Source organism: Atractosteus spatula, unplaced genomic scaffold, assembly GCF_055471065.1.
Source record: "Atractosteus spatula isolate fAtrSpa1 unplaced genomic scaffold, fAtrSpa1.hap1 Scaffold_1, whole genome shotgun sequence".
In the NCBI taxonomy this organism is placed as follows: domain Eukaryota; kingdom Metazoa; phylum Chordata; class Actinopteri; order Semionotiformes; family Lepisosteidae; genus Atractosteus; species Atractosteus spatula.
Window position 1 is genome coordinate 138,479 of NW_028296652.1, and position 102,911 is coordinate 241,389.

Consider the following 102,911-nt stretch of genomic DNA (forward strand, 5'->3'; position numbering starts at 1 on the left):
CTATAGAGTCACACACAGCAGTATCACTGTAACACCACTCACACTCCCTCATCCTATAGAATCTATAGAGTCACAGACAGCAGTATCACTGTAACACCACTCACACTCCCTCATCCTATAGACTCTATAGAGTCACAGACAGCAGTATCACTGTAACACTCACACTCCCTCATCCTATAGACTCTATAGTCACAGACAGCAGTATCACTGTAACACTCACACTCCCTCATGTTATAGAGCCTATAGAGTCACAGACAGCAGTATCACTGTAACACTCACACTCCCTCGTGCTATAGAGCCTATAGAGTCACAGACAGCAGTATCACTGTAACACTCACACTCCCTCATGTTATAGAGCCTATAGAGTCACAGACAGTAGTATCACTGTAACACCACTCACACACCCTCATGCTATAGACTCTATAGAGTCACAGACAGCAGTATTATTGTAACAACACTCACACTTTCTTAAAAGAATTACACTAATTGCACAGGACTGAAAATAAGCAATACTCGCCATCTCAACATCACTCTTCTGGGGGGTGTGGCTGTACATTCAGTTAGTTGCACATGAATCACACGCATTGGAATGAAGCAGAACCCAGCGCTGCAACAGCATGAACTCTGTCCGTCGCTCTCAGTACAGCCGTGTTCGCACTGCTAGATCTGTAGCTTCCCGCATTCCTGCAGCAGTCTGTCCCTCTTTTCCTCGACACCTGAAGAGGCTCCGTGAACTTCCCTTCCTCCACACGAATGGCTTTTCGCTGTGACGCTTGGAGTCCTAGAACTGCATTTGGCATCCCTGTCTGTTTCCCCTCGCCTCTGTCCTTCACTGCCCTCTCCCGGAGGGGGGGGGTGTTCAGCTGTGTGCTCGCCTTCCTCCCGGACAGGTGCTGCAGAGGCGCGGCTCTGCAGTTTGGCAGGAAGTGGGTTTCCAGCGCAGCGTCTCTCCTCTCTCAGGAGCGTCTCCTGAAGGGCTCCGTTCCCTCTCTCCACAGCTCCGCTTCCTCCAGCCGACACAGGAGAGCGACCACGTTTCCCTCCTCTCTGACTGAGAGCAGATCTGCAGAAACTGCCGACAGCCCTGGCTGCCCCTTGCGCTGCACACATACATGTATATTTCATTATTCTGTCTCCATTTTTGTATTTCTGGTGTTTAAATAAAAACGTATTTTATAAAAACAAGAAAAAAAGTCAGGGGTGACGTCACGCTTTTCCGCCAACCCAGTCAGTCTGACTGGTGTCGCTAAGAATCGACACCTGCAGCATCTGTTATTAAAAATAAGGACCAATTTCACCGCAGAGGGTCGCCTTCTCCCTTTAACGGGTCTCCGGTGCACAGTAAGGTGCTGTAACACGTCAAGACACGGTGACTGCAGAGCTGTGAGCGACACATGACCTGTCCATAGAGCCCAGGAAGGGGCTCTGAGTCCTGAAACACCTGCGGCTCGTTTTTTTTTTAAGTACGATTACAAAAAATCAAATACACTGGTTAACATACACTGGGACGTGCACATTAGAGACACGGCAGTAACAAAACAAAAACTACATCGAATGAATTAACAGAGCAACGAAAGACTGAGAACACGATGAAGACTACGTACGTGACGTTAAGAGTGAGATAAAATAAGAAAGGTTTGTATAATCCAGGTTTCAGATTAATGAGCGCTTTAAGACTCACCTCCATAGAATCGTGTATCTCTGTCGCCGCCCAGTGGACATTTCTCAGAAGTGTCACCTCCCGCTGGAATTCAGAAAAGTCCTTGGACTGAAGCTGTGTGATTGGACAAGAGCCGTATGTCTCCCGCCTCCTGCTGAAATCTCGGCGCTGATTGGACAAAAGATGCTGTCAGTCCGAATAGAGTGGAAGGCAAATTATGTCCGGGTTTTCCTCTGCCGACAGTCCAGATCCAGTTGAAGGCTGATCCAGCCCAGGTTTTCCTCTGCCGACAGTCCAGATCCAGAGGAAGGCTGATCCAGTCCCGGCTTTCCTCTGCTGACACTACTTTGCTCCAAAAGCTTAAGTAGAAATTATGAAAAAAAAAGGAGTGTTCAAGATGGCGTTCAGGTGGGAGGTAAAGTTTAGGAGTTTTTTTGAGTTTTTCATGACCTGAATGTTAATTTTTGCTTTTTTTGACTACAGAAAAATAAGTACTTAACACTAGTTGTTTAAACTTCAGTTATAATTGAAAGAAAAAAAAACGATTTTTTTTAGTTTTAAGAATTTCGATATGAGTAACACTGGGAAAAGAAAAGAGAGTGCTGGGTCTTCGAAGGAGAAGTCTAAGATACCTCAGTCGTATATGTATAGCACTACAAGAAAATCGATGGCAACTAAAGGGAAAAGTGAAGCAGCTGGAGGGGACGTGGAAAGAGAGCTGGAGATGCGCTCGTACGCGAGTGAGACTCAGCTGCTGGAGGAAGAGCCGGAGTCCCTACCCAGCACACCTGTGAAAACCCCGCGGCCAAGAGAGGAAGGGGCGAGCTGACGCTGGAGGAGCTCCAGACCAACATCTTCAACACGATGGCACAGAACACGGGTGAGCTGAAGAAAATGATTCCATTTAATACAGTCGGAATCGAAGGTCTTAAAAAGTCCATGGACTGTGTGTTTAAAGAGGCTGAGGACTTAAAGAGTGAAGTAAAAGTTCTTAAACAAGTAAATACCGAACAAGAAAAGCATATTAAAGAACTTGAACTGAAAGTGAACGATGTAGATACCGTCGACGATGGAATTTAAAATGACTTGGAGTTAAGGAGGAATGTGATGAGGACATTGTTGTAACAGTGAAGGGTATCTGTAAAAGGACCCTGCCGGACCAGGAGGACGTGAAATCGGCCATTGAGTTTGTTCACAGGCTCGGGAGAGCGAATATGTCTGGGCAAGCGCGCCCCAGATCGATTATAATACAGTTCACCAAGAGGACAGCGAGGGACTCGCTATGGCAAGCGGAGAGAGGGAATGAGTATTTGAATGAGAACAAACTGAGGTTTGCAGAGGACCTGTCTGCCGCGGACAGGAGCACCAGGAACCAGCTGTGGCCCCAGGTTGAAGCTGCCAGAAGAGAGGGGAGGAGAGCCGACTTTGTGGGAGCGAGGGCCTCTGTGGACGGGAAGGAGATTTGTTCACAGTGACTGCTCAGTTAATGATTATGTTTGGTTTTATTTGTTATAGCAGTTGTTATAGCATTGTGGGGTGCTATCTGAGTGGAGTGTGTGTGTCCTCCCCTAACAGTCCGGATCCCTTGGAAGTCTGATTCGGTCCAGGTTTTACTCTGCTGACAGTCTGGATCCCCTGGAAGTCTGATCCGGTCCGGGTTTTACTCTAACAATCTGGATCCCATGGAAGTCTGATCCAGTCCGGGTTTTACTCTGCTGACACTCTACTCTTCTCCTTTTGCACCTGTGTGGCTTTTGTGTTGAGCAGGTTCAAAATGTAACAAAATCAAATCCCTGTACCCAATACCTACTGGCGAATAAAAACTATTTCTGATTCTGAAATAAAAACAAAGGATAGAAACGTCTTAGCCAGTCAAAACAATCTCTAGCTCAATATTAGTCAAACCAAAGAGGTTATCCTTGATTTCAGATGTGACTGATGGCCAGACAGAGGAGAGATACGTTTAAGTATCTTTAGAATTTAAAATCTCTTCTACATTGAAATGGTAGGCCACACATCTAGGGCAGTATTCTCTTTGATATTAAATGTTTCAAGAACAGAAAAGCACAGATTTTAAGAGAAACACCCATCCCTCCAGCCTACTGTAATGAACGGTCAGACTGTAGAAGCTGTCAGTGACTACAGGTCCTTGGGACTGGTCAGAGAAACCTGAGACGAGACAAACATTGTGAGACCATTTATAAGCTTGGTGACCTCAACGTCAACAGAACAATACCAACCCTTTTCTACAAATCTTTCATTGAAAGGGTTTTCAAACACTGTCCCACTTGTTGGTTTGGCAACATCAATACTGTCAACTGAAACACGTTTCCCCCAGGGAATGATGAAGCTGGAATTGAATATGCAGCCATTAGTCCTGCCTGGCATAAAACAACCTGTATCTCCAGTGGTCTGCATACAAGTGAACACACAAACCCCATACTATTAAAACTCCCTTTACAGGCTGGTGAATGATGTGAAATGAGGTAGAGGAGGTGTAATTGAGATGGAGCAAACTCTCAACAGCTGCTTGCCAGGACAGGATTCTTACAAAGGTCACCTCCTTCCAGGAGGATCAGAGTAACAAACACTGAACACGAATGATTACGGTTTGAATTCACCCCTCCCTGCAGACAATCTTTGAAAAAGCCATAATCTAACAGGCAAAAAAAATCATATCAGATCTTTCCCACATCCTCAATTCTGAATATCAACTTCTTCCTTCTGGCAAACGTTTTAGAGTTCCCAAATGTAAGTCAAACAGATACAAACATTCCTGTGTTCCACTATCCATTAAAGCTGCCAATGCAAATGGCAAGGATAAACACAATTTTTTTACTTTTACAATCCATTTGTGTGCAATATATTTTGTAATGTAATGTTTTAATGTGTAATACATGTGCAATGTTTTTTTTTGGGGGGGTGCATTATATTAAAATGTACAGAAGTGCTGTGTGCCCACAATAAATCTTATCTTAACTGTTAAATTTCTCATCTAATTTAGATCACCCTAAAGCTTTAGTAGATTATAACATGAGATTATTAAAACACACAAACTCCACAAAGACCCAGGAACTGAACCCAGGGCCCCAGCACTGCTAACCACTGCATGCTGTGGCTCCCAGACAATCGTGTAAATTTCCCAATATCTCACCCAAACAGTAGCATCGTGGTACATTGCTGCCCCATAGCACTGGGGCTCTGGGTTCGATCCCTGGGGTGCTGTCTGTGTGGAGTCTGCATGTTTGTTTGTTCTGGAGGGGGCACCTCTCCCCCCACAGGACAAACAGACACACTCACACCACAGTCCGATTTCCCACAACACAATCAACCCACCAGTCTCACCAACACTGGACAGTTGCAGGAAACCCATGAGAACAGGGGCAGAGCGTGCAAACTCCACACAGACAGCACCCCAGGAAACGGATTCATGAGAACAGAGGCAGAGCATGCAAACTCCACACAGACAGCACCCCAGGAAACCAGACCCATGAGAACAGGGGCAGAGAATGCAAACTCCACACAGACAGCACCCCAGGAACTAAATCCAGGGCCCCAGCACTGCCACTCACTGCGCCGCCGTCTCTCACCTTTTCACCTCCACTTGCAGATCATGACGCGACCAGAGACTCCTCACTCCTGCAGTAACACACCCCAGCAGGTGGATGCGCCGACGGACTCGCTCATGGTGCAGTGAGCCCAGCGGTGTGAGTCTGGTGTCCAGTGCTGATATTTCCCCACCAGCTGCGTGTTTCCCTGACAGTCTGTCCCACAGCCTGCGACGCGACTGGCTCTGCTTCTCACCGTTTCTTCCTTTTGTTCTGCGCAATGCCTACAAAATACTCCAGCCAGCGGTCTTTAGACTAAAGTTTCCGATTAGACTAAAAAACGACTGTTTACCTGCTGGAGGTCAGTTCCGCTCCGGCAACAACTTCTACAGCTCTGTTGCCACGGCAACCCTGTTTTATTGATAAAGTAAAATAAACACAGGAGAAAAGTTTGCAAACAAGACAGGGGGGCTAAGTAACCCACAGACACGATGACAGTGGGTTTTCTTTATGTGCCGGATGAATAAACCGGGCAGGACGAGCGCTGCAGACACTTGTGGAATTAAAATTGAAAATGGGGAAAACATACACGCAATACGCACAAGAGTACGCATAGCACAAACCGGTACACAATACTACTGCTGCTGCTCTTTACACAAACAGGTTTAACAGGTCAATAAAGATCAGGTCGGCACCGCTGTCATGATGTCTCATTTACAAAGAGTCTGAAGATTTGCTCGTCTCTTCGGAGAGCAAGAAACAGAAGTCCATGACACGATATATGCTGAAACTGTATTAATATAATTCTGATATACTGTATATGTATTATTTATATATTGCAGGACATCAGTGTGGACTGCTCCTCTCACACCGAGTTACAGAAGTAACATTGAAATGCACACATCCGCACACATTAAAAACTGTAAAACTCCAATCTTGTTCCGACTTGATGTGCTCATATATACAGTTATCTCTGGGTACACATTGCCGTAGGGTTTTTATATGCCGTGTCTCCTTGTATTATTTGATGTTCAATCAAATCTGCCAAACGTGAGCAGCACAACCCAGAACACTAGAGACTACATTTCCCATAAGCCCAGTGGGCAACTTCCTGTGTATGTCATCGACTCGCGTCTTTATTTATAACAAAAATGGATACAATAAAAACAAGAATACATATAACATAACAAGGTAAATGCAGATAAGATCCAAACGCCTTTACGTTGTATTGTATTTTTTGTTATTGTTTATGCATAAATATATATTTTTGTAAAGTACCGAGGTGATAGAAGTAATGAGACTGCATCTGTACAAAAATGAAACTAATACTGTTCTTTCCTTATGCAGCAACTAGATCAACACAGAATGTAACATTTGCCTTGCTGTGTCATTTGGGCCAGATTTTCGACTTTTGAAATCCACTGTAAAAGGAATCGCAATGTTCCGCTGACTCTTTAGAAGCATAAATCTGTACTGCTTCCCACACCAATGTGGGCAGAACTCCACTCGTGTCCGCCGGGAGCTCCTCGGAGTGAGGCTGGAGAGGCAGGGTCCTCCGCAGATCGTGGTCGGCTGTCACTGCACCTGCAAGGTTTGAAGCGTAAATGGTTTTTACTCTTTTTTAAACTTTCGCAGCCCGTCTATCTGTTGCATACATAGACCTCACGTTTCTGAGAGTACTCATCGACCGTAACAGGGATGTTATATCTGTTCATAAAGTCAGTGTAATAATATGTCACCGTCAATGCCAATGAACGGTTTTACCTAGATATAATTTTTAACGCAGTTCTCAAAGAAAGTTTTATTTCTAAACTTTATATCTCTAGTATTCTAGATGCTATGTATATTCCACATACTTTGCTTATTTTTGTAAACACCTGAGTATCAGGTTTATCGTCAAAATAGTGTTAGATGTTCTAAAATCTAAAACATTTAGGCCTCGTTCTGTCCGTGTTTGACAAATACTATTTATTGTATTTGGGGTTTATTCCTCCAAACTTAAATGTCAATTTTCCCTAATAAGTGAAGGTGGCACAACCAAAACAAGTGAGCCATGAACTAACCTTGAAAAACCATCAGATTGAGATGGGAGATCTTTCTTTAAAAGGTCATTAACACTTTAACCACAAATTGTTTTTTTTTTAAATGACTATACATTGAGGGAAAAGTTCAAATTGTATCTTGTTTTCAGATTTTTTTTAATCTTAATACCCTGGTATACCATTATTTTTTACTTTACTTCTTGTTCAAATAAAAAAAATGCCACTTCAAAGACAATTAATCGGTTATCAGATAGAACCTTATTTGGTGCCACGGGGGACATTGACAGCACATTGGGTGTGGACAGGCTCCCACTCTCCCTTGTCACACCCCTTTATCTTACACACACTCTCCTCCGAGAGGAGTGATCACACTGACCTCCTCATCGGGGTAACAGGATACATGACTCCACAATCCGTTACTTCTGGGCCCTTTACCTTCGGAGGCTCAAGTTCACCAAGTTCATCCTGTTGTCCTCACTGCTAGGAACCTCTTGCTCCCAGACCCCAACACAGAGTCTCCTGCTCCTTTAAATCACTGTTTCACACTCAACCAGTGCCTCAGACTCCCAGGTCCGCCTCCAGCCCTGACGTCCTCTTCCTAACGCCATCAGGTTGTTACACAAATACGCACTACCTACATCACCGAGTCTCTTCGGCACTACACACCGTGCCAAGACCCAACACACTGTCCCTCTCTGAAACACACACAACCCCTCTGGCGTCTCACTCTCATGCCCTTAGGTTGTGAACTCACAGCTGCCAGCGCACCTCACATAGTGCAGTGGTGGTTGGGCACGATCTCCCAGAGGGTGCAGCTAGATAGACCCCACTTGCTTCCCTGACACCAATGTATTGCCAGGCTGAGGGTCCCTCTTTCACACAACCCACTCTGGTCCACACACACACACACACTAACCCACACCTACAAACTGGGCATTTACTGTATCTCTTGCAGTAAATGCCCAGTTTCTCTCTACATTGGAGAAACAGGAAGGAGACTTAGAGACCGCTTCAGAGAACACGTCAGGGCTGTGAAGAATAAAGAGCTCTCCAAGCCCATTGTTTCTCATTTCACCTCTGACGGCCACGACCACTCTCATCTCTCCATGTGTGTTCTCAAAGACGGTTTTCCGAACTCATACATCAGAAAGACTACCGAAACCAAACTTATCCTGCAGCTAGGATCACACCTTCCCCCTTCTCTTAATGACAGACTACTATTCTACTAAATTTTCTCACCTCTCTTCACCTATTCTGACTTCACACCTCTTGACTGACCTCTCTTTCTGTCCCCTGCTCCCGCCTCTCACTCCTCCTCCCTCCCAGCCTTTGTTCTCCCACTACTTTACCTTTGCCTACTGCCTTGTCTCTCTCACATCTGATAAGGCTCCACTGCCGAAACGTTGTGTTTTCTCTCTTCTTTTTTTCAGCATGGAATAAACCTATTACTTTTTCCTAATCAAGTCTTTGCTGACTCATACCGTACAAGGCGGCACGCCCTTCTAACACCGCCCCGACTAGTAGCGTCTCACAGGCGCTACTGTCCTGCTTCAGCCGGGCTCTCTCACAGCAGAGCCTCCGCACTTGTTCCCTCACCACTGCAGTGGCAACAAGACCAAAGCCCCGTTGGATCTCTCCCCGCTCCAGGAGCTTTTCAGGCTGGTTTTAAACCACGTCTACACCTGCTGTTTAATCACTTCTTCACGTCAGGTGTGGTCTCCACGGCAACACGTCTCCCTTAATCCGGGCCCCCCCCCACCCCCCATCGAACACTCCCTGCATTGCACTACACTTATCAACCAACAGAGTTTACATCTGGGGGTCGCATGAAGTAATCGGCTTATATGATAAGAGGTTTCTGTAAACCAGTCCTCCGTAAATCTTTTGAGATTTTTTAAAGAATATAAGTACAACTGAAACGAATTTGTAAATTCTTTGAAGCACAAATATGATTATGTAAAATTTTGCAAAACACGAGAATGACATTTAACAGGAAACTTCTTTGTTTTAATTCAGAACTTCTAGAATCATACAGTATCCTTATAAGTTAAGTGGATACAAACTGTCAATACAATACGTTCTTACGACCTTGGCTAACGTGATGCAATTCGATTAGAAAGAAAATAGTACTCAACTCTGCAGTCTATAACACGTCTCGTGGAGAATAAAGGATACAGATTTGTTTCTCATTTTGTTTCGGATGTAAACTACGTAGAAAGATCCCAGACATACAGTATGTGCAAGTGGTTGTCATTTTGTGTCATTTCTAGAAATCGTTGGAAAGAGACAGAAATGCTACGCGTGTGATCAATGTCTGAAGTCTCAATTTGCTGTAGTGTTTAATGTCTCACTGGGTACGACTCTTTCAACTTTCAGTCTGCACATTTTATTTCTGGGTGCTAAATCACATTGCCCCTGCCCTGGTTTCACACCCTTTTATTTTAAAAACTGCAGCCGATTCTAAAAGCACGAGTCGCAGTTCAAGTTTTTTCAGTTCATTTGCAGTGAACGTCCAGCAGAGGGGGTGTTTCACAAGTCCTACTCATCCTATTGAATTAAAAAAAATTGACAAAAATTCAACTACCCAGTCCCAACTCGGGGGCTGAATACTTGTGTAATTCGTGGGCCTCCTGGAGGAGAATTGACTCTTCTGGGGATCTGACCTTCATGTGTTAAACCAGCATCACACCTTCCTCCAGCTCTCTATCGAATAAGAGAAGAATCTGTCTGGCCATTTACAGATTCCTGCCTCCCACACTCCCCCCCAGAATACATCCCGCAGATTTGTCTCTCTCAGGCTCCAGACCTCTGCCTGTCAGAGCGCCGCCTGAAGGGAAACGAGGGAAGCAAAACACAGAGAGAGTCAGGACAGGTGCCGTGTAGACGGCTCCCAGCCTCACACTAACCCTCACTATGACCTGCTGATCACAGTGGACTGGGGTTCACTGATCGGGGAAAGAGCAGTAGGCAGAGCAATCGACATTGAAGATGCAAGTTATGGGCAGCTTCTATTACATCATCCCACACTCAGACAGCTGCTGGCGCACCTCGCACCCATGCCCAGCTTATGCCACACTCACCAATCCCAAAGCCCTAAAATCCTCATGAGGATTGCCCAGGCGTGTCCAGCTCAATAATGCTCACTTGCTTCCAGACCCCTGCCTGCTCAGAAGCCATCTCGGCTCTGGGAAACCCCACAGCCTGGGCTAGAGCCAAAATGACAGGTTCTTCAGAAGCCATCTACGGACACTACGACATTGCTTTAATAACTTTTATTGAACATTAGAAGCGTATTCATTCTAAACCTTTCAGCATACCTCAATCTATTTCAGAAATAGGTTAAGGGAGGAAGATAATGACAAGAGTATGGTTTATATATACTTTATATTGTTTTATACATACAGTATACAGATTTGTCATTTTAAATCTTAAATCATTTCAGCACCACAGTTATTGCAGATTCAAGAAATGAGGTTACTAATGTGGAAGACCGAGTCAAAAGGTCAAGACAGTGACTATGCACAGTAAAAGTTTTCTGTTCGCACCTAAGACACTGTCGACCACTGTCTTAGGTGCAAACTAAAGCCTGTGATTCCTCACACCCATTCAACCAGAGAGAAATGAAATAGATTACAGGATGCCAAATGGCATCTTCCTGTCCTGTTTGTTTGACTTCTGACACTGCCCCTTTCACGGTATGATCCTTTGATATGTTAAAGTTTTGCCTACTTTTAATGTATAAAAATGAAAGTATAACTTCAGTACAGTGAGCATGTCTTGAGTGCTAGGGGAAACCCTTCCTCTGTGATATGTTCCCTTCAGCTGATTGTATTAAAGATCTCTGTTTGATAATCTCCCAACCTGAGTGAAGACTGAATTTTCTTCGACACTAATGAAAAACAAATGAGCTTGATGGGTCATATGGTCTTGTCTTGCTTGCATTTTTTCTCATGATCTTAAAAGACAGCAATGCCCAACAGGTAGAATTGTGCTAATGTTTTCATCAATAAGAAAGATGCATCTTCTTGTTTGTAAAATCTTATATTCTTACAGGTACCTCTAATGAGTTAATGCTCTATAAAACTGCAAGCATCCACCAAGTGACTATTTTATTTTGTATTGTTAGGAAGGTGCGGTTACCTGATAAAATAATGTTAAAAAACAAATTCCACTTATTGTGCCAAGCTTTTGAAGAAGAACAGTACGAATCTATGCATTATAGGACTCGGCCATTGTGTTAGTCATAGTTCCTGTTAAGGAAGTGTAATTTAAAGGCCAAGTAAGTGGTTGTACTTCTTAACAATTTTTGAAGTTTAACCTTTTTGATGTTTAGTATGTACTTGTTGAGGTTTGTAAAATGTAAAAGATGAAAGAAAAATGTAAAGATTTGAACTGTAATTAAAAGCACTACTATGTTCAGATGTAGTAACAGTACATCTAAAACTTAGGATTTTTCATTATTTTTCTCTTCAAACTGCAAACTGTAGATTTACAGACTTTTGCAGGACTGTTGTTACTCATTTACATACTGTATGTTCCAATTGTTAGGAAAAAATACTTTTTTCTACTTATTATCCATCCAGCAATACTGAATGCTTAAAGGGAAGAAGCTATTGGATTTTTAAAAAAAAAAAATAGCATTAGTACTAGAATGCCATCTGTTTATCTGACGTGGTCAAAGTTTTGATTTAATCTGGATTTAATTTAAAAAAATGAATTTCTATTTAAATTGTGTCTTCTGTTAAAGTTACTTAAATGTATGATTTTACACCAGGCATCTACTAACATTCAGTTTGGTTACTAATGAGCATTGTTAATAAATGACAATGACAATACTGTTAAGTTACACACTGTCTTCAAATTACTTTTATAACTTTCAAAATTATAACCTTGTGGTCACATATCCCTTTGGTTTCCCTTGATGGCTAGTTTAGTTAATGTTAGCAGCAGCAGTACTGTGCAATCAGGCACCTGCACAGGCACCCCGGCGGGGTCTTCACCTATGTGTAACTTCATTGTCAGTATTGTCCACAAACCCGACACCCCTGCACGCTCCATCATCTCAGCCTGTAACTGTCCAACTACTCACATCTCGGCCTTTCTCAACTGCCTTATGAAACAGCTGGTTGAAGGGCTTCATATATCAAGGACACCAACCACACCCTCCAACTTTTCAAAGTTTCATTTTTACCACGGATATCACATCTCTTTACACCGTAATTCCCCACAATGCTGATCTTACAGCCCTCAAGCACACGCTGGACAAACGCACAGTGCTTGATCCACCCACCCACACCCTGGTACGCCTTGCAGAATTGGTTCTCACACTTAATGCATTCTCATTCAAAACCTTTTTTACCAGCAAGTTAGTGGAGTAACCATGGGGACCAGAATGGGACCCAGCTATGCCAATATTTTTGGTGGCTGGGTAGAAGGACGCTTCTTTGCTTCCTACATTGGCTTTGTCCCTGACTTCTACAAACGATACATTGATGACTGTGTTGGTGCTGCCACATGCTCTAATGACCAGCTAGAGCATCACTCCACCAACTTCCACCCGCCCCTCAAATATACAGTTATGCTCCTCTACTCTTTTGTTTCTAGACTTAAACTTACCCATTAACCATCCCCGACTCTGTACTTCGGTCTAATAAAAACCCACAGTTTCACACAGCTATCTCCTATACAGCTCATTTCACCCCCAAAACTCTCCCTTTTTCACAGTTCCTTCAGCTACGACGACTCTGCAGGGATGACATCAGTTTCCAAAACTCCCGGCCTAACAACAGCATTCCTTTGGTGCTTCCCTACCACCCTAATCCCCAGGACCATTAACGACAACTTTCCTGTCCTACAGGATGATCCCTCCATTGGGGCCCTCTTTTCGGACCACCCCATCATCTCATATCGCCAACCACCTAATCTGCGTAACCTTCTTGTTCACAGCTCCCTCGACCGCCCTCAGCAACCACCCACACCAGGCACCTTCCCTTGCAACAGAGCTCGCTGTATCACCTGCAAGTACACATCTAACACCACACTCATTCAAGGCCCCTCAGGACAATTCTGGATCACCCAGATGGCATCTTGTACCTCCAGCAACCTTATTTGCTGTATCTCTTGCAGCAAATGCACAGTTAAGTAGGGTTTTCTTAACTCCAATAGCAGAAAGACATCAGAAACTAAAATTATCCTGAAACCTCATTCACACCTTCCCCCTTCTCTCAACGACTAGTTTTCTTCTAAAGCCTTTGTCACATTACAGGACTCAACATGACTTCTAATTGATCAACTGCAGTTGCTGAATCTCGCTGCCTTTTCTGTCCTAGAGGGCATCAAATTATACGACTAGGAATCGCAGAGGGTGACTAATTACACGATTCCCTCACGACTTTTCATCATGGTTCCAAATCTCGCATTGCGCTGTGAAAGTACTGTGAGGTCGCCTCATTTTTACAGCCAATCAACGTGGAGCACACCAGAATAAGAGGAGGAGCACTGCATGAAAGTAAACGAACAAAAAAAAATGACAAACACAAAACATCGAACAGTCATCTGTGCTGGCTCCAGAGTTCGACGAGCCTCTCCTCCATTTGCACAGTCCAAAACACTCGCTTTCCTTCTGTCCTTGCAGCCATGTTGTATGCATTGTACTTCCGGCTGAGCGTTCATTGTCTGTGACTGTCGTAGACACAAGAGCCCCCCCTACGATTTGCAACTCACTACGAGAAAATCAAACCAGTTTGATTTTATCATAGCGAGTCGCAGAGAGTTGTAGGGGCTGTTAGGAATGCTATGACTGAGTCACTGGGGGTGTCACATTACACAACTGAGGGTAACGGGCGCGCACTGCGACTCTAAAACTGGCTGTGATTTTTTTATGATTATGTAAATGAAGGCTACAACTGAAAATCCTAGAAAAAGTTGTGTAGTGTGACGCCGGCTTAATTCTCTCTATTCATTTGTAGGTTTCATTTCATACCTCTCCTCACTGCTATCAACCTCGTACACTTGATTGGCCACTCTGCCTCTCCCCTGCTCCTGCCTCCTCCTCCTTCCTGGCTTTCGTTTTCCCATGCTATATTATCTTTGCTGAGTGCCCTGTCTTTCTTATACCCAAAGAAGGCTCCATAGCTGAAACGTTGTGTTTACTTTCTTCTCTTTTCAGCATGGAATAAACCTGTTACTTGTTCCTATGCATGCTGACACAGCTACCCACCTGAACTATTGTTAATAAATGATAACATGAAAACACTAAATAATGAATTAACAAGAAATGAGCATTTGGTAGTGAAGTAAGATGTGAAGACGGGGTTAATTTTAAGTCCTTTCTGCATGAAGATTAGACTTCTAAGGCTGGAGTTTATGGCAGGAAGGGGGTTAACCGATAAGGATTCCAGATGCGAGCTAGGAGAGCTAGGGAACCCCCTGGGGACTTAAACTGACCATTTGGCCAGGGTCTCTTAACTGGCCAAATACCATGACCCCCCTCTTTACCGTAAGACCGAGTGATGTCAGAAGCAGAAAGAAAATACTATATAAACTAAAAGTTTCTACCAACACATGGAACAATACTTCGGTTTTGTTGTTTCTTGGGGGAAACAAGACTTCGGCTTTATTGTTCCTTGCATGCAATAAACTCATCTGTTTAACTTCATCTCGGGATCCAGAACCTTATTCTTTCTGTTACAACAGTAGTAACGCATTGAAGTGAAAAATCTGCAGACAAACTAACCTGCTGAGACATTTAAACATGAGCATAACAGCCCACTGTTTGGTACTATACTCTCTGACTGGCTAGAGCATCCTGAAGCCATGCAAGCTTGTTGCTAATCTGGGACTTTATGTCTGAGCAGTTGGTCTGAATCCAGTCCTCACTCAATCAGTGTCACAGCTGGGGATTCAGGTGCTCATCAGCTCCTGACAGTCCTGCCTAGACAATTAAACGTGCCAGCAGACCAACAGCATCTGCTAACAACCACCCACAGTAACAACTGGACTCAAAAGGAAAGTGGATGCCATAATCCATATGGAATCGGATATCATTTCTGGCTTCATACTCAGTGAGACAATGCAGAACAGACTGAGTTTTCTGTTATAGGGGAATTCTGGTGAGACCTGAGCTGAAGAAATAAAAAATACTGGTCCATGTAGATCACAAACACCGATTAACTCCATTTGACATTCTTATTTGATTAAAATGAAACTTAATTTCATTCATATGCTGAGTTAAGTACTGAGCATGGCAGATCTTAAGTATGAATGAACAATCTTTTTCCAGAAACAGGATGGCAGAACACAGAATGTGTTTATATTTTTTAAAAAGTGCCAAAAATGCTTTGCAAGCTATGTTTTATTGACAACCTAAAATAACAGATGAGAATACACAAATTGCAATCCCGCTCCTACAATATCCCTATGGAAAATAACGACAAAAATATATATTTTTAAATTTGGTACAGAACACCAGGAATATAGCAATTGTGTTACAAGCTCAAAATCTATATTGTAAAGAATAAACACTGACGTTTGTTTTATTTCAGTTTCCTGTAACAATATAGCTATGTAGCCAAAGCAGAATACAATACAAAAGCAACAGGAAATGGATGTCTTTTCTACAGTGGTTTATCTCAAAGATATCCAGTGCATTGTTGAAATATGTAGCATAACATTTCACTAAATGAGATGCAAAGCGCGTGCCTTTGACACAAGAAAGTGTGCAAACTATAAACATTTCACTTGCATCGTGTAACACTGTATGCATTTCTTTCTTACCAGAGGAAGTTTAGAGAAACTGTCACAAGTACAATCATAACTTCCATTTGAAAATACATACATGAATGATGCTCTTATAAAATTTGCTACTACACAAAAGCATGAAGGAACTTAACATACTGTAGAATTTACACAACGGGTTACTCATGAGCACATTACAGAAAATATCGATGCTTTAAAAACTTTTAACGTAACTTCGGACATTCTTTTCCATAGTTCCAAAATTGATCTTGATGCGGAATTCCAGACCCCGGATGATCCTACTGGACTTAAGTCCAGAATCTGAGTTTCAGTGGCTCACCACTAGCCACTGTGCTAGAAGAGAGTCAACTAAACCCATTCAAAGTTGTGTGAAACACAGAATCTATTTGGTGAAACAGTGACACTGGTATCCTGCACTGTATGTCACAGGGGGGTCTCAGCCAAACCCACAGCTCACCCACAGCTCTCACCTGGCCCTGGTAGGGCAGTCATTTGCAGAAGCTTGCCCTGTCATCTTCACACAAAATGCATTCAGACACATTCTTCACCCCCACCTTCTAAAACCCGTTCACCCACCCCAAAGCCTGTCATATCAATCAAAGCCTGAACACCTGGAGTTTTTTTACCTGCTGGTTATCTGTGATGTACAGTATACAAGCGCCTCATGTGGAGCTCAGTATTACTTTATTGCTTTTTGTTATTTTTGGATGCTGGGCAAGAACACAGAAAACCAATTTAAACATGGTTATTATCAGCCCTCTCCGCAGGTGCACAACTATTTTAACAACACCTACCTTCTGCTCAAACAGACAGGAGCTGTCAACTATCCTGTAGGGAAATCTCCACTTCTCCACTTTCGCTTGCTGTCTGTCTTTCTCACACCCAGAGAAGGCTCCACAGCCGAAACGTTGTGTTTTCTTCTCTATTCAGCAGGGAATAAACCTGTTACTTGTTCCTTGGCTACCTACACATGAGGACACAGCTCCCCACCTGAACTGCTTAAGAGTTTAATGCTTAGTAGGAGTCTGGGGTTTCCCGGATGACCAGAATGTTAGGCAACTGAAACACTTTGATTGTAAATACTGTGACTAAAGTAACTCGCATGTTATATGTTGTGTGTAGTGTAGTTTAGTGTCTGGTGTCATTATGGTGGATTATTACTCCTCTCAACAAAGCTGTGCCAGAGAATAAAGACTTCGTGTGCCTCTAATTATACCAGCCGCTGGGATATATTCTGGAAATGCACTAACAAGTTGAAGAATTATTTCACTTATTGACTAAACCGCTTGGCCAAATCCTGATTTTCACCATTTTCATTACCCCTCATTTGTAAAAAAATATTAAGACGTTTAAAGTAATACAGCAAATAAAAGTACTTTTAAAGATTTTTTTTAATTGAATTATCTGTATTTTTGTGTCAATGCAGTCATCAGCTATCTGCAAACTCAGCTAGTGTAAAAACCAGTGAGGTCAGTCAGCTCACAAACTGAAGTGAGAAATGTTGCGGAGTTTGCAAAATCATTGTGTTTATAGTCTTTGAAGTGTGAACAAACATATTGTGAAATTTCACCATGACATTTACCTTTACTTATTCCAGTGCATGCAAGATTGTGGTTCTCTCTCATTTACATATCCAATTCTATTAGAAGAATGTATTACATTTATATTTAACCCTATCTGTAGATGGTTCTGTACTTGAGCTTCAATCAAAATTGAAAAACCTTGGGGTTATATTCGATTCTGGCTTAACATTCGACCCACATGTGCAGCATACTGTCAAAACATCTTTTTTTCACCTAAGAAATATCGCTAGACTCCGCCCTATGCTATCACTAACTGTGGCTGAAAAGCTGATCAACACATTTGTATTCTCTCGAATTGACTACTGTAATGCTCTACTCGCTGGGGTATCTAAATCTACTCTGAACAAACTGCAGTATGTCCAAAATTCAGCAGCCAGAATCCTGACCAGGTCTAGTGCAAGTGTTCACATTACTCCTATCCTGGAGTCCTTGCACTGGCTTCCGGTCAAATTCCGTGTTGACTTTAAAATCCTCATGCTCACCTACAGTATAAGGCTCTGCATGGCTTTGCACCTCAGTACCTGTCTGAACTATTATCACCCTACTCCCCACCTCGCAACCTTCGCTCTTCTAATTCTGCTCTCCTTCCTGTCCCCCAAGCCCGTCTACATTGTATGGGTAACAGGGCCTTCTCCTGTTATGCCCCCAAGTTCTGGAACTCTCTCCCCCAGGATATCAGAGAGTCACCTTCTCTAAACTCCTTCAAATCCAGACTCAAAACCCTCTTCTCCAGAAAAGCCTTTACTTAACTGGTTTCATTCTTCACCCCTTTGTTTTTCTTAGTACCACCATCCACGGTCTCCTCTTTATATTGTAATTGTGTTTTATCTTGTGTATTCTTCTTATTTATTGATGTTATCATCCTGTAAAGCGCTTTGAGAAGCCACCTTTAAAGGCGCTATATTAAAATAAAGATTATTTTTCAAAATTAGAAAATGCTCAAATATCATCTTCATATTTGACCTGTTCTTTGTGAAATATTTCTGACTTTGATATATATGTACCTTTAAAGGAATTTTGCTGGCATTTCAAATTATGATGTTAGTATAATTAAAAAATAATTCAATAATAGGTCCTTATACTTATATAGCGCTTTTCTGGACACTCCACTCAAAGTGCTTTACAGGTAATGGGGATCCCCTCCACCAACACCAATGTGCAGCCCCACCTGGATGATGTGACGGCAGCCATAGTGCGCCAGAACGCTCACCACACAGCAGCTCTCAGTGGGGAGGAGAGCAGAGTGATGGAGCCAGTTCAGAGATGGGGATTATTAGGAGGCCATGACTGGTAAAGGCCAGGGGGAAATTTGGCCAGGACACTGGGATAACACCCATACTCTTTTTGAGAAATGCCCTGGAATTTTTAATGATGTGGAGAGTCAGGACCTCAGTTTTCTCATCTAAAGGCCAGCATCTTTTTACAGTATAGTGTCTCAATCACTATGCTGGGGTTTTAGTGGGGTCAGCAGGGAGCACTCACTGGGTAGTGTCTATGTGGGTCCTAACTTTAGCTCTTCCGAGGAAGTGTCTATCTAGGTACTGGCTAGGTTTACGCCTGCTTAGCTTCAGTGGGTTGCCCGTAGTAGTCTGCAGGATGATGTAGCTGCATTTATACTATATGTGCAATATAGTATTGTATATACTATATCTGACCTTTTACTTCTTTTGTTTTTTTAGATATGATTTTCATTTTCTTCTACATTCTTGGAAATATTCTATAACTTATTTTTTTCAAAGACCTACTTAATTGACAAATGTGTAAACAAACAGCAGTAATGCTGAAGCTCTTGGTGAAATCTGATCCCTTCTTACAGCAGCATAACTTATTCTCTTACCAACCTTCATTTTGATTTGATGTTCATTTTTGGGAAGACATTCTGATGGGCAGCAATCCATTTGAATTCTGATTTATTTTCTTCACTTCACTGTTAACTGAAGTTGTGTTGTATTGTTTTCCTATGACTGTCATGCTTGCCCTTTTTGGCCAGTGGCAGGGTGGGTAAGCATTGATGTGACATCACCTGGAGACAGTTTACGACCACACCTGCTGCAGGAGATTCAGAAGATGAAGACTCGGACCTGATGTTTCTGAGCCCCTGGGAGACTCGGGCTATAGCTGTGCTTTTTGTTCCTTGACCGTCTTTGCTATCTACCTTGTTCCTGGATTATTCTTGGCTTGTTACTTCTCTGCGCACTCTGCTTGGACCCTGTTTGTTTCCCTAGGATTTTGACTTGGATTCTCTCCTCCTGCTTTGCTAAGATAAGATCACTTTACTGGCTATATACAGCGCAATTTCTTGCATCAGGAATTTGTCTTTTCATATACCTCAGCTTGCTCTCCACGAGACACACAGACGAGGAGAGAGAAGCTGGGGGTCAGAGCGCAGGGTCAGCCATTTATACGGCACCCCTGGAGCAGCTGGGATGAAGGGCCTTGCTCAGGGGCCCAATGGAGTAGGATTCCTCTGCTGGCTGCGGGATTTGAACCGGCAACCTTCCAGCCACAGGCGCAGATCCTGAGCCACAGAGCCACTGCCTCCGCCCCTGTGGTTTTGATCCTCGCTTTGATGGACCCCGACTCCTACCAAGTATTCCCCCCTGTGCTTTAGCTTCCCTGGACCTCGCTCTTGCTTCACTTCTCTTGCAGTCACCTTCTGCACTTTGGCCTGTTGGTCTCTCCCCGCTGGCTTTGACCCCTGCCTGCTCGACCACGATCTCAGACTATGCTTACTTCCTGGTTTTCCGTCTTGCACAGCATGCTGTCTGTCTGTGTGCACTGCTGCGCTTCCCTGAGGCCCGAGCTGGCTGCAGCAGCACTTCGTCCGCACAGCTCCCAGTCTCCACGCTGCCATGTGGGTTTCCCTGTCTCAGCTGCCTCTCACCCAGCACGGAGGTTCCCTCTACTCCTCAAGCTTCACTGCTAGTTCTCCCTCAGGAGTGCAACTTACTTTTCAGGATTGTTCACTTGAATACACGTCAAATGTATGCAATTGTATTGACTAGTGTAGTCAGTCAGCTGGGTGTGTCTCACTTTGAGGGGAGAAGTTTTGTGGTGCATTTGCAATTTGGCACTTTGATATGGAGGCTATGTTTGTGCTTTTTACGATGTGAACTGAGACAAAAATTAGCAAATGAACAAACAATCTTCATATCTGACTTTTGTGTTGTGAAATATTTTAACAAAATTAATTTAGATAAGTTTTGATCAAAGAATTTTGATGTTTTTAAATTTTGCTAACACTTGGAAATCAGTGTTAGGATATTATGACATTGCATTTAATGAAATGGTGGGCAACAGACAAAAGGAAACAGACAAAAACAGACAAAAAAGTGGATCTGAAATTAGGGGGAGTGTGGAGCAGGGAGAGAGGAAAACTGTGTGGATGCCTTCGGGCCAGGAAATTGTGAATTTGGGTAAATCTACGGTAAATTATTTTAGGACACTGGGAGCATAGAACCTTAAGATGAGAAATTGTGGACATCTTTGGTTTTGAGAACCCCCATCTGCATTAAAGTGGACCTGTAGAAGGGACTTGTATTTTAAACACAAAGTATTTTATTTTTCTTTCATTTTAAATCTTCAGAAATCTTCGTTTTGGGGGCTAGTGAGAAACCGTAATTGGATAACTTTCTCCTTTCTTGCATTCAGATCTCGATTTTGAAGATCTTGAAGATCCAGACTAAAAACCTTCTTCTTTAGAAGAGCCTTTACTTAACTGGTTCCATTCTCTACCCCTCTGCTCCTACTGTATTAAGGACCACCATCCACGGTCTCCTCTGTGTATTGTAATTGTATTTTATCTTGTGTATTCTTTATTTATTGCTGTCATTCTGTAATGACACCTTTTAAGGTGCTATATAAAATAACGTTTTTTAATATTATTATTAAAAGACACCTCAGTTAGAAATGTCTTTCCTGCTCCGGATGCATTTTTATGGATAGGAATATAGGCTCCCATTTATTTTGTGGCATCTGGGTTACAGAGAAAGAGATTTAACAGCAGGTTACATTGTATTAAGTTAGACAGCAGCTTATCTATTATGTGGCCTTGATAGGCATTAAGAGTTTACTGCTTAGTAGCGGTCTGGGGTTTTCTGGGTGACCAGAATGTTAGGCCTCTGAAACATCTTGTTTGTAAATACTGTACATAGACTTTGTCCTCTCAACAAAGCTGTGCCAGAGAAAAAAGAATTCACGTGCCTGAAATTATACCAGCTGCTCGGTTATATTCTGGAAAAAGCACTTACAGGTTGGGGGTTATGAAGAATTATTTCACTTATTGACTAAACCGCTTGGCCAAATCCTGATTTTCACCATTTTCGTTACCCCCCATTTGTAACAGTATTAAGATGTTTAAAGTAATACAGCAAGTAAAATTATTTTTAAATTTTATCTGTATTTTTGTGTCAATGCAGTCACAAGTTATCTGCAAATTCAGTTAGCTTAAAACTCAGAGAAGAGTGTTGACCAGTGTGGTCAGTCAGTCAGCTCACAAACTGAAGTGAGAAATGTTGTGGAGTGTTTGCGAAATCATTGTGTTTACAGTCTTTGAACTGTAAACAAACATAACATTGTGAAATTTCACCATGACATTTACCTTTACTTATTCCAATGCATGCAAGATTGTGGTTCTCTCTCATTTACATATCCAATTCTATTAGAAGGATGTATTAAATTTATATTTTAAAATCCAGCAACCATATCACCCTGCAACTTACAACTGGCAGCCCACTGAAACTCAGTAGGTGTAAGCCTGGTCAGTACCTGGAGGGGAGACCTCCTGGGAAAAACTAAGGTTGCTGCTGGAAGAGGTGTTAGTGGGGCCAGCAGGGAGCGCTCACCCTGCAGTCCATGTGGGTCCTAATGCCCCAGTATAGTGATGGGGACAAAATACTGTAAACAGGTGCCGTCCTTCGGATGAGACGTAAAACCGAGGTACTTACTCTCTGTTGTCATTAAAAATCACAGGGCGTTTCTCGAAAACAGTAGGGATGTAACCCCGGCATCCTGGCCAAATTTCCCATTGGCCCTTACCAATCATGGCCTCCTAATAATCCCCATCTATGAATTGGCTTCATTACTCTGCTCTCCTCCCCACTGTTAGTTGGTGTGTGGTGAGCGTTCTGGCGCACTATGGCTGCTGTTGCATCATCCAGGTGGGGCTGCACACTGGTGGTGGTGGAGGGGAGTCCCCATTACCTGTAAAGCACTTTGAGTGGAGTGTCCAGAAAAGCACTATATTAGTGTAAGCAATTATTATTATTAAAATAAAATAATGCTCAAACATAATCTTCATATTTGACTTGTTCTTTGCAAAATATTTTCACAAGATGAATTTAGCTAGGTTTTAATTTCACACATGGTGTCTTCCACAATTTAAGCTAATAAATATTTTATAAATAAGACTATGATATTGTTACAAATGGGGGTTACGAAACTGATGAAAATTAGTATTTGACCGTGCAGTTTAGTCAATCAGTGAAATAATTATTAATAACCCCGAGCTTGTATGTGATTTCTAACCATGTTCCCGAACGGCTGGTATAATTAGAGGCACATGAATTATTTATTCTCTGGCACAGCTTTGTTGAGAGGGGTAATAATCCAGGCACACTTGGTTAAAACAAATATTACAATAAAGTGCGCAAGACACAAAACATACAACACAAAGTTACATTATATACAGTATTTACAGACAAGGCGTTTCAGAGGCCTAACATTCTGGTCACCCAGAAAACCCCAGACTGCTACTAAGCACTAAACTCTTAATATGTCTACAGAGGCCACACTAGAGACGAGCTGCCTTCTAACTAAATACAATGCAACCTGCAGTTAAATCTCTCTCTCTGCACCCTGGATGCCACAAAATAAATGGGAGCCTATATCTCTATCCATAAAATGCACCCTAATCAGGAAAGATATTTCTAACTGAGGTATCTTTTACCCAGGAAACTCAAGTTAATTATAATAAATGCTTTCACTTATATAGTGCTTTTCTGGACACTCCACTCAAAGCGCTTTACAGATAATGGGGATCCCCTCCACCACCAGAGTGCAGCCCCACCTGGATGATGCAAAGGCAGCCATAGTGCGTCAGAATGCTCACCACACATCAGCTATCAGTGGGGAGGAGAGCAGAGTAATGATGCCAATTCATAGAGTTCATAGTTCCCGAAAAACACAGAAGAGCACGCTCTGATTAGGTTCAAATACGTAGCTCCAGTCAGGTTTGGTTTGGATGATCAAGAAGTAGGGGCTCTCGCCTGGCACAAGCTTCAAGTCCCAACTCCTCTGGACTCCTCTCTCTTCTCCCTGCTTTTCCTCGTTTCTTCCTTCTTCCTCACTCTTCTGTCATTTTATATAGTCTGTTTCTGTCCTGCTCCTTGGCAGTCATTAATCCACAACTTCCCTAGGTATACTAAGGTAACTTTACCATTGTTTATGCTCAAGGGACTCCAGATTAGAAGTGTTCACTCTTCCCAGTGTCACAAACTGTATCTAAAATCTAAGAGACACTTCAAAGTCACCTAAAGCTGTAATAATATATATACAGTATATATAACTTTAAAGGAATTTTGCTGGCACTTCAAATGATGATATTGGTATAATTAAAATAATTTAATAAGTCCTTATACTTCTATAGCCCTTTTCTGGACATTCCACTCAAAGCTGTTTACAGGTAATGGGGATCCCCTCCACCACCAGTGTGCAGCCCCACCTGGATGATGCACTAGTCCGCTCCCCACACCAGCTCTCAGTGGGGAGGAGAGCAGAGTGATGAAGCCAGTTCAGAGATGGGGTAACACCCCTACTCTTTTAAAAAATCTTGCTGGTATCTTTAATGACAACGGAGACTCATGACCTCGTTTTTTACATCTCATCAGAAGGATGGTGCTTTTTTTCAGTATAGTCTCCCTATCACCATACTGGGGCATTACGACCAACACAGACCACAGGGTGAGTGTTCCCTACTGGGCCCAGTAACACCTCTTCCAGAAGCAATCTTAGCTTTCTCATCCAGGTACTGACCAGGCTCAAACCTGCTGAGCTTCAGTGGGCTACCAATTGTGAGTTGCATTTGATATTTTAAAGTTAAGGTTTAATTTAACTTAAATCAATCAATTTTACCGGAGCCCCTGCAATTGACAAAATAATCTACAAATACAAAAATTAGGATACAGTACTTTCCTTCTTTAGGAATGTTCAAGACATTACTACATTGAAAATCTGCTATAATTATGATGAAATGATAGTGATTAATTTAATTCCATTATTTAATTCTACTCCTACTGCTTTCTGGTGAGGACTTTCAAAACCCCATGAGAAAAATTTCCTTGAAATTTGAGATAAATAGGCACTGTAGCCTTAATACAGAAATATCCATCCTCTACACCATTCATCAATTTTCCCACCATGAGCCTAATCTGGCAAACAGTGGGTACAAGATGAGATATATCCTAATATATATAACAGATATATTCTAAAAATAACATTTAAAGTTTAACTGAAGGATATGCAAAATTGTCCATCTAAAATGTATATACAACCATGGCAATGTGAGTCAAAACCTGCTTCCTAAGACTGTGTGGGGGGGGTTTCCATAAATGGGGAGGACCCAACTGGTGCTCTATTTAAGGGCCAGCTTGTCATGTGAATTAAGGCTTAAAAGAAAGCTGAAAGCTGCTGAAAAGCTTTTACCCTCTATACGTTGTAAAATAATAACTATGACAACGTTTACTTACAAAGTGTCAGTGACCACAGGTAACATAGATTATGCTGGAACCAATGACTATGTTTATATCACCCTGATAGGCACTGATGACAGGAGCGAGACCTTCACACTGGACAACTGGGGCAATGACCGTGTGCGTGGAGCTGTGAGTATCTTTAAATACTATTCATCTTCTTTCACATTTTCTCATTATTCAGCAAATGGTAGAATACGTCCATGGAACGAACACCAAGAATTTGGTTTTTGCAAGCCTCACATTACTTTGAAAGTTAAGCCAATATAATGTTTTATGAAAGTCTAAGTCAGTTTGTTCAGAAATTTGAATACTGATATGTCCTAAATCTGATAAAAGTCTCTATTCTCTTTCTGTTCCATCGTCTAAACATTCAATATTTAGCCAATATTCGAGGGATGGGTTTGTATTCCACCTATCTGTGATTTTTGTTAATGTTATGAGATATATTGTAAGATTTCATGCCTAAGTGTGATTTTCAAATGTTTCCTTTGAAATAGGATTTCTCAGGTTTTAAAAGTACAATTACAAACATTTTGAGAATTAAGCTGCATCACATCTGTACAAAACTAATATTTTATCAACTACAATAAAAAAGAACAAATAAAACAATAATCAAACAATGAAGAAACATTGTAAACAACAACTAAATTAGATGACAGAGTTCAAAAAAGTTTTTTAAAAGGTGGTTTTAAGGAATAAACAAAGGTTCTATTTGTGTCTTCTGGTCCTGAGGAACTTCACAGAGATTGAACTGAGTTGAATCTGTCAATCCCTTAGAGGTCAGAATGGTGTTTCTATTAAGCAAAGTCAACAAAATCTCTCAAACATTTTTTGGCATTCAAACAGGAAATACCCATTGCAAATGACGCAACAATAATATGAAGAGTATAAACTACAGACAGACATTAGATACTACATTCTCTATACTAGCTTAGAGAAAGACTAAACATGAAAACAAAACAACCACATTAGAACATACAGTGTTTGTATTTTTTTTACAGACTGATGTGTACAGCATAACTTGCAAAAAACTGGGGGACCTTGTCCTGGTCAGGGTAGAAAAGACACCTTTTCTGGGTGGAGATGACTGGTTCTGTTCGATGGTGAAAGTGGAGTTTGAGGAGAAAACCTACAACTTCCCTTGTTATAGATAGCTGAAGGGGAAAGAGTGCCTTGAGCTGAGAGAGGGCAAAGGTATTTATCACCTTTATAAATTAGATTTTATAGGTTTTAATGTTTTCTATTGTTTCCTGTACTACTTAGAGTACAGTAGTAGTACACTGCATTACTTCACAGTGAAATCAATAGGCAGATGTTTATTTGAATAGAAACAGGCCAATAGTTCATCACATTTTTATATATTCACTGAGATTGAAAAATATACAAGTAGCAGGAAATTGAATTAATTTTCTCCATGGTTACTTTTTAGGGTCCCTTAATAATCTATAACATGACAGCAGTGTTGCTGTGCTGTAGCCCTGATGTGATAAAACCAAGAAAAACCTCTGCTCTATATGATGTTGGTGGTGCCCTAGTCAGGTGTTTCTAAAACTAATACCACAGTATGATGAATACTTTTCTGTAGGAGATGCTGTCTTTCAGATGAGATGATGAAACAAGATTCTGACTAACTTGGTCGTTAAAATTTCTTTGGTACTGCTTTCAAGTGCAGAGGTGCTAATCTGGTGGCACGATTAAATACTGTCAAACTGCAAACACCCAAACCCTACATCCTAGATACCTTGAAGTACTAAAGTACCTTAACGGAACAAAGTTATTACAGGAAAGGGGATAATAGTGCTTTGACGAATTACAGCTACACATGAAAATTCCCTCTACTGTTTTCCAGCAAAGAAACCCCAGGAAGATAAACTTCCTCTCCTGCAGAAACACAGAAGGAGTGAACTGGAGAGCCGCAGAATCAATTTTCGGTAGGTGGAACAAATCACAGGGTCAGTCAAACAGAACAGTGTGGACCCAACTGCACAAGTACACACTCGCAACAAATACAAGTAACACTTATTGTATATTTGTTTCTTATTGTTACTTGGAGAGAAATGTATTTAAAAACAACAAATCACATCTGTTCTTTGCAGGTCAGTGTTTATATATGTAAGAAAACCAGATTAACAGGGTGCTTTCAGTTACTTTGAGTTACTATTGCAATTAATTATAGAATACCACCCACTCATGGTACTATACGTAATTTTTTACCAATGTCACATTGAAAACACAAGCCCCTTAAAGATCAATCTCCACTATTCTACACATCCAAGATGTGCCTTTTTTGACCTTTTTGACCATTTGAAACTGATTCCACTGAACTTTTACATTGTAGGTTAATTTTAAGAAAGTTTAACTTTTTTATGTGATTTTCCAAACTGATCAAATATCAAAGTGCAATTATATTTTGGATGTGTTCTCAATGTTTTAAAAAGTGGTTTGGATGTAGTGGTTAGCATTGCAGCCCTGCAGCACTGGGGCCCTTGGTTCAGTTCCTGTGTGGAGTTTGTACTGTATGTTCTCCCTATTTTCATGTGAGTTTCCTCGCGCAGGCGAAAGACATACTGTACTGGTAAGGATCTTGGGAAACTGGCCCAGGTGTGAGTGGGTGCATGTCTGTGTTAGTATCAGTGTGCACTGGCATCCTGTCCAGGTGTATTCTGCCTTGCACCTGGTGTTTGCCAGGTCCCTGCAACCCTGTACTCTATAAAGCAGAAGATGAATGGATGGTTTGGATTATTTCTAGTGCTTTCATAGTGACAGATTTACGTTTGTCACACTTACTGGTGAAAACACACAGTGCTCTCCTTATCTATTTATACCCACAGTGAAAAAGAAACGGTAGGAAAAAACATCATAAATACAAATAAATTAAGGAATTTGGAAAATGTGTGGAAAAATAGACAATAAAGACTTGGGGTGCACTCCAAAAGTATTGAAACAGCAAAATTAAAGTTATTCTAATTGTGATTAACAGTTGTTGCAAAAATGAAAGAAATGAGAGTCACATTTTTTTCTAATTCAAAAACAGTGTGGCTGTCATGAAATATTACACTAAAGCATGTTACTTTAAGGCTGCTATTGAAGCAACACTAGTAGTAAAGAAACAATTTAAGAATTATTTGTCTTTGGGAAAAATAAGCACTGACATGTATTTCCACTGTACAGTAAAACCTCACTGTACTTAAGTACTACTGTAAGCAAAAAAAAGGGGGGGTTTTGAGGGGGGGGAGGTGTCTTTCGCTGGAAATCTCGCCCCCTTCTACTTTGAAAATACCTGTGAAACCGGTTTAATTCGTCACAGCCAGCACTCCCGCAGAGAGTGATGAAAATCGCTCTGCGCCAGGCGAATGCTTTTGGGCTCAGGTGGATTTGCGCCCTACAGTTCAATCTGCTGTACCGCTGTGTACTGTACATACAGTACGAACGTGTTATTTTGAAATATAAAAAATGTCAATATACTGTAGTGTCCATAATATTTGCTATTTTAGTTTTTCAAAGGAGTGTTTGTTAAAAGAAAACTCATAGCGATTGCTGGATTTGAACACCCGACCTTACACTTCAGTACTGTAAATCGGTCGCTTAAGCCGTGACGCCACTGAGGCAAGTCATGTGACACTCACTGAAACAGCAATACAGATATTATTACAGTAATATGGTCGGAAGGTCAACCACATGTAAGACCTTGGTACTTAAAATGTTTAGGGATAAATGGAGTATCGGTGTGTATTTTTTCTTTAAAATACCAATAACAGCAACATACAGTTTACATAATATGTTTATGTTCCTAAATTAATATCGTTTAAGACCTTTATGACCTTCGTTGTGCTCCTCTGCGTTTTATGCTTAGCTACTCAAATTTCCCTTTAGTGGTAAAATTCCATATAAATATTCAATACTAAGCGGATTAAAATGTGCACAGTAAAGAGATTAAATGATTAAATGTTTTCACTAACAACCAATATACCACGTTATCTTCCGTGTCGCATTGACATTGGAATTTTTTACGTGTCAAAAGAAGCGATACACAACCTGTCTCCTCTATAACTCTTCAGTTTACAGAGAAATTCCGCCAGAGCCTCACAATATTGTCCAATAATACTCTTCCTGTGTCTAATTTTTAGTTAAGCAGGATTTGAGCTACAGACCATAACAGACCAAAAAACAGAATCCACCTGCGATTCGGGTGTTAACAAAACGTGTTTACAAAGAAAGTGAAATACAGTAATACTACCAACTACATAGATACATAGATTTAGATATTTGGATCCTTAAATTAATATCATTATTAATTTCTTTAGATACGTGATTATGTATTATATTCTCGATTATAAAACAGATGATTCCGGTCCTGGAATCTGACTGGCTGACACCCTTCTGAAGCGGTACCATAATCTCTGGTATACGGACACCCCAGAAATGTGACTTTTTACTGTGTGATAAATTTTAAAGGCTACTTCTTAGTGTAGATAAGAAAGCGTAGATAAAAAGCTTGGATTCTCATGTATCTGATACAAGTTTCTTTAAATACAGTCTTTGTTGTGCTCTCGAGGATCCTTGTGATATTTTGAGCTCTGGTTGAATGATAAGTGTCGCAGTTTAAATCATTTTCGTTGTTAGAAATTATGAAACGCTCTGTTAAAAGCAAGGGAGTTTTTATGTCTGTTATAATAAAAGAAAATGCCTGACAAAGTAGGGATTGGACAGTTTCCAAGTGCTTGTACAAATGTGCTAAGGAAATGAACAAAAAAAGTCATTTATTCCTTTATCATATTGGCTAGCTAATGTCCTGTCCTCGTTAGTTAATTCAACGAAATGCTGTGGTGTTTGTCAATGAAAAAAAAAAGACTTTTAGTTTAAAATGACGGTTAGAAAGAATGTGGACCTGCATGATACTTTAAGTTTACAGCTTGTCCAAAGTCATTCATTAATACTATTAGTAATATCTTCGGTAAAGGCTTTGATGCATAAAATATTTCTGCATAATTAAAATATTTATGATAAAGGTAGGTTGTGTACTTTTGCCCAACTGAGCAATCTTGCTTTCATAAAATATACCAACTTTTTAATGACTAATGATTAACATGCTGTAATACACAGTTTAAATTTAAAAGCTCAAATGCTGTACATGAGAGGTTAAGCTTTATTGGCTCCTCCTGGCGGTTTTACAAGGTGATTCTGGATACTTTCCCGTATGATGTCAAATGACGCGTCACACCGCGTGATACTGCATTTTTATGCGACACGCCCACCGCGCTTTACCCCACGCGTTTTGAATGGCTGCATCTGTACCTTGAAGTCTGCAAATACAGGACTTAATACCTCATGGGTATTAAAGGGACTGGACATAAACAGGGTTTGTTGGCTGCTACAGAGTGGGGGTGGTGTGTGTGAATGGAGAGACAACAGTAGCCTCATTCCCTTCCTACTCAACCAACCCACTCTTTTGCTCCTGTGGAGAACACAAAAACTGAGACTTTGATAGCTTGGTGGACCAAGGAGGGTTTTTTTTTGTTATTTAATATTTATTTCAGAGCTTAACACTCACATAATCGCAACCTCATATACGATCAACACACAATGGACATCCAATATTCTCACGCTGTAAACCGAATAACTAAAGCATAAACTATGATGCACTTGTTAATTGTTAGTTAACCACGATATGCAGAGACCAGCAGGCCAGCAGAAGTACATCCGTGAGACAAAGATGTGCAAGTGGGTGTCTGTATTTACTCCCCTACTGAGCAGCTAGCGAATATGAAATTTTTCCCCACGAAAAAATAAAAAGTGGATAAAGAGGTCACTAATGATTTCACACAAATAGGCAAAGATGGTAAATGCAGAACTTGAGAAAAATAAGGGTTTACTATACTTGAACTGACTATACTGATCAGATTTGAAATGGGTGCAGTAAATAATATGTTTATGAAGCTGTGATCCAATCACTGCAGCAAATGAAAGGATCTGACGTCAGTTTTTAGGTCCTGATACTGTATCCTGGCACATCTGGAGGTGATCATGTCCGTTTTCTCTCCTGGACCCCATAATGTCAGATGGATTTGAATAAGAATGAAAATTGACATGCAAGATGCTGGAAAAACAAGGGAAAATCGAGGCTGTCAATGCGAGCTCTTGTTCTGGCTCCCTTAACCACTTTTTTAATGTCACGCACACAGATGGACAACCTCAAAGGAAAATGGAGCTGAAAACCTTCCGAAGCATGTGGATTGTGAGAAGCCGGAGAACCTGCCTTCAGAGATGCAATTTTCAGTCACCAAAGACATTGAATACAAGTTTACAGCTGACAAAGCGTAACAGCTAGTTTACTTATTTAACACAGCACATTCTCCAAGTCACCTGCTTAACAGCCTGTACACGTACGTAAGAGGACAGCATATTCAGACAAGGTATGGCTTCTAAGATCTTATCTAACTTCCCCAGAAAGCAGCTGAGGATGACCTGCCTTCCCCCTTCACTTGACAATCTGAAGCAAGAAAATTGGTTAGGTAGCATTTAAAAGGCAGGAAGCACAGAGCCTCTGGTATGGGCTCTACACAAGTGAAAAGGGAGTGACCAATGAGTCTTGGAACATTATAGTGCCCATCTACGAGTTAAAATCAGTTTCATGCTGATGTCAGTAAGTAACTTAGAGGGGACTATACAGTAGTCTAGTTAGGTCTTCATGAGAGATCATATTTTGTGTTAAGGTGTGATAAAACATCCTGAGCCTTCTAATCTACCATGTGTGAATGGCTTATATGCCTATATTCTGTGTGCCACACTACTAGAAATAGAGACCTCTCACAAACTCTGAACCCAGTTAAGTTGAACTCAGCTACTGGTGAAATCTGAGTCACAGTTGACTAGTATCATGGGTCAGAACTGAACCATTGACATTTGGACGGCAGGGTACAAATAGATGTTGGACCATGTTTGAGTTACAGTACATTCCTTTGAAAACTGTGGACCAAATGAGGGAAGACAGCTGAATGGATGGCAATTTAAAAGGCAGCTGCTGTCTGGATAGGGGTGCAAATTTTCTAAACTGCCCCTGACACTTAGGCAGCTGGATGGGATTGGCCCAAGCCTACAAACAACATTGGAAGACAGGTGATCTGGGGGAATGAGAAGGAGGGGTTTCTGTTGAAATCGTGGGAACTTCGTTTATCTCCAGATTGAGATAAGATTTTTTTTTTATATGTTGCTCCAATCAGATAACGAAAGGTCGCAGGTTTTCCCGAGAACTGTAATTTGGACAAGATCTGCCATTTTGTATGAATCTACTGCTCTCTAACACTACTAGTGAGCAAAACTTTCAGTATGGCTTAAAATTGTTTCATAGTAAGATTGTTAATGATGTTTTGACTCAAAATATGACATTGTAAATATCAATTAGTTATTGCCGTTTCACACTGTTTTGGAATGGTTACAAGTGTGATGGTTTTATCTATTTTTCCAGTCTAAAGGACCTTGGCCTTTGGAGTATCGTCTGTTATAAGGATCCCTGGCAAAGTATGCAGATATACGAGAAATTTTTCAACCATTCCACAAAGACAGATGTGTCAGGTACTGTGCTTCTGAATCAGAAACATGATTATAAATTAAACAGAAATAATTGGATAATAAAGGCAGGGAGAAAGTCATTATGTGCACAAACATCTAATTCTCAAAATGGAAAACCAGCTGAAGACATTTCTCTTAGATTGCATCAGTAAAATGTCCAGCTGTATAAATGCAAGTCACTTTGGATAAAAGCATTAGGTAAATAAATGAACAATCATAAAATCCAGTCATGTCTCAAAATGTACTTTTTACAAAGTAGTTATAAAATCAGTATATACTGCTAGAGAATTTTTCTTCAGAGTATATTTATACTGCTGGCTCTTAAACCACAATGATACAGTACTCTATAGGGCAAAACTGATTTTGGCCACAGTCACAAAAAGCTCAGGAAGGAGCCCTGACTCACTAATATTTGCAATTAAATGAGACATTTAGTTTTATTATAGGAGGTACTCCTCTTGTCTGTAACCATGTATAATTACAGTGCTCAGATATTTATCAAAATGTGATTATCACATTTCTGAAATTATAAATGTGAATCTTTGATTTAATGACCATATCTGGAGACAAAGTTCAAACATCACAAAAACAGATACACTTATATAACTATCTTGTATAACAACTGGATCAAAGTGGGGGGAGATGTGGTGTGCAACCTAGAATTCACAGAGTACCCCGAAAGTCAAAATTCCCCTTTTATATTGAATTACTGGAGTAGCATTGTTATAGAAAGAAATTGTCTCATGTATGAAATATCCTAAATGAATATTTATTTCTTTATTAAATGGCTTTGTATCTGCCCTTGCATTCTGAAAACTGTATTTCATAATAATAATAATCAGCTTGAAGCTACTGAGGACAGTTACTAAACTGTTACTTAATGTGTGTATGAGCACATGCAGACCCGTTAATATAACTAATTAATATTGAAATAATTATTTTATACCTTAAAGTGTTATACTTTGTACTTATAATAGGTAAGGAATCATCTTGAACTGCTTTTAATTATGTGAATTTTTCTAAAGCCGTGCTCTGCCTCACCAGATAGGTCCTTATGTTTTCACTCAATAGGGTCTGCTATCCAGCAACTGTTTTACAGTTTTCTTAAAAATAAAAAAGGACAGTAAGCAGGAACAAATTAGTGCATTTGTGTTTCTCACAGTTTTTCAAGTACATCCGATGTTACAGCATTTGACATGAGCCAGAAAATGTCAGTAAAAGCACCGACAAAGTTCTTACACTAAAAGCATGTTGTTGTCAATACAGAGAAAGTGCAACAATATTGGAAGAAAGATTGGTTTTTTGGGTCTCAGTATCTAAATGGCACCAACCCCATACTGATCAAACAGTGCAAGGAGATCCCCCCAAAACTTCCAAGTTACTAATGAGATGGTCCATAAATTCCTGGAAAAATCCAGCGGCCTTCAGGAAGAAATGGAGGTGAGTACAAACCGCACTTAAAACATGTGTAACGTACAGGCATGAAGAAGTTCAAGGAGGTAGCGGTGTTAGCATTTGTCGGCTGCAAAGGAACAGGTAAAGTTTTATTCCGTGCTAAAAGGAAAAGAAAAGAGAATGTTTCAGCTGTGGAGCCTTCTTCAGGTGTGTCACATTCAGCTCCACACCCGAAACGTTGTTGTGAAGGAATAAAACTTTACCTGTTCCGATGTACAGGCATTACTTCAATAGTTTAGATTTAGTAAACAGTTGATTTAGGAGTACATGTTTCTGAATAATGATTACCAGTAGCCTTGTAACTTTGTACTTTCGGCAAAAACACACTAAATCTGAAAATAAACATGAACATTATATGCGTGTTGTTATGCTGATGTTCACAGGACATATCAGCATAAACATATGAGGAGGGAAGACCCAATCCCAGCCTTCATTCTAGAGATTGCTTTCAGGATCAGAATAATGTTGGTCTTTATTTCTCACAGCTCATTGTCAGCTTTCCAAAGAGGTCCTAGTCTGATTGTCAGCACTCTGTCTGTGTTAAAATACCTAATGAATGTCTAAAAATTCATATCAGGTGTGAGGCTCACATCTACAGGATGGGAAATTTCTCTCAAGCCTATTACATGCTGTATTTCTCAACAATTTTAATCCAGAATTATCCTTTCTGGATTGTAACCGATGCTTATAGCATTGCTTTTCCTGATGAATATCACAGCAGGCAGGAGCCTATCACAGAGGCATGGGTCACAGGGTGGGACTAAGTGCACACAACTGCTCTCCAGTGCATCACATACAGGAACAGTTCAGAATGGTCAATCAAATCAAGATATTGGATGGAAGGAAGACATTAGAGCATCTAGATAAAACCCACACAAAGTGTGTAAAACATGCAAAGTTCTTACAAACACTGAAGCCAGAATCAAACCCAGAGACCTTGGTTCAATTATAACTGCCATTTCACTGTGCCCTCCCAATCCTAGACCTGTTTACCTGAAATAATAGTATTCAGTCCAATGTGAAACACTGTCTTGTGAGGTAAATACATGTATTGAGCACATTTAAAAAAAAATTAACTGAAATAATCAGTTTGCCTTGCATTTCCAAATATGTCTTTAATAAAGTACTGTAACTCATTTCAGTTCCCAAAGGGCGCAGATTAGCTCCTTTTATTATTTTGTTTCTACAGAAGGGCAATATCTACCTCGTGGACTATAAGCAGCTCGATGGCATCGAGACCAACACCATCAATAGACAGAAGCAATTCCTTGCTGCTCCTCTCTGCCTGCTGTATTTGGATCGTGAAGAAAACCTGAGGCCCATTGCCATCCAGGTGCCAGACGTCATGCAATTTACCATCTAAAACACCTAAAAGTGTAGATTTCAAACAGTATTCTCAAGTATTTCACTAGTACTGTCAAAGTCTAATAGCGGCAAAATGAGCCAATTAATAAAGTGACGGCATACCTCCTACTTCTGCATTTAACTCCCCTGGCAGAAGGCACTGTCATGACCCTCCCAAACTTATAACGACTAAACCAGGGAGGATGCTGCAATGGTGAAGCTGGGGTAGGGGGAGAAGTGCTAGAAAAGATGAATGCAAAGTTCTGGACTTCCTTCCAAACATTTGTTAAATTACATCATTTCAGACGTTTGGTTCAATTATAATGAAGACTAAATGAGGGGACAAATATAAAGGGATAGAATACCCTAATTTGTGTTAACTCACCTGGCTGGACAAAGCAGGCCAAAGATCAGTGCTATCACTACACCCCCAGAAAGATCCCCTTTGAACATGGGGCTAACAACAAGTGAGGCTGGCAACAAAGTTTCACTGACCAGCACTTGTGGAATGAATGAGAAGTCTGAGCTCTTCTGGCCAGAGTGACCACCAGTGGGAACAGAGGAATGAGAGACTGGGGACATGAAACAACAAGTATAGTCTGGGGCTACAGATGTGGTGGGCAGGACACTCAACCTGAAATGGCGAGAAAACGAGAGGGAGAGCTAGAGAGGGTGGGATTGGGAGAAGAGAAAGTGAGGGATGAGCGTTGAAGCAGCCACAGCTGTTCCGAGTTCCTGCGTGAGCTGCCAACATGAGAGCTAAAAGAAAAGAGCAGAACCAGATCCTTTCTGGAGGTTGAAGATCCGCTTGTTTCAAAAGAGCTCAGAAAGTGACTCTGGCACTGGTTTGTAAAAAGGAAACATGATAAAGGTGAGATTTTTTGTAAAGGTGAATATAAGAGATTAGAAAAGTGCCACAAAAAAGATGTGTGCAGAGTTGTGGGCAATCAGGCAGTTATTAGAAGTACGTGATCATAAGTGCAACTTTAGAATACAACTTCATCCCAAACTTCTGTTAAAAAACACCTCTTAGTTCTATCCCTTCTATTTTAAGTTATTTTCTGCTGAGCAATCCTACTTAAGCCATTTGCAATAAATAGATGACATATTAAGACCTTTAATAAGAAAAGCTATGCCAGTTGTCAGTTTATCAGTAATGCCACTAACTAGTGATTTGGGAGAGGGTCATTCCTCTACATTTTTTCAGTTCTGTTTTCTAGGAATAATAATCATTTTATTATTTCTCACACATATACACAACACTTTTCTGGACACTCCACTCAAATACCTTTCCAGGAAATAAGGACTCCCCTCCACTACCACCACCAATGTGTAGCCCGCACCTGGATGACAATGGTAGCCAAAGTGCGCCAGTACGCTCACCACACACCAGCTGTCAGAGAGGGGGAGAGCAGAGTGATGAAGCCAGTTTATAGACGCGGATTTTAGGACACTGTGATTGGTAAAGGCCAGGGGGGAATTTGGCTGGGGCACCAGGGTACCTAGGACACCTGCTGTTTTTGAGAAATGCCCTGGAATTTTTAAATGACTCTCATGGAGAGTCATGACCTCATTTTTACATCTCACCTGAAGGATGGTGCCTTTTTTACTGTATAGTCTCTCTATCACTATACTAGGACATTAGGACACACACAGACCACAGGGTGAGCGCTCCCTACTGGTCCCAGTAACACCTCTTCCAGTAGCAATCTTAGCTTTCCCAGGAGGTCTCCCACCCATCTTCATCCAGGAAGACCCCACTGGTGCTCACTCTGGCCAGACGAGCTCAGACTTCTCATTCATTCCACACTGAGTGCTCGTTCGCCTCAGCAAAACATTGCTGCCAACCTCACTTGCTGTTCAAAATCTGCTTCAGTGTTTCAGGGATCGTTCCGATGAGGCTCACACCTGCTAAGCCTCAATGGGTTGAATCCTGACAAAGGGATTATCTTGTACAATACAGTATGTGTATATACACAATCTTTCAAACATTCATAGGATGTGCATCAAATAGTATGGATCTGGCTCTATGCTTGTTAATGTTATCTTTTTCATTACAGCTCAAGCAGAAGGCAGGACCAGAAAACCCAATATTCCTGCCCAGTGACTCTGTCAGCTGGCTCTTGGCGAAGACCTATGTGCCCAGTGCTGACTTTTTTTAACTATTTCGAGTTGGTTACTAACTTACTGCGAACCCACATGTTGGCAGAGGTATTCTGTGTTGCCACCCTTAGGCAGTTACCCTCAGTGCACCCTTTGTTCAAGGTACTGTTACTGTGTATTTTTGACAAAAGATGTCATAATCATTTTGTATTTATGTGTAAGTGACTTTCTTCTTAGTCTAAGCAGGTAGTCTAAGAAAGTGTTTTCTAAGGTTTTAACTGTTTTTGTTCACCTTTGAGTCAGCATATTTATGTTCAAATACAATATATACACCATAAGATTCATCAGTAGTCACGATCTTAAAACAGGGGAACCAATTTCTGCCTCCCAGCTCTAGCCAGGATGCAAACAGAATCTTTCTTCCTGACCAGAATCTTCTAGGCTGCATAATCATATAGAGACATGGCTCATTCCATTAAAGACCTGTCCTAACCTTTTCTCTCCTGTGGAATTCCAGCCCACCCAAGTACTAACAATTGCTTGGCCTAGTTGTGTCTAAATCTTCATTTCCAATTAACAGGTGGCCATCTTGTTTAAAATCTACACTGTTGGGTTTTTGAGCCAAAATGGAGACTCCCCCAGGGAGGTCCCCTCTACTGCAGAATTTCTCATTTATTTAAACCTATGGAATGGGTAAATGCACAATAATAATCGACTACCTGTTAATATTAAATTTGCTGATGAGACAGATTTGATTTGTAAGTGTTTCAAGTGAACCATACAATAATTACAATACAAGGGACAGCCTTTAAATATTTATTTTCAGCATTTTACTTTTTGTTTTTTTAATTTGCAACATGCCTCCTCTTAAACATGCCATATTCACTAAATGTCAATTTAAACATCCTCATTACCCTCTTAGAACAGTGTTAATATTTGAACTGGGGAACAGAATCAGCAAAAGGAAAGACTTAAGGGGCATAAAACAGAAAATCTACTCGATAGACCAAATATTGTTATTCTGCATCAAGTGTTGTACAAATCAAACAAGCTAGCTTACCATTCACTTCAATAAAGAAACATCCTGAATCTCATGACAATTGTCTTGAGCCAATAAAGAATGCACCATTGGCATATTTATTGTCTTTGTTTTCCTATGTAGATAATATATTTATTTTTTGTGTTAATATGAAGCTCCTGATTCCTCACATGAGATACACCCTTCACATCAATATTATGGCAAGAAATGTTTTGGTGTCAGGAGGTGGACTTTTTGACAAAGTAAGTCTCTATTGCTGCATAACCATTGCACCTGCACTCCTATGAATTTCTTCTAGTCATATTCCCTATTTAACATTTATATAATGCAAAATATTAAGCAAAAGACTCATTTAAAATGGTTGAACAATCAGACCAGTTCATTACTAAAATTGAAGTTTAGGTGGCTGAATGCTCTCAAGTCTAAAATGGAAATGTTATTCCAGCTTTATGTAGCCCCTTTGGTATAAGGGATGCACTCTCAGCTTTCCTGTGTGATTTACGTTTTTTCAATAATCCTTTCAAGAGGCACCTTTAATAATTCATAAAACTCTGTTTAGAGAAGCATATTAATTTTTAAAAACATGTAACAATACTACAGTAAACATTTTTATTTAAAACGCTTACCCCTAACCACAAAGTAAGTTGCAGTATTTGTGTTCTTCAATAGTGACTTTCACCTGCTTAACTAAATTAAATTGAAGTAATACAGTGCCTAATGCCAATTACAGATCTTTTAGATTACTATGAGAAATACATCTGTATTTGTTTTACAGCAATTTCTATTTTGCCTTTTAAAAATTTTCCAGGAGCCAAAACAACAGTTTTCCATAACTGCTAAATCCATGGCTGGAATTCAGTATAAATTGTTTGGATGAAAGTTAGACTAAAATCCCTTGTTTTCATTCTCAACTAGGCCTCCAGCACTGGAGGACTGGGGAAGTTTGAAGTGCTTCAGAGAGCCCTCACTTCCCTGACTTACAGTGCCCTCTGTCTGCCGGAGGACATTGCCGCTTGTGGGGTAGAACGAATACCCGACTACCACTACCGCGATGATGGCCTTAAACTGTGGGCTGCGATCAACAGGTGGGGCTGCCAGGCATTGTGTGATCAGAGATGTAGAAAGACAGCTGTAGTCATCATTAATTTGGACTCTTTCTCTAAGGGAGACATGTTCCAACCTGCTTTCGTTAAGAAGAGCTAATACATTTTTTTCAGTTCTTAAGCACCAAGAGATGATTAACCACATAATTGCTTACACTTATATAGCGCTTTTCTGGACACTCCACTCAAAGCGCTTTACAGGTAATGGGGACTCCCCTCCACCACCACCAATGTGCAGCATCCACCTGGGTGATGCGACGGCAGCCATAGTGCGCCAGAACGCTCACCACACATCAGCTCTCAGTGGGGAGGAGAGCAGAGTAATGAAGCCAGTTCATAGAGGGGGATTATTAGGAGGTCATGATTGATAAGGGCCAATGGGAAATTTGGCCAGGACACCGACACATGATGAGAAATGCAATTTAATGCACTTAAAGTACAGAGCTATTAGAGTGTATATACACAGAAAACCCACATGTATCTTGTTCTTGCAGAAGCTTAATCCAACAATGACTGCATTAGTTTGATCAAACAGGAAGTGATTCAGGTACTAGGAGCAGTCAAGATGAATGAATTCCTAGGGCCCGATAGCTTACCAGGTGTACTCAAGGAATTGAGAGAAGTTATTCAGAAGCAATGTATGTAATTAGTCCAACAATGACAGTGGTGGTACCCTTGAAAATCACTAATCTAGTGCTCATCAATATGAAGGGTGAACAAAGTTACCTAAGTAATCACAGACCAATACCTCTAATGACTTCTATTACATGTATAGTTATGAAAAGGTTTGTAAGACAAACTAGAGAATCAATACATGGAAATATCGGAGGGATAATACTCAATATGGATTTAGGGATGCCTACCCAACTGTTTTTTTGACCAAGCAAGAACAGTAAGAGTTAGCATAGAGGACACAGATGCAAGCATTTAAAACACAATGTGTCAGGGAACAGCAGCAAGTGCCACAGTATGGAGAACAATTATGTTTTGCTGCTTTAATTTAAATAACCTGATGCAGAGCTACACTATTCTGTTAAGACCATCAGGTGGCACAATGAATCCTTAATGTACCACAGCTGAGTGTGGCTGTCACACATCTTAATTTAATAATAAAAATTAAAAGTTTATTAATCCATCAATTTTCCTGCACTGATCATACTGTACAGTAGTGAGAATTTCATTGAAAACAATGATTACACAACTCCAAATACAATATTGTATGTCAATACTGTATAACACTTAATTATATACAGAATTAATGGAAATTGTGTATAAATTAGAATTTTTTTAGATTGACTAAAATGTATAATGCATTTCTATGTACTATATATATTATACATTTAAATTGTATTTTAAACAAATCCATAAAAATGAAAAAAAGTCAGTAGTGATTTAAATGACTCAAAGTTTGATGTGAAGGCACTTAAATTCACTACACAGCAAATAAACATAATATTATATATTAATGCCAATAATTAAAATGACTGATGTTATAATTGCTTGCAAGGGAAACCAAAGTATTTTGAGATAAAGCAATATGAAAAAACACTGAATAAATACACAAAATTAGTGACAAACACTATAAAAACAATTATAAATCAAAGATTTTTTACAAGTACTTATTTAGCTTACATTTGTATGTTGTTAGTTGATTGGTGTAGTGGATTTAATGTAGTACAACAGATTAAATGAAGCTGCCATTTAACTAACATCAGATATGGGTTTTGACACTGATTCAGATTGAGTGAATCTGTATATGGTATATTTAGATTCTCAGAAGACCTGTGATAAATTTCCTTATAAAAGATTAATTCTCAGATTGTAGTGCTTTTAATTTGAAAACTGGTTAATAAATACAAAATAGAATACTGTTAAGGGGTGAGTTTTCAAATTGGGGTGATTTATTTCGTGAAGTACCACAAGGATCTGCATTACTTCTCCTAATTTATATCAATTATCTGATATACATAGTAAACTTGACATATTTTTAAATTATGTCAAATGCCAAATTAGGAGAATTAGTGAACATTAAGTAATTTTCTACGATTCAGAAAGACTATTATGACTGGACAAACCCAACAGACATTTCATGTAAACAAGCACAGGATTTTGAATAAAACGTTCCAAGCTACAGTACATGAGGTTATGTACAGTAGGAGTTAGAAACTTTATGTTGATGCATCATTTACAGTACATCTACTGGAAAAGGGAGGAAAATTAGAAGGGCAAACAAATTATAGCATATAAACAAGGATACATAATGTAGAATTCATATCAATGGATGTTGTGGTAAAATTGTATAAAACACTAGTACAGCATTATTTACAATGTGTAAAACTTTGGCCAACATGTTAAATAATAATAACAAAAAAAAAAGATATTACTGCCCTAGATTCGGTGCAGAGAAGAAATACCAGATACATTCTGGGTTAAATATTGTACAAAACTATGTGGATAAGTATGATTTGTTCTGTATTCACATTTTAAGATCTTTACACAGCGGTTTGTAGGACTTTATAGACTTATGTAACAGTTCCCTGGGTTCCTTTAAGAACCGGCCTGACAGGATCTTTAGATCACCAAACAGACCGGATGGGCTGAGTGGATCCTCTCCTTTGTAACTATTCGTACAGTAGGTCTTCAAAACATGTGACAACAGTTTTAAACTCAGTGCTTTAAAAATAAAAAATAAAAAACTTAAACTCACATTGTTGCAAAAAAAAGTTCTGTGCTTCCTTGTCAGGTTTGTGGAGGGCATACTTAAACATTACTACCTGGAAGACAAAGATGTCCTGGAGGACACCGAGCTGCAGGCCTGGATAAAGGATATCTTCACCAATGGGTTCCTGGGAAGGGAACAGTCAGGTGGGTAACAATACAAAATTATGCTATCCCTGACTTTTTAACCTTGGGGAATTAAAAGACATAAGGGAACATTCAAATTTAAATAAACTTTGAACAGAATATTGTATGCATGGCTTTATATTTTACAGTATAATTTAGAAGACTTTGTGCCTATACGCTAATTAGGGGCTTGAGTTATTCCTGTACCCTGTTGCTCCTAATTTAACTCCAAACCTCACCGACTTCAATTTTTATCGTCCATGGCTCAGTTTACTACAATAACTTATCTTTAGGTAATAGGAACTGTGTCTAATTTTCAATGGGAAAAATTGGTTTAGTTTCTTGGTAAAAATTAACAGACTGATGCAATTAAAGTAAAACATTAAATGAAAATGTTTTACTGAGTGATAGAGCATGACAATCTGTTGTACTGGACACAGACGGATGTAACTTATAGCAAATTGCATACCCTGCAACTTGCCGTTGAAAAATTGCATGACAATAGAACCACATTAAAAATCATAAAAACACAAAACTAAAGGCTAAAATGTAACTTGAAAACTTGGAACACTGGGGAGATATAATTTCCAGTTTGACAGAAGCATCAGAGATGGGGGCCCTACAGATCATAATTTGTGCATACACTATTAACAGCTCCAAACCCCAGTTTTACTATTTTGTTTAATTGTTGTAATGAATTATACAGCTTTTTGATCAATATCTGAATGTACCAATTAAAACAAGATGCTGTCAAATGTTGAGGGCGTCCCCAGTCCTGCTCCAACATGGAATAAACCACAGTGATTCAATTCAGGCTTTATTGTCCCCTAGGGGAAGTTTGTGATCCCTACAGCTCAGCCACTGGAAAAAAAGCATATTGACCTCAGACTGCCGATTTGCACAAAAAAAAAATCAAAACAAGAATTAATTGAATTGTCTGACCTTGTATTTGCAGTTGATGGCACCTGGAAATGTAAAGATCACTATAAATTTCACATTTCAGTTTTTCTAATGTACATTACCAGTGAAATAGCAAATGACAGATATTATAATCATCTGGAGTCTGTAAATATATTGGCACAGAGCATCACAATTTTTAGAAGCAGGAATTATCAGCGATAATTCTAGTTATGCACACAATTCTACTGCTCTCCAAAGGCTTATTTCCAAATTTAGTTCATTTGACAAGCATTGTATAGTCACCACTGCAAGGAATATCAGTCCACAAATCATACAATAAAACTGAGGAATTAATACATGCACACTGAAGATGCACAATAAATGCTCAGAACAGACTATTTTTAAAAAAACTTGCTGCACACATCCACCCAGATAAAATAAAATGCATTTCATTCACAACCACCCAGATTTCTCCAGTCAGAATATTTGACCCACAACAATTGTGCACTTTCAATTCAAAATACTTTCTTCATCCCCAGGGGGGCAATTTCCCTCCCAGGCTTTGACACACAGAAATGTAAACCTGAATTAGATAATGGCACATAACCGTGGAGGAAGAAGCACCTGGCTTTTCTCATGAAATCACTTTCATAGATCTGTAAATGTTTACATAATCCTTGCAACCTGTTTTATTTTTTGTAAAGGCTGTTGCAGCTTAATTGTTGCTGCACACATTTTCAAATTTCAGTTAATTATAGATCAGTTCCTGATCCTTTTAGTTCAGTATGTCATATGCACAAGTGCAAGGAAATGCTTATTTACTTGTAAGCTCTGATACAAAGACATTAAGGAATCACCAAAACAAACAGAACAGGAGCAAGTTAAATCACATACTACTTAAAACACACCCAAGACCAGCAGTTTGAGAAAATAAAAAACTGAGTAAGTTGTAGGGGTAGAGTTCAGTAATCAGATAGGGAAGAAACTGTCTGAATCTGAAAATTCATGCCTTTTTCATATAATCCTTATCACATAGAAGAGGAGAGAAAAAGTGAGAAACCAGGATTGCAGCATTACTTGGAATGCTATCAAATGTGTCAGTAGCTACATATATCTGTTAATCTACATACTCATTACTGCAAGTCATGGTAATTAAATCACGAAGATGACTAAGGTACTGCAATTAGATGGTTTATCAATCCGTTATGTGACTGCATTATATTCAAACATTATATGAATCTCTGATGCCAACATACAGGCCAGAAAAATCAGTTGAGAAAAACAGTGTCTGCTGTGTTAGAGGCACCTGCCTTGGACAGGTGGACAAGGCAGAGCACATCTCCCTGTGTTATAAAGAGGTTGTAACCACAAAACACTTGATATTTCCACAGACATATCAGCACTGTTACTAGTAGTGTACTTGTGTTATATTAAAGCAAAGTCATTGTGGTAATACAGAATATAACATTTCTTTCAGGTATTCCAGAAAGCTTCCCCACTGTTCAGAAACTGAAAAAGTTTCTCACCATGGTTATATTCACCTGCTCAGTGCAACACAGTGCAGTCAACAGTGGACAGGTGAGATTGGCTTGACTAACCAGAAAGTAACTTTTTTTTAACATCCTTTTTTCTTCTGGTTAAATCCTACCTGGTTATCTTAACCCTGGATTATGCCAACTAAGGTCAGGCCTGTTACATACTGTACTCTGTTAAAAGGGGTCATCAAGGTAAAAAGTCACCATAGGACAGAATAACTATACTTCATGTATAGTGAAAAGAGAAATTTAAAACACCAAGCTAAACAAAAGCCTAGGCTCCATTTTGAGCCCCTCACGAGACTTCTTCAGTCCATACTGAACAATAACTGTGTAGCAAGTTGCTTAGCAGCCCCCTCAAAGCTTATGTTTTTTAACACTTACAAATGCCCTCTTCTTACTCTCAATCAGTTGTCTCCTTACTGCTGCTGCCACCGGTTTGCATGCCAGAGAACCTGCTCTCGATTTCCAGATGTGGGCTGACATGAAAAGCCTCTGCTTTCCATCTTGTATCATCTTGCATCAGCTGGTTAAGTGACTGGTGGATCCGGCTGCTGTAGATGTTAAAGCACAGGAGTTAAACACTCCTAACACTGTGCAATTCAGGATACAACTAAACACACTTTCCCTCCCTGAACTACAGGAACTTAGACACAGCTCTCTGCAACTGATTGCTCTTATAGTGGCTGCTGCTGCTCCTGAGGAATGTCCCAGTTAAGTACAGGACCAATCAAATGATCCCTTTTCTGCCTGTGGAATGGAATTCCACAGGAGTCCAATCAGTCAATCAATGTGTGTCCCATTTACTGGAGAGAAGGAAGAGGCTTTATCAAAGCCTCAGCTCTTGCTCCAATACAGGCACAGTCATGTACAGCAAAGAGACTGTCACTATATTAAGGCATTACCTAGGACATTCAGGTTCAGAGAGAAGAGCACCACATGCTGGTCCACCAGTACCACTCACCTGAGACAACAGGCTGGCTGTTCAGTTTGGCTCAGTGTGCTTTGAAGAATGTCTGTTTTTGTGCCACCTCCAGTTTGATTCATGTACATTCTTCAAAAGATTTGTGACATTAAAACAGAATAAAAATGCAGAGGTCATCTGTATTTATTGTAAGTTCCTTACATTCTACAGCATATATAGCTGATAGGTTCTGACTCGTGCATGGTTGATTCCTTTTACACACACCTGATCTATATGTACTTGTGTAAACCGGTTCATGTTCATGTTCTCACTTGTATTCATGGATGCTCATGAATTTTTGATGTCATACAGTTTTTGTTCTCAGATCCTACTGAGCTTGACTACTTGGGAATTGTCGAATGCTTCTTCCATTTCAGGGTGGCAGAGGAGCTGGAGCCTATCACAGCAAGCAACTGGCACAAGGCGGGGACAGTCCATCACAGGGCATACACACACAAGTGCAGAGGTGTACACACTCACACACACCAGACACATGTAAGGACACTTTGCAATAATCATGCTGTTGTTTTGTCTCAAAGTTTGACTATTGTTCCTGGATGCCTAACGCCCCCTTCACAATGGCCCGACCTCCACCCTCCATGAAGCAGGACCTCCCCTTTTCTGAGGTCATCCGCAGCGCAGCTGATAGCAGGAGCACCTTGACCACTCTGGCCGTCACTAGGATGCTAAGCCACACTTACCTTGAGAAAGTGAGTTTCACCCTCCTGCACAGTAACATGCTCTGTTTACACATTTCAAAGTTGACTGGAATATGCATTTTTGCTGTGTTTATAAAGCTTAAATCCATTAGATTATAGGATTTGTTTATTAATTCAATTTATATAGTATATATCATTATATATTTAATTTGTATTTTTCATCACCATGTAGCTCTGTGGTTTAGGGTATTTCAGAAATATGCTTATATTTGGGGCCCTGGGGAAACAGTTAATTGTGTGCACACTCTAGAAAAGCTAACTCTATTTCCAGCTCAGTCATTTTCGGGAAATTTATGCAGCTATAAGGCACATACATTAGAATTAATAAGGTATTTGACTTGAAACGGCAATCTTCTTTTTCTAGTCAGTTTTTCATTAAAACACTAGAGAAGGACATACAGTACCAAGAGGCATGAAATGGGATTTTACTGATGTGGAGCCGAAAGTATCTTCCCTTTGAGCAACACAGACAAAAGCATGGCAAGCATATGGGGACTTTTGGAGTATGAGTATGTCTGAACAACAGTAAATGTGATGTTTGAATGGTGTATCAAAAGCCATATACTGTATGTATGTAAAACATCTAGACATACAGTCAGACATACAGTTTCTCAAAACTATAGACACCAGATACTGGAAATTTCTTTTTCTCTCTGTCTATGACATACTATATGATTCATGACAGCATTCATAAGTGCATCCCGTACATTATCAGAATATCAACATCAATTGCATTTGGGCAGAAGGTTAAAAAAAACTTGTTCAAGCTGAAAAATTAGTTTTCAAATTTGCTAACCTCATCCTTCAAAAATTACTTTGTGATACAATTGGAGCCCCAATTGGTTTGTTTGCTGCCAAAGATGAGGTGGCAACATACTGTAGTTGTTATACTTATTAACACATTCATGATCTACCTGTCTCGGCGAAACGTAGGTATTGTGGCAATATCTACATTCCTCCTTTGAAGCAAATCTAGATATTTAAAAGTTATATTTTAAGAGTATTTACAGTGTATACGTTCTAGAACATTAAAAAAATAAAATCAAAGGGGAAATAATGTCTTGAATAAGCAAAGAATACATAGACATGGAATATCATGAATTGAATTTAAAATTAACATTTAATTGTCTCATTTAATTTGTTTTCAAACCTTACAAAATATTTTATGATTATTTGAGCTACAAATTAGCTAAATTAGCATGTTTTGCCCAAATGCAACTTTTTATTCAGATTTTTTTTTAAATATGCACTTAACATATTCGAACTATCTCCTTCTCTCGCCCTGCCCCCTGGTACAATGACCATCTGCGATCCATGAAGGCAGCCTCTCGCAAAATTGAGCGTAGGTGGCGTCTTTCTGGCCTAAATGTACATTATCAGGCTTGGAGAGATTACTTATCTGAATATAAGGTTACTATAGAGTCTGCTAGATCCACCTACTTCTCTCACATCATTGAAAATCACCAAAACAACCCCAGACATCTTTTCTCCACCATCAGACTGCTCAAGCCAAACTGCCCTACCACATTACCTGCCTCATCACAACTTTGCAACACATTCTTAGATTTCTTTAGTTCTAAGATCGACAATATCCGGCATCACATTCTCTCCACTACGCATATCATTCCCACACCTCCTCCCTCCTCATCCAACTTCTCTGGTTCCCTTCTCTCCAGCTTCTCTCTTCTTGACTCAGCATCCCTCAAGAAGCTAGTTACATGCATGAAACCCACCACATCTATTTTAGATCCCATTCCCACCACTTTATTTCAGTCCTGTTTCTCTTCTCTCTGTCCTCAATATTATACATCAATCCATGAGCACTAGTGTTGTACCAACGGTCCTCAAAACTGCTGCCATTACCCCCGTGCCAAAAAAGCCTAACATGGCTCTCGACAGCCTTAACAACTTTCGCCCCATCTCCAACTGACCCTTTCTTGCAAAAATTCTAGAACGTGCTGTCACACTTCAGTTACATAACCACCTCATGACAAACAACCTTTTCGAACCCCTCCAATCTGGCTTCCATCAACTTCACAGCACAGAAACTGCCCTGGTCAAAGTCACCAACGATCTTCTAATAGCTACTGATTCTGGTTCTCTTTCTATACTCATCCTTCTTGATCTCAGTTCTGCTTTTGACACTGTTGACCATAACATCTTACTTTCTCATCTTGAGACTGTGTTTGGAGTTTCTGACACTGCTCTCAAATGATTCAAATCTTACCTCACTGATCACTGTCACTTTGTCTCTCTTAATGGGTACAGGTCTGAAATTGGCATTGTTAAGTCTGGTGTTCCTCAGGGCTCAATACTGGGCCCCTTGCTCTTCAGCATTTACATGTTCCCACTTGGTCAGCTTTTAAGATCACATGGCCTCAGCTTTCATTTTTACGCTGACGATACTCAAATATACATCCATACCAAACCTGACACTGATGTGGCTGTCTCTATTCTATCTAATTGCATCTCTGACATAAAAATTTGGATGACTCAAAACTTCCTTCATCTTAACTGTGACAAGACTGAAATCATGCTTTTTGGCACCCCCCATCAACTTCGTAAAGCCAGCCCTGTAACCCTATGTTACGACCCCAAGTGTCTAGGGATAAAGGGGTGTAACATTTAGGATAATTCTTTTGGAAGCAGGTGGGTTTTGGTGAGGGACTAGGAAGCATGATAACAAGGGTAAGGAACTAGAGTGGTGCCAAAGAAAACAAAATGGAGCTGGCTAGGAAGGTGAGGGAAAGCTAACCTGACAACAAAAGAAAACCCGAAACACACGGTCTTCGGCGTCTTCAACACCCTAGCTAACCTCCACTGACTACCCAAAACCATACAAGACAAACGGCACTCACCCGTACTAAACTAGTGTTACTAATATAAAATCAATTAAGTGTGTAAGGTATACCCAACAACCTAAACTAACCTTGAACCCAAAAGTTCACACAAAAACACAAGTGAACCAGGAATACAAATAAGGGAAAACAAGAGTAATCAACAAGAACAGGGTACAAAAGAACACAAAATTTGAACATGTAACACGTTAGGGCAAGGTAATGGCAAAACAAGGACAAACACAAACAAACGAACAAAAACCAACAAAACAACAAAGCCAAAGCTATATGAAAATACACACACACACACACACACAAACCAAACCAAACCAAACCAAACCAAACCAAACCAACGAAGCCGAAGCCGAAGCCGAAGCCGAAGCCGAAGCCGAAGCCGAAGCCGAAGCAATAACCAAAAGCGAAGCGATTACCAAAACCAAACGGGACCGAAGTCAAACGAAAGGCCTCTTCCTTCAGAAAACCTCCATGTTATATGCTGAATAAGATGTGTTCTGATTGGCTGAGAGCTAATTGATGATGACATCATACTGAAACAGTGGTGTGATGGTGGGCTAATGGGGGAGGGAGAACAATCAAGGGTCAGCAGTGTGGAACATAAAAAAAAAGACACACAGACCACACCCTGGGACGTAACACCCTATCTGTAGATGGTTCTGTACTTGAGCTTCAATCAAAATTGAAAAACCTTGGGGTTATATTCGATTCTGGCTTAACATTCGACCCACATGTGCAGCATACTGTCAAAACATCTTTTTTTCACCTCAGAAATATCGCTAGACTCCGCCCTATGCTATCATTAACTGTGGCTGAAAAGCTGATCAACACATTTGTATTCTCTCGAATTCACTATTGTAATGCTCTACTCGCTGGGGTATCTAAATCTACTCTGAACAAACTGCAGTATGTCCAAAATTCAGCAGCCAGAATCCTGACCAGGTCTAGTGCAAGTGTTCACATTACTCCTATCCTGGAGTCCTTGCACTGGCTTCCGGTCAAATTCCGTGGAGACTTTAAAATCCTCATTCTCACCTATAAGGCTCTGCATGGCTTGGCACCTCAGTACCTGTCTGAACTATTATCGCCCTACTCCCCACCTCGCAACCTTCCCTCTTCTAATTCTGCTCTCCTTACTGTCCCCCAAGCCCCTCTATACTCTAGGGGTGACAGGGCCTTCTCCTGTTATGCCCGGAACTCTCTCCCCAAGGATATCAGAGTCACCTTCTCTAAACTCCTTCAAATCCAGACTCAAAACCCTCTTTTTCAGAAAAGCCTTTACTTAACTGGTTCCATTCTTCACCCCTCTGCTTTTCTTAGTACCACTATCCATGGTCTCCTCTATATATTGTAATTGTGTTTTATCTTGTGTATTCTTTTTATTTATTGTTGTTGTCATCCTGTAAAGTGCTTTGAGAAGGCACCTTTAAAGGCGCTATATAAAATGAAGTTTATTATTATTATTAACATTACATTTTGATCACCATTTAATGTATGCTGTATGTGTGTTTATGAACACATAAAATGTAACTTCTGCCAAGTCTAGACTAGTCTATTCTAACCTCCTGAAAATCAAGCACCCTAATCTTGGTAACATATTGTACTTTGATAACTTACACTTGCTCCCCTCCTCACTTTCACAGGTTAAACTGGGAGACAATCCAGAGAAGCTCTTCACACAGAAAAGATCTCAGGATCTGATTTTAAGATTCAGATCTGACCTGGAGAAGATTGAAGATGAAATAAAGTCCCGCAATAAAAGGACAGAAGTGAAATACACTTACATGCTTCCATCTGTCGTGAAGAACAGTGTGGCTATCTGAACGTCACCATCAGGAGGCACAATCTTGCACACATTGCCTTTTTACTGTTGAATCTTCAATTTTAAGAAATGATGAGGAACAATATATATGTTTTTCTTTCTTTACTGCATGCTTTATGCTGATTTATAGAACTGTTGAATTATGCAAATTGAACATAGAACTATGATCTTAAGCTTGTCTTAGATTTTTATCTATATTTTATCTTTTTATCTATATTGCTCAGTCTCTGGGCTGATTAGTAAATGAGATTTCACAGCTCCTGGCTGGCTCAACTACGAAGGTCCCCACTTGAATGCAGGTTGTGCTCTAGGATTTAAGTGTTGTTGGTTTGAGCCTGGGTCATGTCACTCGTGACTGTGACAGGACCTTCACAATCAATGTAAAATTAGCTGAGAACTAATGAGTGTCGGATGGATTTAGTCTGGTACGATTCTCACAGTGATCCCTATGGCCTCCCAGTTTTTTTTGCATTGAAGTCTGTGAATGTGTGTCTCTGGTATGGACTGTGCTACCTCTTACATGTTAATAGACAAATGATTCAAAGATGTGAGAGTTGGAGGAGTATGTCTACTCATTCTCCCCTGTGTAGTAGTGTGTGAGTAGTATGGGGAGATGAAGGAGAACACACATAGCTGTGCAATGAGACATGAAATTATACACAATTAATTCCAAAATTGGGTAGGTATACATCAATAACTTACAAATTGAAATGATAAGGTTTTCAATCCATATTAAATTAATGAATGCTTGTGGATTTTCTGCTAACATTTAATCTGGGAGCTGGTACTCTTTTTCTTATATTTACCTTTTCTGTATTATGTACTCACCGATGAAAAGAACGATTTGAAATAAAATCTTCTCATGCAAATACATGCACCTGTGTGCTGAAAATTCAGGTTTGCTTGACGTCTTCTTTATTCTGCTTGGTACAACCACGACAAAGCCTCCCCACCTCCTTCACATTCCTTAATAGTTGATGTATGTTGTAAGAGGATGCTGTGCTCAGTATGTTCCTCTTTACCATTTTTTGCCAACAAAATATTCTCTCATACTTTACCATTAAAAAAGCCCTTAATTGTTATCCCAGTCTGCTATTTGTTTGCTTTAAAAATAAAATTTTGTAAAGAAATAGATCATTCTGTGGAAGCACAAATTGTGTGCGAGAGTTTATTATGAAGATCACGTTTCTTTATGAACCTGTATTTCTGTCTTTTGGCATCGAGAGGTCAATAAAGATACTTCCAAAACTATTAATATCAGTCTTCCTTTACATGTGTAACACTGTTCCATAAATTGAAGTGGCCCTCAGCTGATCAGCACTAGTAACTAAAATGAAATTCCTGTTCTCTTGGCCAAAGCTGGAACAGTGAAATGCTAATGCTAATATTATTAATATTGCTATTCTTCATTTGGTCATAGCATTACAGTTTAAACCTTGAACACTGTTCATGTGGTTTTTGCTCCAGCTGCTGCAGGGCAAGTATTTTATACAGTAGGTTCATGTACTTTTTGTCTGTCTTTGTCTAACTCCTATTTTCATATAATCTCAATAGGATTAGGTACAACAGTGCAAATGTACATTAAGTTTACAATATTGTTACAAATTGGGGATTATTAAAATTGCGAAATATTAGAAATAGGTTGAGCGGATTAATCAATAATTAAACTAAATATTCATATCCCCAGACTTGTAAATGAGTGTACCAAGAATATACTCAAGCTCTTGGTATGATTAGAGGCACCTGAGTTCTTTGTTCTCCGGCACAGCTTTGATGAAAAGATGAGTAATTCAGGAAAACCAGGTTAAACAATTATTTATCAACAGTGGCAATAACACACTAAACAACACACACGTTACGCTAACAAGGTGTCCCAGAGGTCTAAATCCTGATCACGCAGAAATAAAAGGCTGCTGCCACATAATCATATCTTATATAACACCTACAAAGACCAAAATAAGATAAAGCTGCTTTCTAAACTAAACATGATACGTCCTGCGTATACGTCTATGATGCGTCTAGATACGATCTAAATTCTAGTTTTGCTGTGGAAAAAATAATGATGCAATAAAACACACCTGAACGGTAAAGCCTCTGGCCCAAATGGAATGAATTTTATTATAAAACCATAGCTCCTTTGTTATTATGTATGATAGAGGATTAAAATAAGAATGGCGTGTTCCACAAATATCTGTCTCCTACTTAGGCCGGGATGAGATGGATAATCCTATTGCCCACTGAGTTTGTTGAGCTCTTGAATAACACCCACCAGATTAGCAAACACACATATCATCCCTTATACAACCCGATCAGAGAGGATCTGTGTCCTGGACGCTTTTCTCTTATTCAAAAATGACACCTGTTGAATATTTTATATGCTGATTGTGTTAAGAACACCTGGACTTGCTGTCATATTTTTAGATGCTAAATAGATGCATTTCATCAATTTGAATGGAAATACGTCTTTTTGATTAAATTAACAGTTTTGGCTTTGAGGACTTCCTTGTAAAGTGGTTTCACAGTTACCTGCCTGTCTGGAAGCCACAATTTTAATTTAGGACAAGTACAACAAGTCACAAGGCAAAGTTTCTCTTTATCGCTTTTGCTGTTTGACATTAATTCAGTGTGGATTCAACCCTGTTGTTTCTGAGCACACAGCACCAACTGTATTAACCAGAACCTTCACACTCAATTCAATTCCAGCTGTACTGAGTGGAAGAAGGGTTTAGCTTGTTGTGTCTCATCAGCTACACCTTTTAAACCTGCTCTCTGTCTAGTCCTGCTGTCATGGGAGTGTTACTGCTAAACTGATCATCTTGCTCTGTCACAACACTACTTTATCAGGAAAGACAAATTGCACATTTGCACATGGAAAGACATATGACAGCACATGCTCCAGTGCTCAGGGAGTGTTTATAGCCCTGTGAGTTTAACACTTCATGACTGAGAGCTGCCCTTCATGGCAACAGAACCCACAGCAACAATGACCTTCATCATCATCTTCATCTGGACACTCCTCATCTGTCCTCGGGGGTAAGAATGTGTTTAAAGAATTACTGTTTACGTTTTACCAGCATAGATTTGATTTTTTTTTATCTCAAAGGAAGCATTTTGTATAATTCAAGAAACAAAATGAGAAAAAGCACCAATTCTGGTTATTTTAACATGGATCCATCCATTATCTATAGCTTTTAACCAATTTTGAGCCTATCCCTTCAAACAACGTGTGTAAGGCAGAGTACACTCTGGGTGGGATACCAGTTCATCATAGGGCAATATTTTAACATGTTCTCTTTATTTAATTCTATATATTTAGTGGGACTCAGACACATGTAATCACACAGTACTACATACCCATACAAAAACCTCCTTCAGTAGGACTGCACAGCGACTGCACTGCTGGGGGACACAGCCTGTGGAGCTCATCTGAATACAAACACTGGATGTTTAACATACAGTAAATGTTTGTATTCAAGCTGATAAAATAATGTACTGTTTTCTCATTTCTGTGCTTAATGTATCCCTTTTTTCTACTGATGCTATTGAAAAAGAGCAGGAAGTTATTATACATTAATCTCTTGTTTGATTCCAAAAACCAAATTATTTTCTCAAACTCTAATGGCCCAGTCAAAGTTGTAACAGATATATAGTATGTGATCTCTATTTTGGAAAATGTAGACAGAGAAGATAGTGTGAACCTGTTATGAAGTGATCCCCAATCCTGATACTGGAGATCACCCTTAAATAACCAACCTTTCTGTGATACAAAAAGATTGCAAAAACTATCTAGGGCATTTCAGTTATGCTATTCGTATTATACCTCAAGGTAAATCCTTAATTTCTCGACTTCTCGCTCTTTCTATAACTGTCAAGTCTCTCAATGCCCATATCAGCCGACGCCCGGAAGGATATCACAAAGTGGAGTTTCTTACTCCTCCACTGGAATGGCCTCTGTGTTTTACAATGATTGGTGCTCTGCTCCACACGATCTGTCTCTCTTTACTGATGCCTCCGCTGGTGGTTTGGAGGAATATTTGAGGCTCAATGGTTTTGTAGCTCCTGGAGCTCTCTCCCTGTGTACGAACCTCAGCCCTTTTGGATCTCTACCCTATTGTTGCTGCCGCCCACATCTGGAGTGGATCGGAAAATCATTTCTATTTTATTGTGATAACAAATCCACTGTTTTCATCATCAATGAAGGAAGATCCTCTTCCTCACTGATTTCAAGCCTCCTTCGCCATCTCACCTGGATTTCTGTTACCCATAACTTCCTTGTCAGAGCTGAACATCTCCCCAGACTTTCTAATGCTGCAGCTGAACCCCTTTCTCATTTACAGAGACCTGAATTTCGCAACCTGATGCCCAATGTGGCTCCTTCTCCATTGCAAGTCCCGGACTTCCTCAATCCTCTATTTGACTAGAATATCTCCCCCCAGCTTCAATCGTCATGTTCCTTCATGTCTGCTGCCCCAAAACCAATCCCCTTCGTTGTGGACATTTCATCCAGCTATCCAAAAATTCACACTCTCTTGCACTCTACCTGGCTCTTTGAGACTTTACTATCCCCTCTGCTCCTTATTTCTCTGTCACTGGTTTTCTGTAGGACTGTCAGTTTTAATCTCTAAGGCTGGTCTGAACCCTCAGTTTTACACTTCCTTTAGGTTTGGGGCCACCACCTCTGCTGCCCGAGCTATCTTGGATAAGGCACTGGGCCGCTCGTTCTTCTCTGCAGTTTACCTTTATATCCACACCAATCTCTCAGACATTTCAGCTACTCGTTTATCCACTGCTAGTGTGCCCAGAGTGGGGGGCGTCTCTTCCACCGGGGGCGCCAGAGGTTTTCCCCTGATTTGGCATGAAGGGGTTTTTTCCTCTCTACTGTGTGGTCAGTCTCACACATAGCCTCTTCACCTTCCTCTCCTGTTCTTATCTCATTTGTTTTAATTATGCATTGGCGCACACTTTTGTTTGGCCTCACGGGTGTTCGGAGAGAAAGTGTTGGTCTGGGGTCCATCTTTGGGGGGGAATTGAAGCTCACTTCCCCGACCTCAGGATGGCAGTGCCACCTTGACCCTTTCCGGAGAGGTTCTCAAGCGTGAGGGGAAACCTGGCCACCTATTCTTGGGAACTCTTACTTATTAATTCTCCTCCCCTTGGTCCCGTGAGGGCCTAGCCCAGTTGCAAGGCAGTGCCTCAAAGTGACTCTCACTGAGTCAGGGGACCTCTTTCACTTCCTTCTCAAGCAGCTTTCTCGTCATTCTCAACCTTTTGGGCAGCACCTCTCAAAGTGATTCCTCCAGTCAGGGGTTCTTTCTCTTCACCCTTGAGGGATGTCGGGGGTGTTAATGTTTCACGCCCTGGAGGCTGCCGAGTCAGCCAACCAATTCGGCCGCTTGGGTTCCCCGTCTAGAAAGAAAGGTTTCTCAGTAAAGGGAACCTTGAGAAAACTTGGGTTACAAACTCTGATAGGTTTAGGTCTCACCCTCACACTCAAGGTCAGAAACACCACCTTTGCATATGTATTTTCTCAAACAGGATGACACAATCCGACCATTAATGACCATTTCTGTTCCTCTGGGGACATTAAAGTCCAGAGTTCAACACTCAAGTCAGTATGAGCCAAACCCATTTCTCACCCCAAGTCTGCTGCTGGAACAGGTGATGTGACAATGAAAGATTGCAGATTGTAGCAGAGATGGTTTATAAGGTGGTTTATGTTTTTTTTTTCTGGAACAAATACAGATACAGATACCTTTGAAGAGACTTCCAAAATCTTCTGTCATATGTGATGTCCTCAATAGTATCCAGCACATATCTGCCTAATTTATCCCAATAATCACATTTTATATTGTTATAAAATGTGTTATAAATTGTTATAAAATGTTATATTGTTATATCTTTAGTTCTACTAACAGTGGTAATGTAGAACCACTGAGCATTATGAAAAAAGAATAATAATAATAATGTTATTAACTCTGATCTTTGTGTAAGTGATAAACCAGTTATTAAAATTGTGTGTATGGGTGTCCTCATAAAGAGGGAGGATTCAACTGAAGCTCTATTTAAGGGCCCACATGTACTGTGAAGTTCCACAACTGAGACTTAATATCTCCTCTCTGCTGAACGCAAAGGAAAAACCTTTACAATATGTAAATCAAAAAAGAAATTTAAAACAATGGTGTCATTTACTTGCAAGGTGTCAGTGACCACTTGCAACATGGCTTTTGCTGGAACCAATGACAATGTTTATATCGCCCTGATAGGTACTGATGACACCTTTAATATGCTGATACATCTTAAATATTATGCATAACATAAAATAATTCTATGCTTAAACAATTACATATATTTTATAGACAATAATTGAGGGCTGACCTGTTTGATCTAATTGTGAGTTTTGGTCATAACCAGATAGAAGATTTCATACTTAAGTCTAAAATTCATTTTGTGATTTTAATGTTTTCCTTTGAAATGGGCTTCTCTCTAAATTGAAATGCAAAGGGGTAGAGACAAATATTTTAGTTTCAAATATTTTATATCTTTAGATATTTTTTTTGATCTTGAGAAATTGATTTTAAAATATTATAAATTATTTGAGAAATAAGGTACAGGAAGAATTGATTAAAATAAATAAACCAATGTTCAAATAAATCAAATCATATCAAATTATCAATAAAACCTTCCTAACTATTACAAAAAAGGAAAAAGGTCCTGGCACCTCAGTGGCACAGTGGTTAGCTTACTCTTTTGTAGTATGAGGGCTCTGCTCACTTTCAGACTTGGCTGTTTGTGTGGAGTTGATATATTCTCCCCTGTTGACATGGGTTCCTCTGGGTGCTCTGGTTCCCCCCCCCCCACAATCCAGACATACTGGTGGCTTAATTGGCTTCTGGGAAGCATGGCCCTGGTGTGAGTGTGTATGTTTGTGTCTGTGGGTGCCCTGCGAATGACTGAGATCCTGACAGAGTGTGTCTTATCTTGTCTGCCTTGTGCCTGTTGCTTGCCTATACAGTATCTATAAAATACATATACAGATCTAGCCATTCAGAATGAGAGAGGGATGCTGTAGTACTTTGCGGTTCATGGTCGGTGGGAGTCCGCAGCTTTTTAAAAATACTCAGGTTTGTGGTTGCACTACTTTGTAAAACCACCAGGTGGAGCAGTGACGGTTTGAAGTGGTGTGTGGAGAATTTGGGCGGTCACCAGATAATGCCTGGTTTCAAATCCTGGTCAATGCTGAGGGACAATCTTTTTCCAATTCTAGAATTTACGTTGTATACTGTTTAAACTTTTATTAATTTTAAACTGTGTATTACAGCAGTATATTTTATGAAAGCAAGATTGCGCAGTTGGATATATAAAAAATAGTTTATTATTATACTGTAGCTTGTGAACATGATGTGCCTCTTTCAGGTTTACATCCACAAACAGAAGTATAACGTAATATATACCTAATTTACAAAGAGTAGGTGGTAGTGGTAGCTAAATATAAAAAAGTACACAACAGTATTCCACCTTTTTCATAAATATTTTATGCATCAAATTCTTTAACTTGGTGACTTACAGTGGGTTATGGTTTTAATGTGCTTGTTCTACCATTATAAATTCTATATACTGTACTTCATAAAAAGTTATGTTTTATCCTTTTTATCCTTTTATCCTGCATCTAAGAATGCACAGTAAGAACACTACTTGCTGTTATTGTTAAAAAAAGTTGTACTGAATTAATACCACTTGATAGTAATATTAATATGGAATCATGTAACTAAGCAGCTAAAAACAAACAGCTAATGTTGCTTAAAGACTTTAAAATCTGTCTTTTTAGTGCAACAATTTATTACAGTGCAAATGTTAAAATTATTGATTACTGATTTTTTATGGTAACACCTGACTTTCTTATTTAGATGTATATAAAATATTGAACTTAGTGTGACATAACATTCAGAAATACAATCAAGAATAGTTTGTGGTATTTGTATAAATGAAACTTTTTTAAAATTTATAAAAACAATTAAATACGATTAAAATGTATATTTCCACATATAATGTCATTAGGAAGTACACTAAGCCCCTGCTTTGTTTAACGAGGGTTTCAAATATAAAACTAAGTGGTGGATCAGCTATGTTTAAAGATAATTAAAAGACAAAGTTAAAAGGAATGATTTACGTTGCTTGATTAATTTAAAAAAATAAGTTTTAAAGGTAATCGCGCTCAGTGCTGTACACTCCAGGCAAAATAAGCCTGATTTGTCTGCATTAAATACTTGCTGTGGTTTGGAGCCCATTTCATTAATGAGTGTTTTTAATTCATCAGGAAATTGAGCTGCAGCTTTGTGGTCAGTTCTAGCGGATTCACCCGTAACCTTCAAATTGTGCGGTTGTTCAGGTCTGATGAACCTTGCCAACCAGCCTTTACTTGCCTGAAATGGATCTAGCTCTGCAGCATTTTCATCTTGACAAAGATGCTCATAAATCTTGAGAGCTTCATTCCTAAACACTAGATTACTCAAGCACGTTTTCTTCTTTGTCTCATTCTCTACAGCGAGAGCATTTTAACCCGTGAGGTTACCTTGGCAGACAGACGGGGAGAATGTATTGTGGCACTGCAATTTTTATCAGCATTCTTCTTTATGTTTCGTACAGTAGACTCACCCAGGTTGAAAGTCCACCTTAGGATTGAGGATCCTTCACCAGTGTCAGTGCAACATGATATTGCCTATTTTGTTTCCAAAGTTAAGGAGGTCCTTTTTCTTTTAGCTTGGGGTGCAGAGGTTGGAAAAAATGTTGACTCCATAATAACAGCGACAGCTATAGCAGGAACAAACGTAAATGATCGTCACAGCTCACAAGTGGCACAGACCCGCACATCACAGTGGCAAGTGCGTAACTGAAAGCAGAGCGATGTGTTTGGGGGGTGGTCTGCAGTCCGTCGGGTTTTGTAGTAGACCCTATGCGATGCGGTAAGAGCTGGAGAAAACAGGAGGCGTGGTAAAAGGAAACACACAGGGTTTTAATAGTGCACAATATAACAGTGACAGTACGTGAGACAGTGAACGGGGGAGACAAAGAATGGCATCCAAATCCAAACCGGTCTGAAGGCAGGTCAGGGCACAGTCCAAGAGTCCATCAACAATTAATCCATCCTCTGATGCGACAAGGTTAAAATCCCCGGGAAGGGGGGAAAACACGAACACACGCAAAACATGGAGGTCCTAGGATGACTGGGCGAGTTCCTCCAGACCCCGGGCTCAGGAAACAGGAGGCGTTGGGGTTGAGGCCTGTTCCCTCAGGAGACGGAAGTAGGGTATCCTGTTGCTGGGAGGGCCTCGCATCATCCGTACCCTAATGTTGAGCCCAGAGGACTGGAGGAGCTAGACTTTAAATAGCCGTACACATAACAGGGTACACCTGGGGAACATAGCAACAATCATGAGACTAATGACAGGAGTAGTGGAGCGCCCTCTAGGGGAGGAATGTCGGGCGTGACGGGGGGCTCAGGCAGGAAGAAGTGCGGTGCGTCTTGGCAGGGGCTGGGCGTTTTGCGGGAAAGAAAACCCAGAACCCAGAAAACCCCAGACTGCTACTAAGCACTAAACTCTTAATATGCCTACAGAGGCCACACAAGAGATGAGCTGCCTTCTAACTAAATAAAAAAGAAACCTGCAGTAAAATCTCTCTCTCTGTACCCCGGATGCCACAAAATAAATGGGAGCCTATATCCCTAACCAAAAAATGCACCCTAATCAGGAAACACATTTCTAACGGAGGTATCTTTTACCCAGGAAACCCAGGTTCCCTCAAAACACAGAACAGCATGCTCTCTCTAACAAGGTTCGAATAGTAAGCTCCAGTCAGGTGTGATTTGGATGATCATAAAGTAGGGGCTCTCGCCTGGAGTAAGCTTCAAGTCCCAACTCCTTAGGACCCCTCTCTCTTCACCCTTATAATCTTATATTGTCCCTTTCTGTGCTGCTCCTTGCCAGTCATTAATCCCCAACTCCCCTAGGTATACTAAGGTAATTTTACCATTTTTTATGCTCAAGGGCCCCCCAGACCTCAGCAAACATCCTCTCTCCTTCATTGCCCCTCAGGACAATTCTGGATCACCCAGATGGCATCTCGTACCTCCAGCAACCTTATTTACTGTATCTCTTGCAGTAAATGCCCAGCCATCTACATTGGAGAAACAGGAAGGAGACACGGAGACCGCTTCAGAGAACATGTCACACACACACTAACCCACACCTACAAACTGGGCATTTACTGTATCTCTTGCAGTAAATGCCCAGTTTCTCTCTACATTGGAGAAACAGGAAGGAGACTTAGAGACCGCTTCAGAGAACACGTCAGGGCTGTGAAGATTAAAGATCTCTCCAAGCCCATTGTTTCTCATTTCACCTCTGACGGCCACGACCACTCTAATCTCTCCGTCTGTGTTCTCAAAGACGGTTTTCCTAACTCCCACATCAGAAAGACTACAGAAACTAAAATTATCCTGCAGCTAGGATCACACCTTCCCCCTTCTCTTAATGACAGACTACTTTTGTTCTTAAATTTCTCCATTCATTGGAGGTTTCATTTCACACCTCTCTACACCTGACTCTGACTTCACTCCTCTTGATTGGCCTCTCTGTCTGTCCCCTGCTCCCGCCTCTTGCTCTTCCTCTCTCCCAGCTTTTGTTCTCCCGCTACATTACCTTTGCTGACTGCCCTGTCTTTTTCACACCTGAAGAAGCCTCCACAGATGAAATGTTGTGTTCTCTTTCTTCTCTTTTCAGCATGGAATAAACCTATCACTTGTTCCTTTGCAGCCTACACATGCTGACGCAGCTCCCCACCTGAACTACTACATCCTCTCTCCTTGGAAGTTAGGAGTGTTTATTCTTCCCACAGTCATAAAATGTATCTACAATCTAAGAGACACTTCTCAGTCACCCTGAAGCTGTAACAATATTATTGTAATTAAATTATTATTTAATTATTAAATTAATACTGTTTATGACGTTCACAGACGTTATGCTCCAGTTATTTTTATGCTCCCCTACCAAAAGTTCCCTTTAGTTGTAAAATTCCATATTAATATTCCACATTAAGCAGATTGAAACATGCACAGTAGAGAAATTAAATGAAGTCATTTCACTAACATTTAATGCACCACAAGCGCCACCTGTCGATCACTCTGGCCAGCGAATCACATGCCGCTGTAAAGTGCAGCCCCAATAACACATTGTGAGGTTTTAACGCACATTCTGAATGGCTACGTCACTCTTAAGCCTCTGATGTACAGTATATAACTCCTAAGGGATTTCTCTCTATTAATGGCACTAAAACGTCACCACAAAATAATTGTTCTCACTCTCACACTCAAACAAAAAATGATTAGGCTATATATAAATTGAAAAGAGCAGGTGGTTCTTTTCTTCTTACGCTTTCAAAAAAGAAAAAGATTCAACAAAAGTACTATGAAAAATTACCTTTTTAAATAACTTGTCAAACCTAAATTTACCAATTAGACACTCATTTTTAGTGCCAAATTTGTCTTTTTTTTACTTTAGTGGCTATTGTCACAAGATGATGAGCTGAAAGAGCTGCTAAAAAACAGTTTTTCACAGGCAGAAGAATTTGATCATTTTCATTGTAAACAAACTTCTGTTTAAAAAATAAATGTCATTACAGTGCTGTGACTATGGAAATCTCTGATTCCTAACTTCCTAACAATGTGTGTTTTTCTAAAAAAAAGTTCAAGTATTTAATTTGAATGAGAAGGTGTGTAAATGCCACACTTTCAAAAGTGCATGTATGTGTGCCTGACTGAAACATGCTGGTAAAACAAAAACAAAAAAAAGATATGTAGTTTAACACCAAAGACTTACTTAAGGGACAGAAAGAGAAGCAGTGATGATACTAATGTGTTTCTTCATTCCCACTTCTCTTTCTCTCTGTTAAGTAACAGACAGAGAGCTCTTATCAGCATGGGTATAATGTTAAACCAGCAGTTATCAACACCATAGGTCAACCATTTTATCACACAGGCTATAACAGTCCTAAACTGCAGCATTGAAATCAAGGGTTTTCTCTTTACAGCTGAGAATTTTACATTTGAGTTTTCACACACTAACCTGTCTGTTCCTCTTAACAGAAAATACTCTAAGTTGTACTGGCTTCTAAGGACTGGCAAAATAGAAAAATTGTAGCTGGCATGTTTAGGTGATGTTGTTAATAACATGCAGAAGGAAAGTATATGAAAATTATCTTAATCTTCGACGTAGGTGATAGGTGCCTAACTCTTCCGGCGAATCCAACCAGTACTGATATAAGTAGACATATTCACTTAGTATCACCGTTTAGGGAAACAAAGGTAGATTTGTATTTTTAGCACTTATGCTCACAGATGTCTGGCCTCTGTTGCTGCAGTGTCAATTTACTGGCAAGGCTCAGCATGTCTGTTCTGACTTTAGAGGAAGGGTTGGATTATAATACTGTTAAGACAGCAGTGTAGCACACCTTTGAATTATTCACTGAGTCATACAGTCACAGGTTTCAAAATTACAAATAAAATCAGTAAATCAAAGATTTGAGTTAGCATGAGAGAAAGGGGTACATTTTGAAAAGATGAGTATTGCTTGCAAAGTAGGTGGTTTTGACAACTTTAAGCAACTAATTTTGCTTGAAGAATTTCGAAACTGTCTGTCTGACTGTACTGAAACTTTTTTAAATGAGCAGAAAGTTACCTTGCTCTTATGAGTGGCTGTGTTTGAAGATGAGTCTGTGTTAAAGCGTGGGAATTCATTTACTACTTCTGTTCAACCCTTCTCTGAGGGAAATGATAAAAACTCAACAGTTCCTGCATCTACTGTGAAACCCTAACTAAACTCAAGCTCTGTTTCTTTGTGCACTAAGGAAAAAAAGAGAGTGTTTGTACTGCCATAAAACACACCATTTGATCACTGATTGCCTTATGTTAGAGCTTAAACAACAGAGTTCCTAAAGTGTTGCTTTGATTCAGACATTCAGTAAATAAAAAAGGTAATTTGGTCCTATTGGCACCTGATGTACTAGTTATTATTAAGCCCTGGTAAGAACAGAAGCAAATTGATCTTTTTAAAATTCTGAACATTAAAGACAAAGGAGGACGGCGTTTCTACTAACTTATTTGGAAAATCTGTTATGAACGATCTGAGACACAACAATGTCTTCAGGGAAAAAAAAAGTATTTAATTTTTTTCATATTACTTTTGTTAAATCTCTTTTTCTTTTTCGAAAGCATAAGAAGAGAGGAAACACCTGCTCTTTTGAATTTGTATATGGCAAAATCAATTTTTGTTGAGTGCTAGAGTGACAACAATTATTTTGTGGCGATGGTTTAGTAAAATATTGTCAGATAGACAATAAATCTCTTGCCCTCTGAATAAAACACCTGCTTATCTGTTTACCAGTTTCTACAGCCTTGAGAAAACAGTTTTGAAAACTGACTTACCCTGAGTCTTTGTTTGCTGTAAGCCAACCTGGGCAATAGTTACCGAGTTACAGATTGTTACAGAGTGGCATGAAATATCTTCTCTAGATGAATTGTTTTTAGTGAGTAGGGAGGAGGAATATGAAAGTAAGAATCAAAAGGCTGTGACTGTCTGCCGTAGGAGAAGCCCAAGGGACTTCAGACCGTGGCGCCAAGGACAGGGCGAGTCAAGGGCAGGCTGTGGAGGCTGTGACTGTCTGCTGTAGGAGAAGCCCAAGGGACTTCAGACCGTGGCGCCGAGGACAGGGCGAGTCAAGGGCAGGCTGAGGAGGCTGTGACTGTCTGCTGTAGGAGAAGCTCAAGGGACTTCAGACCGTGGCGCCAAGGACTCAGAGCGAGTCAAGGGCAGGCTGAGGAGGGTGTGACTGTCTGCCGTAGGAGAAGCCCAAGGGACTTCAGACCATGACGTCGAGGACAGGGCGAGTCAAGGGCAGCCTGAGGAGGCTGTGACTGTCTGCCATAGGAGAAGCCCAAGGGACTTCAGACCGTGGCGTCGAGGACTCAGGGTGAGTCAAGGGCAGGCTGAGGAGGCTGTGACTGTCTGCCGTAGGAGAAGCCCAAGGCACTTCAGACTGTGGCGTCGAGGACTCAGGGCGAGTCAAGGGCAGGCTGTGGAGGGTGTGACTGTCTGCTGCAGGAGAAGCCCAAGGGACTTCAGACCGTGGTGTTGAGGACAGGGCGAGTCAAGGGCAGGCTGTGGAGGGTGTGACTGTCTGCTGTAGGAGAAGCCCAAAGCACTTCAGACCGTGGCGTCGAGGACAGGGCGAGTCAAGGGCAGGATGAGGAGGCTGTGACTGTCTGCTGTAGGAGAAGCCCAAGGCACTTCAGACTGTGGCGTCGAGGACAGGGCGAGTCAAGGGCAGCCTGAGGAGGCTGTGACTGTCTGCCGTAGGAGAAGCCCAAGGGACTTCAGACTGTGGCGTCGAGGACAGGGCGAGTCAAGGGCAGGCTGAGGAGGGTGTGACTGTCTGCTGTTTGTGTTGTCACTAGGAGTCGTCCTAGGGAAAACCCCGGGGAGGCTGTGATGGCAGATCTCCATGATTTGTGACTCAGTGTTTTTGTGTTTTGTAGCCGGTTGTGGCTGTGTCCACTGGAGGCGGAAAGGTGCTAGGTTTGTGGGGTTTGAAGCGCATTGTGTTTGTGGGACTTTCCGGTGCGGCTCAGCTGGATCACTGAGAGTGGGGGGGCCTGACTGCCTGAATTGGTGTCAGAATAAAAAGAGAAAGACAAGGTTGTGTGGAACAGGAGTAGATTGTGGTGTTTGTGGTGTTTGCTTTGTAATATAAGGATTTAAGAGATTTTAAGGACTCTTTTCTCCTTGTAAATCATGACATCTAACAGTAAAATAATAGCTCAGGAGGCATTAAAAGAAGCAGAGAAAGAGGTACAGAAAATGAAAAATACAGGCTTGCATCCTGAGATGACAATTAAAACTCATATAGAGTGGTGGGGGTGTCAGTTAGATAATGTCAGAGGGAAATATGCTTTGGTTTTATGCGCACGCTGGATCAAAGCAATGGGAGGTATTCATGTAGATCACAAGGGATATCAGCGAAAGACACGTGATGTGATAAAGCCAGTAAAAGAGGCTAAGAAAGAATAGCAAAAATTACGGGTGTTAGTACAGGAAAAGAGACTGAGGATGGATTAGAAACTGATGACGGGGACAATGCTTGGGACTGGCGAGATGAGGGGCTAGTTCTGGCAGTGAACACCAAGCCCGACTGTTGCCCTATAATAAGACAGGGAATAGAGACTGGGACGAGAGTCATAAAGGGGAGGACATTCTGGCGGTCCAGTTCCCGACCCTCCTGGTCCGAGTGTCCCTTTGGCTTCGGTGAAACCGACTGATGATGGACTTTACGTGAAGTGGAGGCTGAGGAACAGTCTACCAAATGCTGTTTTCAGCACAAGAACACGGTTAAATACTTCTCAACCTCTCAGATCTGAAACTTAATGATGCAAATACAGACTTTTGGAATAGGCAGCAGAGCACAGTGAGACATTTCAACTTAAGCATAGAGGACTGTCAGCAACTGACAGAATTTCAATGCCCGAGTTTAACTATCAATTGTACTAACAAGGACACTCAGGCTTAGACTGTGATGAGCTGGGAAGGCTCATAATAATTTGGTGAGACATGACTTAAACGATCTTAGGTATATTGACGCATTGTTAAAGGATGGATGGATCACTTTCCCTGACTTCTCTCCTACAGTGTGAGATTCAGTGAAGGCAGTGATCCCCCATCCCGTCCAAAATAATCTGCATGTGCAGTCAGGAAAAACAGCAGCTGTTTTGTGTGTGTTTGTTCTCTCTACAGTAACGGCGTAGCAGAGTAAGTGTTAGCAATCAAGCATGCATCGCTTGAGAAGACATTTTTTTTGTATCAGGGCCTTTTTTAGGAATGCAGTCGTTGGGATGTCTGTTCTAAAAACTGTTAGTCGCATTTAAAAGACTTTTTTAAACTGCATGTCACGACACGTCAGGAGTGACTGGTCTGCAAGTAGTAGCCATTCACATCCTCTGACCCGGCAAATGTTACAAGCCTCACAGGCTCTGGCATTGAAGAACCACTCAGTTTTGTTGTTACTTTAATAAAAAAAACAACCCGAGACTGTAAAACAGTTGCAGTGAATAAAGGGGATGATTTTATAAAAGCATTGCTTAGCTTCAGTGGGATGGCGGTTGAGAGCCGAAAGGGTGATACAGCTGCTGACTTACTCTCCAGTAGTGAGATGACCGGTATAACTACAGCAGTTTCCTTTAATTCCCCTATGGTAGTTTTAACACGTCTGCTACACTTGAGTAGACATTGAACCAGAAAGATTTCTGTTTTGAGTGCAATTTACTGCAATTTACTGCACACCACAAAAATGAGAAAATCGTTATTGATCATCCCAGACCCTGCCACTTAGTTACCGCTGATAACATACTCGAGTTTGAACCAAGCCAATACAGAAAGCAATGGAAAAACTGGACAATGCATTGATCTCAAACTTTTTTCAGTAATCTGCCATAAATCCACATGTGGATTACGTTAGGTGTTGTTACTGATACATAACTGCACAGATTACAGAAACATAACAGGTTTTTCTTATTTAATTTATATGCTGAAAGTTTCTTCTCTTCTTAATTGATCAGGGGCCCCAGGTCCTGCACAGGACCCCAATTAACTGTCCTTAAACATCGCAAAATTACAGCAGTTTTGTAAAGAGATGGGCTAAAATGAGTCAAAACTGATGCGGGAAATGATGAACAACTCAAGGAAATGTTCAGTTTTTTACTTAGCATTATGTGCCCCATTTGAGCTGCTTTGGTTCCGGTCCACTTGAGCGGCTCTTGTTTTTTACTGTAGTGTTTGTGTTTATTCGTTCTTACATACAGTGATGATACTGTAGAGTTTGAATTAAATTCAAATTCAAAATCAAATTAGCATTGAGGCAAATATAGATTATTTCAATGCGTATGTTAACCTGGAAAAAAACATCACCCTCACAACGGTCGATAACAATCAACTATTTTATATATCCTACTGAGTAATTTACATTACAAGCCATACATTTATTTTTAAATACAATGATTACATTGTTGTTACTACAACTCCCAATGAGATATATCACAATACTGTATAACAATATACAGAATCATGTGTATTTGTTGCTTGCAAGACAGTGGTATGAATAATTGCATCTAGATGAAGACAATCTGAAGGAATGGGAGATATAGTGTTTTTGTCCATGTATACAATTCATGTTCTGTTTTAAATAGACCCTTTAAAAAGTATTGTAAAAATATCAAATTATTTCAGAAATGTAAAATTAATAAATGCCTCTCCCAAAATCCAAAAGTATTGTAAATATTTGTCTTTGTCTCTTCACATCAGAGCTAGTACTTAAAATAAATAATGTGAACTGAAAGGCTTTTGCATGATTGTAAGGCAGATTATCATTTCTGTGTGAAACACTGTTGTAAGAGTGTAATAGTTTCTGAAATTGAGAAAAGAAATGTCCTTCCTACTAGCCGCTACCACAAACCAAACAAGATGTTCTGCAATTGTTCAGAGGCTGACCAGCTCGAGGAAGTGTTTCACACCACTGAGCATCACCATTTGTATTTGGGACATTTCACATACTAAACTAAGAAGGACATTTTCATCGGATATCTATAATGCATTGTGTGGAATGAACTGGGTTTAAGAAGCCCTGACGAATGTCCTGATTTGGGGGTACAGCACACATGCACACTCGTACCGAGGAGTCAAGAAGAGGAGGGGGGAAGAGATGGAACATTTAAACACCCCACAGACAGTCACTGACAGTCAAATGTCAGTGTTTGAAAAGAGCTTTTAGTTTGTTTCTCTATAGTTGGCCTAGTGGTAGTTCTGTTCACAATTAGATTCAGTCTTCATTACACCTCTAAGTGGCACTATAAAGACAATAAACATGGTTGCAAACTGCTCCAAAGCTGTATAGCAAGCATTAGAGCGTACAGAGCTTTCGGTCTGTGCTTCTTAACGCTCAAGCATAATAAAAGGGGTACTGCCCACCCCAGTAACCCCCACATTGTCTTTATGATGCCACTTGGAGGTGGAATAGAAAATGAACCTGTTAATATAACCGTCAACATTTCGCATTTGAACAACAAACGTTGTTCATCACAGCAAAAACATCATAATTAAAATGGAAAAATTAATTATGATTTTCTAAGTACAGTATATCACTCATGTAGAAGACTGAGGTAATTTTCATATACTGTAATTCTGCATGTTATTAACATCACCTAAACCTGGAGATAAAAGGCTGCCAACTACACTTTTACTACTTCGCCACTCCTTAGAAGTCGATCCAATTAGAGTATTATCTGCAGGGAGGAACCGCAGGTTAGTGAGTGAAAACTCAAATGTAAAATTCTCAGCTATAAAGAGAAAACCCTTGATTTCAATGCTGCAGCTTAAGACCGGGCAACTCTGTCTGCAACTGGCCGCTGGACTTCCTAATCGAGAGACCACAGGTGGTGGGGATAGGTAATAAAACATCAACACCACTCACCCTGAGCACTGGCACCCCACAAGGCTGCTGTCTGAGTCCAAGGTTGTGCTCCCTGTTCACTCACGACTGCACAGCAAGACACAGCATCAACCGCATCATTAGGTTTGTGGATGACACTATTATAATAGGACTGATTAGCGATGATGATGAGTCCACTTACAGGGATGAAGCTGTTGAGGTGGTGTCATAGCAATAATCTCGACTTGAATGTAAATAAAACAAAAGGGCTAATATTGGACTTTCAGAGACACAGGCCACACACTCACAGCCCACTCAGTATTGATGGAACGGAAGTGGAAACAGTCACCAGCTATAGGTTTTTGGGAATTCATCTCTAAAGATCTAACCTGGACTGTGAACACTGACTCTATCATGAAGAAGGCTCAGCAGCGCCTTTATTTCATGAGGTGCCTCAAGCGATGGGGGATGCCAGTACCTGTGTTGGTGAACTTCTACCACTGCACCATCGAGAGCGTCCTCACCAACGGGATCACCGTGTGGTACAGCAACACCTCTTCTCGAGAGAGAAAGGCACTGCAGAGAACAGTAAATGTGGCCCAGAAGATCATCGGCTGTGGTCTCACTGAGATTAACCAGTTTTATGAGGACCGCTGCCGTGGTAGAATTCTGTCCATCACAGAGGACAGTCACCACCCCGGGCATGAGCTCTTCACCCCACTGCCCTCAGGCAAGAGATACAAGATCATACGGACACTTATCAACAGATTCTTCAATAGCATCTACCCACAAGCAGTGCGATTGGCAAACACACATTAGGCCATGCCCCTCAGACCACACCTACAGTGATGTGAAAAAGTGTTTGCCCCCTTCCTGATTTCTTATTTTTTTGCATGTTTGTCACACTGAAATGTTTCAGATCATCAAACAAATTGAAATATTAGACAAAGATAACACAAGTAAACACGAAATGCAGTTTTTAAATGAAGGATTTTATTATTAAGGGAAAAAAAAATCCAAACCTACATGGCCCTGTGTGAAAAAGTGATTGCCCCCCCTGTTAAAACATAAATCAACTGTGGTTTATCACATCTTTGGAAAGCTGAGTTCAATTTCTCTAGCCACACCCAGGCCTGATTACTGCCACACCTGTTCTCAATCAAGAAATCACATAAATAGGACCTGCCTGACAAAGTGAAGTAGACCAAAAGATCCTCAAAAGCTAGACATCATGCTGCGATCCAAACAAATTCAGGAACAAATGAAAAACAGAGTAATTGAGATTTATCAGTCTGGAAAAGGTTATAAAGCCATTTCTAAAGCTTTAGGACTCCAGCAAACCACAGTGAGAGCCATTATCCACAAATGGCGAAAACATGGAACAGTGGTGAACCTTCCCAGGAGTGGCCGGCCAACCAAAATTACCCCAAGAGCGCAGCGACGACTCATCCAGGAGGTCACAAAAAACCCCACAACAACATCCAAAGAACTGCAGGCTTCACTTGCCTCAGTTAAGGTCAGTGTTCATGACTCCACCATAAGAAAGAGACTGGGCAAAAATGGCCTGCATGGCAGAGTTCCAAGACGAAAACCACTGCTGAGCAAAAAGAACATAAAGGCTTGTCTCAGTTTTGCCAGAAAACATCTTGATGATCCCCAAGACTTTTGGGAAAATACTCTGTGGACTGACGAGACAAAAGTTGAACTTTTTGGAAGGTGTGTGTCCCATTGCATAAAAGTAATGCAGCATTTCAGAAAAGGAACATCATACCAACAGTAAAATATGGTGGTGGTAGTGTGATTGTCTGGGGCTGTTTTGCTGCTTCAGGACCTGGAAGACTTGCTGTGGTAAATGGAACCATGAATTCTGCTGTCTACCAAAAAATCCTGAAGGAGAATGTCCGGCCATCTGTTCGTGACCTCAAGCTGAAGCGCACTTGGGTTCTGCAGCAGGACAATGATCCAAAACACACCAGCAAGTCCACCTCTGAATGGCTTAAGAAAAACAAAATGAAGACTTTGGACTGGCCTAGTCAAAGTCCTGACCTGAATCCAATTGAGATGTTGTGGCATGACCTTAAAAAAGCGGTTAAGGCTCGAAAACCCTCCAATGTGGCTGAATTACAACAATTCTGCAAAGATGAGTGGGCCAAAATTCCTCCACAGCGCTGTAAAAGACTCATTGCCAGTTATCGCAAACGCTTGATTGCAGTTGTTGCTGCTAAGGGTGGCCCAACCAGTTATTAGGTTTAGGGGGCAATCATTTTTTCACACAGGGCCATGTAGGTTTGGATTTTTTTTTCCCTTAATAATAAAAACCTTCATTTAAAAACTGTATTTTGTGTTTACTTGTGTCATCTTTGTCTAATATTTCAATTTGTTTGATGATCTGAAACATTTCAGTGTGACAAACATGCAAAAAAATAAGAAATCAGGAAGGGGGCAAACACTTTTTCACACCACTGTATACCATCTACCTCATTATAATTTCTTATTTATTGCACATCTGGAGTCAATGTTTACATGTCTGCATTGTTTACATTCAAACTGTTTACTTGTTTGCTTGTACATTGTCTTCTGTCTGTATATTGTCTTGATGCACTGACTGCACTTTGTGTATTTACACTTGTTTTAACAATCGAGAGACTTTGTGTAAGTAAGAATTCCAATGTACCAGTACGAGTACCGGATACATATGGCAATAAAGTTCAAGGAGTGTGACAGTAATAGCCTGTGTGATTAAATGGTAAACCTATGGTGTGATAACTGCTGGTTTAACATCGTGCCCGTTCTGATAAGAGCTCTAGGTCTGTTACTTAACAGAGAGAAAGAGAAGTGGGAATGAAGAAACTTAGTATCATCACTGCTTCTCTTTCTGTCCCTTAAGTAAGTCCTTGGTGTTAAACTATTTTTGTTTTGTTTTGTTTTACCAGCATGTTTCACCCAGGCACACACACACAAGCACTTTTGAAAGTGTAGCACTTACAGTACACAACGTCTCACACAGTACACAACTTGTTTTTTAATTCCACACAACAATGTTAGATACTTAATGTATCATTATACGTGAAACACTGTACATACTGTCTACTTTCACTGCAACCCATCATATAGGAATAAAAACAGTTATTGAATATATCTGTGTTATACAAGTCTGTGGCGGTTTGTGGGATTTCTGACAGTTTATGCACAGAGAAGGGTCATGGCACCTTAGAAACTGTTATGTGGCATAGTCAGCTACAATATGCGCTAATGGTCACTAACTGATAATTTTGACAATAGCTAGAAACCCAGCACAAAAACCTTCAAAAACTCCCTTTACAGTTCCTTGCGAAAGTATTCGGCCCCCTTGAACTTTTCAACCTTTTGCCACATTTCAGGCTTCAAACATAAAGATATAAATTTTTTATTTTATGTGAAGAATCACCAACAAGTGGGACACAATTGTGAAGTGGAACGAAATCTATTGGATTTTTGAAACTTTTTTAACTAATAAAAAAATGAAAAGTGGGGCGTGCAAAATTATTCGGCCCCCTTGCGTTAATACTTTGTAGAGCCACCTTTTGCTGCGATTACAGCTGCAAGTCGCTTGGGGTATGTCTCTATCAGTTTTGCACATCGAGAGACTGAAATTCTTGCCCATTCTTCCTTGCAAAACAGCTCGAGCTCAGTGAGGTTGGATGGAGAGCGTTTGTGAACAGCAGTTTTCAGCTCTTTCCACAGATTCTCGATTGGATTCAGGTCTGGACTTTGACTTGGCCATTCAAACACCTGGATACGTTTATTTGTGAACCATTCCTTTGTAGATTTTGCTGTATGTTTGGGATCATTGTCTTGTTGGAAGATAAATCTCCGTCCCAGTTTCAGGTCTTTTGCAGACTCCAACAGGTTTTCATCCAGAATGGTCCTGTATTTGGCTGCATCCATCTTCCCCTCAATTTTAACCATCTTCCCTGTCCCTGCTGAAGAAAAGCAGGCCCAAACCATGATGCTGCCACCACCATGTTTGACAGTGGGGATGGTGTGTTGAGGGTGATGAGCTGTGTTGCTTTTACGCCAAACATATCGTTTTGCATTGTGGCCAAAAAGTTCGATTTTGGTTTCATCTGACCAGAGCACCTTCTTCCACATGTTTGGGGTGTCTCCCAGGTGGCTTGTGGCAAACTTTAGACGAGACTTTTTATGGATATCTTTGAGAAATGGCTTTCTTCTTGCCACTCTTCCATAAAGGCCAGATTTGTGCAGTGTAAGACTGATTGTTGTCCTATGGACAGACTCTCCCACCTCAACTGTAGTTCTCTGCAGTTCATCCAGAGTGATCATGGGCCTCTTGGCTGCATCTCTGATCAGTCTTCTCCTTGTCTGAGCTGAAAGTTTAGAGGGACGGCCAGGTCTTGGTAGATTTGCAGTGGTCTGATACTCCTTCCATTTCAAGATGATCGCTTGCACAGTGCTCCTTGGGATGTTTGAAGCTTGGGAAATCTTTTTGTATCCAAATCCGGCTTTAAACTTCTCCACAACAGTATTACGGACCTGCCTGGTGTGTTCCTTGGTCTTCATGATGCTCTCTGCGCTTTCAACAGAACCTTGAGACTATCACAGAGCAGGTGCATTTATACAGAGACTTGATTACACACAGGTGGATTCTATTTATCACCATCAGTCATTTAGGACAACATTGGATCATTCAGAGATCCTCGCTGAACTTCTGGAGTGAGTTTGCTGCACTGAAAGTAAAGGGGCCGAATAATTTTGCACGCCCCACTTTTCATTTTTTTATTAGTTAAAAAAGTTTCAAAAATCCAATAGATTTCGTTCCACTTCACAATTGTGTCCCACTTGTTGGTGATTCTTCACATAAAATAAAAAATTTATATCTTTATGTTTGAAGCCTGAAATGTGGCAAAAGGTTGAAAAGTTCAAGGGGGCCGAATACTTTCGCAAGGCACTGTATATAGATCTGAGAATTCCTCATTCTAAATAACTAATCATTCTATTATAAACCGTGCAAATCCATGTACATACAAACTAATTTTCAGGCTTTTGTGGTGGCTTCTATTGACAGGCCGTAGTTATATATTCCTATATAATTATATATTCCCGACCCATGCACTCTGCTAGGCAGATTTACTATAATGCACATGGTGTGATGATCCATCTGTTTTTCTCAGCAGTTTGTGCCTGTAGAAGCACAACCCAGTGGTTGTAAACTCTGCTTTGGCTGTGTTCAATCATTTGCTCTATAAAAAAGTTTGACACAGATCTTAATATCTAATCGGATCGTCATGGTGTCAGGCTAACTGGAGTCTGCAGTTAAACCAGGGAAAGAATGTTTGAGTTTCTGACAGAGATGCAAGAAGAAGTAAGTGATTTGTCATAGTTTAAAAAGGAAGCAGGTAAGCTTTCTCTAAGGATAATGATAAAAGAGATAGGCAAGATAGCTTTTCCATAGGTTTTAAGTTTAAAGGGAATAGCATAGCACTGCTCTCCCATTATTTAAGTTCGGGATTACAGGGGGAAATCTGGTGAGCTGAAACAGGTATGGGCCAATTCAGGGAGGGAAGGATTTTACACTAAAGTTGGTTTAGCCTACACCATGGTTTTCATAATTTTCCAGAAATATTTTTAAACGTTACAGCAGGTGAGGTTTGATCCTGATTTGAAGGTGGTTATAGTAAAGATCCTGCCATTCAGAATGCACAAAACATAATGCACCGTACTGCAAATCGAGTACTTCATTACACCTTGTGGTAATGCAAAAGACCTTTTTATTTTTTTCTAAAAATTGGGTGTGGGACTGCACTACTTTGAAAAAAACACCAGGTGACACAGTATATTTAACCTGGTGTGTGGGCTGTCACACAATATGCCTGGGTACGAATCCCAGTCAATGCCCAACCCCATAGGGAAAATCTTTGTCTGATAATAACATTTAATTTAAATACTATATTTGACATTTTTATTAATTATATCTATGATTATTAATTATATCTATCAGTATGTTAAATATTACATTTGTATTAATTCAGTAAGGTAAAAACAATCTGTTTTTACAGTGGCCAATTTACTGTGTTTCATTACTTTTGCTATTGCTTGTGTTGCCTGCTACTGATTTCAGTAATAATCTAATAGTAGTAATATTACTATTAATTAATTAACTAGTAATGCTACTATTATTAATGTTGCTGTTACTACTATTATTAATTACTGTTAACCTACTGTTACATGTACTGCTAGCGTCGCTATAATACTTAGTTATTATTCAATATTTAAAAGCTATGTTCCACTTATATATACAGATGTAGCCATCTAGAATGTGCGAGGTATGAGTAGGCAAAATAGGTACAATATAAAATGTTTTGAACCCATTTAAGCTTTCCTGCACTAATGATACTGTATAAATATTAGCAGCAAACAGTTTAATTAAAGGACAGCTTATTACATAAATCATAATAATAATATCACTTTATTAACCCTTTACAATTTCTTGCATTAGGAATTATCTTTGCACGTACCCCAGCTTGCTCTCCATGAGACACACAGATAGGGAGAGAGCCTGGGGTCAGAGCATAGGGTCTGCCATTGTACAGCGCCCCTGGAGCAGTTGGGGTGAAGGGCCTTGCTCAGGGGCCCAACGAAGTAGGATTCCTCTGCTGGCTGCGGGATTTGAACCGGCAACATTCCAGCCACAGGTGCAGATCCTTAGCCACAGAGCCACCGCTCCGCCTCATATCATAGTATTGATGGTAGCTGACAGGAGAGTATTATGGCTTTATGTGTTGTACAAATTTGTTTCTCCGGTTGTCTTTAGGATGATGGATAGAGCACAGAATTAGAATGAGAATTAGGGTTAGAACCATTGTCCCTTTGTAAAATGATTTAGAATACACTCAGAATGTATGAGTATTAAATTATTACAAGCAAAGATATGACAAAGTGGCTAGTTGGACTAGTTCTACTAGAGCACCAGCTAATAATATTTGTACCCTTGTCCCTTGTGATATGCTTTTACAAGACAGCAGTAAATAACATAACCAGAAATGTATAATAAACTAACATTCTGGCTACTCAACTCGATCATTATTAAAATAATAGCACTAACCATAACCCCAGCACTTAGGCTAAGTTCTATCCTTCAAGAATAAAAGTGTTATGAATATTAATGTAATAATAAAAAATAATTTAGAAAACATCAAGATTATTGTGTTTGTGATTATTGCGTTTTAACTATATAATATTCTAACAATGTGTAACATTGTAACTGTAGATTAAAATATTATTATTTATTTTATTTTAATTAATTTTTAAATACTTAAATACTTTGAAATACTTAAGACATAAAATACAACTAAGCACTGTCAGTTCTTTATTTTCATAACATGTGCAATCTTTGAAAGTCTTTTTCATTTTTTTAATCAAAGTCGCCTCTTTTCTTTCACAATCGTTTGACGTGGAAAAGCTGGTACTTCCTCCAAAGCTATTTAACAGCTCTGCATTCTGCTCTGTGAACTCCAGACCTCTCGTCCTGTCAGACGTGAAGAAGTACTCTGCTCTGCTGAAGTCAGACTTCAAAAACAGAAAACTGTTGATTACAGTAAGATATGCATTTTTATTTGGATACAGTGTTAGAAATGAAAATAATGCTCGGCAAAATTATTTCACTTAAAATTAAAATGAGCAAATATTTTAAATACTGATCCTTCTATTTTGGTATCACTTGCCAACTTGACTATTTTACTTACTATGCCAGAATACAGATGTACATATTATAATTATTGATATAAATATGAAAGTGCAGCTGTCCCAGTACAGATTCTTGTGGTACCCTACTTATTACTTTACCCAAATTGACCTGTAACTGATACAATTAAGATTATGAGTTTGTCAGTCATTATGAAAAATATCATGGACTTTAATTCCCAAATGCACTAGAATTACAGTATATGGAAATTATATCATCGGAACAAGTAATAGGTTTATTCCGTGCTGAAAAAAAGAAGAAAGAGAACACAACGTTTCGGCCGTGGAGCCTTCTTCAGGTGTGAAGTGGAATTAGTAGTCACTCATTTATTCAGCATGGAATAAACCTATTAGTTGTTCCTTTGCAGCCTATGCATGCTGACACAGCTACCCACCTGAAATTATACCATAGCCTACAAACTCATGAGGAAGAATTTTAGCATTTACCTTTTTTAAAGTGTATAAGATAGTGACTAGTTGACTTTGAAAAAAGCCTTTTACCTAGCAACAGTATGAAAGAACAATTGCAAACACATTATTTGACGTTTTGATATTAATGCTACAACTGCAGAATGTCTAGCTCATTTTACACCTTTTTTTTATATACTTCCTTTTGTCTGTATACAAGGTAAAACTGCTTCTTAAGAAGAACGTGGCCAATTACAAAGAAATGTTTGTAGAAAGAAAAACAACCCCTAATATGGAAACTGTGTGAATTTGCTGTATAAAACTCGTTGCATTTATCATCTCAGTGGAGAGGTTACTCACAGATCTGTATGAGAGGCTGCTCTCAGATCTGCATGATTGTATCCTCCCCATGTACATGAATAAAGGACTCTGCTTGACCACACCTAACCTGAGTGAAGAGTTTTCTGCACCACTAACAACAACCATAGTTAATGATTTTGCTGTGATGAACATGGAACTATTTTTGTACAAAAAATATAAATTTCAGCACACAGATGATAACATAACAGTGACATAAATCGTTGCTAGATCATATTGTTCCTGAAGGTTTACAGCGTCCTCTAAAAAGGAGGAGGCAGATTGGCCGGGACACGACCCAAATGATGAAGGTGGCTTTGATGAGGCTGTGTGAGTGAAAAGAATTTCCTTAATCACTGACTTGATCAGTATTTGGTGCAGTTAAACAGAGCTATTTGAAGACATAACCATCAAGCCCCATAGCTCTAGCTGAGATTTTGAAGTGCTAGGCTTCTCTTTGCTAGGATGCTCTCAGATGCTCTCCGTGTCTGACTGCTGTGAGCAGATGCTTTTTCTGCAGAAAGATATAGGATGGCTGTTTAGATAGTGTAGACTGACTTTGAGACTCACTGCCAACTTCCCTTCATTAACCTGTCTGCCTTTGTAGTGAGTCATGTAAAGAGACAGCCCTTGTTAAAATTGTCCTGTATCTGTTATAGGAAAACTATTGAGACCATTCATAACTCACACTAAATAATTATGTCCTTACCGATTCACTCTTCAAAGCAGTGTCATATTTATTTAATTTAAGTAAAATTGGCTTGTGTTTTGTGTTTGTGATCAAATTCTGATGGCTCTTTGCTCTAGGGATATGCTATCTGTACTCACAGTGAAGTTGTTAAAGCTGCTAAATTGCCTCCATCATGCTCTGCTCAACAAGCAACAACCCTTATCAAGCATACAAGTCTAATTTCAAATCTGCTGACTGCTACACTCTTACCAGCTTCTACTGCAGTTGTGAAGTGCGAGATGCGCACAGGAAGATCAGAAAGCGTTTTGTTGGAGCGCACTCAGACTCCTTCCTTAAGTGATGTGGCTGCGCTGCAGGTGGCTGCTGATGAGAGGGAATGGCAGTCTTGGGTGGGCTCTGGCTGCTGTTATGATACTGCTAAGGGACTGTGGGTCTCCCACGACGGCCACGTGGTGGCACCCCGCTCCCTACTCCCATGGCTTGCCCGCCTGGCGCAAGGCGTAATACAATCTAACTCTCTCATAGAATTATTTTTAAAAAGTGTATGGAAAAAATAAAAGAAATCAAGTACTTTCATAAATTGTAAAGTTATAAGAAAATTGCTTAAAACGGGAAAGCATTGTAATGGACCTGTTTTAGGAATGATTTTACTTAGGAACACGTAATAGGTTTATTCCATGCTGAAAAGAGAAGAAAGAAAACACAATGTTTTGGCCGTGGAGCCTTCTTCAGGTGTCAGGTGTCACACCTGAAGAAGGCTCCACGGCCGAAACATTGTGTTTTCTTTCTTCTCTTTTCAGCATGGAATAAACCTATTTCTTGTTCCTCTGCAGCCAAAATTATAAATTTTACTTATAATTCATTCCTTATCATGGCTGTGATGGAACCATTTGATGATATGCACCCTCTGTACTGTAACCTAATACTTGCTATGATATCGTACCTTTAAACCTGGGAGGTAATCTATATTTCAGGTGGGGAGCTGTGTCAGCATGCGTAGGCTGCAAAGGAACAGGTAAAGGTTTATTCCATTCCAGGTCATTTTCTTCTTGACACCCAAAGAAGCCAAAACATTGTGTTTCTTTTCTTCTCTTTTCAACATGGAATAAACCTTTACTTGTACCCTGGTAATTTATACTGCTGAGAAAAGAAACGCAAAAAGTTGTGCATTGCACAGAACAATACTTGAATAAACAATGGTGAATTCTGCAATGCATTATATCAATTTTCATAACTTTTGGTTTTCTGAAATATCTACATTTATATAGTAAAAACATCTATAAGTAACATATAGTAGATTATATTTTATATATAATTTAAAATCTATTTAACCACAAACATTTACTATCTTATTGTATTTTCAAAGGCAAAGCTGACATTCATTTGTGTCCTCTTCCTAGTCTTATTATTAATTATTTATTAATAATTAATTTAATATTAGTTAAAGCCTCTTTCTAAGAACATGCATTTGCTTGCTAATGTTCGCCTATTAAGGCTACATCCACAACTGTTCTGATTAGGGTATGATATTGGTGACAATTTTAATTTTCCTGGTCACACAAAAGCACAGAAGATACTGGTATTAAAAGCAAAATCAACCACCGCCCCCCACTCAGGCAAACAGCAACATTCGCAGAATCATTACTCTCGCACCAGTGACAGAACACTTGAACTCAGCAGACAGGTTCACTGGAGGTCAAAGACATCGTGGATGGTCACAAGATCACCCAAAAAACAAGGCGCTACAGTATATCTCGGAAACGAAAGCAGCATAAACCCTACTTTCAACGGCACAAACTGGCACAAACGTAGCACTAACGAATGAGGTGGGTTTCACTGTTTGTGCTGTCTGTAGGGGGCGCCAACTTCACGGAGCTCTGTAACATGACTCAAGAAACAACTCACACCTGCTGATAAGGAATGCAAAATCATCTAGCATTTACAGGCATTCTATAGTAACTGCATTAGCTATTATAGCTATTATAGCTTTTAATATTTTTTCATAAATTGTCTAGATATGCAAACATTATCATTCCTGGTCCTGTCTTCACAAAGAAATGATGTAGGATTTTGGCTGTTGCTAGGGATCTGCGCCCATGGCTGGAAGGTTGCCGGTTTGTATCCTGTGGCCGGCAGAGGAATTCTACTCCATTGGGCCCCTGTGCAAGGCCCTTCACCCCACCTGCTCCAGGGGTGCCGTATAAATGGAATGACCCTGTGCTCTGACCCCCAGCTTCTCTCCTTGTCTGTGTGTCTCATAGAGAGCAAGTTGGGGTCTGCAAAAAGACAAATTCCTAATACAAGAAATTGTATATGGCCAATAAAGTGATCTTATCTTGTATTTTTTCCAATGTCCAGTTTCTATCACATTTTTATCTAAGCTAGTAGACACATAGGGCAAGGTCTACAAGCATTTTCAACTATCTGACAGGGCCACAACTTGAAAAATTGGTCTTTGAAGACAGGAAAAAAAATCTGTTTTTTGGGGGAGAAAAAAGAGAGGGAGAAGAGAGAGAAGCCCGCAGGAGTTGGGACTTGAAGCTTGCGCCAGGCGAGAACCCCTACTTCTTGATCATCCAAACCAAACCTGACTGGAGCTACGTATTTGAACCTTGTTAGAGAGAGAATGCTATTCTGCGTTTTAGGGAACTTGGGTTTCCTGGTACCTCAGTTACAACGTCTTTCCTGCTTAGGGCACATTTTCTGGGATGTGGATATAAGCTCCGGGTTGCAAACAGAGATTTAACTGCAGGTTGCATTGTATTTAGTTAGAAGGCAGCTCATCTCTTGTGTGGCCTCGGTAGGCATTAAGAGTTTAATGCTTAGTAGAAGTCTGGGGTTTTCTGGGTGACCAGAATGTTAGGCCTCTTGTTTGTAAATAATGTACATAGAGCAAATTGCGTGTTGTGCGTTTTGTTGTACGTTTCTGTCACCTGATTGGAAGGCAGCAGACTGCGCTTTAAATTTGCAGCGAATGTCTTTGTTCATTCAGGGCTTGTGATTGGGGTATACCTGGATCTTCCTGGTAGGAACATATCTGTCCATACAGTAATTGGTGTAGGATGTGACCATCTCTGTAAACTCATTTACTGTAGATCAGTGGAAGAATCTTTGAATAGGCACAGTTCTTGTTCAGCAGCGTTTGACCAGTGCTGCACGGTCTTTATCGCAGGTGGAGTGTAGTCTTCATCGCAGGTGGCGCGGGGTCTTTATCGCAGGTGGCATGCTCTTGAGCTTCTGTCTGTAGGGTGGCAGCAGCACCGTGACCCTTGCTGGGGAGGTTCGTGCAGTGTGAGTCAAAGGGGACCGATGGCTAAACTGTTGTCACTAATTCTTCTCTTCTCTGTCTCCTGAGGGTCTAGGCCCACCCAGTCACGAGGCTGCACCTCTCAGTGAGTTAGAGTAGTGCTTCTTTTACCTCTCTCTCTCCTGAGGGCATAGTTCCCAGCTGGAGAGACGTCACTTCTCAAAGCAATTCTCAGCGAGGCAGGTCAGCTTAGCTCCCAATCACTAGGCAAAGACTCTCAAAGGGACTTGCAGCGAGTCAGAGATATTTATGTTTTCAGAACATGGAGGCTGCCGAGCTAGCCAACCCATAACACGTTTTTAAGAAAGTCCATATCTTCCGAGTCTGTGGCTGAGTACAAATCATTTACAGAATCAGCGCTGGTGTGGAATTCACTTATAATTAAACTGTGTAATACCACTGAAAAAAACAGTATTGAAATGTCACTGAGAGTTATTTAGAGTTACAGACTTGTTATGAACCATTCTCTCTCCATTGGTTTGCAGAGAAACAGGATGACTCCCAAGATGGCCCCTTTGCTCCTCTTCCTTGTGGTCATGACTGCAGTGCCTGGGTGGGGGAGCTGTCCACCCCCAGCTGATGAGACACGGTATCAGAAGTTCTTAAGACAGCATTTCCATAGGAGTGGCATGAGTGCCAAACAATGCAGTGCTGAAATGAAGAAGAGGTGTCTGGGCAGCCCCTGCAAGGAGAAGAACAGCTTCATTGTCAGCGCAACAAAGAACCAGATCCAAGCGGTCTGTGGCAAAGGGGGCACTCCTCTCAGTGGCAATCTGCACCAAAGCATTAAGTCCTTCAAAGTTTTCACCTGCACACACAAAGGGGGATCCAATCGCCCCCCGTGTGAATACAAAGGGTCCAATCGCTCCGGAAAAATTGTCATCGGCTGTGACGGCAATCTCCCTGTGCACTTTGAGAAAGTTCTGACTCGAGAATAAGAAATCAGCTTGGCTTGGCTTTTACTTTTCTGCCTAGTCTAACCATGTTTAACTTGTACCATGCCATTATCCCAATCTGCTATTTGCTGTCTTTAAATATATAACTGCGTGCAAAAATAAATCATTCTGCACAAACTGTCTGCAGGAGTTTATGATGAAGATCACTTGTCCATTTTTCTTTTTTAACCTTAATCAGCACTAATTCCTAGTCAGGATTCCTGTCTTCTTGGCCAGGGGTGAAACAGTCATGGTGCTAATACTGTTCATACTACTGTTCTTCATGTGTTCATAGTATTACCTCCTAAAGCCTGAACACAGAGAGCCCCTAGGAAATGGAAGAGAGGCTGTGGGTACAGTGGTGAAATGTAGTTCAGGTGGGGAGCTGCGTCAGCTTGCATAGGCTGCAAAGGAACAAGTAACAGGTTTATTCCATGCTGAAAAAAAGAAGACAGAAAACACAACGTTTCGGCCGTGGAGCTTTCTTCAGGTGAGCCTTCCCACACCTGAAGAAGGCTCCACGGCTGAAACGTTGTGTTTTCTTTCTTCTTTTTTTCAGCATGGAATAAACCTGTTACTTGTTCCAGTGGTGAAACTGCTAGCTGCCGCTGGGAGACCGTCACTCACAGGAGGGCTGACAGGAGCATCATGTTCCCTCAGCTGGGTCAAACTGACGCCGCTTTCTCATCCGAAGAGAGCGGAGGCACAACCATTTATAAACTGTTACAGAATCATGGTAGAGAGAGTCTTTCTTGACATCACGCTTGGCACAGCTTTTATGTTTAAAAAAAGGAAAGTGCAACTTTGGAAATTAACTTGTCAGCCTGCCCAGGCAATATAGTTTTGCTCCAGTCTTTAATTCAAAAATTTAATTCATTTGTCTCTTCATTTTAATTTCCTTTCTACACAACACTTGATCTTTACAATTGTGTCTCTACTTTCACAGGAACAATAAATTATAACTGCTTATAAGTGACAATTGAGCAATATCTTTTCTCCATCACTAATCAGTGTGTTTTAACAGGGAACAGATGTATAGGGTATAATAATTAGTTGTAAGGACAAATAAGCAATTTTCACGTTTTCTTATAGAACACCAAAGACTACACAAGACAGATGCATAGAGTTATAACAGTTAATCATTGTACACTGTGAGTGGAGAAGATGAGAAAGGAAAGCAGTGACTTCCACAGAGTCAAGACAACTTGAGCAGAAGCCAGCTCACCATTATCCTTCTTCCACATCCTGCCACCCGACCCGATCTGCATTCCACTCAACTGTCTATAAGGCTGAATCTCTTATTCTGTCAAGGTGGGTCCCACACTTCCCCCTCAATTAGTTTCCCCCATTTATGTTGAAGGTAATTAATATTCTTTTGATCCTTTGAAATGAGTGTTTCAAGGTGCCAGTGGTGTTTTACAAACATCTTGAACCTGTTTTTTAAGAATCAAACACAAAGGCTTTCCCTAACTTTATAATTAAGTTTCCAATATCTGAATTATTTCTTATGTCTCAAAAGTACATTTACAAGATCTACTCGAAAGGCTACACTGTATGGAGAAATCTAGTGCTCAGGTCTGAGTCCAAAATAAAGCCACTTTTGGACAAAACCAAAATAGGCGAGTTTCATCTGACTCCTCTATATGGCAAAACCTACACATCGGGGAGTTTTCCAAACCCCATAGATTTAGCATTTTTCTAGTCACTAATGTTTTGTGTAATTTAAATTGAATAATCCTAATAGAGACATCCATGGTAGTTCTATATATCAAGTTAAAAATGGAATGGCACATCTAACTTGTGTTCCCAACTGTTCTGTATCTTTACTGGACTAGACTTCAACACTTTACTCTCCATGAAATAAGTGTAATGTTTTTATTTCAATCATTTTCAACTATGTGATTTTTTATATATGGAATGGGGGCAGTACAAGGACCTACATTTTTGGTATTTCCTCTCTTCAAGATAATTTTCCACCTTTTAGGAATTGCTGACACACATTGATTAAACTGATGCAACTCATGTGTAAGACATGAAATTACCATTACTGTCAATAAGATCTTTTTATAAAAATAATACCTTTTTGCATCATTAGATTCCATGCAAAGGGTCTCCCAGTTATTTGAATGTTTGAGTGAAACCAAAGGACTTGTTGCTGTACATCAGTCGGAATTTCCGGGGATTTAAACTGAAACTCCGACCAGCTTCACATCGCCTCTTCTAGGAATCCCGACATACTTGGTAACAGTTCTTATCTTATCTTTTTTAAATGAACTGGCTGAAATTGCAAAAAGGCAAATAACCCTTTTTCAAAAACTGGATGATAAGATCTCGGTAACTTTCTAGAAAACCATAGTTTATTCAAATACGGGTTTGGACTCAAGGTAGCTTTGAGCACATAATTTGAGGCCCTTATGTTAATTCATTTTAGCCCCCCTTGCTTGTACTCATTGTATAACTGAGTTCGTTTTATCTTGTCTGGCTTATTGTTCCAGATCAAATTAAATATCTTTTGCTCATATACAGTAAGTTAAAAAAAACTCAGGTGGAGATGGGATTTTATACTTTTCCATGGTTTTAACATCTTATCAATTTTACTTCATTTACAGTCAAAAGTTACTTTGGCAAGTTCTTCCATATTTTCTTAAATGTTTCTTAAATTTTGCTTAAATGTTTGCATCACAACACTGTACGTTTAAGGGTCTCCAGTTCTTTAAGTGTAAGGTCTTTATATCGCCCTTTTGCATCCTGTCTCAGTAATAGTGATATTAATCCTTCTGATTGTGTATCTGTAAGTTTGCCCTTTCTGTATGAAAAGTTAAAACGTGACAGAAGTGGCTCTTCAATTAATTCATAAAAGGTCTGATCAAATTCTATTGGATTACCAATAGGGCTGCATTTATTAAACAATGAATGGGAAGGTCAAAGGCTCAACGTAACTACTTGTGGGTAAGGTCCAAGTCCATATTAGGACCTTTTTACAGGTTTCATAATTACTGTATATTGTTACAGCTTTGGGTGACTGAGAAGTGTCTCTTAGATTGTAGATAAAGTCTGTGACACTGGGAAGAGTAAGCACTTCTAACTTCAAAGCAGATGTTTGCTGAGGTCTGGGGGGTCCCTTGAGCAGAGACAACTGTAAAGTGTATCTTAGAATACCTGGGTATATGGTGGGTTAATGACTGCAAAGGAGCAGGACAGAAAGACACTATAATACAATATAAAAAATAAAATAATAATAATAATTGCTTACACTTATATAGCGCTTTTCTGGACACTCCACTCAAAGCACTTTACAGGTAATAGAGATCGCTTCCACCACCAGTGTGCAGCACCCACCTGGATGATGCGACGGCAGCCATAGTGCGCCAGAATGCTCACCATACATCAGCTCTCAGTGGGGAGGAGAGCAGAGTGATGAAGCCAGTTCAGAGATGGGGATTATTAGGAGGCCATGATTGGCAAGGGCCAATGGGAAATTTAGCCAGGACGCCGGAGTTACACCCCTACTCTTTTCGAGAAACGCCCTGGGAATTTTAATGACCACAGAGAGTCAGTCCCTCGGTTTGACATCTCATCCGAAGGATGGCGCCTGTTTACAGTATAGTGTCCCCGTCACTATAGTGGGGCATTAGGACCCACACAGACCACAGGGTGAGCGCCCCCTGCTGGCCCCACTAACACCTCTTCCAGCAGCAACCTTAGATTTTCCCAGGAGGTCTTCCATCCAGGTACTGATCAGGCTCACACCTGCTGAGCTTCAGTGGGTTGCTAGTTGTGAGTTGCAGAGTGATATACCTGCTGGCCATAAAAACATGAGAGTGATGTGTATAAGATCACATTCAGAGCACAAAGAAAGAGAGGAGGGAAAGAAGACACAGAGAAGAAACAAAGTCACTGGCTACTGTTCCACCAGTTGTTTGAAACATCTCCAGTGGATCTGTTGTTTCTGATTCCTGCAGCTTCATGAGGGGAAGGCATGACAAGCCACCAGCATTTCCATGCTGTCTTGTGCCCTTGAATTCAACGTTTTAAGTAGGAGCACCTAACAAGTGCACCCACCTGTAATAGTGGAATTTCCTTACCATTACAGAGGTACTGGTGGAATGTCTTTACACCCCACACAAGACTCAAAGTTTCATGGTCAATTTGAGCATAACCATGTTCTACTTTTGTCAAAGATCTGGAAGCAAAAAAGATTGAGAGCCTTTCCAGAGCTATCTTTAAGCTTTTGTGATAGTACGGCACCAATACTGTAAGGCAGAGTATCGCAGTCTGATGGGCACTAGCACTCTGTCTGATGTGATCAATCCTTTTGTTTCTTGGAAAGCTTTTTCACGGCTTTCAGACCAGTTCCAAATAACCACTGTTTGGAGAAGAGTGTTCAGGAGAGGAAGAACTGTTGACAGGTTTGGTAAAAACTTGTGATGATATTTTACCAACCCTAGGTAAGATCATAGTTGAGAAACATTTTGTGCCTGTGGTGCTCTCAAAATGATGTCTTTGATGGTTCCTCAGTCTCCATTTATAGATGGCCTGGGCCAAGTCAATCTCGGAGAAATACTCACCCCCTGCTAATGTTGCAAAAATGTCTTCTATATGAGGTAAAGGTTAATGAACACTGTGGAGTACACGATTTATGGTGACTTTAAAATCACCACAAATGCACATATCACCATCCTTTCCTCTCTTCACAACAGAAACTATTGGAGTTACCCACTCACTCCATTAAGTTTTAGAGGAAATTCTATTACAAACCCACTGATTCACACAGCTATCTCCTATACAGCTCATTTCACCCCAAACACACTAAAAACTCTCCCTTTTTCACAGCTCCTTGAGCTACAATGACTCTACAGTGACGACATTGATTTCCAGAACTGAGCCCTCAAAATGTACTCTTCTTTCATCAACAGAGGATACCCTAGCAGTATTATTGACAGAATCCTGGCCCGGGCCAAAAACACCCCTCGGACCATCAACTTGAGCAGGAACTCCCGCTGTAACAACAGCATTCCTTTGGTTTTATCCTACAGGATTATCCCTCCACTGGGGCCCTCTTTTCTGACCACCCCATCATCTCATATTGCCAACCACCTAAAAATAGTGTAACCTTGTTCACAGCTCCCTTGACCGTTCTCAGCAACCATCCACACCAGGGACTTTCCCTTGCAACAGAGCTCGCTGTATCACCTGCAAGTACACATCCAACACCACACTCATTCAAGGCCCCTCAGGACAATTCCGGATCACCCAGATGGCATCTTGTACCTCCAACAACCTTATTTACTGTATCTTTTGCAGTAAATGCCCAGCCATCTACATTGGAGAAACAGGAAGGAGACTCGGAGACCGCTTCAGAGAACATGTTAGGGCTGTGAAGATTAAAGATCTCTCCAAGCCTATTGTTTCTCATTTCACCTCTGACAGCCATGACCACTCTAATCTCTCCGTCTGTGTTCTCAAAGACGGTTTTCCTAACTCCCACATCAGAAAGACTACAGAAACTAAAATTATCCTGCAGTTAGGATCACACCTTTCCAGTTCTCTTAACGACAGACTAATTTTCTTCTGAATTCTCTCTATTCATTGGAGGGTTCATTTCACACCTCTCTTCACCTATCCTGACTTCACACCTCCTGATTGGCCTCTCTGTCTGTCCCCTGCTCCCGCCTCTCGCTCCTCCTCTCTCCCAGCTTTTGTTCTCCTGCTACATTACCTTTGCTTACTACCCTGTCTTTCTCACACCTGAAGAAGGCTCCACGGCCAAAACGTGTTTTCTTTCTTCTCTTTTCAGCATGGAATAAACCTATTACTTGTTCCTTTTCAGCCTACGCATGCTGACGCAGCTCCCCACCTGACCTACTTCAATTTATATATACAGTATATCAACTTAAATATAATATACAGATATCTAAATAATAGATTGGTTTAAAACTGAAAATAAGACTTTAGTTTAAGTAGCAGCCTTGCAAGCCTGCCGATAAGAAAGCAGACGGACAGAGCAGACTGATCTAAACAGGACCGACCATGGGCGGTTTTTCCTACTATTACTTTCTGTGGGAGTGGGATTTAGGCCTCCTTTCAAATGGACAGGACAGGGTTTGAAAGGTATTTAAACATCGGGGGTTGATTTGTTCACAACTTAAACTCCCATATAAAGGAGCGGCTTTATGTGCAGGTTCCCCTGCTACACTACCATCTAAACAGGGTCTGTTACAGGTAATGTGAAGACTGCTGTGGAAGACTGAGTGAAAAGGTCAAGACAGTGACTATGCGCAGGAAAGGTTTTCTGTTGGCATCTAAGACCACTGTCTTTCCATGTTCGTTATTCTCTGGGCTGGATAATTAACGGAAAAGTAAGGCAGGAACCCAAAGCTCCTGAGAGGCTCAACAAGTAAAAGTGCTCATCTGAGTGCAGACTCTTAATCCCATGTTCTTGGAGTTGCGGGTTTGGCTCTGGGTCAGGTCACTATTAACAGTGACTGAGATTCCCCAAGAGGGGATGTGCAAGTGCATGAGCACTGCTGAGGGTAGGGCGGGATTAGCTGGCCAGAACTATCACATTGACCTCTGGGTCTCCCAGGCTCCTCCAGGCTTGTGGTGAAGAGTGTGCGCCTGTACCTCAGGTATGGGACTGTGCTGTCTGTGACATGTCAACAAATGATCCAAAGGTAGCTGTGCACTGAGATGTGAAATTATACATAATTGGTTCCAAAACTACTACTATACAGATGCAGCCATTCAAAACAAGTGGGGTACACTGCGGTACAACGGGTTGGGCATGTCGCATCATATCGCGTCATTTCGCGTCATACTGCGCTTGCTTTACCATATGCAAATTCAATTCTGTTAATAGTATCCGGAATCACTTTGTAAAACTGCCAGGTGGAACTAATCAAGCTTAACCTCTCACGTACAGCATTTGAGCTGTCACCAGATAACACCCGGTTTCGACTCCCGATCACTGCTGAGGGACAATCTTTATTCAATTAAGAATTTACATTGTATGCTCTTTAGACTTTTAAATTTAAACTGTGTATTAGAGCATGTTAATCATTATACATTAAAAAGTTTGTATATTTTATGAAAGCAAGATTGCACAGTTGGCCAAAAGTACACAACCAACCAACTTTATCATAAATATTTTAATTATGCAGAAATATTTTATGCATTGAAGTCATTACCGAAGATATTACTAGTAGTATTAATAATGAATGACCTTGGACAAGCTGTAAACTCAAAGTATTACCCTGGTCCACATTCTCTGTAACTGTCTTTGTAAACAAAAAGACTATTTTTTCATTGACAAAAAGTAACACCACAGCATTTCGTTGATCCGATCACGTATTTGTTTCCAATCATACAAAGTAAGTCTCGAGAATCTCTGATTCACCATGCCTTTCACATGCTCATAAAAGATATTAATTTAGGAACATAAACATATTATGTAAACTGTACTGTATATGGCTGGTCTTGGTAGTTTAAAGAAAAAATACACACCAGTATTCCATTTCTCCCTAAACATTTTAAGCATCAAAGTCTTACATGTGGTTATTTCAGAAACGTTTTTACATGCTCCTTCTGACCATATTACTGTATGTTTATATAATTTGTGAAAATTGATTGTTTTAACCTTTTCTGTGAAACTTGTTATCGGAGTAAACAAAATCATACTTTTAGAATATGATTAATAGGGAATATAATATGGATTAGTGTATCTGAATAATATTCATGTACTGTTGCACATTTCCATTGATTTTGTTTTGTAAGACTTTCCATTGATATGTGTATTGTTGTTTCAGTGCTTGATATGTGACTTTCTGTGGTATGACTGAACTCTCTCTCACGCTCTCTCTCACCTGGAGTGCTCGCTGTGCCGAATTTCACTCCACAAAGTCTGAGTCTCTGTGTCTACATTCTTTGTGAACAAACCAGTTTCACAGGTCTTTTCTCAGCTTCTTCATTTTCAAAGGGGAACAGGGTAATTTCAATTTCAATTTCCCTACGGGATTAATAAAGTATTATCTATCTAAATCTTCCAATGAAAGACATTCCACCTTTCCCCCACGGACAGACTGACATGTTTTTTTTAGAAAAACAGATTCACAAAGTGAAGCTGTGTCAGTCTTGTGTGTAAAAAAAATGGTTTGAACACCATGGGTGCTGTTTTTAATAAGCTGCTGAGTAAAGAATAGGAATGTTCCTGCTGTCAGCAGTATTGTGTATATAGTTTTATGTACAGGCTGTAGAACAGATAACCAGGTCTTTTTCCCCCAGTCAGAGGCTCTGAAAACAGCGTGCCGCCCACTGCGCTCCGTCGGAGGGGGAGGTGGCACCGAGAGAGGGAGGGAGCGCGGAGCTCAGTATTGCACAATGGCTGTAAAGCACCAATTGCGTCTGTGTTCTTAACTTAGTGTTTAAAATTAAACAACATAAATAATTTTCTTTGACTTCTAAGTCCCTTGATTATCATTAAGCACAGGTTTCTCACCACTTAGACTACTTTTTAATACCATTGTTAGACAAAGCAGGAACTTATTGTAATTTCTAATGACATTACAGGTGGAAAGACTACAGATTTTTATTGTCTTTAATTTTATTATACATTTTAGAAAAGTTTCATCTATACATACAACACAAAACTATTCTCGATTGTATTTCTGAATGCTATGTTACACTTAGTTCGTTGTTTTAAATACATCTAATTAAGAAAGTTAGGTGTTAGCATAAACTATTAGTATTCAATAATATTAAATTTAGCACTGTAATAAATTGTTGCACTTTTCCCCGCATCTTGTAAAAATATATTTTCATTGTTCAAATATACATCTGACTATCATATAAATCTGACTATCAGAAAATAAGTTAAATACACAACTAAAGAAAAAATAGGGAAAATATCATTCAAAATATTTGGCTAACAATGTTAACTGTTTATAAAAATAAAATGTTTTAACTAAGGAATAGGATGGTACAGTTGTTAGTATGCTTTTTGTATGTTTTTTTCACAAATACAACAGTAGTACCAGATGTCTTAGTGGCTTTCAAAATTAAACTATGCACGCAAACCTCTGAACTAGAAAGATAAAATATCCATCCATTTCTATTGGTGACAAAGTGGTTAGCATTGCTATCTTGCAGCACTGGGGCCCTAGGTTCAATTCCTGCCATCCTGTGTGTGTGAAGCTTGCATGTTCTTTCTAGGTTTCATGGTTTTTCTCCTTATGTGTGATATGATTCCCTCCCGCACTCCAAAACATACTGGTAGGTTAATTGGCTTAGGGAAAACTGGCCCTGGTGTGTGTGTGTGTTTGTGTGCTGCGCTCCGAACGAGTTAAACTTTGATGCAGGAAAAATGTTTTCTTTGCATTTTTCTGCCGGAAAATTTCCAGAAGCTATACTGATTCTCCCAGATGTAGTGCAGTTAAAAAATATCTCTGATACAGTTCCTTCAGGGATGATGTTAAAGACCATGTTGTTTGCCATGCTGGAGCCAGAAATGTTTGGATTAATTAAAACAGAAAAGCATTGTGAAAGTACTCCTAAATGTGTTTCAGTTGTACAGACAGAACATAATTTCTTGCTGTAAAAAAACGTCCCTAGGCATAATTTGTTGCTATAAATACTGTATGTTCCTAAAAAGGAATAAAGAAAGGAACAAATAAAGACATTTGATTCAAATAGCTTTGGCAAAATCTATGGATACTTTACCCTTGAGCTGTGAAGCTTTTAGATTATTTGGGTCCTTTAACTGTAGGAGCTGTAGACGGCTGGGCATTTACTGCAAGAGATATAGTAAATAAGGCGCCATCTGGGTGATCCAGAATTGTCCTGAGACTGCAAAAAACCAAAATTATCCTACAGCTAGGATTACACCTTCCCCCTTCTCTCAATGACAGAGTACTCTTCTTCTGAATTCTTTCTATTCATTGTAGGTTTCATCTCACACCTCTCTTCACCTGTCCTGACTTCACACCTCCTGATTGGCCACTCTGTCTGTCCCCTGCTCCCGCCTCTCACTCCTCCTCCCTCCCAGCCTTTGTTCTCCTGCTACATTACCTTTGCTTACTGCCCTGTCTTTCTCACACCTGAAGAAGGCTCCACAGCCGAAACATTGTCTTTTCTTTCATCTTTTTTCCAGCATGGAATAAACCTAGTACTTATTCCTTTGTAGCCTACACATGCTGAGCAGCTCCCCACCTGAACTACTACAGCTTTAGGAAAAGTTTGTTTTAATATTACTTGCACACATCACCTGTTTCCAGACATAACCGATGCACCATCACAGCAAAATCCAACGCACAGAGAGAGATCCAGTCCCAGCGGCTCCAAAACCTCTAATATTGTTTCTGATATTCTGTCGGAAGTCATGTCGGCTGTCTGTAGAAATCCAATCGCACCAGTATGAGAGCAGCGAATGTTCATGGAAGCAAGTTCACGTTTAGACTTATCTTTGTACTGGTGAGCCAAGATAGCATAAAACGTAGATGGTTCTTCATGCAATTCAGCTTTTATTTTCCTTAACAGTAGCGAAGCTGCAGACTTCACTAGCTCAGCCTGTATCTCTGGGCTCATGAGCTTAGCATTTTAAGGAAGCTGTCTGAGCCTCTTTTCAATTTCTGGGTCATACTTTTTTGCAATAAGCTTGAACATTTCTATAAAATTCCCTTTGTGACATGACTCTTCAGTTTCCCTGTGCCCTCAAAGTGGAATATCCTGCTTTGCGCACAGCAGGACAATGTCCAAAACAACTTCCACATGGTGGCGATTCCTCTCTATAAATGAAACGTTAGCATCCCCCTGCAGCTGAATTAGCACTGTCCCACGGCCGCCCGGAGCACGGCTCACCTGGTGTGCCTCTGACTTGCTAAGTGCTATATGATGCTGTTCACTGTTCTCATGTTTTGAACAAGCCTGTCAAAACAAATTCCAGTTTTTAAATCCAAATTCAAGTTTTAAATTCCAGTTTTTAAAACACTAACTCGGTATGCATCTCTAGTAAGTGTCTGCAGGCTTTGCAGTACACCGCATCCTTAGCTATATTGTATTCTAGCCATTTAAATTGTTCATACCACTTGATAGAAAAACAGTGTGCCTTTCCTGCTGCTGCCATTGCTGGGAATGACGGCAACCTGGGTTGAGTGGCTGGTTCGTCAACGGCAGACAAATCTGTTGGTGGTCCTGTCGCCGTAGACTTGCCTCGGACGAAGAAACTATGGCTGCAGTATTAGCCCCCATCGTCTCCACAGCTGCTTGTAGCATCTCATGTATCTTATCTGTTTTGGGGCTGGGCTGGTCATCTAAACGTAGCTTTTTGAAAACCGTAGATATATTCATTTGTTTTGAATATAAAAATCTTAAATGACTTTGAACTGATTGGGTAGGCCTAGGATCAATCAGGGCCCACCCATGACTATGCCCCTGGGATACACTGTCTAAACAAATTTACTCATTTTGTTCCCTCTTTAAGTGTAGCTGTTAGTCCAATACTATCCCTACCAAATAGATTGTATTCCTGAGAAAGCACCTTCACTCACTACCTGCACTCTATAACCCACACACACCTGTTCCATAGGACAAAGGAAACCATCTGCAATCACGAATCACTGTGCCTGTCCCTCTGGGGGATCGCACTCCTCCACACTTCAACACTCACCCAGTCTGCTTCTGCCTTACCTTTCATTTTCATTTACCTTTCCCTTTCATTTTAGGAACATTTTGAGAAAACAGAAAAGACAGACAGCGAAATCAGTGGGGAAAATCCAATAACTCCTAATACACTCTAAAAAGAGAGGATTTTAAAGAAGGCTGAGAGCATTATGGATTGTGTAACTCACCCCCTCCACTGTGAATTTACACTTCTCGCATCTGGGAATCGCCTCTGGGTCCCCAAGGTACTGTATAATGGTAGTGGACTCAGGAAATCTTTCGTCCCCTCTTCAACCTCTATCTCAAAGAAGAAAAAAATGCTTGTATCACCTGTAACACCTGTGGTGATGTTTGTCTGTTTCTGTTGTGTTGGACCCAACAATCATGAGCATCAATCACATTTGGTTTGGCACCTGGTCTCCCATTTATGTTTCATGGAACACTTAACTGTAGTACTTTAATCTTAATCAGTATCTGCAAAATGTCACAACTTAATCTTAACATAACATCATTAAGTTCTACTTTCAATGTATACTTAATGAAGATGTACGAAGTTTGATAAACACACTAAAGCTTAATTATTTGAATTTGTATCAACAGGTTTTGAAAAAAAACTTGTTTTCAAATAAACATGAGAAAAAAAGGAAATTAAACCAATCACACAATCCCAGTTTGCTCAGGAGCATTGTCAGTCATCGGTGTCAAACAGCAGATTCCAGGAAAAGTTACAACATGCCCCACCAAGTACTTCACTGTAAATGATGTTTAGGCAAAAAAAAGTCTGATAAGAAGATAGCCTTTGTATTTGCACTTTTCTGTAGATGAACTGGCACACAATTGTGTTGCTCTACAAAATGTTGCTTGCCCTAAACAAGTGTTTGTAACATTTGACAAAAATATGATGTGTAAACTGCTGGCAGAATTGCTTAATGACCCACAACTGACCAGAGCGTCTGTTTAGACTCTAACCACAGGATGAGAACATGTACCACTTAGCTAAAATGAGGAAGTTGCTACAGATCTTTGGTTTTGTTTGCTACACTATGAAAAAGAACCTCATTACAAACAGATGTTGGAAAACTAGAGAAATATCAGAAAATGACCAAACAGATTAATCAATAGTTAAATAATTACAACCCCAAATTGTAAAGATCTTTGCCAAGAATATATGTGAGCCTTTGGTGTACAGTAATTAAAGCCACCTGCTTTCTTTCTGCTTTGGCACGGCCTTGGTGAAAAGAGTTATAATTCAGGCACACTAAACTAATTTTTATTAACAATGATAATGACAATCAAAAATGATCAACAACACGCAGCCTAAAATGTACAACATACAAATAATATTATTTACAAATATGGCATATCTCCCAGAAAATCCCCAGACTACTACCAAATATTCAAAACCACTATAATGCCTACAAATACAAAAGAAGACAAAGCCACCGTCTAAATGCACAGAATACAACCTACAGTTAATTCTCTCTATATATAAATCTGGATGCTACAAAGTGACTGGGAAACCTACAGCGGTGTGAAAAAGTGTTTGCCCCCTTCCTGATTTCTTATTTTTTGCATGTTTGTCACACTGAAATGTTTCAGATCATCAAACAAATTGAAATATTAGACAAAGATAACACAAGTAAACACAAAATGCAGTTTTTAAATGAAGGTTTTTATTATTAAGGGGAAAAAAAAATCCAAACCTACGTGGCCCTGTGTGAAAAAGTGATTGCCCCCTAAACCTAATAACTGGTTGGGCCACCCTTAGCAGCAACAACTGCAATCAAGCATTTGCGATAACTGGCAATGAATCTTTTACAGCGCTGTGGAGGAATTTTGGCCCACTCATCTTTGCAGAATTGTTGTAATTCAGCCACATTGGAGGGTTTTCGAGCCTTCACCACTTTTTTAAGGTCATGCCACAACATCTCAATCGGATTCAGGTCAGGACTTTGACTAGGCCAGTCCAAAGTCTTCATTTTGTTTTTCTTAAGCCATTCAGAGGTGGACTTGCTGGTGTGTTTTGGATCATTGTCCTGCTGCAGAACCCAAGTGCGCTTCAGCTTGAGGTCACGAACAGATGGCCGGACATTCTCCATCAGGATTTTTTGGTAGACAGCAGAATTCATGGTTCCATTTACCACAGCAAGTCTTCCAGGTCCTGAAGCAGCAAAACAGCCCCAGACCATCACACTACCACCACCATATTTTACTGTTGGTATGATGTTCCTTTTCTGAAATGCCGTGTTACTTTTACGCCAGATGTAATGGGACACACACCTTCCAAAAAGTTCAACTTTTGTCTCGTCAGTCCACAGAGTATTTTCCCAAAAGTCTTGGGGATCATCAAGATGTTTTCTGGCAAAACTGAGACGAGCCTTTATGTTCTTTTTGCTCAGCAGTGGTTTTCGCCTTGGAATTCTGCCATGCAGGCCATTTTTGCCCAGTCTCTTTCTTATGGTGGAGTCATGAACACTGACCTTAACTGAGGCAAGTGAAGCCTGCAGTTCTTTGGATGTTGTTGTGGGGTTTTTTCTGACCTCTTGGATGAGTCGTCACTGCGCTCTTGGGGTAATTTTGGTCGGCCGGCCACTCCTGGGAAGGTTCACCACTGTTCGCTGGAGTCCCAAAAATTTAGAAATGGCTTTATAAACTTTTCCAGACTGATAAATCTCAATTGCTCTGTTTCTCATTCGTTCCTGAATTTCTTTGGATAGCAGCATGATGTCTAGCTTTTGAGGATCTTTTGGTTTACTTCACTTTGTCAGACAGGTCCTATTTAAGTGATTTCTTGATTGAGAACAGGTGTGGCAGTAATCAAGCCTGGGTGTGGCTAGAGAAATTGAACTCAGCTTTCCAAAGATGTGATAAACCACAGTTGATTTATGTTTTAACATGGGGGGCAATCACTTTTTCACACAGGGCCATGTAGGTTTGGATTTTTTTCCCCCTTAATAATAAAAACCTTCATTTAAAAACTGCATTTTGTGTTTACTTGTGTTATCTTTGTCTAATATTTCAATTTGTTTGATGATCTGAAACATTTCAGTGTGACAAACATGCAAAAAAATAAGAAATCAGGAAGGGGGCAAACACTTTTTCACACCGCTGTATGTCCCTGTTCTAAACATGCAACCACTAATCAGGAAAGGCTACTCTTTACCCAGGGATTCTCTGTACAGAGCTTCCTAAAAACAACAGAATGTGTTTCTGGATGATATGGACAAGGATCACCTGGCAGATGATTCATTTTCAGTGTCCTTTCTCTTCTCTCCTCTCTGTTTTTTCCCCTCTCTTCCCATGTCCTCCTCTTTCTGCATTCCCTCAGCTGTCAAAAGCAGCACTAGAGCTAAAAGAACAGCAACAGAATATTTACCACAAGCTCCATTTATAGCCAGCAGCCACATCACTCTGCAACTCACAACTGGCAACCCCCTGAAGCTCAGCAGGTGTGAGCCTGGTCAGTACCCGGATGGGAGACTCCTGGGAAAAACTAAGGTTTTTGCTGGAAGAGGTGTTAGTGGGACCAGTAGGGGGCGCTCACCCTGCGGTCCATGTGGGTCCTAATGCTCCAGTATAGTGACGGGGACACTAAAACAGAGGTCCTGACTCTCTGTGGTCATTAAAAATACCAGGGCATTTCTTGAAAACAGTAGGGGTGCAACCCTGGTGTCTTGGCCAAATTACCAATCATGGCCTCCTAATAATCCCCATCTCTGAACTGGCTTCATCACTCTGCTCTCCTCCCCACTGATAGCTGATGTGTGGTGAGCGTTCTGGCGCACTATGGCTGCCATTGCAGCACCCAGGTGGATGCTGCACATTGGTGGTGGAGGAGGGGATCCCCATTACCTGCAAAGCGCTTTGAGTGGAGTGTCCAGAAAAGCCCTATATAAATGTAAGGAATTTATTATTGTTATTTACCAATAAATAATTCACAAACTTAAGCAGGACGTTTCATTATTGTGAAACCACCAACTGGACCAATTACTTCAATAATGTCCATTAACAGTTTAGGGGGAATGACATCTGAGGGATAGGAGGATGATTTGAATAGAGCCACAGTGTGAAACAGCCCCTGCAGTAAGACAGGCTGGAAAAAGTTAATCACAGAGACAGGCTGCACAGATGTGGTGAACTTAGCACATCATAGAGACTATTTTATCAACACGAAAGGATAATAAATTGTCACATCAAACTACAGAGGCAAAAGAACGTGTACTGAGGGAAGGATTTACAAGACAAAGTGGCAAACAGAAATTTAGGATTACGTTAACTAGTATAAATCTATTCAGGGAAATACTTCTTACAGATCATCTTCATTGGGGTTTTTAAAAGATCCTTCAAGCGCATGTAGTGAACTGCTACCTGGCATTCCTCTTTAAATCACACTGCCTCTTGTATAGAGGAAATTGTTATGGAGCCAAGAACATTTTTACCTGATTGGGAGTTAACAAGCATAGGCTGTTAAACCTGTTAACTAATTCTACACAGTCAGAAGACTGCAAAAGCTCTGCAACAAATTCACAGAGAAAAAGCCTTTTATAAGTTTAAGTGGGCAATAGCTAAACATAGAATTGAATTGTTATTTTGGAATGTGAAATCAAAGGCTTCAGGTGACAAAACATTCCCAATTTGAACAGTCAGAATGTGACTTACTGTATGGATCACTGCTAAGCCACCCCCACAACCATTTTCTCTGTTTACTGGAAAAAGTATAGTGTGGGAGACAAGCCTCAAAAGTGGACTACACTCATGTTGCTTCAACCAAGATTCAGTTAGAATTAAAAGTCAAGTGAATTAGAAGTAAAATCATTAACAAAATGTTTGTTACAAAGAAACCAGTGAGTTAGTGAGACAGTGAGTTACAGTTAATAGCGTTACTCAGAATTTCACAAGTGTGGGTTTTCTCGTGCTTTCTGAGAACTGACACAACAGGACACAACAGGAACTCTCTTTTGATCAAGGCAGAGTGAGGGTGTGGAAACTTGGTGAGACACTAGTCAAATATATTTACACTTTTTTTCAAAATTCGTAGCATTTTTGAGCCCAACTGATTAGGGTGGAGACCACCTCTTGCAAAAAATCTCAGCTTTTCCCAGTAACTATTAACAAAGTACAGTATACATGTCCATTCAGCCAAGTTTGGAGATGGAGAAAACTGCTAAATTTCTCACATCCATGATTAAAGTCTGGAATCGGATAAAAAAACTATACATTTCTTTCCCAACAGCTTCAGTCTGATGCACAAATGCAGGAAATGCTGCTCCCTTGTTTCCCAATCCTGCAATATAGTGCCTTTGTGCTGCAACAAATAATAACTGTAGATACATTATGTAATGTGAGCATACTGTCCAACTGGACTTCAATATCTTTAACTTTGGCTCCAGGAAAACATTCCTCTGTTCATTTTTCACCATAATGTCATGCATGATAGAGTTGCCAATGATTAAAATACCAGGGACTAGTTCAGACACAGCAGTCCCAGCAGATGAGAGATTATCTGCAAAGATGGCAAACCTGTTTGTATGTTTTGCTTCCAGGGAGACTAGAGCAGTGCTGAGCTGAATCCACAGCAGTGTATCAGTCATTCAGCTATCACTGAGGGCTGTGTGTGGTACAGCACGGCAACAAACACTGACTGAGCGAGAGACACTTTTTAATAACGCAGTCAAGTTCTTCCAACTGATATCCTGCAAATTTTTTATCCTCTCCTCTAGCTCAGAGATTTTGTTGGGGAAGCTCCTTAATAAGAATGCATTTCTCACACAAAAACATATGTCTGAACTCACCCGCCTTGACCAAAAGAAACAAACTGCAGTATACACACAGCATAGGATTCTCCTCATCCAGACGAAAACCTTGCCTGCAGGAAATGAATGAATGAGGTTTCCCAGAGTAGGTCTGGAATCCGTTTCTTTCCCAGACTCCTGAAGAGGGTTAACATCCATCTTCATTACACAACGACCATTCAAGACTAGACAAGGCCAGATTTATTGTCCCCAGAGGGAAATTTTCAGTGGACACACAGCACTTCTGTACATTTAAATATAATGCAGAAAAACAAACAACCAAACATTGCATATCACTCTGTTGCATATGTATAACACATAACAACATATAACATTTATAACACATTACAAAACATATCGCACTCAAGTGGGCGGTAAGAGTCAAAATTGTGTTTATCCTTGCCATTTGCATTGACAGCTTAATAGACAGTGGGACACAGGAACGTTTGTATCTGTTTGACTTACATTTGGGAACCCTAAAAACATTTGCCAGAAGGAAGACGTTGGTCTTCTGAATTGAGGATTGAATCCTGCCTGTCTGATTAGTGATTTTTCAAAGATTGTCTGCAGGGAGTGGTGCTGTTTCACTCCCATTACCTTCGAAGCTGTTTGGATGGGACGGGTAATTTGCGATCTTAATTGAACTGGTAAATTACCAAACCACACTGTTATGTCATATCTGATAATGCTCTCGATTACAGTATGGTAAAAGAGTAGCATTATTATCTGTCGAACCCCAAATACTCTTAGTCTTCCCAAGAAATATAAGCGCTGCTGAACTTTGGAGCAAACCCTCCCAACATGAGTAGTCCAGCACAGGTTGCTGTCTATGTGTACTCCTTAGTACTTACAGTATATGAATTGACCTGAGTGATAAATTTGTTGTGGAGTACTACCTGTGAGTGATCACCAACTGCTCTGGGATCAAAAACTATTTCTTTTGTTTTATTAACAGTCAAAATTAGGCTATTGTTGTCACACCATTGCACAAACCTTTGGATTTCTGACATGTATACAGATGAGCTGCTACCTCTTTGCATTAAGCCAAGGACAGCTGTATCATCTGAGAATTTGAAAATGAAGTTGCTTTGACTACTGGTTGTAGAATCAAAGTGTGAACAGAACTGGTGAGCTCACACAGCCCCAAGGGGCACCTGTGCTAACGGGAAGAGTTTTATTGACCCTGACATACTGTGTTCTTTTTGTTAAAAATGAGTGATACAATCTTATAATGTTATGGTTAACAGACATTTGCTTCAACTTGCTTATCGATATACTGTATGGGGATGGAGATTTTGTAATGTATTACCGGTATTACCGTAACATGTGAAGAATAAATCTCTAGTACCCTTCAGCTTGAAGAAACCCACCAAGTCTCAAGTCCAGTATTGCATTCTGAGAACAAAATGGCAGCTGGATGGTTATTGTGCTTTATATAGGTGCTCTTTTTCATCTTCTCTATACAGTATTGACACACATTAGTTACTTTACAGAATACAGAATATTAAGTCAGGTGCCCAAAGAGATTCTGAAAATAGCAGCTAGCTTTAAGGGTCACGTTTGCAAAGCCCCATTTAGCAAGGTATAGACTGGATTTTCAAACTGCCAAAAGGGTCCAGAGAAGAAACTGTTCAATTTGAACAACATGCTCAACATGGCAGCCCAGCCAAGTGTCCCAGCATCTTGTCCTGAATATGCCCACATTTTTACATGAGCTAGCATTCAGGTTTAAGAACTGTGCTTTCAGAGTTCCCCAACCTATTAGTCTAATTTTTGTTCAGACACAACTTCCCATCAACTCTACAATCCTGTAAAATTACTGTTTGGAAGTCTAGCAATGAGCCCCCTGAAGCTCAGCAGGTGTGAGCCTGGACAGTACCTGGATGGGAGACCTCCTGGGAAAGCTTAGGTTTG

At 40.3% G+C, this 102,911-nt stretch overlaps 1 long non-coding RNA gene and 2 pseudogenes across 3 annotated transcripts; all 3 read left to right on the forward strand.

Annotated features, from left to right (window-relative positions):
* The first annotated feature begins 6,350 nt into the window (after positions 1 to 6,350).
* On the forward strand, positions 6,351 to 26,535 carry LOC148810256 (uncharacterized). The gene is made up of 4 exons (XR_016086793.1): positions 6,351 to 6,399; positions 6,556 to 6,799; positions 25,406 to 25,470; positions 26,343 to 26,535. It is a non-coding gene; the product is annotated as an uncharacterized LOC148810256 (long non-coding RNA).
* A 5,129-nt stretch (positions 26,536 to 31,664) lies between these two features.
* LOC148810257 (polyunsaturated fatty acid 5-lipoxygenase-like) lies at positions 31,665 to 52,462 on the forward strand (annotated as a pseudogene). The gene is made up of 11 exons (XR_016086791.1): positions 31,665 to 31,754; positions 32,807 to 32,913; positions 34,177 to 34,350; positions 35,555 to 35,698; positions 37,770 to 37,974; positions 39,007 to 39,093; positions 39,767 to 39,936; positions 42,698 to 42,819; positions 45,176 to 45,276; positions 46,737 to 46,907; positions 51,412 to 52,462. The product of XR_016086791.1 is annotated as a polyunsaturated fatty acid 5-lipoxygenase-like (transcript).
* A 25,165-nt stretch (positions 52,463 to 77,627) lies between these two features.
* Positions 77,628 to 83,715, forward strand: LOC148810258 (ribonuclease pseudogene; annotated as a pseudogene). The gene is made up of 2 exons (XR_016086792.1): positions 77,628 to 77,709; positions 83,104 to 83,715. The product of XR_016086792.1 is annotated as a ribonuclease pseudogene (transcript).
* The last annotated feature ends 19,196 nt before the right edge of the window (positions 83,716 to 102,911 follow it).